Source organism: Tachyglossus aculeatus, chromosome 3 (assembly GCF_015852505.1).
Source record: "Tachyglossus aculeatus isolate mTacAcu1 chromosome 3, mTacAcu1.pri, whole genome shotgun sequence".
Taxonomy (NCBI): Eukaryota; Metazoa; Chordata; class Mammalia; order Monotremata; family Tachyglossidae; genus Tachyglossus; species Tachyglossus aculeatus.
Genome location: NC_052068.1, coordinates 56,522,362 through 56,666,540, shown reverse-complemented (window position 1 = coordinate 56,666,540; position 144,179 = coordinate 56,522,362). Strand labels below are relative to the sequence as shown.

Sequence of the window (144,179 nt, the reverse complement as noted above, 5' to 3'; positions counted from 1 at the left end):
ACTTGTACTTCCCAAGCACTTGATACAGTGCTCTGCACACAGTAAGCACTCAATAAATATGACTGAATGAATATTGTATTGCACTCTCCAAGTGCTTAGTACAGAGCTCTACACCCAGTAAGCATTCAAGTATCATCAATAAGTTGATTTTTCCTGCCTGGAATCCTTCCCCCTTCAAATCTGCCAAACTACATCTCTCACCATTGTTTGTTATGTAGTATTTGTTAAGCCCTTACTATATGTCAAAGCACTGTTCTAACACTGAGGTAGGTACAAGTTAACTAGGTCAGACAGTTCCTGTCTTACTTGGAGGAGAACAGGCATTTAATCCCCATTTTATGGATGAGGAAACTGAGGCACAGAAAAGCTAAATGACTTGTCCAAGGTCACACAGCAAGCAACTGGCAGATCCAGGATTAGAACCCAGGTCCTGTGACTGTGAGGCCCGTGCTCTTTCCATTAGTCAACACTGCCCTTTAAGGGCCTTCTGAAAAAACACTCACCTCTACCAGGAGGCATTCCCTAAAGAAGCTTCATCTTCCCAGGTCATGACCTGCTTAGAGCTTACACGTATATTAGGTTCTCCCACAGTGAGAGGGTTACAGTCCTAACAGATCCAGCAGAACATGACATATCAAGCAAAAGCTCCTCACTATTGGCTTCAAAGCTCTCCAACACCTTGCCCCCTCTCTTACCTCACCTCCCTTCTCTCCTTCTACAGCCCAGCCCACACACTCTGTTCCTCTGCCACTAATCTCCTCACTGTGCCTTGTTCTCACCTGTCCCGCCGTCAACCCTGGCCCATGTCCTACCTCTGGCCTGGAATGCCCTCCCTCCTCACATCCGCCAAACTAGCACACTTCCCCTCTTCAAAGCCCTACTGAAAGCTCACCTCCTCCAGAAGGCCTTCCCAGACTGAGCCCCCCTTTTCCTCTGCTCCTCCTCCCCTCCTCATCACCTCTACTCCCTCCCTCTGCTCTACCCCCCTCCCCACCCTACAGTACTTGTGTAAATATGTACATAGTTATTATTCTATTTATCCTATTAATGATGTATATATATCTATACTTCTATTTATTTACATTGATGCTATTGATGCCTGTCTACTTGTTCTGTTTTGTTTTGTTGTCTGTCTCCCCGCTTCTAGACTGTGAGCCCATTCTTGGGTAGGAATTGTCTCTATCTGTTGCCGAATTGTACTTCTCAAGAGCTTAGTACAGTGCTCTGCACACAGTAAGCACTCAGTAAGTGCTATTGAATGAATGAATATGAAACAATCAGATTGGACTCCATCTCTGTTCACAGGATAGATCAGAAGAAGTGAGGAAACCGAGACACAAAGAGGTTAAATGACTTGTCCAAGGTCACATAGCAAACAAGTGGTGGAGCTGGGATTAGAAGCTAGGTCCTCTGACTCCCAGGACCATGAACATCCCAATACATCATGCTGCTTCCATGTCACATATTTCCTCCTTTTTCTATATTCTTACCTCTACCAAATGATCTGTATTTTTCCTCCCTGCTCCCACCGAGTGCATACATACACAGGTACACATGCACAAATAGGATGAGTGTCTCCTCAAACAAAATGGGGACAGGGTCTTTTATTTCTATTGTATTTTTGCAAGTGTCTATTTCAATGCCCTGCATATGGTGACTGCTTCACGAATTCCACTAAATGAAGCTGCTGTACATCTGTACATCTGAAGCTGCTGTTAGTGATCCTCATTTTTTTAAAAGTTGCTTGGTACTAATCAATCCTTTGTGAAAAATTAAGCGACTTGGAACAATGCTATTTATAGAAGAAGAGGAAAAAGTGTGTGACTAGAACTGAACTTTCTGTATTTTCTGCAGTATAGTGCTAATGTGCTAGCCCAGATTATGGCCATGTGAAGAGGAAAAGGCAGGAAAGAGGGGAGAGAAACAGGCAGACATCAACAGAGATAGAAAGAGATGAAAAGCCAGGGAAGAGAGAGACACAGGCTGGAGGGCAACCAGTGAACATAGAGATGACAAACCAGAGCTCATTTTTATTGGGAGAGGTGCCAGAGTGCTGAAAAACCACATCTCCCAGTGATGGATCTATCTCCTCCTGGGAAGGTTGAGAGCCAGGAGTGGGTGGAGAAGGGTGAGGCTCCCAGCCAATTAGACTCTCCTGGAGCTGTGGGGCTTTCTACTAGCCCTGGGTCTCCCAGTTGAGCATGGGTCAGAACATATCCCTTCCCAGAGCTAGAGAATCATCTGGGCTCTCTCCAAAGACTCCAGGAAGCATGGTGGGACACGGCCTATGAGTCTTCAACTCTGGGCCCAGCCAAAGACGTCCAGTGGCAGACCGAAAGAGAGCCAGATATGAGAGCAGTGAGAAAGGAGAACAGTCAGGACTGTGCCTAATTCTCACCTTTGTAGTTTTTTTCCAGTGCTTTGCACCTAGTAGGTGCTTAATAAATTCTATTATTACCACTATTACTATCATGGTATTCATTAAGCACTTACTAGGTGCCAGGCACCGTACTAAGAGCTGAGGTGGATACAAGCAAATCGGGCTAGACACAGTCCCTATCCCACATGGGGCTCACTGTCGTCTTAATCCCCATTTTATAGATGAGGTAACAGGCACAGAGAAATGAAGTGAGTTGCCCAAAGTCACACAGCAGATAAGTGGCAGGGTCAGGATTAGAACCCAGGGTCTCTGACTCCTGGGCCTGTGTTTTATCCACTAAGCCACTGCTTCTCCAACAGTGGCTTCCTGACTTTCCATCCCACTCTCCCACCACCAAATAGCAGCCCATTTATAGCCCCTCACAGCCACTTCCTCCCTCCCCAGCCTTCCACCTCAGTAGTTCTGGCAGGAGTCCTGCATCACTAGCTCTGGTCCAAATTACCTCCTACCAACACCTGGCCTGGGCTCTCCCCACTTCAGAAGTTGGGCAAGCCACTTAACTTCTCTGTGCCTCAGTTACATCATCTGTAAAATGGGGATTAAGACTGTGAGCCCCATCTGGGACAACCTGATTATCTACCCTAGTGCCTAGACAGTGTTTGGCACACAATAATAATAATAATGACATCTATCAAGTGCTTACTATGTGCAAAGCACTGTTCTAAGTGCTGGGGAGGTTACAAGGTGATCAGCTTGTCCCATGGAGGGCTCACAGTCTTAATCCCCATTTTATAGATGAGGTAACTGAGGCACAGAGAAGTTAAGGGACTTGCCCAAAGTCACACAGCTGACAGGTGGTGGAGCTGGGATTTGACCCCATGATCTCTGACTCCAAAGCCTGTGCTCTTCCCACTGAGCCATGCTGCTTCTCCATAGTAAGCACTTAAAGAATACCATAATTGTTATTATTTATTAACATATCTACCCCAGCACTTAGAAAAGTGCTTGGCACATAGTACCATAATTATTATTCTTTTTATTATTATTATAAAGACCAGGGCTAGGTCTGCCTCTAGGAAGCTATCACGGGGGGAGGGCGGCAGTGGTGTTGCAAAGGACTTAAATTGTCCCTGGGGAGGGGAGAAAGGGGTAATCTACCTCCCCACCCCACTTTGTTTTAGAGAGAGGCAAGCTGTCCGCAACCTGAAATACAGTAATTGTTCAGCCAGTGACAACACTAGCAAAACTCCCATCCCATCTGGCAGGGACAAAGACTAGTAGTGTCATAGTCAAAACCCATCCATCATGAGGACCACCAACTCCGTGCCAGGAGGCCATCAATCCAAACCATATGTTTTATGCACCTACTGCATGCACAGCACACTACTGAATGCTTGAGCAATCCCAATAGAGTTACAGAAATAATTCCTCCGAGAGCTATCTAGTAAGATAGGCACTAAGATGATTTTTCAGCTAGGCAGAAGAGTGGAGATTTATGCAAGTTAGTGTTTAAAAAATAGAATCTCTAAGTAATCCTTCCCCTCTGGAATGTAAGCTTGTTGTGGGTAGGGAATTTATCTGTTATACTGCTGAATTATACTCTCCCAAGTGCTAAGTACAGTTTTCTGTAAACAGTAAGTGCTCAATAGATATGATTTCTTGACCTGATACCTCTTAAGTGCTAAGGTGGTAACTGAGGAGAAGAGAAAAGAACTGGGGAAGATCGCCTGGGAAAGGTGAGATTTCAGAAAGGCTTTGAAGATGGGGAGAACTGTGGTCTAGATTTTAAGGGAGAGAGTCATCCAGCCAGGGGGAAAACATGTGAGCCAAAGATTGGAGGCTGGAGGGATGAGAATGGGGCATTGTGAATAGGTTAGCTTGAGAGGAACAAATAGTAAGAGCCAGGGTTTAGTGAGAGGAGAGAATGGGTAAGCTGGAGGGAGAGGTTGATTTCAAGCCTATTCAGTCAATCAGTCAATCGTATTTTTTGAGAACTTACTATGTGCAAGTATGCGCTTGGGAGAGTACAATATAACAAACAGACACAGTCCCTACCCACAACAAGTTTACAATCTAGAGGGGAAGACAGACATTAATATAAAATTATAGGGATGTATATAAGTGCTGTGGGGCTGGGGAAGGAGATGAATTAAGGGAGCAAGTCAGGGCAACACAGGAGGGGTAGGAAAAGAGGAAAAGAGGGCTTAGTCACAAAAGGCCTCTTGGAATAGATGTGCCTTCGAAAGGGCTTTGAATTGGGAGAGAGTAATTTTCTGTCAGATTTAAGGAGAGAGGGCATTCCAAGCCAGGGGCTGGACGTGGGCAAGAGATCGGCGGTAAAATAGATGCGACTGAGGTACAGTGAGAAGGTTAGCCTTAGAGGAGTGAAGTGTGCAGGCTGGTTTGTAGCAGGAGAGTAGCATGGTGAGATAGGAGAAGGCAAGGTGATTGAAAGCCAGTGGTGAGGAGTTTCTGTTTGATGTGCAGGTGGATGGGCAACCATGGAGGTTCTTGAAGGAAGGGGAAACAAGGGCTACACGTTTTTATAGAAAAATGACACAGGCAGCGGAGTGAAATATGGATTAGAGTAGGGAGAAACAGGAGATTTGGTGGTCAGCAAAGATGCTGATACAGAAAGCAAAGTGGGATAGGACGATTGGATTATCATGTAGCAGTTTTGATGCAGAGGAAAAGGTGGATTTTAGCAATGTTAGGAAGGATTTAGTGATGGATTGAATACGTGGGTTGAATGAGAGAGAGGTGTCAAGGACAATGCCAAGGTTATGGGCTTGTGAGAAGGCAAGGATGGTGGTGCCGTCTACAGTGATGGGAAAGGCAGAGAGAGTACAGGGTTCTGGTGGGAAGATATGAAGTTCTATTTTGGACATTTTAAATTTGAGGTGATGGGAGGACATCCAAGGAGGTGTCTTGAAGGCAGGAGGAAATGCAAGCTCAGATCCAGGAGTCAGAAGACCTGGGCCTGCCACAGATCTACTGTGTTACCTCAGGCCAGTAACTTGGATCTCAGTTACCTCCTCAGTAAACTGGGGACAGTAATGCCTGCTCAGGAGTGCTGTGAAGACAATTCATTCATTCATTCAATCGTATTTATTGAGTGATTACTGTGTGCAGACCACTGTACTAAGCACTTGGGAAGTACAAGTCGGCAACATATAGAGATGGTCCCTACCCAACAATGGACTCACAGTCTAGAAGAGGGAGACAGACAACAAAACAAAACATGTAGACAAGTGTCAAAATCATCAGAACAAGTAGAATTATAGCTATATGCACATCATTAACAAACTAAAAAGAATAGTAAATATGTACAAGTAAAATAAATAGAGTAGTAAATCTGTACAAATATATACAAGTGCTGTGGGGAGGGGAAGGAGGTAGGGCTGGGATGGGGAGGAGGAGAGGAAAAAGGGGGCTCAGTGGGGAAGGCCTCCTGGAGGAGGTAAGCTCTCAGTAGGGCTTTGAAGGGACGAAGAGAGCTAGCTTGGCGGATGTGTGGAAGGAGGGCATTCCAGGCCAGGGGAAGGACGTGGGCCGGAGATCGACAGCAGGACAGGAGAGAACGAGGCACAGTGAGGAGGTTAGTGGCAGAGGAGCAGAGAGTGCAGGCTGGGCTGGAGAAGGAATGAGGTAACTGATGGGAACCTAAGAGCACTGTTCAGATACATGGCATTATTGCCTCCATGCGTTAAAAAAATTTGTTGAGCGCTTACTATGCTCAAGGCACTATACGAAGCACTGGGTAGATACAAGCTTCATCAGGTTGGACACAGTCCCTGTCCCACATGGAGTTCACAGTCTTACTCTCCATCTAACAGATGAGGAAACTGAGGCACTGAGAAATGACTTGTCCAAGGATAAGTGGCGGAGTTGGGAGTAGAACCCACATCCTTTTGAACCATTCATTCAAACATATTTACTGAGTACAGAGTATTTCACTAAGTGCTAGGGAGAGTACAACATAACAATAAGCAGACATATTCCCTGCCCACAACAAGCGTATAGTCTAGAGGGACTAGGCTATATTTATTAGGCCAAGCTGCTTCTCCATACTTGGAGTCACTGAAGACTCTACCGCATTCCTGGCATTTATCCTCCCTTCATTCTACTTTTCCCAGCTAAATCGTCATAGGGGCCAGGGGAAAAAAATATAGATTTCATACTCCTGGAGGAATCTGCTATTTCTCTGTCTGAGAAGCTGGGTGCTTATTCCAGTAATCAGCACGACAAGAACAGCAATAGAGTGTGAATGCTAAAGTATCTGTAAGTAATTCCAGATTCCCAAACTGACAAAATAAGGTTGGTGAAGGGCCAGTCTCACATCAAGAGGCAGGGAAGGGGACTCGGCCTTACCATGTACCAGGCACAGTACTAAGCGCTGGGGTAGATACAAGATAATCGGGTTGGACACAGTCCATGTCCCACATGGAATCCACAGTTTTAATCCCCATTTTGAAGATGAGGTAACTGAAGCACAGAGAAGTGACTTGACCAAGGTCACACAGACAAGTGGCAGAACCTAGGTCCTCTGGCTCCCAGGACTGTGCTCCACTGGTGACATTTAATGGAGCACCTACCAGGCTCAGGGGGAGGATTCCTGATCCCAAGCCATTTCTTGCTTTTCCGTTCTCCTAGGATAAGGGAGAGCAAGTGAAATCGCATCTCTCAGCTACTCACCACCCAAACCAACCCCAGAACGTGGGTAGAGACGGAGTGTGACGTGTGATCGAGGGAAGGGGCGAACCTATTCGTGCTTTAGGTTCGGTGAAGCAGGACGAGTTATTTGTGTCAAACATTTTGCAATTGGCAAGGCCCAAAACCACATTTTTCCGAACATTTTCCCCCCTTCCATTTTAAGCCCCTGTGTATTTCGAAAAATGTAATCCATATGTCTCTGATCCGTTTACACTTAACTCATCAAACTGTTGTTTTGGAAGAGTTGTTTGCTGTCTACGAAGCCTTACAAGACCGTCTGTGTGGCCTTTTAAAGTCCTTTTTAAGCCTCTTTCCTCAGAAACAGGAAGTCATGCTGAACCCAAGGCAAGCAATCTCAAAACTGATAAGGCGGGCATTTGGGGGAAAAGACCCAGCATCCAAAGAGTTTGCCTCAGACCTGAATGAGGCTAAAAAGCCAACTTCCAGCTCCCAACAACATACGGGTGCCATTTGGAGGCCACTCCTAAACCACTCTTCAGGCATCTGCGAGGGACAACCGCAGAATCCAGCCCAGTGTTGTTTCTTTTTTAAAAAAATACATATTGGAAAATCAGTTCCCCCTCCTGCCAAGGCCTGAATTTGGTTTAGGAATTTGGGGTTTCCTCAGCTTGAGAGCCAGGGAGAGAACAGGCAGTTACGTCCGAGGTGTTCTTCCCCGAGTCCGCTAACCCAGAAGGAATCCGCCATCATAGCCGAGCCAGACCGAGAACCTGGAATGCCGTTAATGCACTTTACAACTTCTGCTTTTCTATTCACCTTCGTACCCCACCCCGCTCCTCCCTTATACACAAACCATTACATCTGATATGGTTTTACTCAGCCAGGTTTCTTGGCTGGATGGAAAGGTTACAGTTTTTCGTATTACTTAAAATTCAGCAAACTTTGAATCTCCCGGGAAGACGGGTCTATGTAAATGTGATTTAAACCAAAGGGATCTGGCCCGTTCACATGTGTTTTACATTTTCTAATCATTTCTCGCTCCGTTCAGGGGACCAGCCCCAAAAGTGATGGTGGTCTCATTTCAACATCAATTTTTATCCATCTTCTTTATCAAGGAAGCAAGGGCTGGAGAGGATCTCAATTCCCACTTCCACTCACACCAAAGCTGGTATTTCTATATATCATGGAAGCGTGGGAAGCACATTACTTTGAGAAAAAGACTGCAAAGACTTTCCATCTTCAAGCATTGGTACTGCCTTTAAAATGTCCACAAGACTAAAAATGACATTTTAAATGTGTGACTTCTAAAAATCGTACATACTTAATATTAATAGTTGCTTTCATGGGATGAATCCTTGCAAAGAGAGTAGTAAAATAGAATACCTTAGATTTGCCTGGTGAATTTTCCAAAAGTCTTTGAACAATAATTATGGCCTTTTGTCTTCAATGCTCCACTGAGGAGGGGAAGAGCAGTAGAGGGAAGTATCCCCATTTTACAGATGGGGAAAGAGACCTGGAGAGTTTAAATGGCTTGCCCGCATTTACATCCAATCCAGGAGCTTTGCCTGGATTAGATTCCAGGTCTCTTGACTCAGGGGCCCATGCTCTTTCCATTAGACCACACTCTCTTTCTAGATCCATGTGCAATAGTTGCTTAGCACCTCTGCCTGTAACATTCTTGAGAATATCACAGTGGGAGGACATGTGCATTGAATTAGCGTGAGCCAGGAGCTGTGGGAAATTCCCATGTCCTCCTGTATCATCTTTGCAGCATATTGGAACATTTTGGGAGAAGATTCTTCATAGTGAATTCCCTTATAAACAAGATCTACGCCTACCTAATGTAACAAATTGATTACAAACTGAAACAGCATCTAAAAAAAAACATTTCTTGTTGAAGAGTGCTACTTTCCTTATTGCTTATAATGCCACTATTTATCTTCTGCTGGTTAAACTCCTTCTGTATCAGTCTATTTTCTGAATGGTCAAACTGGACTCTCAAGCCAGTATAGGTGTGTTTCTGTAAAAAAAAAGTGTGTATGTGTGTGTTTGAGAGTGGGGGGGTGTGGGGGGGGAGAGAGAGAAAGAGAGAGAAAGAGAGAGAGAGAGAGAGAGAGAAAGAGAAAGAGAGAGAGAGAGAGAGAGAAAGAGAGAAAGAAAGAAAGAGAGAAAGAAAGAAAGAAAGAAAGAAAGAGAAAGCGAGCTGGGCTGGGCAGGGGTGAGAAAGTATTGCCCAGCAGTAACCCTGCTATTATTACTAAAGTAAGCATTCAAAAGTATATGTCCAGCAATGTGCTAGGGTATATACAAGATAATTTAGAAATGTTTCCTGGCCCAAAGGGAACTTATAGTCTATAAATACACAGTATTTATTTATTGAGCATGTACTGTGTGCAGGACACTGTACTAAGCACTTGGGAGAGTCTTGTCTTGTTTCATGCCATCAAGTAATTTCCAATCCATAGCGACACCATAGACGCATCGACACCATAGACACATCGACACCAGAGACACATCTCTCCCAGAATGTCCCTCTCTCCATCTGCAATCATTCTGGTAGTGGACCCATAATAATTATAATAATAATGGCATTTATTAAGCACTTACTATGTGCAAGTTTTCTTGGTAAAAAATACAGAAGTGGTTTACTATCACCTCCTTCCACGCAGTAAACTCATACCTCCACCCTCGACCCTCTCCCATGCTGCCTCTGCCCAGCAAGGGTGAATTTTGACTTGCAGCAGATTGCCTTACCTCCTTGCCCTCTCCACAGCACCTGTATATATGTATACATGTTTGTACGTATTTATTACTCTATTTATTTACTTTACTTGTACATATTTATTCTATTTATTTTATTTTGTTAATATGTTTTGTCGTCTGTCTCCCCCTTCTAGACTGTGAGCCCACTGTTGGGTAGGGACTGTCTCTATATGTTGCCAACTTGTACTTCCCAAGCACTTAGTACAGTGCTCTGCACACAGTAAGTGCTTAATAAATATGATTGAATGCATGAATGCCTTCCACTCGCTAACCACTAGCCAAGCTAGGAATGGAATGGGTAGGCCTCTGCTTGATTCTCCCTCCAGTAGCCGGCCTTGGTAGAGGACTGGAAACTCTACAGGTGTGACCCTGAGAGGAGCTTGGGAGAGTACAACAATATGACAGACACATTCCCTGCCCACAGCAAGCTCACAGTCTAGTTTACAGTCTAAATTGGGCTGCACAGAACAAGAATTACAAATAAAGGAGAAGTCAGAGATTAAACAGCCCCAGTACACATTAAAGAAGTAACTAGAATAGCCCTTGGAGGGAAAGCCATATGGCACCTCACCACTTAGGTCTTTGGTAATAATAACAATAACAATAATAATGATGGCATTTATTAAGCATTTACTATGTGCAAAGCACTGTTCTAAGCGCTGGGGAGGTTACAATAATAATAATAATAATAATAATAATAATAATGGCATTTGTTAAGCGCTTACTATGTGCAAAGCACATAGGAGGATACAAGGTGATCAGGTTGTCCCACCAGGGGCTCACAGTCTCAGTCCCCATTTTACAGATGAGGTAACAGGCACAGAGAAGTGAAGTGACTTGCCCAGAGTCACACAGCTGAAAATTGGCGGAGCTGGAATTTGAACCCATGACCTCTGACTCCAAAGCCCGGGCTCTTTCCATTGAGCCATGCTGGTAACGTATGCCTTTCCCAGTATGGGAAACAGGGCAGCCTAGTAGAAAGAGCACAGGCCTGGGAGCCAGAGGACCTAACAGTAATTAAGCACTACTTGTACTTCATCATCAATCATATTTATTGAGCACGCACTATGTGACAAGCACTGGGGTAGATACAAGTTAATTAGGATGGACACAGTCCCTGTCCCACATTCAATCATATTTATTGAGCACTTACTGTGTGCAGAGCACTGTACTAAGCACTTGGGAAGTACAAGTTGGCAACATACAGCCCCACACGGGGCTCACAGTCTTAATCTCCATTTTACAGATGAGATAACTGAAACCCAGAGAAGTGAAGCGACTTACCTAAGGTCACACAGCAGACAAGGGGCAGAGCTGGGATTAGAACCCAGGTCCCTCTGAGTCCCAGGCCCGTGCTCTACCCACTAAGCCACACTGCTGGGTTGTAATCCCAGCTCAGCCATGTACCTGCTGTGTGACCCTGGGCAAGTCACTTTACTTCTCGGTGCCTCAGTTCCTTCACCTGCAAAATGGGGGTTCACTACCACTTCTCACTCCTGTTTACAATGTGAGTCCCATGTGGGACCTGATTAACTTGTATCTACCTCACATAAACTCTTAAATACCATTATTATTATTATTATTATTATTATTATTATTATTATTATTATTATTATTCCAAGAGTCAGGAGGCAGTGTTGGCACCTGCAGATTCATTGAAGGAGGAAGATATCCCTGGCTATATATGCCACGACAGGCACACCCTCTTCCACACCCTCTTAGAGAAGCAGTGTGGCTCAGTGGAAAGAGCAGGGACTGTGGAGTCAGAGGTCATGGGTTCAAATCCCGGCTCCGCCAGTTGTCAGCTGTGTGACTTTGGGCAGGTCACTTCACTTCTCTGTGCCTCAGTGACCTGATCTGTAAAATGGGGATTAAGACTGTGAGCCCCCTCGGGGACAACCTGATCACCTTGTAACCTACCCAGAGCTTAGAACAGTGATTTGCACATAGTAAGCACTTAATACAAGCCATTATTATTATTATTACAAGTCATAAGAAAAATCTCTAAACTATGGCCATCCTGGTGACAGCTAAGAGAAACAGTGTGGCCTAATGGATGGAGCACGGGCCTGGATGTCAGAATAATAAAAATAATAATAGTAATGGCAATTATTAAGTGCTTACTATGTGCAATGCACTTAATGAGGGGAGACAAGCAAGTATAAATTGCATATATAGTAGGGAAAAGGAGGGAAAATAAACACAACAAGAATATGGAAAAATTAATTCCATTAACAAATGGAGTAGGTACATGTCTATACATAGAAATGTCAAGAATGACAAGTGGGATGTTACTATCTTGAGTGGTGGAAGGTAGTCAGGGAATTCATCCTGAAGGTGGTAGTGCTTAGACAGTCTCCAAAAGACAGAGAACAACAAAGATTTGACATATTTAAAGGGTGAGAGTTTCCGGCAGGGGAAAGGGTGTGACTAAGACTAGCCACTGGCAAAGCTGATGATCAAAAGGAAGATTTTAATGTTAATGGGATTGCTATCTGATTATCAGGAACAGACTAAATAAAATGGGAAGGGGTATGTCAATATTAAGAACATGGGGTTGGGAGTCAGGGAACCTGGGGTCAAATCCCAGTTCTGCCACTTACCTGCTGTGTGACTTTGAACAAATCACTTCACTTCTCTGTGCCTTAATTTCCTCATCTTTAAAATGAGGATTGAGTACTTGCTTTTCTTGCCCCTTAGACTGTGAGCCCTATGTTGGACAAGGACTGTGTCTGACCTGATTATATTGTATCTACCCCAACACTTAATACAGGATTTGGCACATAGGGAGCATTTAACAAGTATCATTATCATTATTATTATTAGGATTTCCTCATTCAGGCCCAGAACTCCCCCTCTCTTCATAGCCAACAATCCATCGCTCTACCCACCTTCAAAACCTTCCCAAAAAATCACGTCTACTCCAAGACTCCTTCTCTAAGCCTTTATTTCCCCTTCCTGCCCTTCCCACTGCATCAACCATGCCCTTGGCAGCATGGCAAAGTGGACAGAGCACGGACTTGGGAGCCAAAAGACCACTCGTCTGCTTTGTAACCTTGGGCAAATCACTTCACTTCTCTGTGCCTCAGTTCCCTCATCTGTAAAATAGGATTAAGACTGTGAGCCCCATATGGGCCAAGGACTGTGTCCAACCTGATCCAGCGTGGCTTAGTGGAAAGAGCACAGGCTTGGGAGTCGGAGGTCATGGGTCCTAATCCTGGCTCCGCCACCTATCAACTTTGTTACTCTGGGCAAGTCACTTCATTTTTCTGTGCCTTAGTTACTCATTTGTAAAATGGGGATTAAGACAGTGAGACCCACGTAGAACAACCTGATAACCTTGTATCTACCCCAGTGCTTAGAACAGTGCTCAGCACATAGTAAGCAATTAAATACCACAATTATTATTATTATTATCAAGCACTTCGGTACTCTCCTTATGTACATATCCTTACACTCTATTACCCCTAACTGTAATTTGTTTTACTGTCTCCTCCTGCAGACCATAAAGTAATTCATTCAATCGTATTTATTGAGTGCTTACTGTGTGCAGAGCACTGTACTAAGCACTTGGGAAGTACATGTTGGCAACATATAGAGACAGTCCCTACCCAACAACGGGCTCACAGTCACTGTGGACAGGGATCGTGTCTAACAACTCTACTGTAGTTAACTTTCCTAAGTTATCTAAATTTCCTAACTTTCCTAAGTTATCTTAGTTCAGTGCTCTGCACATATGTGCTCAAGAAATATTGAACTACACTGCACTTATCACATAAGGCTATTATAAAATTAGTAGATACAATTCCTGCCCTCAAAGATTTTGCAGTCTAGCGGGGGAAACAAACTAAAATAACTTACAGATAAGAGGATGAAATGGGTCTTTGTAGACAAGTGTTTAAGTAATAAGCTATGGAAGTCAAGATGCACGGAAATAATACAGGGGGTTGTGTATACACCAGTGCAGTTCAATCGCATTTGAGTGCTCATTGTGTGCAGAGCACTGTCCCAAGTGCTAGGGAGAGAATAACAGAATTGGTAGACATTTTCCCTACCCACCCACAAGAAGCTTATAGCCTAGGAAAGGCAGGTATTAAAATGAATTATAGAAATATACTTAAGTGCTGTGGGTGGGCTGAATAAAGGGTATAAATCCAAGTGCAGAGGTGACAAAGAAGAGAGGTCAAGTCAGGAAAGGCCTCTTGGAGGAGATACTTTAAATAAGGCTTTGAAGGTGGGGAGAGTGGTGGTCTGTCAGATATGAAGGGAGAAGATATTTCAGGTGAGAGACAAGATGTGGGCGAGAGGTCCGCAGCAAGATAGATGAGATCAAACTACAGTGAGAAGATTGGTGTTAGGGGAGTGAAGTGAGCATTTTGAGTTTTAGAAGGGAATCATTGAGGTAAGATAGGAGGCAGCAAGAAAATTAAGTGCTTTAAAGCCAATAGTAAGGTTTCTGCATAGTTAATGCAGGGGTGTCGGTGGATGTCCTGGCAGGGGCAGTGGGGAAGAAAGAAATTAACTGGGGAAAGCCTCCTGGAGGACATTTAATTTCAAAGGACTTTGAAGATAGATAGTTGTGATCTGGCAGGTTTGGGAGAAGGGGTGGGCCAGAAGTCAGAGAACTTGAGAACCAGGTAAAGCAAAAAGATGATTTTAGGAGGACTGGAGAGCGCTAACTAGGGTAAAGTAGAAGGAAACAGGATAAGTAGGAGGAATTGAACAAGCGAACTGTAGAAGTATCCCAAAAACAGTAGTCAGTAGTTTCTTTGCTTGGAGAAGAATGGGTAGCCATTGAAGGTTTCTGAGGAGGGGTTTGAAGGAGAGAAAGACCTGTGCAGAACATTTTAGAAAACATGATTCGGGAAGCAAAAAAGTTCTCAAAAGTAAAAATAAAATTCCTCCATGCATCCCCAGGATGCCTAATTAGAGAAAAGGGAAATATGAGAAACTTACTAGCATACTTGTTAATAAAATTGCTCACAAAGATAACTACTGAGAGATCCTGGTGAAATTAAGTGAAGTGTTATTTCATGCATAAGTTATTTGGTGTCAAGATCTGATGGCATTCAGAGCCTCAATATTCACTCTGCCTTCAATCTTCCCAACCAGCTGCTGTATGATCAATCCAATTTACTGAGCACTTACCGTGTGTGCAGAGCACAAAGCAGTAGCTCTCATAGACACAATTTCTGCCCTCAAGGAGCTGACAATAGAGTGGAAGGAGAGGACACTGAAATAAATTAAAGTTAGGGGAATCGCAGGATACAAGGATCTGTATATAAGTGCTGGGGGCGGGGCATTCATTCATTCATTCAATTGTATTTATTGAGTGCTTACTGTGTGCAGAGCACTGTACTAAGCACTTGAAAAGTACAATTCAGCAACAGATAGAGACAGCCCCTACCTAACAACAGGACAATGAGTATCAAAGTGCTCAAGGGTGATCTGAGGCTGGGATGTTATTAGTCTGACATGACTGACTTCATTTTTTAGAAAGGCTGCCATTTCAGGACACCACAAGGGACATATAGGTATGGCCATCCCAGAGGAGATAAATATCCTTCCCGTGCGGTTAAATGTTCCGTTCCTGTGGTTTCTGAGTTCCTCAAAAACTGCAGCCGGGGGAGCCCCCTCCTTGGTAGCCAACAAATCAGAAACTACCATGACTCTTGGCTCTCAGCACTCCTTTCCCTCTCAAGGGTTTATCAGGCTCCCACAGACTCCTGTTGGGGGTGAGTAGAGGACACCCCATAAATGGGGGAATAGTCGGTCCAGGCTCAACTCCGGGGGATGCCCAGGAGACTCCATGATGAAATACAGAACCCGCAGGGACTCCAAGCGATCATCTTCTGCTGGTTTGGGTGAGTTTTCCCCCTTTCCCTCAACTGCAGGTAGGTTTCTGTTTAAGGTTGAGTTGCTTCTAACTGTCAGATGTACCCCTTCAGATATACAGGGTGGTTCAAAAATAATTGAACACTTTAAAAGATGCATTACTCAGTAACTAGCTTGTATATATATGAACATGTAGTCAAACCCAATTTGTAAATGAATAATAATAACAATAATAATGGTATTTGTTAAGTGCTTACTATGTGCCAAGCACTGTTCTAAGCACTGGGGTAGATATAGGGTAATCAGGATGCCCCACTTGGGGCTCATACTTTTAATTCCCATTTTACAGTTGAGGTTACAGGCACAGAGAAGTGAAGTGACTTTCCCAAGGTCACACAGCAAACAAGAGGCAGAGCTGGGATTAGAACCCACATCCTCTGACACCCAAGCCCATACTCTTTCCACTGAGCCATGCTGCTTCAGTGAACTATCACAGTTATTTCTATAATCTTACAAATCAAACAAATAATGGCATTTGTTCATTCATTCATTCATTTGTATTTATTGAGCACTTTCTATGTGCAGAGCACTGTACTAAGCTCTTGGGAATTTGTTAAGTGCTTACTATGTGAAGCACTGTTCTAAGTGCTGGGGGGATACAAGGTGATCAGGTTGTCCCACGTGGGGCTCAGTCTTACTCCCCATTTTACGTATGAGGGAACTGAGGCTCAGAGAGGTTAGGTGACTTGCCCAAAGTCACACAGCTGACAAGTGGCGGAGCCGGGATTATAACCCATGACCTCTGACTCCCAAATTCAGCTCTTTCCACTGAGCTATGCTGCTTCTAATGCTCAATATGCACCCCTCATGTCACAAGGCACATATCAGTCCTCTAGTCTAATTCATCCCAGATCCTTTGTAGCATATCACTGTTTCATCTTCAACTGCTTGTGGAGAATGTTCCAGACCATGGGCTGAAGGATGCCTAGCTCATGGCTAGGTCTTCTGGTAAATTTCCTGGGACTTCGTTGAATGGTGACACAAACACGGTTCACAGCTTCCTCAGACACATGTGTTCAGTTCTTTTTGAATCACCGTGTGTATGAATTGCCCCTGCTCCATGCAAGCAGGAGATCCAGGTGATCCCCATACAGTTTTGATTCACTGGTTAGTCCATTTCTTTGTTGTAGCTTTTACAGTAAATTTGCTACTGTGGCTTCAACCACGTGCCCTGACACTAATAGTAATGGTATTTGTTAAGTGCTTACTATGTGCCAGACACCATACTAAGTGCTTAAGAAGATAGAAGGTATTTAGGTTCAACACGGTCTCTGTCCCTCCTAGGGCTCACAGTCTTAATCCCCACTTTCCAGATGAGGTAACCAAGGCAGAGAGAATTAAAGTGACTTGCCCAAGGTCACACAGCAGAGTTAGGATTAGAACCCAAGTCCTACTGTCTCCCAGGCCCATGCTCTATCCATTAAGTCATGCTGCTTCTGTAGCTGGTCTCCATCATCCTGACTCCTGCAATCTCAACACTCAGACGAGCCCCAGTGCGACAGATGAGAATCAAAGTGCCCAAGGCGTATATACCCAAGTATATTGGAAACGCAGAAGGGAGGGTGAACAGTTGTGGAAATGAGGGGTCAGGGAAGACTCTGTAGCAGTGTGGTTCCAGTAAGGCTTTGAATGTGAGGAGAGGGTTGGTTTGTCAGAAACGAAGGGAGGAATTCCAGACTAGAGGGAGGGCGTGGGCAAAGAAAAGGGTCATTGGCAAAGAACTCAAAGTGGCACACACAAGCCTTGAGGGCACAAGATGATTTGGTGAATCAGTTAAACCTGATTTCAGCCAGAGGAACAGAGCAATGGACTGTTGGAAGACCAATGCATCACACGGACCAGCCTGGAAGGCAACAAGCCGGTCAGTGGCTTCTCCTCTTGAGCAGAGGTTAGGAGAGGATGAGGGTTCCAAGGAACAGCTTAAGGAAATAGACAGGGTCCATTAGCATGGCAAGGAGCTATCGATGTGCACACAAGGCAGCAGGGAGTGCTGGTCATACATCTCTCTTCTCTCCCATGCAGTTACACACTGATAGAAACTCCTGTTCAGCTGTGTCACCTCCACACGTGAAGACCAACTGGACGCTCACACAAAAAATGAGCTCTGATTTTCAGAGAGATCTCTTGAGTGAGGTTATAATCTTGTGAAACTTTGCAATGAGGAATATTCATGCTGCAGTTCTACCCTGTTTTGAACACAAAAATTGAATCCATGTCCTGTATCCCAAATGGGCTTGTTTGAAGAATGTCCCGTACTTCCCTAACTTTTATTCTAGCCAAAACATGTATTACGGCAGAACTGAATGCACACTCCTTATGCAACTAAATAGGAGTTTGAAATGAATTAACTGAATGTCAGACATTACTGGCATCATGGTTACTAAGGAATTACATTGATCATATTACAATCTCATTTGAATTTTCATCTGACTCCTTTCAGTTTTCCCCCACAGCAGAAAGCACATTCCAAAGGCAAAGTATCCTAGTTTTCACCCAAAATATGTTTAACGAATAGCATTTATTGAGCTATTACTGGGCACAGAGCACTGTACTGTGTGCTTGGGAGAGTTAGCTAGAAAAGGTAGACTGACTTCAAGGAGCCTATAGCATTCTCCTTTGGTAAATTTGTTGTGTACTTGACCTCACAGAACTACAAATGAAGCATATTTTGATCCCTTTAATAGAGGTGGTCCTCCTGACTGTTGAACGAACTCCCACTGTTTGAGTGGAAGGCCTCTTGGATAGCCAGTGTGAAATGAGCCTCATTCTAAGCTAGCTGCCCCATGGACTTTTCCATACCCTGTTTCCTGGAAACTGCCAAGCACTTAGTACGGTGCTCTGCACACAGTAAGCACTCAAATACAATTGAAAGAATGCTTGCCTTAGGTCTAGGTGGGTGGCCCAGATTGGAAGAAATTTTCCCAGGCTTAAAGGGAAGGAAAGCCAAAAAAACAAACAAAAAAATTAGACAGCATTCATGTGAAGATTATCACCCCCAGTTATATTGTAAGATGCATGTTAATGTCTATCTCCATCTAGACAGTAAGTTCATGGACAAGGAATGTGTCTACCAAATCTATTGGATTGTACTCTCCCAAATGCTTAGTACAGTGCTCTCTACACATTAAGCATTCTAATACCAGTGATGATGATCCTGTCATAATGAATCAGTAGTATTTGAAGGCATCCTCAGCACAGAGCATGGTACTAAGTACTTAGGCGAGTGCAGTAGAGTTAGTAGATACTGTCCCTGCCCTCAGAGAGCTTAAAATCTAGCAGAGGAAGAAACCCCAAATCACAAATGGGGGAAGCAACACAGTTGAAAGATTCATTCATTCAGTTGCATTTATTCAGTGCTTACTATGTGCAAAGCACTGTACTAAGCACTTGGGATAGTAAAATATAGCAATGCATTCCCTGCTCACAACGAGCTTATGGTTTAGACCTATTGCACTCCCCCAAGCATCTGGTACGGCACTCTGCACAGCAAGCTACCCAACACAGTGCTCTGCTCATTAAATGATACTGATCACCAAAACTGTACTTTGGAATACCCTCAATAGCTTCACTGGGCAGTCTTCAAGGCCTGGTGAAGATTTTTTGGAAAATACATGCAAGTTCACATTTAGGAGCAAAAGTTCATTAATAATGTGAATAGTAAAGTGTAAGCTCCTCACAAAACAGAAAACTATGACGCAAGATGGCCTAGTGGAGTCAGAGGAACTGGGTTCTAATCCCAGTTCTGCTTATTGCTTCTTTATGTGACCTTAGGCAAATCACTTAAATTACCAATGGCTCAGTTCCCACAAATGTAAAATGGTAATTAAATATCTTTTCTCCCTCCTACCTAGACTGTGAGCTCCATGCAAGATAGGGACTGTGTCTGAAAATTAACCTGTCCCTACCCCAGCACATAGAACAGTGTTTAATACATAAGCCCTTAACAAATACCATAAAAAATATATCTTCCTGATCATCTTTCATGCTGCCCAGCATTTGGCACGTAAATACTCAGTATAATGGTAATAGGCACTTGTGAAGAAAAAAAACCTAAACATACAGGACACGCAGTAATCAAATCACGTTTTCTGCATCCGAGATAGGTCTGCCCATGGATGCCAAAAAAACCTGGAATTTGAAGTGAAAAAGAGACAGACGTGACACATGAAGATGCCAGGTACCAACCTAACCCGCATCCTTTCTCTCTGAAAATTAGACAATTTGGGGACAAAGTTTTCCTTTTCCTAACTAGACTTAGAAAAACCCTCGTGGAGTGTATTCCTCTCATTCACCTCATCACTGGGCTCTAGTTGCTATAACAAAGTGCAGTGCTTGAGTGTTCTGTGTGCATGGAGGAAACGTCCACAGTGAAGGTCAAGTTCCCAACTCATATTTAAAAGTTTTCTGTAAACATACAGTGTATAAATAAATGACCTTGACTCATTAAACCCAAAGCAATTTTAAAGTGCTTCCACCCAACAAGCCCACCTACACCAGAGACCAGCTTCCCAGAGAGAGAAGCTGGAAAGGCAAGAAGGCCACTACTTTTGTTGCGAGCCACTTTGACCCAGAAAAATGCTCCCCGTTGCCGGTGTCTAGAGCCATGAGTCCCAGCTAGCTCCCTACCACGGAAACTTTCCACTTGGAGCCATCAATTACCCTGTCCAGTCTCACTAAGCCAAGCTGCTGCAGCCCTGGATCAGATGATGACATTGGAAAAAGATCTGGAAAGCCTTACAGCTGCTATGTAAGATCTCCAGTTAAAACACGCAGGTATTTCTTTGTTCCCATTAGAGGAACTTCCACAAGGCCCCTCCAATCTCTTCCCCTTCTGCCTAGAGAAGATTCCCCATCATGAGCTTTGACCCATCATTGAAAGTTCATCTCTAGTTTCCCTTCCTCCCCAAGTAAGGTAAAACCCCTCACACCTGCTATTCATTCATTCAATCGTAGTTATTGAGCACTTACTGTGTGCAGAGCACTGTACTAAGCTATTAGTAGCTGCACCCGCCCTGCCCATTCCCACTGGCCATTCGCCATGCCCTCCCGATACCATCTCAGGAGCCTGCTTGACTTACCCACCCTGACTTGCAACTTTGCTGCAAATAATAATAAGCATACTATGTGTCGAGCACTGTTCTAAGCACTGGAGTAGATATAAGTTAAACCGCTTGGACACAGTCCCTATCCCACATGGGGGCTCTCAGCCTAAGTGAGGGGAAGAACAGGTATTGAATCCTCGTTTTGCAGATGAGGGAACTGAGGCACAGATAAGTTAAATGATGGTACCCAATAGTTGGGTAAACTATGGGTCTCTTCCAGCACGGCAGACATCTTCCTAACCCAACCACACTTTCCCAAGCTTGTAGGCAGCCAAACCCATGCTCTGAGGAAAATGGTAGGTGAGCCAGAGCCAGCAGTTAGGTGGCTACCTCAGAATTGGCCACAGTGCAGCTCCAGTCATGATTTACCTCAGGCATTCTGACAGTGGCAGCTATTTATTCATTGAGGTGGCATTTCCTCTCCTCCTTACTCTCCCTCTTCCTTTCCCCTTCTCCCCACTCTAGATTGTAAGCTCATTATGGGCAGGGAATGTGTCTGCTAATTGTGTGTCTCCCCATTTTCTGCTAATGTGTCTCCCTCAAGTGCTTAGTACAGAAGTCTGAACATAGTAAGCACTCTAAAAATACCATTGACTGATTGATTGGTAGGCCCCAACACTCACACCAATCATCCAACTCAATCCAGGGCCTCGCTATAGGCACCCATGGGCCGGGTCACATACAGGTGGAGAAGTTTCTAAATTAAAAAGTTGTGAGCCAAATAAATCACCCTTCACTCTACACCTTGCCTTAGCCCCCTAGAGCTGCAAGATGAGGAAGAAAAGAAACTGGGGAAGAGGGAGAGGACTGGAGAAAAAGAATGAACCAGATTTGGTATCTCAGTTCCCTAAATACGAAGACTCCCAGAGGGTAGAGGCCTTGTCTCGGACATCTGCGGTTCTTCATGCCTTGTCAATAATGGCAGCTGTTGAATGTTGAACTTACAATTGCAAACTTTAATAAGGAAAGTGATGATAACATATGTGTCAAATAACTGTGGCTCATCATTATCATTTGCTGGTCATTCTGATAAACTTGTTCAGTCAAGTTAGAGAAGAATCCATCCCTATTGCAGTAGCAGCAACAGCGGACTATCAACCTTTGCTACAAAAAATGTTCTATGAGGAGCTGCCATTCAGAACACAGTTTAGCAGTGTGGTCTAATGGAAAGGTCACAGATTCCTGAGAGACAGAATACCTGGGAATTCAATACCAAATTCCCTAGCAGCCATGTAACTTTAGGAAAGTTACTTAAATTCTCTGTGCCTCACTTTCCTCTCACTTCCCATGAGTCTTAAGTGGGACAGGATCTGTGTCCGATCTAATTGTGTGGCGTCTATCCCAGTGCTTGCAACAGTAAGCACTTAATATCACTAATATTATTATTATAGTCTACAGAATAGTCCTTTCCTTGGAAAAGATTATGCCTAAATGACGAGACAGGCAAATGCACATTGCATACTGGGGGAACAAAAGCTATATAGTTGTGAGCAAAATTAAGGGTTTCCCTCTGACACATGAAGTTGTGCTAAAGTTGCTCCCCATATTGGAGACTAAGGTCCAGTCCCCCATGGTACTCTGAAATGCTGCTGGTTATAAATACACACACACACATTAAGTGTATTACTATTACTATTAAGTATTTAAGGGCTTACTATGTCACACACCCTAAGCACCACTTAAGGATTCAAGTCCCTGGCCCCTCCCTTCCACAAAACATTTAGGTATATATCCTTATTCTCTGCACAGGCTAAGTACTCTTCAAAGTACTTAGGAGAGTGCTCTGCATAAAGCAAGCATTCAGTAAATGCCATTGATGGTTTATGTGGAGAGCACTGTTCTAGTCACTGGAAACAATACACTTGTGGGAATTAATAATAATAATAATAATTCACATTTGTTAAGCACTTACTATGTGCCAAGCATTGTTCTAAGACCTGGGGGAGATACAAGGTTATCAGGATGTCCCACATGGGGCTCACAGTCTTAATCCCCATTTTACAGATGAGGTAACAGGCCCAGAGAAGTTAAGTGACTTGTCCAAAGTCACACCACTGACAAGTGATGGAGCCGGGATTAGAACCCATGACCTCTGACTCCCAAGCCCATGCTCCTGCCACTAAGCCATGCTGCTTCTCGAATTAGACTGTTAGCTCATTGTGGGAAGGGAATGTGTCTGTTTATAGTTGTATTGTACTTTCCCAAATAGTATAGTGCTTTGCACACGGTAAATGTTCAATAAATACAATTGAACTGTATTATATGTGTGTGGATATATACACACTAGTGGGAATTACAGTCCATGAGTCCAGTACACAATCTTTTTATGTATAGAATAGATAATAATATAATATTATATATAATATATAGCCCATAATATATTTACAAAGATTGAGCCTCCTGAGGATCAGGGACTGTTTATTTCCCATTTGTGTGTATTTACTTACAAGCACACACACAACCCTAGTGGATACAGAGTTGGTGAGAGAAGCAGACATGAAAGGAGAAATGAATAGGGATCACAATGGACTCAGTTACAGTCCATTGAGTCCAGTACACTCAATCTTTTTAAATATAAAATAGATAATAATATTATATTATATTATATATAATATATAGCCCACAATATATTTACAAAGATTGAGCCTCCTGAGGATCAGGGATTGTTTATTTTCCACTTGTGTGTATTTACTTACAAACACACCCACAACCTCAGTGGATACAGAGTTGATGAGAGGAGCAGGTATGAAAGGAGAAATGAATGGGGATCACAATGGACTCAATTACAGTCCATTGAGTCCAGTACACTCAATCTTTTTATATATAAAATAGATAATAATATAATATTATATTATATATAATATATAGCCCATAATATATTTATAAAGATGGAGCCTCCTGAGGATCAGGGATTGTTTATTTTCCACTTTTTTTTTAAATGGCATTTATTAAGCGCTTACTATGTGCAAAGCACTGTTCTAAGCGCTGGGGAGGTTACAAGGTGATCAAGTTGTCCCTCGTGGGGCTCACAGATTTAATCCCCATTTTCCAGATGAGGTAACTGAAGCACAGAGAAGTTAAGTGACTTGCCCAAAGTCACACAGCTGACAATTGGCGGAGTCGGGATTTGAACCCATGCCCTCTGACTCCAAAGCCCGGGCTGTTTCCTACTGAGCCACGCTGCTTCTCTACTGAGCCACGCTGTGTATTTACTTACAAACACACCCACAACCCTACTGGATACAGAGTTGGTGAGAGGAGCAGACATGAAAGGAAAAATGAGTGGGGATCACATCTTCCAATTGTACTGTACTCTCCTAAGAGCTTAATACAGTGCTCTACATGCAGATTGCCTGGATTGTTTCAATCAATCATATTTATTGAGCGCTTACTGTGTTTCCTCTTAGGGCATGGGTGTTGCAGGAGGAAGGGGAATGAATGAAGATATAAAGGGAAACTCTTGGAACAAATGGTGACAGGACAGTTTCCAAAATCAAAACTGCTGGAAAAACAGTAAGTGCTGATTGATGTAACCCCCAGGAAGGTGGGAGAAGGATCAGGGTCCAGAGATTTCTGAGAAGGTCTGGAGAAAATCTGTGGACAGTCATCCTTCAGTGGTATTTGAGCACTTACTAACAATCGTATTTACTATGTACTGAGCTTGGGAGACTAGGAGTAGGCAGTTCTTTGCCCACAGTGAGCTTACAGCCTAGCTGGGGAAAAGAGATATTGATATGAATAAATCATATTATGTAATTTAAATATATGTACATGATGAAGGCAGATCAGGGGCCCATTAAGCTCAGAAGTGGAAATCGACCAATTAGCAAAGAACATACACGCTGCTTCACCAGTGCTGAAAGGAAAAATCAACCTACGCATCAGGCAAAAACTCCTCAGCCTCAGCTTCAAGGCTGTCCATCACCTCGCCCTCTCCTACCTCACCTCCCTACTTTCCTTCTCCAGCCCAGCCCGCACCCTCTGCTCCTCTGCTGCTAACCTCCTCACTGTGCCTCGTTCTTGCCTTTCCTCTCCATCCAAACTGCTACCCTGCTTGTTCAAGCTCTCATCCTATCCCGTCTGGACTACTGCACCAGCCTTCTCTCTGATCTCCCATCCTCGTGTCTCTCCCCACTTCAATCCATACTTCATGCTGCTGCCCGGATTATCTTTGTCCAGAAACGCTCTGGGCATGTTACTCCCCTCCTCAAAAATCTCCAGTGGCTACCAATCAATCTGCGCATCAGGCAGAAACTCCTCACCCTGGGCTTCAAGGCTGTCCATCCCCTCGCCCCCTCCTACCTCACCTCCCTTCTCTCCTTCTCCAGCCCAGCCCGCACCCTCCGCTCCCCTACCGCTAATCTCCTCACCGTGCCTCGTTCTCTCCCCACAGCACCTGTATATATGTATATATGTTTGTACATATTTATTACTCTATTTCTTTATTTTACTTGTACATATCTATTCTATTTATTTTATTTTGTTAGTATGTTTGGTTTTGTTCTCTGTCTCCCCCTTTTAGACTGTGTGCCCACTGTTGGGTAGGGACTGTCTCTATATGTTGGCAACTTGTACTTCCCAAGTGCTTAGTACAGTGCTCTGCACACAGTAAATGCTCAATAAATACGATTGATTGATTGATTGATTGATTGCCTGTCCCGCCATCGACCCCCGGCCCATGTCCTCCCCCTGGCCTGGTATGCCCTTCCTCTGCACATCCGCCAAGCTAGCTCTCTTCCTCCCTTCAAAGCCCTAGTGAGAGCTCACCTCCTCCAAGAGGCCTTCCCAGACTCAGTCCCCTCCTTCCTCTCCCCCCCATCCCCCCGCCCTACCTCCTTCCCCTCCCCACAGCACCTGTATATATGTTTGTACAGATTTATTACTCTATTTATTTTACTTGTACGTATTTACTATTCTATTTATTTTATTTTGTTAATATGTTTTATTTTGTTGTCTGTCTCCTCCTCTTAGACTGTGAGCCCGCTGTTGGGTAGGGACCGTCTCTATATGTTGCCAACTTGTACTTCCCAAGCGCTTAGTACAGTGCTCTGCACACAGTAAGTGCTCAATAAATACGATTGAATGAATGAATGAATGAAAAGCAAGTAAAATGAATTAATGGGAATACTCAGTGGCCAGTGAGAATCTGCATGCAATTCTCATCTCGGAGAAAGAGGATGGGATGTGGCACTGCCAGATCATAAATCCCTGGAGAAGGAGCATGATCTAGAGGAAACAAAATCTGGGTGACAGCAGACCTGCCCACTTTCCCGGACCATAAGCTCGTTGTGGGCAGGGAATGTCACTGTTCATTGCTGCATTGTACTTACCCAAGTGCTTAGTGCAGTGCTCTGCACAGAGTAAGTGCTCAATAAATATGATTGAATAGTTCCAGCTGAGTTCTCCCCACCATCTGTAAAGTGAAAGTAATCATATCTGACTCTCCCCAATTCCCAGTGCTGCCATGAGAAGAAAAAAAATATTCAAGATACTCTAAGAAACTCCAGTTTAGGTGTGGCGATAGTAACAAAGAATCTTAGTCAAAATGAGTACCACCTTGGAGTCACTTGGTTTAGAAATTCCAAACTTAAAGAAAAAAAAAACCAAAAAGGAACAAGAGAATTTTACTAGTTAAGATGAGGAAAGAGATCAGGAAATGTTAGATGAGCCTGGGGAACCTGTAAAACAGGGCAGGGAGTGATAGTGGGAGGCCTCAATTATCCTTAGAGAAAGTAGTTGAATAATTCATCAGGAAGTGAAGTGGATAGAAGGCTTCTGAATAGGATAAATCGCAGTGTTCCATCACAGCTAGTCAGAGCCAACAAGGGAAGATAACACACCAAATATAATTTGAATTTAGTAGCACTTGGAATGGAAGAGCCATTGCAAGATCCATTAGTCCTGGGCCCACAGGCTTGGTTAAATACGGTTCTGTCCTCACTTTATCTTTGGCCAGGCTAAGGGTCATCTTTTTCAGTTAACCAGGCAGACTTTGTTTGGTGTCCTGTATCTTTTTATTGTGCTGCTTACACTTTACCTGGGCCATTAATATGTTTCCATTCAGCAAGGCCTAGTGGAAAGATCCTAGGCCTGAAAGTTAGAAAGTCAGAAGGACCTGGGTTCTAATCCCAGCTCTGCCACTCTTCTGCTGTGTGACCTTAGGCAAATCACTTCACTTCTCTGTGCCTCAGTTACCTCAAAGGTAAAATGGGGATTAAGACTGTGAGCCCGACATGGGACAGGGACTGTGTTTAACCTCATTTGCTTGTATCTAGCCCAGCACTTACTACAGTATCTGGCACATAGGAGGCATTTAACAAATACTAATTACTACTAGTAGCAAGTCAATTATTTGTTTTGTTTATCATTTTTACCCACCCTGGCAAAGATTGCAGGGACAGACAATGATGTATTGGGTCTGAATTTGTGGGGAGGAGGGTTAGTTATCTCCTCCAAAGCTGCGGCCAAGTTCTTCTCCCTACCAATGGAGAGGAGAAGAGCAGGTACGGAGGTCAATGTTTCATCCAACTGCTGCAGGTAAATCAATGCTCTCTATGCCCATTCTTCAACTCTCCATTCCCCTACCCCCATCTCCTCATTTGCTGGCTTGCCCTGACCAGGATGAATAGCAAACAGAAGTGGAATGGAGCAAGCTTGGGGGTGGAAAGAGGGGGAGAAGGAGAATTATTTGGCATCCACTTATGAGAAGATAACGAATCCCCTCCCCACAAATTCAGCCCCAATATATCATCTATCCCTGCAATCTTGGCCAAGGCATGGAAAAAATAAAGAACAAAAAGATGAACTTATTACAGCCTGACAACTTAGAGAGCACCATTTTGATGGTCCAGGAAAAATGTACAGAAAACAACAAAAAGATACAGGACACCAAACAGAAACCCCACACAGGTAACGGAAAGGATGACCTTTTGCTCTGCCAAAGATGAAGTGGAGACAGAACTGTGTTATAATAATATTAAATAGTACTTGTTAAGTGCTTACTACATGCCAGGCACTATACTAAGTGCTGGGTGGATGCAAGCAAATTAGGTTGGACACAGTCCCTATCCCATATGGGGTTTACAGTCTTAATCCCCATTTTACAGAGGAGGTAACAGGCACAGAGAAGTGACTTTCCCAAGGCCACACAGCAGACAAGTGGCAGAGCTGGAATTAGAACCCATGACCTTCTGAGTCCCAAGCCTGTGCTTTATATACTACACCATGGTGTTAACCAGGCCTTTGGGCTCAGGGCTAATGGCTCTTACAGTGTCACCCATATGATGTCACTATATCATGCTGCAAATAGCCACCCTGGAACTGTCTCTACAGCTTAACTGATTTGTGCCCAGTGGGGACCATCCCCGAGAGAGAGAGAGAGAGAGAAAGAGAGAGAGAGAGACAGAGTTGCTGCAGATATGCCCTGGTTGGCTCATTGCTTCCATTAGCAATCACTCTCTCTCCATTGACCCCTTAATAATAATAACATCAACGATGGAATTTGTTCACTGCTTACTATGCACCAAGCACTATACTAAGCACTGGGATCATTCATTCAATCGTATTTATTGAGCGCTTACTGTGTGCAGAGCACTGTACTAAGCGCTTGGGAAGTACAAGTTGGGAACACATAGAGACGGTCCCTACCCAACAACGGGCTCACAGTCTAGAAGGGGGAGACAAACAACAAAACAAAACATGTAGACAGGTATCAAAGTCGTCAGAATAAATAGAATTAAAGCCATATGCACATCATTAACAAAATAAATAGAATAGTAAATATGTACATGTAAAATAGAGTAATAAGTCTGTACAAATATATATACAAGTGCTGTGGGGAGGGGACGGAGGTAGGGTGGAGAGGGAGGAGGAGAGAATAAAGGGGGCTCAGTCTGGGAAGGCCTCTTGGAGGAGGTGAGCTCTCAGGAGGGCTTTGAAGGGATGAAGATAGCTAGTTTGGCTGCTGTGTGGAGGGAGGGCATTCCAGGAAGGACATGGGCCGGGGGTTGACAGTGGGACAGGCGAGAACGAGGCCCAGTGAGGAGGTTAGCAGCTGCAGAGGAGCAGAAGGTGTGGGCTGGGCCCTTGGCCAGGACGTATCTGCCCCTGCAGTCCAGGCTGCTGCAGTAGCAGATGGCAAAGCAGAGGAACAAGGTGAGGAACAGCCCGTACACCATGAATCCAAGGGCAATGGCGAGTAGGGCCAAGGCGAAGCTCACGTGTCTCGCTAGGAAGCATCGATACAAGATAACCAGGTCCCACATGGCACTTACAATCTAAGTAGAAGGGAGAACAGGTACTGAATCCCCATTTTACAGATGAGAAAACTGAGGTGCAGAGAAATTGAGTGACTCACCCAAGGTTACACAGCAGGTATATGGCAGAGCTGGAATTAGAACCCAGGTCCAAGGACCCCCAGGCCCGTACTCTTTCCACTAGGCCACTTTGCTCCTCAGCATGGAACTCCTCAACGTGGAACCCAACCCTTGCCTACATCCTCCCTCTGGCCTGGAACTCTCTCCCTAATAATACCCAACAGACTACCACCCTTCCACTTTCAAAGCCTAATTAAAAAATAAATAAATAAAATAAAAAGGCATTCCCCCACTCAGTCTTCATTTCCTCTCAAAAGTCACCTCCTCCACATGCACATCAGACACCATTCTCCAATGGCTTCTTCCCCACTGCTTTCAAACACTCCCATGTGTTCCCTATCCTTAAAAAAAAAAAAGCCTCCCTTGACTCCATGGCTCCCTCCAATTATTGCCCCATCGTCCTCCTATCATTCCTCTCCAAAATCCTTGAGTGAGATGTCTACACCCGCTGTTTCAAATTCCTCTCCTCCAATTCTCTCCTTGATCTCCTCCAATCTGGCTTCCGTCCCCTTCACTCCACAGAAACTGCCCTCTCAAAAGGTCACCAATGATCTCTTTCTAGCCAAATCCAAAGGCCCCTACTCTATCCTTAATTCTCCTCAACCTCTCATCTGCCTTTGACACTCTCAACCAGCCCCTTCTCCTGGAAAGATTATCAAACTTTGGCTTCACTGACACTCTCCTCTCCTGGTTTATCTCCAATCTCTCTGGCCATTCAGTCTCCTTTGCAGGCTCCTCCTCTGCCTCCCACCCCCTAACTGTGGGGGGCCCCTCAAGGTTCAGTTCTGAGTCCCCTTCTGTCCTCCATCTACACCCATTCCCTTGCATAACTCATTCTCTCCCAGGGCTTCAACTGCCACTTTTATGCAGATGACACCCAAATCTACATCTCCAGTCCTGATCTCTCTCCCTCTCTCCAGTCTCATATTTCCTCCTGTCAAGACATTTCTACTTGGATGAACTCCCATCACCTCAAACTTAACATGTCTAAAGCAGAGCTCCTTATCTTCCCACCCATGCAATGTCCTCCCCATCACTGTAGGCAGCACCACCATCCTTCCCGTCTCACAAGCCCATAACCTTAGTGTTATCCTTGACTCCTCTCTCTCATTCAACCCATCACCAAATCCTGTCAGTCCCACCTTCACATCATTGCTAAAATCCACACTTTCCTCTCCATCCATAAGGCTACCACATTAATACAATCACTCATCCTATCCCACCTGGATTACCGCATCAGCCCCCTTGCTGACCTCCCAGCTTCCTGTCTCTCCCCACTCCAGTCCATATTATATACTAAGCACTTAGTACAGTATTAAGTGCTTAGTACAGTGCTCTGCACACATAAGCGCTCAATAAATATGATTGAATGGATGAATATTCTGCTGCCTGGATCATTTTTCTACAAAAAATTCTCTGGACACATCACTTGGCTCCTCAAAAACTCCAGTGGTTACCCATCCACCTCCATATTGAACAAAAACTCCTCTCCATTGGTTTTAAAAGGATTCCATCACCTTGCTCCTTCTTACCTCACCTCGCTTCTCTCCTAAAACCCAGCCCACACACTCGACTCCTCTAGTGCTAAACTTCTTACTGTCCCTCCATCTCACCTGTCTCACCATCAACCCCCAGCCCACATCCTGCCTCTGGCCTGGAACGTTCTCCCTCCTCAAATCCTCTCCCCACCTTTAAAGCCTTTCTGAAGGCATATCTCCTCCAAGAGGTCTTCCCAGACTAAGTCCCACTTTTCCTCATCTCCCACTCCCTTCTGTGTCTCCCTGACTTGCTCTTTTGGCTCTTCCCCCCCCCCCCCCCACCCCCAGCCCCAAAGCGCTTATGAACTTATCTTTAATTTTATATTTATATCAATGCCTGTTTCCCCCACTTTAGATGGTGAGCTCGTTGTGGGCAGGGGATGTCGCGGTTTGTTGTAGTGTGCTTTCCCAAGCGCTTAGTACGGTGCTCATCCTGTTTGTTGCCCCAGCCCTGGCTGTTCCCAGCAGCAGACCAGATCTGCAGAGACGGGAGGGAGTTCCGCTCCAGGAGAGGGGGTGATTGGGGAATAAGTGTGTTCTGCATAGCAGTGCTTAAAGGCGGTTTATGACAGGGAATGAAATGACAGCTTTATGTGTTTTAATGGTATTTGTGCTCCCCACAGCACCTGTATATATGTATATATGTTTATACGTATTTATTACTCTATTTATTTTACTTTTACATATTTATTCTATTTATTTTATTCTGTTAATAATATGGTTTGTTTTGTTCTGTCTCCCCCTTCTAGACTGTGAGCCCACTGTTGGGTAGGGACCGTCTCTGTATGTTGCCAACTTGTACTTCCCAAGCGCTCAGTACAGTGCTCTGCACACAGTAAGTGCTCAGTAAATACAATTGAATGAATGAATGAATGAATGAATGAATTTGTTAAGCACTAGCTGTGTGTCCACCACTGTTTTAAATACTGGGGCAGATACAAGTCAATCAGGTGGAACACAATTCCTATCCCACTTGGGCTCACAATACAAGTAAAAGGGAGAACAGGTATTCAGTCCTCATTTTACAGATGAAGCACCTGAAGCCCTGACAAGTTAAGTGACTTGCCCAAGGTCACACGGCAGGCAAATAGCAGAGCTGGGATTAGAACCCAGAATTTTTGACTCTCAGGCCTGTGCTCTTTCCACTAGTCCACTCTGCTTCTGATCAGGGGACCCTTCTGGGATCCAGCCCCAGGAACTTTAGAGGGAGGACAGCGTCAGGCAGCAGGAAATAGGCTAATTAAGCAGGGTAAAAAAGGAACGTGAAAGTACCTTGCAGAGAAGCATCATAGCATAGTGGATAGAGCACGGGCCTGAGAGTCAGAAGGTCATTGGTTCTAATCCCAGCTCTGCCACTTATCTGCTGTGTGACCTTGGACAAGTAACTTCACTTCTCTGTGCCTCAGTTACCTCTGTAAAATGGGGAATGAGACTGTGAACCCCACGTGGGACAGAGCACTGTGACCAACCCAATTTGCTTGTATCCACCCCAGTGCTTAGTACGGGGCCTGGCACATTCATTCAATCGTATTGAGTGCTTACTGTGTGCAGGGCACTGTACTAACCATTTGTGAAGTACAATTCAGCAACAAATAGAGACAATCCCTACCCAAAAGCGGGGTCACAGTCTAGAAATAGTAAAGGCTTAAATACCATAGTTATTAATACAGATTTAAATAAGGAATCAGAGGGACCACTCGGGGTTAAGAGTGGCATCTGTGTGTAGGGATACAGAACTAAAAGATTCATTCCTGAGGAAGACGTTCAAGAGCTGGTTTGTCGAGCAGGCAGATCCAAGGAAGAGGTTCAGACTACGGGGACCACACAGGATGTCGGAGTACAAGATTGATAAAGAATTGTGAAATTGTCACCGAGATTGGGGGGTGGGGGGGGAAATCCACCCAAGAGTTCCAAAGGAATTTTAGGAGGGAAATGGCAGAATTCCTGGTGTGTGGGTGGAACTTATGGTCACAGAACTGAAGCCCTGGTGGATTGCCAGTGAAGCTTACTACCAGTCAAGAAGGTCCCAGAGGTGAGTTTGTGAGTTGTACTTCATCCAGGGAAAAAGTAATTCAGAATACGGATGCAGAGTGACGGGTTCAGAGTGATCAGCAGTCAGATTCCAGCGTCGTTGTCGACTTCTGTTAAATTCCCATGCTAACATGCAGCAGCCAAAACTGCCAGCTAAATGCTGGTGTCATCAGAAAGGGGATCGAAAATAAACAACAAAAAAAGTCACTATATGAAGGTATTAATCCACACCTAGAATATAGTATGCAGTTTTAATTGCTTCATTTTGGGGAGGACAGAGCTGGAGTCAGTACAGGGAAAGGCAAACAAGAGAGAGTCAGGAAGATTTTGTTGTTTTTTACCCCCCAAACGCAGGTGGACAGAAAAAATGAACACTTAGACCATATGAAGTTTGATGTCCAAAATAGGTCCCTAATGTCTCAGCTTCTCCCTGTTATGAAATTTCCCTTGGTCAATCCATCAGTGGTATTTGAGTGCTTACTGTATGCAAAGCACTGTATTTAAGTACAACTGGTATGTCCCCTCACATGGTTATGACCGAAAGGGCCACACAGCTAACACAGAAGCAGTGTGGCCTAATGGAAAGAGCACAGACCCAGGGAGTCAGAGCATCTGGGTTCTGATCCTGGCTCCTCCTTCTGTCTGTGTGACCTTGAGTGATTCATTTCACTTTAATGCTCCTCAGTTACCTCATCTGTAAAGTGCGAATTAAATCCTCCTCTCTTCAACAGACTGTGAGCCCCATGTAGGGCAGGGACTGGGTACAACCTGGTGATCTTATATCTACCTCAGGACTTTGAACATTGCCTGGCACTTAGTAAGCATGTAAGTACCACTGAGGAAAACAAAAACAAAAAACAACCCAGAGCATCTCTTTGTGCCCCTAAACAAACCTTAAAAGCTGCATATTGTCAGTGAGGCACTTACCCTGCACACAGTAAGTGCTCAATAAATATCATTTATTGATTAAAGCTTCATTCATCCCAGGTCTGACAAAACTTGAGAGTTTCCAATCGAGGCTAAGAGTCCCCAAAATGTTCTCCATCGTTCGCTAAAGTCTCTGACCAACTTCCCACACTCCAGATGAAAAGTACTTAGAACAGTGCTTGGCACATAGTAGGTGCTTAACAAATACCATAATAAAAGTTGGCATCCAGGCCACAAATAACATTTCAGTCCTAAAAGTGCCTTCCAGAACAAGCACAGTATCTTCTAGACCTTTGTCCAGGAGGAAGTGAAAAACCAATGCAGCTGGCCAGATGTCAGCTTCGCCATAAATATCAAGGGAGCTGCAAGCTAGTTTAATAAGCTAATAAATATTTCTCAGTGACCTTTCTTGCTCTCCCAGGAATATCTGGCTAGAAAGTGTAATTGTTCACTTGAGAAGAACATGCAAAGGAGACCACACTCTATTCCCACCCAGTTACAAATGCTAAGTGAGAAAACTGGTGGATCTTGGATGGAAAGTTCCTGTCAGCTTTGACAGGGGGGAAAAAAAGTTTTTAAAAAAAACAACCCCCTTCCTGCCTTGTCACCGTGGGTGGCTAGCTCCTCTGCACTATTTTTTGAATGGCCTTAATGGCCTTAAAAATCTGGCAAATATGTTCTCTGTTGCTTTTATTTATGACCACATAATCCCTTAGATAGTGACAAATTCTGAGATTATAGCAAATACATCAGGATACCAACAGTAGCGTGAAAAGATCTAGGTCTAGCGGATGCCAACACAAACAGTAGCCTGACATGACAGCTGTACACAATTACATCTAATTAACAAGTTTTAAACACTGCATTGCCAGTAGCCTCTTTGAAGTACGGTTCCCCTTGGTTGTTTTAATGAGAAGTATTTCCCAGAGGGAACAAGTCAAAATCCACAGTTTGAACATTTAACTTCACAGTTTGACTTACAGTGCCATTTAGAGTTCATGGTCTTAATTCATTTTCTTCCCCCCGTTGAAAGAAGCATAAATCTTACCATTGAGCACTGGAAAATGACAGATTTTGCTGCTTCGAGAGCATGTGTCATAAGATCTCTGGCTTCTGACTTGGGGTGAACAAGCAAGTCGTAGGTTCCTTGGGGTTCAAAGTTAATATCTTCCTGGGTTCCTTCTTATTAATTCTAAAAACACTGGATATGAACCAGGTCTAACTTTCCCCACAAACCCAGAGATAACGTCTACCAACTCAACTGGGCTCAGTGGAAAGAGCCTGGGCTTTGGAGTCAGAGGTCATGGGTTCAAATTCCGGCTCCGCCACTTGTCAGCTGTGTGACTTTGGGCGAGTCACTTCACTTCTCTTTGCCTCAGTTACCTCAGCTGTAAAATGGGGATTAAGACTGTGAGCCCATGTGAGACAACCTGATTACCTTATATCTACCCCAGTGCTTAGAACAGTGCTTGGCACACACCAAGAACTCAAATAGATCAGTGGTATCTGACCGCTTTCTATGTGCAGAGCACTGTATTAAGAGACTGTGAGCCCGTTGTTGGGTAGGGACCATCTCTATATGTTGCCGACTTGTACTTCCCAACCATTTAGTACAGTGCTCTGCACACAGTAAGCACTCAATAAATACAATTGAATGAATGAAGAGCTTGGGAAAGTACAGTACAATACAGTTAGCAGATATGTTCCCTGCCCATAATGACTTTACAGTCTAGAATGGATCACCACTTCTACCAATACCTCCCAGGAAAGGAAATCTACTTGATCATTTGGCAAGTACAACTGATTTTGAAAGTTAATTCTCATTTTAATTTAAAGCATCCTAAACTGCCCTCTGATGGCACTATACATAATGTTATTAATAATGGTATTGAAGCACCAAGCATTGCATTCACTGTTGGGGTAAGTACAAGATAGTAAAGTTAAATAAAATCCCTGTTCCACATGAGATTCACAGTCCATGTAGGACTGTAAGCTCTAGACTGTAAACTTGTTGTGGGCAGGGAATGTGTCTATTGTTATATTGTATTCTCCCAAGAGCTTAGTACAGTGTTCTACAGTAAGCACTCAATAAATATGATTGAATTTAATGAAGGGAGGGAGAATAGGTACCTAATCCCCATTTTGCAGAAGAGACAACTCAGGCACCTAAAAATTAAGTAATAATAATAATAATAATGGCATTTATTAAGAACTTACTATGTGCAAAGCACTGTTCTTAGCACTGGGGAGGTTTCAAGGTGATCAGGTTGTCCCACGAGGGGCTCACAGTCTTAATCCCCATTTTACAGATGAGGTAACAGGCACAGAAAAGTTAAGTGACTTGCCCGAAGTCACACAGCTTACAAGTGGCGGAGCCGGGATTTGAACCCCTGACCTCTGACTCCAGTAACTTGCCCAAGGGCTCACTGCAGGCAAATGGTAGAGCTGAGATTAGAATTCCCGAGTTCTCACTCTTTCCACTAAGCCCCTGAACCAAAAGGCTTTCGATAATACTTATTGGTATTTGTTAAATGCTTATTACGTGCCAGGCACTGTACTGAGCAATGGGGTAGATACAAGAAAATTGTGCTGGACATAATCCCTGTCCTACATGGGGCTCACAGGCTTCATCCCCATTTTACAGATGAAGTAAGAGGTACAGAGAAGTAAGCGATTTACCCAAGGTTATACAGCGGACAAGTGGCACAGCCAGGATTAGAACCCACATCCTTCTGACTCCCAAGCCCTTGCTCTATCCACTAGGCCAAGATTGGCCCTCTACATAGTTCTGGAACCACTGCTGTTGGCCTATTGAAAAGAGCTGGTACAGATCTGAGCTCTAATGCCAGTTCTGCCTGAGGAACCACCTAGCGCATCCTGAGGGTGTCCAAGCCCAGCAGAAATTGTGAAAAATATTTGCCCACTTTAGGGGGAGAAGACAGCAGCTGTCAAAGCAAACCCCTGCCAAGTCATGATGCTACAATTTAACACTGGCACTACCCTGCAGTCCCTTTAGCTGTGTTTTGTGCACATAAAAACCTCTGCATGCATTTCACATTGTGCTGCACCCCTGGCTACTCGCTCATTGCATTTCAATCAATCAATCAATCGTATTTATTGAGCGCTTACTATGTGCAGAGCACTGTACTAAGTGCTTGGGAAGTACAAATTGGCAACATATAGAGACAGTCCCTACCCAACAGTGGGCTCACAGTCTAAAAGGGGGAGACAGAGAACAAAACCAAACATACCAACAAAATAAAATAGGATAGATATGTACAAGTAAAATAAATAAATAGATTAATAAATATGTACAAATATATATACATATATACAGGTGCTGTGGGGAAGGGAAGGAGGTAAGATGGGGGGATGGAGAGGGAGACGAAGGGGAGAGGAAGGAAGGGGCTCAGTCTGGGAAGGCCTCCTGGAGGAGGTGAGCTCTCAGCAGGGCCTTGAAGGGAGGAAGAGAGCTATCTTGGCCGATGGGCAGAGGGAGGGCATTCCAGGCCCGGGGGATGACGTGGGCCGGGGGTCGATGGCGGGACAGGCGAGAACGAGGTACGGTGAGGAGATTAGCGGCGGAGGAGCGGAGGGTGCGGGCTGGGCTGTAGAAGGAGAGAAGGGAGGTGAGGTAGGAGGGGGCGACGTGATGGACAGCCTAGAAGCCCAGGGTGAGGAGTTTCTGCCTGATGCGCAGATTGATTGGTAGCCACTGGAGATTTTTGAGGAGGGGAGTGATATGCCCAGAGCATTTCTGGACAAAGATAATCCGGGCAGCAGCATGAAGTATGGATTGAAGTGGAGAGAGCCTTAGTGCATCAGGTCCGACCTCCCCAAAGTCTCTTCCCCCCTTTCTCCATCCCCCCGGCTCTCAACACTCTCTGCTACTCTCCCATCCTTCCCAGCAGTATCCTCAGAGGAACTTTCCTCCCTCCTCTCAAGTGCTACTCCGGCCACCTGTGCTTCTGACCCCATTCCCTCTCATCTTATGAAATCTCTTGCTCCATCCCTTCTCCCCTCCTTAACTTCCATCTTCAACCGCTCACTCTCCACTGGTTCCTTCCCCTCTGCCTTCAAACATGCCCATGTCTCTCCCATCCTAAAAAAAACCCTCTCTTGACCCCACCTCACCTTCTAGTTATCGTCCCATATCCCTCCTACCATTCCTTTCCAAACTCCTTGAACGAGTTGTCTACACGCGCTGCCTAGAATTCCTCAACAACAACTCTCTCCTCAACCCCCTCCAGTCTGGCTTCCGTCCCCTTCATTCCACGGAAACTGCCCTCTCAAAGGTCACCAATGACCTCCTGCTTGCCAAATCCAACGGCTCATATTCTGTCCTAATCCTCCTCGACCTCTCAGCTGCCTTTGACACTGTGGACCACCCCCTTCTCCTCAACACGCTATCTGACCTTGGCTTCACAGACTCTGTCCTCTCCTGGTTCTCCTCTTATCTCTCCGGTCGTTCTTTCTCAGTCTCTTTTGCAGGCTCCTCCTCCCCCTCCCATCCCCTTACTGTGGGGGTTCCCCAAGGTTCAGTGCTTGGTCCCCTTCTGTTCTCAATCCACACTCACTCCCTTGGTGACCTCATTCGCTCCCACAGCTTCAACTATCATCTCTACGCTGATGACACCCAGATCTACATCTCTGCCCCTGCTCTCTCCCCCTCCCTCCAGGCTCGCATCTCCTCCTGCCTTCAGGACATCTCCATCTGGATGTCCGCCCGCCACCTAAAGCTCAACATGTCGAAGACTGAGCTCCTTGTCTTCCCTCCCAAACCTTGTCCTCTCCCTGACTTTCCCATCTCTGTTGACGGCACTACCATCCTTCCCGTCTCACAAGCCTGCAACCTTGGTGTCATCCTCGACTCCGCTCTCTCATTCACCCCTCACATCCAAGCCGTCACCAAAACCTGCCGGTCTCAGCTCCGCAACATTGCCAAGATCCGCCCTTTCCTCTCCATCCAAACTGCTACCCTGCTCATTCAAGCTCTCATCCTATCCCGTCTGGACTACTGCACCAGCCTTCTCTCTGATCTCCCATCCTCGTGTCTCTCTCCACTTCAATCCATACTTCATGCTGCTGCCCGGATTATCTTTGTCCAGAAATGCTCTGGGCATTTCCCTCCCCTCCTCAAAAATTTCCAGTGGCTACCAATCAATCTGCGCATCAGGCAGAAACTCCTCACCCTGGGCTTCAAGGCTGTCCATCACCTCGCCCCCTCCTACCTCACCTCCCTTCTCTCCTTCTACTGCCCAGCCCGCAACCTCCGCTCCTCCACCGCTAATCTCCTCACCGTGCCTCGTTCTCGCCTGTCCTGCCGTCGACCCCCGGCCCACGTCATCCCCCGGGCCTGGAATGCCCTCCCTCTGCCCCTCCGCCAAGCTAGCTCTCTTCCTCCCTTCAAGGCCCTGCTGAGAGCTCACCTCCTCCAGGAGGCTTTCCCAGACTGAGCCCCTTCCTTCCTCTCCCCCTCATCCCCCTCTCCATCCCCCCACCTTACCTCCTTCCCTTCCCCACAGCACCTGTATGTATGTATATATGTTTGTACATATTTATTACTCTATTTATTTATTTATCTTACTTGTACATTTCTATCCTATTTATTTTATTTTGTTGGTATGTTTGGTTCTGTTCTCTGTCTCCCCCTTTTAGACTGTGAGCCCACTGTTGGGTAGGGACTGTCTCTATGTGTTGCCAATTTGTACTTCCCAAGCGCTTAGTACAGTGCTCTGCACATAGTAAGTGCTCAATAAATACGATTGATTGATTGATTGATACTGGAAGTAAAGAGCAAACTATTAGCACTACAGTAATAATTGTGATATTTGTTAAGCACTGATTATATGCCAGGCACTATACTAAGTGCTGGGGTGGAAACAAGCCATTCCCCTTGGATACAGTTCCTTCCCACAGGTTCTCTCAAAAACCAAGTCTCATGGACTTGGGAGAGCGAACTTATGGTCACCAAAAAAGAAGATTCTCCCCCAGTGCTAACCAGGTCCAGAACTGCTAAGTGGCAGCATAGGAAGGGATGATGATGTGGGAGAATGAGTGAGACAGCAACCATTCTGATACCCACCTTCCCAGCTGAAAAAAGCCAGGAATAAGTTAGTTTTATTTTTCTAAGTCATAGAAGACAGCAAGATATATATCATATTAGCTTTAAAATCTTACGTCAAAATTACACCTCCACAAGTAGATATACTTATGAGTGTTTTGACTATACGATGGGCTCAAAGGTTCATTTTGTTTGGCTCTTCAGCACAAAAGAGTTGCTGATCTCTGCCCTAGGGGGAAAACACAAAGACCTGAAAATTATAAGCCACTTTACCAAGTCTACCAAGTCCTATGAGCAGATGATGGTAGACCTTAAAAAAGCTGGAGTATTAGCTTGCCCCATGGAATCCCACCAATGAAGATCTTTATTTGGAAGACAAAATTAAATGCTGACAGAATCCTGTTACTTAGCACACTGGCTGATGAGGCAATAGACAAAGGAAAAGGGTGATCATGCTTGAATTAGTGAAGGGAAAAATTAAGCATTTTAAAAAGAGCCTTCCAACGATAGAAATGGATGTGTAGACTGTAAACTTGTTGGGGGCTCATTGTTATATTGTACTCTCCCAAGCGCTTAGACTGTGAGCCCGCTGTTGGGTAGGGACTGTCCCTATATGTTACCAACTTGTACTTCCCAAGCGCTTAGTACAGTGCTCTGCACATAGTAAGCGCTCAATAAATACGATTGAATGAATGAAACAAATACTGAGTCAAAAGAACAGCACATTTTTCAAGGCAACCTGGAACCCACACCCACTTTGCTGAGTAGTCCAGTAATAATAATAATAATAATAATAATAATAATAATGACATTTATTAAGCACTTACTTTGTGCAGAGCACTGTATTAAGCACTGTGGAGGTTACAAGGTGATCAGGTTGTCCCACAGGGGGCTCACAGTCTTAATCCCCATTTTACAGATGAGGTAACTGAGGCACAGATAATTTAAGTGACTTGCCCAAAGTCACACAGCTGACAATTGGCAGAGCTGGGATTTGAACCCATGACCTCTGACTCCAAAGCCCGTAGTCTTTCCTCTGAGCCACGCTGCCTCTCTTAGCATCAGTTACAGGTCACACCCCACATCAAGACGCAAGGCAGGATCATCACCAGTGAAGTCAGCCTCCTAACACTGAAGCTACACTAGTTACAATACATTGAGTGGAGACTGTGAAGAGGAATCTTGTCTTCTGCTGTCGAATCATTTCCAACCCATAGCCAGGCCGTGGACACATCTCTCTCCCAGAATGCCCCACCTCCATCTGCAATCGTTCTGGTAGTTTTGCCAAAGAGTTTTTTTGGTAAGAATATGGAAGTGTTTTACCATTGCCTTCTTCCATGCAGTAAACTCAAGACTCCGCCCTCAACTCGCTTCCATATCAATGCTGCCCAGCACAGGTGAGTTATGACTAGTAGCAGATTGCCTTCCACGTGCTTGCCACTGCTCAAGCTAGGAATCAATTAATCAATAGTACTTATTGAGCGCTTACTGTGTGCAGAGCACTGTAGTAAGTGCTTGGGAAGTACAAGTTGGCAACATATAGAGACAGTTCCTACCCAACAGTGGGCTCACAGTCTAAAATGGAATGGAATGAATAGGCCTCTTCTTGACTCTCCCTCCCATGGCCAAGACTTGAAGAGTACTGAAAACTCTCCAGGTGTGATCCTGAGAGGAGATAGGGGAATAACTGACAATAAGATATCCAACTAGCTACTGTATAGTGACCCCTCTCAGGGTCGTACCTGGAGAGTTTCTAGTCCTCTACCAGTCTTGGCTACGGGAGGGAAAGTCAAGCAGAGGCCTATCCATTCCATTCTTAGCTTGAGCAGTGGATAGCGAGTGGACGACAATCTGCTACAAGTCAAAACCTACCCGCACTGGGCAGCACCAGTATGGAAGAGAGTTGAGGGCGGTGACTCGAGTTTATTGCACAGAAGGTGGCAATGGTAAACCACTTTCATATTTTTACCAAGAAAATTCTCTGGTTACACTACCTGAACAATTGCAGATGGAGGACGGAGCGTTCTGGGAGAGATGTGTCCGTGGTGTCGCTATGGGTCAGAAACAACTTGATAGCATAAGAGAAGACAAGACTGTATGGAGAGCTGAAACTGGGTCCCAAAAAGGATACAATACAAAGCTTCAGTGATACTGCTTCCTTTTTTTAAGTGGCATTTAAGTGCTTACTCAGTGCAAGTCTCTTTACTAAGCACTGAGATAGATACAAGACAGTCAGGTTGAACACAGTCCATGTCCCACGTGGGGCTCATAGCTTTAATGTCCACTTTACAGATAAAATTGCTGTACCTGGGTTATCTTAAGTGACTTGCCCAAGGTCACACAGCACCCACATGGCAGAGTCCAGTTTAGAACTCAGATACCCTGACTTTCAGGCCAATGCTCTTTCCACAAGGTCACTCTGCTTCTCAGCAACTATCCTCCAACTGCAGGTCGGCGTGGTACTCAGCAGACTTGAAGAAAGAGGCTTAGAGGTGATTGTGAGATTTAAGAGGAAACAGCAAAAACAGGAGGAAGTAAGACACAAACACAACAAGACTCTCCATCCCTGATTGGCCAGGCACACGCTTACTCATGAGTGGCTCCTTGATCCTTTGTGGGGTCTGTTTTGACTCTGAAGTACAGCAGTCTATCCATCAATGCTATCTTTTAATAATAATAATAATAATAATAATGGCATTTATTAAGCGCTTACTATGTGCAAAGCACTGTTCTAAGTGCTGGGGAGGTTACAAAGTCATCAGGTTGTCCCACGGGGGGCTTACAGTCTTCATCCCCATTTGACAGATGAGGGAACTGAGGCCCAGAGAAGTGAAGTGACTTGCCCAAAATCACACAGCTGACAAGTGGTGGAGATGGAATTTGAACCCATGACCTCTGACTCCAAAGCCCGGGCTCTTTCCACTGAGCCACACTGCTTCCCTAATCTTTTGAGCATTTACTGTATGCAGAGCACTATACTAGTCATCTGGGGGAGTACAATACTACACTATCGGGTACATTCCCTACCCACAACAAGCTTGTTAGCTCATTGCTGTAATAATATTTGTTAAGTGCTTACTGTGTGCCAGGCACTGTACTAAGCACTGGGGTGGATACAAGCCACTTCACTTCTCTGTTCCTCAGTTACCTCATCTGTAAAATGGGGATGAAGACTATGAGCCCCACGTGGGACAACCTGATTACCTTGTATTTACCCCAGCGCTTAGAACACTGCTTGGCACATAGTAAGCGTGTAACAAATACCATTATTATTGAGAAGCAGCTTGGCTCAGTGGCAAAAGCCTGGGCTTGGGAGTTAGAGGTTGTGGGTTCTAATCCCGGCTCCACCACTTGCCTGCTGTGTGACCTTGGGCAAGTCACTTCTCTGGGCCTCGGTTCTCTCATCTTACCTCCTTCCCTTCCCCACAGCACCTGTATATATGTGTATATGTTTGTACATATTTATTACTCTATTTATTTATTTTATTTGTACATATCTATTCTATTTATTTTATTTTGTTAGTATGTTTGGTTTTGTTCTCTGTCTCCCCCTTTTAGACTGTGAGCCCACTGTTGGGTAGGGACTGTTTCTATATGTTGCCAATTTGTACTTCCCAAGCACTTAGTACAGTGATCTGCACATAGTAAGCGCTCAATAAATACGATTGATGATGATGATGGTCCGTCAAATGGGGATTTAGACTGTAAGCCCCATGTGGGACAACCTCATTACCTTGTATCTCCCCCAGCGCTTAGAACAGTGCTTGGCACATAGTAAGCGCTTAGCAAATACCATCATTATTATTATTATTACTGCTACAAGCAAATCAGGTTGGATCTAGTCCCTGTCCCAAATGGGGCTCCCCATTTTACAGATGAGGGAACTGAGACCCAGAGAAGTGAACTGACTTGCCCAAGGTGACAGAGCAGACAAGTGGCAGGGCCGGAATTAGAACCCACAACCTTCCAACTCCAAGGCCCGTGTTCTGTCCATTATGGCATGCTGCTTCTCCTATCATAACCAGCCTGCAAGTCTCAGAGGAGCGCCAAGAAAAACATGTTTTGGTTAGTGAACTGAGGGCAAGTTCTTAACTATAGTTCAAAACAGAAGTTTGGAAGGGAGGACTAGTTCCTGGTTTAAAAAAAAGACAACCCTTCCAGGCCATGCTCTGAGTTTATTCTTTCACAAAATGCTGCAATACTATTTGAAGGCATCAAACAAGACTATGAATACGCAGACATTCCAAAGAGAATCTGTGAAGATTAAGCAACATCCATTCAAATGCTGCCAACAAGTACAGGGTTTTCAGGATATTAAAGATTCCTTGTGTTTTTTACATGTTGTAATTATCTTCACCAATCACTTGTACTTAAGAACTTACTGCATGTGGAGTACTGCACTAAGCATTTGGGAGAGTACAGCACAAAAGTCACATTCGCTGCCCACAGTGAGCTTGAAAGTCTGGAGAGCACATGAGAATGTACAAGTTTCATTTCTGTAAGGAGCAATGAAGGAAAAACCACGACTATAAAATGATTAAAAAAGCCAAGACAGGTTACATATTGAAGATGCAAAAATTGACAGGTAATTAAGAACTCACTCCTCTGAAACCCTGGGTTTTTCCTTATTTGTAGTTTTGAGTATTTTAATCCCTTCCTCCCCACCGAAATCTTCAGAGATGCAAATATTCACCAAAAGCAAAACAAAATGGTTTTGTTCCACCTTGTTAACACTGATAAGTGCTACAAAATAGAACAGGAGCTAACTTTAAAGAGCCATATAAAGGCATTTAAACCAAACTTGTATTTAACTTACCATTATCCACACATCTGGGAGAAGTTTTCCTGAATCATGGGTCCTTTCTAGAAGTCCATGAATATTACAATTTTTAAACCAACTACTAGCTCCCCATACCCAACGGTTCTGAATTTATCAGCTCCCTCCCCTGCCTCTCAAAGTAGTAATTACCCAACTCCCAGGGCTGTGCTGACATCTCATGTGATATGAGGATACAAGCAACAAAATAAACACAAACAGCTGTGCTAATTCCAGCAGCCTCCAAATCCCCAGTGGAAATCAATGTTTGCTGAATCAAAAAGATTCATATTGGTGGGGAAGAATAAAAAAATACCATTGATTAGAGAATAAATCCTTCAGAAATTACATTCTACAGTGCCCATGGGGCATCATCTAATACTAAAAGAGAAAAGTAAGGATCAAAGTTACAGGATTATAAAATACTGGCTGAAGGTGTAACTCTCCCCACCACCACCAGTTCCCAATAGTGATAGAAACAAGAACAATTTTTGTGATTGTAATAATAATAATAATGGCATTTATTAAGCACTTACTATGTGCAAAGCACTGTTCTAAAGCACTGGGGAGATTGCAAGGTGATCAGGTTGTCCCATGGGGGGCTCACAGTCTTAATCCCCATTTTACAGATGAGGTAACTGAGGCCCAGAGAAGTGAAGTGACTTGCCCAAAGTCACTCAGCTGACAATTGGCAGGGTCAGGATTTGAACCCATGACCTCTGCCTCCAAAGCCCATGCTCTTTCCAATGAGCCACGCAGTCACTTTTCCACACAGGATTTTGAAGGGGCTTTAGGTAGATTCTGGGGTTGTGCTTTCTTTTCAGGTTTCTGTATACTCTATATTCCTATCATGAATGGAAGCACCTTTACCGATACACACCTCCCTAGCCCTCTGTTACATAGATTGCTAATTTACCTTTGGTTGTCTGGAGGTAGAGTGAGGGAGAGAATAATGTTTTCCCTCTCCAGACTGTCTCGAAGAAAATGAATGAGAGACAGTCCAGTTCATCTTGCAACTATAATGTGCTATATATATAATAGTGATACCTTAGAGTCCTATAGCTGCTTTCCTTTTCAGGAACTCAAAGACCTCCATGTGGGGTCAATTCAGGGTGTAAATTACTCCCCAGGAGAAAGTTAATAGGGTTGGGAGATACTTTAACTCTTTCGGCCTCCGGGGATATTTAGGGCACTGAAATGGGGATTTAGTGCTATCTAGAGCACTGAAAGAATATAGCAATTTACCCAAGAGTCATCTTGGTATTGGATACAGTTAATTCAGGGATTTCCCATGATTGATACTAGTTAGTTAATTATGGCTTTTACTAAGCATTTACTCTGTACCAAGTCCACTGCTAAGCACTAAAATAGGTAAAAGAAAAGCAAATCTGAGTGAGCCCTGTCCCTCATGGGGCCCCCGAACTAAGCAGTAAGGAGAGCTCTATTTTACAGAGCAGAAAACTTAGGATCAGAGAGGTTTAGTGACTTGCCCAAAGTCACTCAACTGATGAGTGACAAAACTGGAACTAGAATCCAGGTCTCCTGATTCCTAAACCCATGCTTGTCCCACTGGGCAGAAGTGGGATTTAATTTCTCAAAAGTCTCAAATTATGATTATTTTTGTTGAACCCACACAACATGAATGAGGCTGTTTTAAAAGGACAGTGGTCCTTTCATAAAAAAAAACTGTGTTTCTTTTTAAATTGGGGTGAGTTGGGGTGTTCTTCTCTCAGCATGAACTCATTACTCTATCAGAGACTACTGGCTTGCTGTGAGCCCCTCAACTAAACTAGGGAGAGAGCCCCTTCTAGACTGTGAGCCCGCTGTTGGGTAGGGACTGTCGCTATATGTTGCCAACTTGTACTTCCCAAGTGCTTAGTACAGTGCTCTGCACACTGTAAGCGCTCAATAAATATGAATGAATGAACTAATCAGAGGCAGACGTGGACTCCTGGTACCCGTCAAAGTGCTCTTAGCCAGGACCCTCTAAGACACTTCCTCTTGGGCAGCTATACAAACAGCGCAACTCACTTTTGTAGGGTACTTTTTCAAGAGTGGCAATATAATTCATTCACACTTGCAGCACCAGGCAGAAAGTCACCAGTATCATGACACAGGCCTCGTTTCTCTAATCCTAATAATGGTATGTGTTGAGTACGTACTATGCTCCAAGCACTGTGCGAAGTGCCAGGGTAGAAACAGTATATGCAGATCAGACTCAGTCTTCGTCTCGTAGGATGCTCTGACACCAAGTAGAAAGGTATTTAAACCCCAGTTTGCAGATGAGGAAACCAAAGCTCAGATAAATGAAATGACTTCGGCAAGGTCACACAACAGGCCAGTGGCAGAGGTAGAATTAGAACTCAGGACCTCTGACTCCCGTGCCTGTGCTGTTTCCACTAGGCGATGTTGCTTCCCTAATGACTAATTCTCATTTCTTTTTGTACCAACTTCAACTCCTCAGAATTCTTTACTGCTCACCCAGTATAAATTATTTTTCTGCTTATATAAGTAGTAGTGGAACATTCACTGAGTGCAGTACGCTGCTCTTAGTGCTTGGGAGGTGCAACAGAATGAGGAGCCATTTTCCCTGTCCACAAGTTGCTTGCACTCTAAATGGGGGAGGCCAACAAAAATGTTTATTATTATCAATAATAATAACAATAATTATGTTATTGTTGCATAGTAGCATAGCTTATGGTTGTGTAGTTTTGTGGAAAGAGCACTGGCTTGGGAGTCAGAAGTCGTGGGTTCTAATCTCAGCTCTGCCACTTGTCAGCTGGGTGACTCTGGGCAAGTCACTTAACTTCTCTGTGCCTCAGTCACCTCATCTGTAAAATGGGGATAAAGACTGTGAGTCCCATGTGTGACAACCTGATTACCTGTTCACTCTTTATAACAGTGCTTGGCACATAGTAAGCACTTAACAAATACTATCATCATCATTATTATTACTATGTGCCAGGCACTGGGGGTAACCAGAAATAAAAAATTGGAATGCACTTAGAAGTGCAAGTGCTGAAGATGGAAATAAATTCAGAAGTGCTAATAATAATAATTAAGGTATTTGTTTAGCGCTTACTACGTGCCAGGTACTGTACTAAGCACTGGGGTGGAGACAAGAAAATTGGGCTGGACATGGTCCCTGTCCCATGTGGGGCTCAAGTTCTCAATCCCCATTTTACAGATGAGGGAACTGAGGCACAGAGAAGTGAAGTGACTTGGCCAAGGTCACACAGCAGACAAGTGGAGGAACCGGGATTATTGCAGTGCCATGTGCACAGTAAAGTGCTCAATAAATACGATTGATTGATTAGAACCCATGACCTTCTGGCTCCCAGGCCCCTGCTCTATCCACTATGCCATGTGGTTTCTCTAAGTGCTAGAGATAAGTAATGAGACAAAAGAAATTAATCCGGGAAGGCTCCCTTGAGGAAGTAGGGATTTTAGGAGGGCTTTAAACATGAGGAAAGTTGTAGTCTGCCAGATGTGTAGGGTGAGAGGGAGTTCCAGGATGGGGGAACAGAATGAGCTGTTAGAGAGAAGACAGCAAGGTACTTTTAGAAGGTTATCTTAACAACAACAACAATAATAATAATAATAATGGCATTTATTAAGCACTTACTATGTGCAAAGCCCTGTTCTAAGCGCTTTGGAGGTTACAAGGTGATCAGGTTGCCCCACAGGGGGCTCACAGTCTCAATCCCCATTTTCCAGATGAGGTAACTGAGGCACAGAGAAGTGAAGTGACTTGCCCAAAGTCACACAGCTGACAGCCTCTACTTAGAGTGACTTCTCGATTTGTATTAAAGAGCTAATCTAAACAAGAAGGGTCCAGGTCATCAACTTCACAGAGATTTGAATGAAACGAATGCCAACTTGTACTTCCCAAGCACTTAGTACAGTGCTCTGCACACAGTAAGCGCTCAATAAATACGATTGAATGAATGAATGAATGAATGAATGAATGAATGAATGAATGAAACTTGGTTTTTAGGTAAGCTGGGACGATTGCAGTTTCATTTCCACATAGGAATAGGAATAATGGTATTTGTTCAGCGCTTACTATGTGCCAGGCACTTACTAAGCGCTTGGATGGATACAAATAATTGATCAACTTGGTCACAGTCGTTGTCCCACACGGGGCTCACAGCCTTAATCCCCATTTTACAGATGAGGGAACTGAGGCACAGAAAAGTTAAGTAATTTTAAGTGATTAGAACCCAGATCCTTCTGATTCTCAGATCCATGCTCTATCACACTAGGCCACAAGGCAAGAGGACTGAAGCCGTTGGAGAGAAAGCTCATTAGCACTGCGGCCCAGGTCCTCACTATTACTTAAAAACTAACCCCTCCGGCGTCAAACCTGCAGGAGGTAAGAACCCGGTTTAGCTTCGTCGTCAAATCCAGGAACATCACTGGTGGTGGTATGCAGTTATGAAGGAATGCTTTCACCCGATTGCCACAGCGTCACTGAACAAACCACTTTAGGTTCTTAGTAGTTTTCAGGGCGTCCACTTAGAGTGACTTCTCAATTTGTATTAAAGAGCTAATCTAAACAAGAAGGGTCCAGGTCATCAACTCCACAGAGATTTGAACGAAACGAATGCCAACTTGTACTTCCCAAGCGCTTAGTACAGTGCTCTGCACACAGTAAGGGCTCAATAAATGCGATTGAATGAATGAATGAATGAATAAATGAATGAATGAAACTCGGTTTTTAGGTGAGCTGGGACGATTACAGTTTCATTTCCACATAACTTTAAACCTCAGTAATGTCAGTAAGAATAATCTTCCTCCCACACTAGCTTCAGTGATAGCTCTCCAAAGCAGCTAATCTCTGACTTTTATCAAGACCTCAATAATGCATGCTTTTATGCTTCCTCTAGACGGTAAGCTCTTTGCGGGCAGGGAACGTGTCTATCATATCTGTCGTATTGTACTCTCCCAAGCACTTTGTACAGCGCTCTGTGCACAATAAGCACTCAATAAATATCATTGATTGATTATTTGATCCGCTCCCCCTACCCTCCACATACATTTCCTCCATCAATTGCCTGCACCATCTTCCTGAAGATGCATACTTTAAAAACAATTAAATAAGCCATAAATACCAGAGGTAGATGTAGGGTAAACCGAGACTGTTGACTCTTTGTACGGTGGTCCGCAGCTAGTGAAATTGTTGTCGGTCAGTCGTATTTATTGAGCGCTTACGGTGTGCAGACTCTGTACTGAGCACTTGGGAGCGTACAATATAACAATAAACATTCGTTCATTCATTCAATCATATTTATTGAGCCCTTACTGTGTGCAGAGCACTATACTAAGCCCTTGGAAAGTACAATACAGCAATAAAGATATACCATCCCTGTCCACAGTGGGCTAACAGTCTAGGGGAGGGGGAAACAGACAATGAAACATCAAAACATCATAGAAATCCTCCATCCTGCTCAGCTGAATGCCGAAGAAAAGTGCCGTCAGCCAGTTGAGTTAGGAAATACTTCGTGAAACATACACAAATCACCAAGGTGAGGCTCATTCCATCCGCATTTCGATGCGTGAAATCAAAGCGCTTCAGGAAATACAATGGACGCGGTGTTTGAAACATCGTCAAAAAGGATGCACTTTGCAAAATGCAATATGAATCAGTAGCATGAGATTTTCCTTTCGATCACGCAGGTCATTTCTGCTGCACGGAGTCAAACTGTTTCAGGAGAAGGACACTTCTTGACTTCATCTTGACTTCTGGATCAGAGCAGGGGTCCTTTCCGTAAACTCATTATGGGCAGGGAACGTGTGTCCGCTATTTCTGTTGTATGGTCCTTTCCCAAGCAGCTAGTCCAATGCTTGGCATTAAAAGAAACGCTTAATAAATAATAATTATGGTATTTTCTAAGTGCTTACTATGTGCCATGCACTGTAAGCGCTGATTATGGCATTTGTTAAGCACTTCCTGTGTGCCAGGCACTGTTCTAAGCGCTGACTATGGCATTTGTTAAGCGCTTACTGTGTGCCAGGCACTGTTCTAAGCACTGATTATGGCATTTGTTAAGCGCTTACTATGTGCCGGGCCCTGTACTGAGCTCTGGGGTGGACACGAGCAAATCGGGTTGGACACAGTCCCTGTCCCACGTGGGGCTCACAATCTTCATCCCCGTTTCACAAACGAGGGAACTGAGGCACAGGGAAGTGAAGTGAGTTGTTCAAGGCCACCCAGCAGACAAGTGGCAGAGTCAGGATTAGAACCCAGGCCCTTCTGACTCCTGGGCCAGTGCTCTACCCACTAGGCCATGCTGCTCCTCTACCCCAGCAGCATGGGAAGCAGCCTGAGAAGCAGCTTGGCTCAGTGGCAAGAGCCTGGGCTTGGGAGCCTGAGGTCATGGGTTCTAATCCCACCTCTGCCCCTTGTCTGCTGTGTGACTTTGGGCTAGTCACTTCACTTCTCTGTGCCTCAGTTACCTCATCTGGAAAGTGGGGATTAAGACTGTAAAACCCACGTGGGACAACCTAATCACCTTGTATCCCCTCCAGCGCTTCACACATAGTAAGCACTTAACAAATACCATCATCATTATTATTAAATACCATCATGATTATTATTATTATTACCCCATCGACCGATGATGGATCATTTAGAACAGTGCTTCATACATAGTAAGTGCTTAACAAATATCATCATCATTATTATTAAATACCATCATCATTATTATTATTACCCCATCGATCGATGATGGATCATTCAGAACAGTGCTTTGCACATAGTAAGTGCTTAACAAATACCATCATGATTATTATTAAATATCATCATGATTATTATTATTACCCCATCGACCGATGATGGATCATTCAGAACAGTGCTTCGCACATAGTAAGCACTTAACAAATACCATCAAAATTATTATTATTACCCCATCGACCAATGATGGATCATTTAGAACAGTGCTTTGCACAAAGTAAGCGCTTAACAAATACCATTATCATTAATATTAAATACCATCACGATTAGTATTATTACCCCATCGACGGATGAAGGATCATTTAGAACAGTGCTTCGTACATGGTAAGCGCTTAACAAATACCATCATCATTATTATTAAATACCATCACGATTATTATTATTACCCCATCGACCGATGAAGGATCATTTAGAACAGTGCTTCGTACATGGTAAGCACTTAATAAATACCATCATCATTATTATTAAATGCCATCACGATTATTATTATTACCCCATCGACCGATGAAGGATCATTTAGAACAGTGCTTTGCACATGGTAAGAGCTTAACAAATGCCATCATAATTATTATTAAATACCATCACGATTATTATTATTACCCCATCGACCAATGAAGGATCATTTAGAACACTGCTTCGCACATGGTACAGTGCTTCGTACATGGTAAGCGCTTAACAAATGCCATCATCATTATTATTAAATACCATCACCATTATTATTATTACCCCATCTACCGATGAAGGATCATTTAGAACAGTGCTTCGTACATGGTAAGCGCTTAATAAATACCATCATCACTATTATTAAATACCATCACGATTATTATTATTACCCCATCGACCAATGAAGGATCATTTAGAACAGTGCTCTGCACATGGTAAGCGCTTAACAAATGCCATCATCATTATTATTAAATACCATCACGATTATTATTATTACCCCATCGACCGATGAAGGAACATTTAGAACAGTGCTTCGTACATGGTAAGCGCTTAACAAATGCCATCATCATTATTATTAAACACCATCACGATTATTATTATTACCCCATTGACCGATGAAGGATCATTTAGAACAGTGCTTCGTACATGGTAAGCGCTTAACAAATACGATCAACATTATTATTAAATACTATCACCATTATTATTATTGTTACCCCATCGACCATTGAAGGATCATTTAGAACAGTGCTTCGTACATGGTAAGCGCTTAACAAATACCATCATCATTATTATTAAATACCATCACGATTATTATTACTACCCCATCGACCGACGAAGGATCATTTAGAACAGTGCTTCGTACATGGTAAGCGCTTAACAAGTACCATCATCATTATTATTAAATACCATCATGGTTATTATTATTACCCCATCGACTGATGAAGGATCATTTAGAACAGTGCTTCGCACATGGTAAGCGCTTAACAAATACCATCATCATTATTATTAAATACCATCACGGTTATTATTATTACCCCATCGACCGACGAAGGATCATTTAGAACAGTGCTTCATACATGGTAAGTGCTTAATAAATACCATCATCATTATTATTAAACACCATCACGATTATTATTGTTACCCCATCGACCGACGAAGGATCATTTAGAACAGTGCTTCGTACATGGTAGGCCCTTAACAAATACCATCATCATTATTATTAAATACCATCATGATTATTATTATTACCCCATCGACTGATGATGGATCATTCAGAACAGTGCTTTGCACATAGAAAGCACTGAACAAATACCATCACGGTTATTATTATTACCCCATCGACCGATGAAGGATCATTTAGAACAGTGCTTCGCACATGGTACGTGCTTAACAAATGCCATCATCGTTATTATTAAATACCATCACCATTATTATTACTACCCCATCGACCGATGAAGGATCATTTAGAACAGTGCTTCGCACATGGTACGTGCTTAACAAATGCCATCATCGTTATTATTAAATACCATCACCATTATTATTACTACCCCATCGACCGATGAAGGATCATTTAGAACAGTGCTTCGCACATGGTACGTGCTTAACAAATGCCATCATCGTTATTATTAAATACCATCACGATTATTATTACTACCCCATCGACCGATGAAGGATCATTTAGAACAGTGCTTCGCACATAGAAAGCACTTAACAAATATCATCACGATTATTATTATTACCCCATTGACCGATGAAGGATCATTTAGAACAGTGCTTCGTACATGGTAAGCGCTTAACAAATACCATCATCATTATTATTAAATACCATCACGATTATTATTATTACCCCATCGACTGATGAAGGATCATTTAGAACAGTGTTTCGCACATGGTACAGTGCTTCATACATGGTAAGCGCTTAACAAATGCCATCATCATCATTATTAAATACCATCACGGTTATTATTATTACCCCATCGACCGATAAAGGATCATTCAGAACAGTGCTTCGCACATGGTACGCGCTTAACAAATGCCATCATTGTTATTATTAAATACCATCACCATTATTATTACTACCCCATCGACCGATGAAGGATCATTTAGAACAGTGCTTCGTACATGGTAAGCGCTTAACAAATACCATCATCATTATTATTAAATGCCATCACTGTTATTATTATTACCCCATCGACCGATGAAGGATCATTCAGAACAGTGCTTCGCACATGGTACGCGCTTAACAAATGCCATCACCGTTATTATTAAATACCATCACCATTATTATTGCTACCCCATCGACCGTCGAAGGATCATTCAGAACAGTGCTTCGCACATGGTACGGGCTTAACAAATACCATCACCATTATTATTACTACCCCATCGACCGTCGAAGGATCATTCAGAACAGGGCTCCGCACCTAGGAAGCGCTTAACAAATCCCATCCTCGTTATCCCTCATCCCATCGACCTCGGCATTCCTGGGCGGATTCCCGTCCAGGCCAACCTCCCGTGACGCGCTCCCGGCAGAAACGATGTGAGCCTGTATTTGGGGAGGGACCGTCTCTATCAGTCGCCCAGGCGCTCAGTCCAGCGCTCCTCACCCAGTGGGCGCTCAGTCAGTAGGACCGAACGGATGAATGAAAATGATCTTACGGCCGGGGAACCGGGATTTTGACCCAGGCCGGTCACGTTACACCATCAGAGGGGGAAGGCAGGCCTGGGAAGACTCGAGCAGAGCCGGGGCCGTGTAATAGACGCTAAGAGGGGGCCGTGACTTCAGCCTGCAAGCATCTGGAGCCCGTCTGGTCCTGGCTTTGGGGCTTGGTGTTTAGGTCCGGGAGGCGAATCAGAGGAGCCCCCGAGGGTCACGTCAGAGGGGGGGACCGTCCTATTTAAGCATCTCCCCCGGAGGCCGGGCCTGGCATTCAGGCTTCTCCTGCTCTTAGGGCAGCTCCGGGATCTACCGCTCTGCAGCTGGCAAGCCCCTGCCCCTGCCCCCAGCAGAGAGAGAGAGAGGCAGTGGGAGAGACGCCCCCGGAGAGACAGGAGGGGAAGGGACGGGGGCCACAGAAAAAGGAGGAGGGGGACCTGGGAGTGCGGCTGGAGGGAGCCTCCTCCTGGAAGCCCTCCTCCTCCTCCACCTCCCCAAGGCCTTCGTGGTCCCGGGAGCCCCGATGCCTCCTCTGGGCTGCCCTCCGGGGTTGATGGGGTGGCCGGCGGCCCTTTCTAGGCCGGACGAGGAGCTCCTCCGAGGGGGCGGTGGGGGCGGCCCCGGCCCCCGGCTGCCCTCCTGCTGACCCCCCCCGGGAGAAGGACCCGGCCTTTCCCCTCCACCCGGGCGGCGGTTGCATCGCACGGGACGAGGGAGCAAAGGAAAGCAGCCAGGACCGGTCGCCGCTCCCACCGGCATTCCCGGTTTTCCCGGCGGATCAGCCCAGCCGCCCCCCTCTGGGGGGGGGGGGGGCACCCCCTGCATCCCCCCCTTTCCCGGAGTTCATGTCCAGCCGGGGGTCGACCGAGCCCGGAGCAGAGGTAAGGATCCCACCACCCTGAGTGGGGGGGGGGACTCCCTGGGCATCATCATTTCTATCCTATTTATTTTATTTTGTTGGTCCGTTTGGTTCTGTTCTCTGTCTCCCCCTTTTAGACTGTGAGCCCACTGTTGGGTAGGGACCGTCTCTATGCGTTGCCAGTTTGTACTTCCCAAGCGCTTAGTACAGTGCTCTGCACATAGTAAGCGCTCAATAAATCCGATTGATTGATTGATTGATTGATTCATCCTTTTAATAATAATGTTGGTATTTTTGAAGCGCTTACTACGTACAGTGCTCTGCACATAGTAAGCGCTCAATAAATCCGATTGATTGATTGATTCATCCTTTTAATAATAATGTTGGTATTTTTGAAGCGCTTACTATGTACAGTGCTCCGCACATAGTAAGCGCTCAATAAATCCGATTGATTGATTGACTGATTCATCCTTTTAATAATAATGTTGGTATTTTTGAAGCGCTTACTATGTACAGTGCTCCGCACATAGTAAGCGCTCAATAAATACGATTGATTGATTGGTTGATTCATCCTTTTAATAATAATGTTGGTATTTTTGAAGCGCTTACTATGTACAGTGCTCCGCACATAGTAAGCGCTCAATAAATACGATTGATTGATTGATTGATTCATCCTTTTAATAATAATGTTGGTATTTTTGAAGCGCTTACTGTGTGCCAGGCGCCGGGGCGATTAGGTTGGCCCCCGTGGGGCTCACAGTCTTCATCCCCATTTTGCAGCTGAGGTCACCGAGGCCCAGAGAAGTGAAGTGACTTGCCCAAGGTCACACAGCTGACAAGTTGCGTGACCTCTGACTCTCGGGCCCACGCTCCTTCCACCAAGCCGAGCTGCTTCTCCACAGGCTTTTAGACTGCGAGCCCACTGGTGGGTAGGGACTGTCTCTATATGTTGCCAACTTGGACTTCCCGAGCGCTTAGCACAGTGCTCTGCACACAGTAAGCGCTCAATAAATACGATTGATTGATTCATTCATTTAGTTGTATTTATTGAGCGCTTACTTTTTGCAGAGCACTGCGCTAAGCGCTTGGGAAGTACAACTTGGCAACATACCCTTCCCAACAGCGGGCTCTCAGTCTAGAAGGGAAGGGCAGCCAACAAATAGTAATAATGGCATCTATTAAGCGCTTACTATGTGCAAAGCAATCAATCGTATTTATTGAGCGCTTACTGTGTGCAGAGCACTGTACTAAGCGCTTGGGAAGTACAAGTTGGCAACATATAGAGACGGTCCCTACCCAACAGTGGGCTCACAGTCTAAAAAGCCCTGTTCTAAGCGCTGGGGAGGTGACAAGGTGATCAGGTTGTCCCCCGGGGGGCTCACAGTTTTAATCCCCATTTTACAGATGAGGGAACTGAGGCACGGAGAAGTGAAGTGACTTGCCCAAAGTCACACAGCTGACAGTTGGCGGAGCCGGGATTTGAACCCATGACCTCTGACTCCAAAGCCCGGGCTCTTTCCACTGAGCCACGCTGCTTCTCTAAGCGCTTACTCTGTGCAAAGCGCTGTTCTAAGCGCTGGGGGGGTCACAAGGTGATCAGGTTGTCCCACCGGGGGCTCACGGGCTTCATCCCCATTTGACAGATGAGGGAACTGAGGCCCAGAGAAGTGAAGTGACTTGCCCAAAGTCACCCAGCTGACAATTGGCGCAGGCGGGATTTGAACCCACGACCTCTGACTCCAAAGCCCGGGCTCTTTCCTACAGAGCCACGCTGCTGGGCGCCTACTCTATTAGTCATCCTCACCATCAATAATCATAACAATAATAAGCGGATTAAGGCTATGTGCCAAGCACTGCTCTAAGCGCTGGGAGAGTTCCGAGGTCATCGGGTTGCTCACGGTCTTCAGCCCCATTTTACAGATGAGGGAACTGAGGCACGGCGAACTGAATAATAATAATAAAGTAATAATAGTATTCGTAAAGCGCTTACTATGTCCAAGCACTGTTCTAAGCGCTGGGAGAGTTCCGAGGTCATCGGGTTGGCCCGCGCGGGGCTCACTGCCTTCATCCCCATTTTACAGATGAGGGAACTGAGGCACGGAGAACTGAACAATAATAATAAAATAATAATGGTATTCGTAAAGTGCTTACTATGTGCCAAGCACTGTTCTAAGCGCTGGGAGAGTTCCGAGGTCCTCGGGTTGGCCCGCGCGGGGCTCACGGCCTTCATCCCCATTTTACAGATGAGGGAACTGAGGCACGGAGAACTGAACAATAATAATAAAATAATAATGGTATTCGTAAAGTGCTTACTATGTGCCAAGCACTGTTCTAAGCGCTGGGAGAGTTCCGAGGTCCTCGGGTTGGCCCGCGCGGGGCTCACGGCCTTCATCCCCATTTTACAGATGAGGGAACTGAGGCACGGAGAACTTAATAATAATAATAATAATAATAATAATAATGGTATTTGTGAAGCGCTTACTATGTGCCGAGCACTGCCCTAAGCGCTGGGGTGGGGGGAATACAAGGTGATCAGGTTGCCCCACATGGGGCTCACAGTCTTAATCCCCATTTTCCAGAAGAGGGACCTGAGGCGCGGAGAAGTGAATAATAATGTTGATGGTATTTATGAAGCGCTTACTATGGGCCAAGCACTGTTCTAAGCGCTGGGATAGTTCCGAGGTCATTGGCCTTCACCCCCATTTTCCGGATGAGGGAACTGAAGCATTGAGGACTGAAAATAATAATAATAGTATTTGTGAAGCGCTTACTATGGGCCAAGCACTGTTCTAAGCGCTGGGGGATACAAGGTGATCAGGTTGTCCCGCGTGGGGCTCACGGTCTTCATCCCCATTTTCCAGATGAGGGAACTGAGGCGCGGAGAATAATAATAATAATGATGATGATGGTATTTGTGAAGCGCTTACTCTGTGCCCAACACTGTTCTAAGCGCTGGGGGAGTTCCGAGGTCATCCCCATTTTACAGATGAGGGAACTGAAGCACTGAGAACTGAATAATAATATTACTAATGATAATAAAAATAATAGTATTTGTGAAGCGCTTACTATGTGCCAAGCACTGTTCTAAATGCTGGGGGAGTTCCGAGGTCATCGGATTGTCCCGCGCGGGGCTCACGGTCTTCATCCCCATTTTTCAGATGAGGGAACTGAAGCACTGAGAACTGAATAATAATAATAATTATAATGGTACTTGTTAAGCGCTTACTATGTGCCAAGCACTGTTCTAAGCGCTGGGGGGATACAACGTGATCAAGTTGTCCCACGTGGGGCTCACAGTCTTAATCCCCATTTTACAGATGAGAGAACTGAAGCACTGAGAACTGAATAATAATAATAATTATAATGGTACTTGTTAAGCGCTTACTATGTGCCAAGCACTGTTCTAAGCGCTGGGGAATACAAAGTGATCAGGTTGTCCTGCATAGGGCTCACAGTCTTAATCCCCACTTTACAGATGAGGTAACTGAGGCTCAGAGAACTGAATATATGATGCCAATTTGTACTTCCCAAGCGCTTAGTACAGTGCTCTGCACACAGTAAGCGCTCAATAAATACGATTGATGATGATGATGAATAATAATAATTATTATAATGGTACTTGTTAAGCGCTTACTATGTGCCAAGCACTGTTCTAAGCGCTGGGGGGATACAAGGTGATCAGGTTGTCCCGCGTGGGGCTCACAGTCTTAATCCCCATTTTACAGATGAGAAAACGAAGCACAGAGAACTGACTAATAATAATAATAATAGTAATAATAATGGTATTTGTCAAGTGTTCTTTCTATGTGCCAAGCACTGTTCTAAGCGCTTGGGGAGTTCCGAGGTCATCGGGTTGTCCCGCGCGGGGCTCACGGTCTTCATCCCCATTTTACAGATGAGGGAATTGAAGCACGGAGAAGTGAACAATAATGATGCTGTTGTTATTTTTGAAGCGCTTACTATGTGCCAAGCACTGTTCTAAGCGCCGGGGGAGTTACGGGGACAACGGTTTGCCCCGCGCGGGGCTCCCAGTATTCATCCCCATTTTACAGATGAGGGAACTGAAGCACAGAGAACTGAATAATAATAATAATAATAATAATAATAATAATAATAGTAATAATGATATTTGTCAAGCGCTTACTGTGTGCCAGGCACTGTTCTAAATCTGGGATAATAATAATAATAATAATAATAATAATAATAATGTCATTTATTAAGCGCTTACTATGTGCAAAGCACTGTTCTAAGCGCTGGGGAGGTTACAAGGTTGTCCCACGGGGGGCTTACACTCTTAATCCCCATTTTTACAGAAGAGGTAACTCAGGCACAGAAAAGTGAAGTGACTTGCCCAAAGTCACACAGCTAAGTGGCGGAGGCAGGATTTGAACCCATGACCTCCGACTCCAAAGCCCGGGCTATTTCCACGGAGCCGATAGTTCCGAGGTCATCAGGTTGGCCCGCGCGGGGCTCACAGTCTTCATCCCCATTTTCCAGACGAGGGAACTGAAGCACGGAGAACTGAATAATAATAATAATAATAATAATGATAGTAATAATGATATTTGTCAAGCGCTTACTATGTGTCAGGCACTGTTCTAAATCTGGGATAATAATAATAATAATGTCATTTATTAAGCGCTTACTATGTGCAAAGCACTGTTCTAAACGCTGGGGAGGTTACAAGGTGATCAGGTTGTCCCACGGGGGGCTCACACTCTTAATCCCCATTTTTACAGAAGAGGTAACTCAGGCCCAGAGAAGTGAAGTGACTTGCCCAAAGCCACACAGCTGACAAGTGGCGGAGGCAGGATTTGAACCCATGACCTCTGACTCCTAAGCCCCGGGCTATTTCCACGGAGCCGATAGTTCCGAGGTCATCAGGTTGGCCCGCGCGGGGCTCACAGTCTTCATCCCCATTTTACAGATGAGGGAACTGAGGCACGGAGAAGTGACTAATAATGATGATGGCATTTACGAAGCGCTTACTATGTGCTAAGCACTGTTCTAAGCGCTGGGCTGGATACAAGCGAATCGAGTTGGACACAGTCCCTGTCCCACGTGGGGCTCCCAGTCTTAAACCCCGTTTTCCAGATGAGGAAAGAGAGGCCCAGAGAAGTGACTCGCCCAAGGTCACGCAGCAGACGTGTGGCGGAGTCGGGATTAGAACCCAAGACCTTCTAACTCCCAAGCCCGAGCTCTGACCACTGCGCCTCACAGTCTTAAACCCTGTTTTACAGATGAGGTAACTGAGGCCTAGAGAAGTGAAGTGGCTTGCCCAAGGGCAGCCGGCAGACAAGTGGCGGGGCCGGGATTAGAACCCACGTCCTACTTTCTGCCTCCCTCCCTGTCCTGGGGAGCAAGTAGGGGCGGCAGGCGCGGAGCAGATCCGGGGCGATGCATAAAGCTGACAGAAGCGCAGCCAGGGCGTCTCGTACAGTGCCCTGCGCTCAATAATAATAATAATATGTTGGTATTTGTTAAGCGCTTACTATGTGCCAAGCACTGCCCAGTAAGCGCTCTATAAATTCAACCGTATCTACTGAACGCTTAGTGTGTGCAGAGCACTGTACTAAGCGCTTGGAAAGTACCACACAGCAAATAAAATATAGCACTGATCGATTGAACGAGAAGTAGAGAAATAAAGGGAGACCTCTGGCCCACGGGCTTTAGCAGAGTTTTAACCTCCTCTAAAGCAGAAAGGTTGCTTTTGCATTTCTGCTTAATAATAATGATAATAATAATAATAATAATAACGGTATTTATGTTTCCGAGCTCCCAGTAAGGCTTTTTGCATATAGTGGGAGCTCAAGGCGGAACTCCTCACCGACTAGGCGCCCAATAAATAGCCGAAATCGCCCACGGTGAAGGGGAGAGCTGTTGGGAAGTTGCGAGGGTAGAGGCTGTTCTCCACAAGAGGCAAAGTGCTGGAGTACAGCGCTTAGTACAGTGCTCTGCACATAGTAAGCGGTCAATAAATACGATTGATTGATTGATTGATTGGAGCGCTCTGGGCTTCGCAGGGGTCATTAATGATAATAATAATAATAATAATAATAATAATAATAATAATAATAATGGCATTTGTTAAGCGCTTACAATGTGCCATGCACTGCTCTGAGCGCCGGGGTAGATACAAGGTAATCAGGTTGTTCCACTTGGGACTCACAGTCATAATCCCCATTTTACTGATGAGGTCACTGAGGCCCAGAGAAGTGAAGTGGCTTGCCCAAAGTCACACAGCTGATAAATGGCGGAGCAGGATTAGAACCCGCATCCTCCGGCTCCCAAGCTCGGGCTCTTGCCACTAATAATAATAATAATAGTATTTGTTAAGCGCTTACTATGTGCGAAACACTGTTCTAAGCGCTGGGGGGATACAAGGTGATCAGGTTGTCCCACGGGGGGCTCACAGTCTTCATCCTCATTTTACAGATGAGGTCACTGAGGCACAGAGAAGTGAAGTGCCCAAGATCACACAGCTGACACCGGGTGGAGCGGGATTAGAACCCAAGACCTGTGACTCCCAAGCCCGGGATCTTTCCACTGAGCCACGCTGCTTCTCATTTATCGAGGTTTTGTTCTTTGGGGGACCAACCTATGGACCTTGGGATACCTCCTGCCCCCGATCAGGCCCGGGGAACCCCCTCTCTCTTCCTCCTTCTCCTTCATTCATTCAGTTCATTCATTCGTATTTATTGAGCGCTTCCTGCGTGCAGGGCGCTGAACTAAGCGCTTGGGAAGTACAAGTCAGCAACACAGACAGCGGGCCAGAAGTGGGGAGACAGACATCAAAGTAAACAGGAATCGGTAGCATCAATATCAATAAATACAATTAGAGAGATATACACATCATTAACAAAATCAATAGAATGATAAATATATACATAACGGGCTTGGGAGTCACGGGTCGTGGGTTCTAATCCTGCTCCGCCTCTTATCAGCTATGTGACCTTAGGCAAGCCACTTCACATCGCTGGGCCTCAGGTCCCTCATCTGTAAAATGGGGATGAAGACTGGGAGCCCCACGTGGGACAGCCTGATTACCTCGCATCTACCCCAGCGCTTGGAGCAGTGCTTGGCACATAGCGCTTCACAAATACCATCATTTTCCAGATCTTAGAATAGTGCTTGACACATGGTAAGCGCTTAACAAATCCTATCATTATTAGATACACACAAGTGCTGCGGGGAGGGGACGGGGGGTAGAGCAGAGGGAGGGAGTGGGAGCGATGGGGAGGGGGAGCACAGGAAAAAGGGGGCTTAGTCCGGGAAGGCGTCTCTTCCTGCTCCTCCTTCTCCTCTTCCTCCTCCTCCCCATTCTCCTCCTCCTCTCCCTTCTCCTCCTCCTCCTCCTCTCCCTTCTCTTCCTCCTCCTCTCCCTTCTCCTCCTCCTCTCCCTCCTCTTCCCCTCCTCCTCTCCCTTCTCCTCCTCCTCTCCCTTGTCCTCTTCCCCCTCCTCCTCCTCTTCTTCCTCCTCCTCCTCCTCCTCCTCCTCCTCTCCCTTGTCCTCCTCCTCTCCCTCCTCTTCCCCTCCTCCTCTCCCTTCTCCTCCTCCTCTCCCTTGTCCTCTTCCCCCTCCTCCTCCTCTTCTTCCTCCTCCTCCTCCTCCTCTCCCTTGTCCTCTTCCCCCTCCTCCTCCTCTTCCTCCTCCTCCTCTCCCTTCTCCTCCTCTCCCTTCTCCTCCTCCTCTCCCTCCTCCTCTTCTCTTCCTCTTCCCCCTCCGCCTCTCCCTTCGCCTTTCCCTCCTCCTCCTCTCCCTTCTCCTCCTCCTCTCCCTCCTCCTCTTCTCTTCCTCTTCCCCCTCCGCCTCTCCCTTCGCCTTTCCCTTATCCTCCTCTCCCTTCTCCTCCCCTCCTCCTCCTCCTCTCCCTCCTCCTCCTCTCCCTTCTCTTCCTCCTTTCCCTCCTCCTTCCCCTCTCCCTTCTTCTCCTCCTCCTCTCCCTTCTCCTCCTCTCCCTTCTCCTTTTCCTCTCCCTTCTCCTCCTCCTCTCCCTTCTCCTCCTCCTCCTCCTCTCCCTTCTCCTCCTCTTACCCCTCCTCCTCTTCCCCCTCCTCCTCCCCCTCCTCCTCTCCCTTCTCCTTTCCCTTATCCTCCTCTCCCTTCTCCTCCTCTCCCTTCTCCTCCCCTCCTCCTCCTCTCCCTCCTCCTCCTCCTCTCCCTTCTCCTCCTCCTCCTCTCCCTTCTCCTCCTCCTCTCCCTTCTCCTCCTCCTTTCCCTCCTCCTCCCCCTCTCCCTCTCCCTTCTCCTCTCCCTTCTTCTCCTCCTCCTCTCCCTTCTCCTCTCCTTCCTCCTCCTCTCCCTTCTCCTCCTCCTCCTCTCCCTTCTCCTCCTCCGCTCCCTCCTCCTCTCCTCCCTCCTCCTCTCCCTTCTCCTTTCCCTTCTCCTCCTCTCCCTTCTCCTCTTCGCCTTCCCCCAGTCAGAACCGCTCTCCGGCCTTCTGGATCAGCGTCACCACCGTTTCTTTTAACGCGGCCTGGGCCAGGAGCCTCCACCAGGGGGATCCCCAGGCTTGGGACGGGGAAAGGGGATTGGAGAGACTCCCCCTTTGGATTCGGTCACCTTGGGAAACCTCCGGGATGGGTAATTATATATATATGATGGTACTTGTTAAGCGTTTACTATGTGCAAAGCACTGTTCTAAGCGCTGGGTGGATACAGGGTGATCAGGTTGTCCCACGTGGGGCTCACAGTCAATCCCCATTTTACAGATGAGGGAACTGAGGCCCAGAGAAGTGAAGTGACTTGCCCAAAGTCACACAGCTGACAATTGGCAGAGCCGGAATTTGAACCCACGACCTCTGACTCCAAAGCCCGTTCATCGCGCCCCCTCCTCCCACCCCCAGTAGAGCAGAAAATTCCCTGCGGAGCCAAACTGGAGTCATCCCCAGGGCCGGGGAGATGGGGGAGACGCTCTAACTTTCTGCTCTCGAAGCTCTCGCTTCCTATAGCAGCGTGGTGTAGTGGATAGAGCACGGGCCCGGGAGGTAAAAGGGCGTGGGTTCGAATCCCGCTCTGCCACTTGTCTGCTGCATGACCTCAGGTAAGTCACTTCACTTCTCTGGGCCTCAGTGACCTCAACTGTAAAATGGGGATGGAGACTGTGAGACTTATGCAGGACATGCGCTGTATCCAAACTGATTTGTCCTTATCTACTCCAGCGCTCAGTACAGTGCCTGGCACATAGTACGCGCTTAACAAATACCATTATTATTACTGTTGTTATAGCCGGCTCCCGGAAGACTACGCAGTCCTAAACTGCGAAACAGCGTGGCTTAGTGGCAACACCCCGGGTTTGGAAGTCAGAGGATGTGGGTTCTAATCCCGCCTCCTCTACTTGTCTGCTGGGTGACCTTGGGCAAGCCATTTCACTTCTCTGTGCCTCGGTTAGCTCATCTGTCAAATGGGGATTAAGACTGTGAGCCCCATGTGGGACAACCTGATGACCTTGTATATAACTCAGCGCTTAGGACAGCGCTTGGCACATAGTAAGCGCTTAACGAATACCATCATTAGTATTAGAAACATTTATTCTCCACCACTGAATTCTCCATTTTCCGCGCCAGTGAATTTGTGATTTTTTTTTTAACCCGTGCAACGTTAGTGGATTTTCATTTTATTCCAAGCAGGGGATTGGGAGAAACTGCACCCCTCCCATCCCCACCCCCAACTCCACACCCACATATTGCCTCCCAGCCCCCTTTTTCCATTCATTAATTCATTAATTCATTAATTAATTATTGAGCACAGACTGTGTGCAGAGCACTGTACTAAGCACTTGGGAAGTACAGTTGAGAAACAGATAGAGACAATCCCTACCCAACAGTGGGCTCGCTGTCTAGAAGGGGGAGACAGACAACAAAACAAAACAAGTAGACAGGCATCAATAGCATCAAAATAATTGACTAGAATTATATATATATGCATCATTAATAAAATAAATAGAATAATAAATAGGTACATATATACATACATTTCCCCCCCACAAAGGATGCTGTTCCTTTAGGGTCCAGGGTCCCCAGGGGTCAGGGAAAGAGGTGCTAAAAGCGGAGAGAGAACTCCTCCTGACCAGCTGGCCCTCTCTGCAGGATAGGGGAGAATGGAATAACTGGGCAGAGGGAGGAGGAGGATTGTAATAATAATAATAATAACTTCATTATTATTATTATTGTGGTATTTGTTAAGCGCTTACAATGTGCCAAGCACTGTTCTAAACGCTGGGGTAGATACAGGGTAATCACGTTGTCCCATGTGGGGCTCACACTTTTAATCCCCATTTTACAGATGAGGTAACTGAGGCACAGAGAAGTTAAGTGACTTGCCCCAAATCACACAGCATGGTGGGGAGAAACTTAATTTCCCAGGGCAAGGCCCACAGCTGGGGTTGTGACTGGGTGGGTCTGGAGACACTCAGCTCAGGCCCTTCCCTGTGTCTGGATAATTTTCTCCTCTTCCTCCTCCTCCTCCAGAGGAAGGGCATCTTCGTTAATCCAGCGCTTAGAACAGTGCTTGGCACATAGTAAGCGCTTAACAAATAAAATCATTATTATTAAACACGGGGACAAGGGATTTTCCAGCGGTGGGGAAAAGCGTGTGGAGGCGTTAAAAGGAAGGCCTGGTTCATACAATCCTATTTATCGGGTGCTTACTGGGTGCAGAGCACTGTACTAAGCGCTTGGGAAAGTACAGCCCAGCAATAAAGAGAGAAAGTCCCTGCCCACCACAAGCTCACAGTTTGGAGGTGGGCCGGGGGAAGACAGACATCAATACAAGTCAAGAGGCATCAATATAAATAAATAAAATTACAGAGCTCTACTTAAGTCCTGTGAGGCGCGTTATTCCACTTTAGCCTGCACTACTCAGAGGGGCTGGTCTGATGATGATGACAATGGTTTTCATTATTATAATATATTATTATGTATAAATAGTATATATCATCATATAAAATTACATAATAATAATAATAATGGCATTTGTTAAGCACTTACTATGTGCCAAGCACTGTTCAAAGCATTGGGGGAGATGCAATGTAATCGGGTTGGACAAATCCCTGTCCCACATGGGGCTCAGTCTCAATCCCCATTTTATAGATGAGGTGACTGAGGCCCGGAGAAGTTAAGTGACTTGCCCAAGGTCACACAGCAGACGTCCTCCACAACTCCCTACCCCCCGGAGCAGAACAGCAGTGTGGCCTAGTGGATAGAGCCCGGGCCTGGGAATCAGCAGGGCATGGGTTCAATTCCAGCTCCACCACTTGTCAGCTGTGTGACCTTGGGCAGGTCATTTTCGCTTCTCTGGGCCTCAGTTCCCTCATTCGTAAAATGGGGGTGGAGACTGTGAGCCCCACGTGAGACAACCTGCTGACCTCGTATCTACCCCAGCGCTTAGAACAGTGGTTGGCACATAGTAAACGCTTAACAAATACCATTATTATGAACAGTGCTCAGCGCTTAGAACAGTGCTTGACACATAGTAAGGGCTTAAATACCATTGTTATAAACAGTGCTTAGCGCCTAGAACAGTGCTCAGCACTTAGAACAGGGCTTGGCACATAGTAAGGGCTTAACAAATATCATTATTATAAACAGTGCTTATTGCTTCGAACAGTGCTTGGCACATAGTAAGCGCTTAACAAATATCATTATTATAAACAGTGCTCATTGCTTCAAACAGTGCTTGGCACATAGTAAGCGCTTAAATATCATTATTATAAACAGTGCTCAGCACTTGGAACAGTGCTTGGCACATAGTAAGCACTTAACAAATACCATTATTATAAACAGTGCTCAGCGCCTAGAACAGTGCTCAGTGCTTAGAACAGTGCTTGGCACATAGGAAGCGCTTAACAAATACCATTATTATAAACCGTCTCTATATGGGACCATCTCTATATGTTGCCAACTTGTACTTCCCAAGCGCTTAGTACAGTGCTCTGCACACAGTAAGTGCTCAATAAATACGATTGAATGAATGAACAGTGCTCAGCTCCTAGAACAATGCTCAACGCTTAGAACAATACTTGGCACATAGTAAGCATTTAACAAATACCATTATTGTTATTATTATTATTATTATTATTTTCTGGTCTTCAGTTCTCTCACCTGTCAAATGGGGATGAAGACTGTGAGTTCCACGTGGGACAACCTGCTTACCTTGTATCTTCCCCAGCGCTTAGAACAGTGCTTGGCACATAGTGAACGCTTAACAAGTACCATTATTATTACTATTATTATTATTCTTCTCTGGGTCTCAGTTCCCTCACCTGTCAAACGGGTATGGAGACCGGGGTCCCCACGAGGGACAGGGGCGGTGTCCACCCCGATTGGCTTGTCTCCACCTCTGTGCTTAGTACAGTGCCTGGCATATGTAGTATGTGCTTAACAAATACCCGACCGACCGACAGACAGACATAGAGAGAGGGGCAGAAGGAGAGACAGAAAGAGGAAAGAGATTTAGGGGTAGAGAGACAGCGCTCAACCCGCAATCTGCGATAATAATAATAGTAATAGTATTTGTGAAGCGCTTACTAAGGGTCCAAGCCGTGTTGTAAGCGCCACTCCCCTCCTCCCAACCCCTCTTAGTTGTGTGAAGTTGTGTGAAGGTGCAAGAAACCCCAAGGTCACCAAATGACCCCCACCCGGCTCCCCCGGGGCTCCCTGTGCTCCCCACCGCTCAGGGGGTTGGGGCAGGGACAGGAAAGGATGGAGACGTTTGGGAACGGGTGCACACACACACCCCCAGACACACACACAGACCCACACCAAGGCACAGACACATACAGAGACACATACATGCAGAGACACATACCCAGACACACACAGACACAGATACACACAGACACAGACACACACACCGAGGCACAGACACATACAGCGTGGCCCAGTGGAAAGAGCCCGGGCTTGGGAGTCAGAGGTCATGGGTTCGAATCCCCGCTCCGCCACTTGCCAGCTGAGTGACCTTGGGCAAGCCATTTCACTTCTCTGGGCCTCAGTGGCCTCATCTGTAAAAGGGGGATTAAGACTGTGACCCCCCAGGTGGGACAACCTGATCACCTTGTATCCCCCCCAGCGCTTAGAACAGTGCTCTGCACATAGTAAGCGCTTAGCAAATACCACCGTTATTATACGGAGACACACACACACACACACACACACACACACACACACACACTCACAGACACACCCAGGCACACACACACACAGACACACACAGAGACACACACAGAGACACAGACACACACTGAAGCACACACAGAGACACACACAGAGACACACAAACAAACACCCTGCCCTACCTCCAACCGGTCCCGTGGGTAGGGGCAGGTCCTGTTCCCCTCCCCAGCCCCCCAGCCGGGTTTCAGGGGTTTCGCTCCTCAGTTGGGCTCTGCTGGGCATTGATTTCCCCCGCCATTGATTGACCGGGAGCTCATCATCATCATCATCATCTAATAATAATAATAATAATTTATAATATATATAATAATCATAATTTGTGGAGCGCTTACTATGTGCCAAACCCTGTTCCAAGCACTGGGGGATACAAGGTCATCAGGTTGTCCCACATAGGGCTCACAGTCTTCATCCCCATTTTACAGATGAGGGAATTGAGGCCCAGACTAGTTAAGTGACTTGCCCAATGTCAGGATCAGCATCATCATCATCATCATCATCGTATTTGTTCAGCACTTACTCTGGGCCAGGCACTGTACTAAGCGCTGGGGTGGAGATGAGACAATGGGGTTGGACACAGTCCCTGTCCCCCGTAGGGCTCACCGTCTACACCACCCATTTTACAGATGCTGATGATGATGATGATGATGGCACTTATTAAGCGCTTACTTACTATGTGCAAAGCACTGTTCTAAGCGCTGGGGAGGTTACAAGGTGATCAGGTTGTCCCACAGGGGGCTCACAGTCTTAATCCCCATTTTACAGATGAGGTCACTGAGGCCCAGAGAAGTGAAATGACTTGCCCAAGGTCACACAACAGACAAGTGGCAGAGGCAGGATTAGAATCTGACTCCCAAGCCTAGTGCAAAGAGCCTGGGGTCGGGGACCACCTGGCCTGCTGTGTGTCCTCGGGCAAGCTGCGCAACCTCTCTGAGCCCTAGTTTCCTCCCGGGCAAAAGGGGGAGGGAGCTCGCCAGGCTCTATCTCAGAGGGCCCTTGGGAAGGAGAAAGTGATGCGAAGGGTTTGGAGGTCATAGAATAATAATGATGGCATTTGTTAAGCGCTTACTATGTGCCAAGCACTGTTCTAAGCACTGGGTACTTTGAAGATGTAACTATCAGGGGGATTCCCCCCCAAGGCAGACGGAGCGCAGGAGCCGGACCCGGGCTCTGAGGGATGGGATGGCCAAGCTGGATGGGGAGGACGGTGGCAATGGAAGGGGGATAATAATAATAATAATAATAATAATAATAATAATAATAATAATAATAATGACATTTATTAAGCGCTTACTATGTGCAAAGCACTGTTCTAAGCCCTGGGGAGGTTACAAGGTAACCAGGTTGTCCCACATGGGGCTCACAGTTTTCATCCCCATTTTACAGATGAGGTAACTGAGGCACAGAGAAGTTAAGTGACTTGCCCAAAGTCACACAGCTGATAGTTGGTAGAGCTGGGATTTGAACCCATGACCTCTGACTCCAAAGCCCGTGTTCTTGCCACTGAGCCACGCTGCTTCTCCAATGATGATGATGATAATAATAATAATGTTATTTGTTAAATACTTACTTTGTGCCAGGCACTGCACTAAGCATTGGGCAGAGGGGATGGCGGGGATGGACGGAGGGGATAATAATAATAATAATAATGATAATAATAGTATTCGTTTAGCGCTTACTATGTGCCATGCACTTTACTGAGTGCTGGGCGGAGGGGATGGTGGGGATAGACAGGGGATGGCAGGGATGGACAGAATGGACGGCGGGGATAGACAAAGGGGCTGAATGGTGGGGATGGACGGGGGGATAATAACAATAATGGTATGTATTAAGCACTTAGTATGCGCTAGGCACTGTACTAAACACTTGACGGAGGGGACAGCAAGGGTGGATGGGGGGATGGGTAGGGATAGACAAAGGGGACGGCGGGGATGGAAAGAGGGGCGCCCAAAATGGCCCCACTTGACATGATTCCTGCCTCGGCCGGTGGGGCGGGATTTGTCCGGAGGACCTGTGCCCGTTTTTCAAGTTAAATTTTAGCTTTCATTCTTTGAAGGGGGTGCCAATGCCGATGAAAAATTAGGAGTTGAGTGCAATCACTGCTTCCCAAACCCCACACAAGGGAAAGATAAAAAATCTCTCCAAATATCTTGCTTTCCCCTTGTAAAATGCAAGTTGAAGACCAGGGGAGCTGACCTGCTTAAAATACACCAATCACTCCTTCCCTGTGTTGCTGTGCAGAGTAATAATAATAATAATGAACATATTTGTTAAGTGTTTTCTATGTGCCACGCACTCTTCTAAGCACTGGGGTAGATACAAGGCAATCAGGTTGTCCTATGTGGGGCCGACAGTCTTAATCCCCATTTTACAGATGAGCCAACTGAGGCACAGAGAGGTGAAGTGGCCTGCCCCCGGTCACCCAGCAGACAAGTGGTGGAGCCGGGATTAGAACCCACAACCTCCGACTCCCAAGCTGCGCTCTTTCCACTAGGCCACACTACTTCCAGTAGAGCCTGGAAAGGTGGATGCTTTCAGTCTTCATCCCCACTTTACAGATGAGATAGTGGAGGCAAAGAGAAGTGAAGTGGCTTGCCCAAGGTCATCCAGCAGACAAGTGGCAGTGCCGGGTTTAGAACCCATGTCCTCTGACTCCCAAGCCTGGGCTCTTTCCACTAAGCGAGATGGGAAGGACGCTGGAAGGGAGGGGAACGAGGGAGCGGCACCAAGGAAAGATTAATTGGGAGAAAGAGAGGGAGAGAAAGGAAGAGAGAGGGAGGGACAGAGAGAGACAGAAAGAGAGATGTGGAGAAAGAGAGTGTGGCAAGGAGCACATGTATGTGCAGGTATGTGGAGAGGGAGAAGGAGAGAGAGTGTTGGGGGGGGGGCAAGGGGAGCATGTATGTGTAGGTATGTAGAGGCGGGTGGGGAAAATCTTTGGCTAAGCATTTGTCGTGGAGCTACGATGGGCCTTGCCCTCTCCAGCTATGCTGGAGAATTAAAAAAATCAAATCCAAATGGAGAGGATGAAGGCCCGGGTGTGGGAGGTGTCAGTCAACTCTCTTATGGCTGTATGGTACTCTCCCAAGCGCTTAGTACAGTGCTCTGCACACTGTAAGTGCTCCCATAAGTAAAAACGAGTGGTCGATTGATTGAGAGAAAAGAGGTTGCTTGGAAAGGGAAGGTGAAAACAGGGGAAGGTGGTGGATTCATTCAATCGTATTTATTGAGCGCTTACTGTGTGCAGAGCACTGTACTAAGCGCTTGGGAAGTACAAGTTGGCAATATATAGAGACGGTCCCTACCCAACAGTGGGCTCACAGTCTTGGTGGATGGTGGATGAGGGAAGAGGGTAAAGGAGGGGCAGGAAGAGGTATAAAAAGCAGTGTGGCTTAGTGGAAAGAGCATGGGCTTGGGAGTCAGAGGTCGTGGGTTCGAATCCCAGCTCTGCCACTTGTCAGTTGTGTGACTTTGGGCAAGTCACTTAACTCCTCTGAGCCCCAGCTACCTCATCTATAAAATGGGCACTAAGACTGTGAGCCCCACATGGGACAACCAGATAACCTTGTATCTCCCCCAGAGCTTAGAACAGTGCTTGGCACATAGTAAGCACTTACCAAATACCATCATTATCTAGACTGTGAGCTTGTTATTGGGTAGGGACCATCTCTATATGTTGCCAATTTGTACTTCCCAAGCGCCTAGTACAATGCTGAGCACACAGTAAGTGCTCAATAAATACAACTGGCCTGAGGGAGTGAGGTTTCAGAGGGACAACTAGCTGGGCTGGAGGGAGGAGCCATCCAGGCTGAGACCCAAACCTGAGGGTGGGTGTGTGTGTGTGTGTGGCCTGTGTGTGTTTGTGTTGTGGGGAGAAGCACCAGAATGGGAAGAGTGGCAGGACTCTGGCCTGGAACAGGAAAGGAAAGCTGGTTCTATCATCAATCAATCAGGGGTACTTATTAAGCGCTTACTCTGTTCAGAGCACTATACTAAGATTAAGACATAACTCTCAGGGGAGGGGGAGGACTGCTGGGCTGGGGAGGGACCTGTTGGGTAGGGACCGTCTTTGTATGTTGCCAACTTGTACTTCCCAAGTGCTTAGTACAGTGCTCTGCAATCAATCAATCGTATTTATTGAGCGCTTACTATGTGCAGAGCACTGTAAGTGCTCAATAAATACAATTGAATGAATGAGGGGGAGGCGAGGAGGAAGTCCCTTCTAGACTGTGAGCCCACTGTTGGATAGGAACCGTCTCTATATGTTGCCAACTTGTACTTCCCAAGCACTTAGTGCAGTGCTCTGCACACAGTGAGCACTCAATAAATGCAATTGAATGAATGAATGCAACTCCAAGACCAGAGATCCAGCCATTGCTAACCTTCTCTCCCCGCTTTCTCTCTCCCCCGCTACCCTGACCTCTCCCCACCCCTCGTCCACACAGGTGCCACCGCTGGACGGGGATCTAAGATGAAGTTATGGGATATTATGGCTGTCTGCCTCGTGCTGCTCCACACAGCGTCCGCCTTCCCGCTGCCCGCCGGTAAGAAGCGCCCCGAGGGGCCCGAAGACGATCTGTCCCCCAGCCGCCTGGCTCCCTATGCTGTGAGAAGTGACTGTAAGAACCGTTCCCCAACCCCCCCGCCCCTCCACAGAGTCTCCACTTCCTGCCTTACTAATAGCCCACCATGGGCCTGCTGCTAAACCCCGATTCCAGGACTGGCTCCCACAGGTCCAGGGGAGCAGAGGGGGTTGGAACGGGGGAACCGGAATCCGAAAAGGAGCTTGGGAAGTAGCTGCCGGATAAGGCCTCGGCTTCTGATTTTTAAGGCCAAATTCCTCTTTTTGTAGAGCTAGCTGACTTGGGGCTCAAAAGGCACCATTGGTGGTATATTTCCTCTATGGGCGTGTGAGTCTCTGGACATATAGGCCCATGGGGGACCCACAGTCCCCTCCACACTGGGCACATACTCACACTGCACATATAGGCCCATGGGGGACCCACGGTCCCCTCCACACTGGGCACCTACTCAGACTGTCCTTTTAGGGGCTCACCAGTACTGGAAAAAGACCCAGACTGTCTTACTAGTTGGCTGCAGCCCTGGCGTGTTTTCATTTATTACTTCTGCTGTAGGCTTAGAACCTGCCCATTGGTTTCAAAAATCACCTGAGCTCTGGACTGTAAAGTTGTATACACCTATTTGTCATAGGACTAGGGAGGAACGTGAATGTTGTTCAAGTGGTTGGTAAAATCCACCAAGATGTTCATCCCCCAACCTCAGGCTCGTTTCCCTCTCCCCTGCTCCAGCCGGCTTTACATTCTCCAGTCAGTTGGTCAGTCAGTCATATTTATTGAGCACTTACTGTGTGCAGCACATTGTATCAAGCACTTGGGGGAGCGTAATACAGATACACATGCTCCCTTCCCACAGTGAGTTTACAACTAATAATAATAACTGTGGTATTCGTTAAGCGCTAACTATGGGCCAAGCACTGGGGTGGATACAAGCAAAGCGGGTTGGACACAGTCCCTGCCCCACATGGGACTCACAGTCTCAATCCCCGTTTTACAGATGAGGTAACTGAGGCACAGAGAAGTAAAGTAACTTGTCCAAGGTCACACAGCAGACAAGGGGTGGGCCTGGAATTAGAACTCATGACCTTCTGACTCCCAGGATCGTGCTCTAATCACTACCCCATGCTGCTTCTCTCCAGCTTCAACGCCTCCCTTTCCAGTCCCTGTGCTGTGCTACCCACCCCATCAACTCAACTTCCACTGAAGTTTGGGCTAGGGATAGATAAGTAGCGTAAGAAGCAGGTGAGAAGCAGCGTGGCTTAGTGGAAAGAGCACGGGCTCGGGAGTCAGAGGTGATGAGTTCAAATCCCTGCTCCACCACTTGTCAGCTGGGTGACTTTGGGCAAGTCACAACTTCTCTGTGCCTCAGCTCCCTCCTCTGGAAAATGGGGATTAAGAGTGTGAGCCCCACGTGGGACAACCTGATTACCTAGTAGCTATCCCAGCACTTAGAACAGTGCTTGGCACATAGTAAGCACTTAACAAATACTATTATTATTATTATTATTATTATTATTATTATTATTATTATTATTATTATTATTGTTATTATTATTATAAAGAACCCATCTCATCACCTCCTAGCCAGCCCCTTCAACAGCGTGGCCTAATGAAAAGAGAATGGGCTTGGGAGTCAGAAAAACCCAGGTTCTAATGGTGGCTCTGCCACTTGTCTGCTGAATGACCTTGGGCAAGTCACTCAACTTCTCTGTGCCTCAATTATCTCATGCATAAAATAAGGATTAAGAATGTGAGCCCCATATGGGACATGAAGCATGTCCAAACTGATTAGCTTGTATCTACCCCAGTGCTTAGTGCCTGCACATACTAAGCACTTAACAAGTACCATTTAAAAAAAAGACATAGTAGGGAGGAGAGTTCATGTTGTGTGAGGTGAAACAAGGTGATGGAGAGGGATCAGGATTTGGTTAAAAGACATAAAGTGGTTATAGAAAACCTGATAAAGGGACACAAATTGGTTGAGATCTGATGCCCTTCTTTCGCTCTGTTTCAGGGCATTGCAGTGGATAAGGGGCAATGGATAGAGATTAGTCTCCGATTAGAAAGATGAAACCCAAAGAATTCTTTTCATAGATTCAGTGGTATTTGGACACCTACTGTGTGCAGAGCACTGTACTAAGCATTTGGGACGGTACAGTACTAGTCAAAAAATTGGAGCCTCCCTCAGACTTTATCATCCTCTCCCATAATTACTCTGCTTCCTATGTAATAGCCATCATTCACAGGCTATTCCTCTAAAAGTCAATTATGATCATAACCCTAAATGAGGCAGGCTGAGAACTCTTCACAAGTGTGAAAATGGAAAATTATAGCCATCAAAAAACATGTGACCCAAGCTGGAATCTGCTTATGAAAAAGGACGCATAGGGAATATGTCTAACCAAAACCCCTGTGCCGTCTTCCCAAAAGGCTCCAGGATTCAATCAGTGGTATTTATTGAGCCCTTACTGTGTGCAGTGCACTGTACTAAGCACTTGGGAAAATACAAGAGTTGGGAGCACCTTCCCTGCCCGCAAAGAGGTTGCAGTCTAGAGAGTGGGAATGCTGTGTATATAAAGTACAATAAATCAACAGAAGTAGGTTCATTGAAAGTGAAAAGTGACCTAGCAGAGGGGGAGAATAGCATTGTTAACATCTTGGAATTGAAATGTCTGTTACAAACTTTCCTTCCTGGAGGCAGTACAAACTCGTTTTTGAAAAGGAGGGAGGGTCAGGGGACCGGGTTGTTGACTCAGTTCGATTGAACGAATGATCATTTGCCTCTCTGCATCCATTCGCTTGCTGTATTTTCAACTGTGTGAATCAATCAACCATTAATAATTGTGCACCTTCTGTGGGCACATGACCGTAACAAGTGCTGGGGAGTCCCTCTAGACTGTAAATTTGTTATGGTCAGGGAATGTGTCTGTTAATTCTGTTGTATTGTACTCTCCCAAGTCCTTAGTAGAGTGCTCTTCACATAGTAAATGCTCAATAAATAAGATTGATTGACAGTACAGTCATTCGATTAATGATATCTATTGAATGCTGTACTGAACACTTGGGAAAGTATGATATAATTGAGTTGGTAGACATGATCCCTGCCCACGAAGAGCTTACAGTCCACAGGGGCAGATGGACTCAAGTGCTTAGTACAGTGCTCTGCACGTCGTAAGCACTCAATAAATACGATTGAATGAATGAATGGTGACTGCTGTAGACTGTAAGCTCATTGTGGACAGGGAATGTGTCTGTTTATCGTTCTACTGTACTCTCCCAAGCACTTAGTACAGTGCTCTGCACACAATAAGTGCTCAATAAATACAACTGAATGAGACCTGCAAGAAGCCCGGCATGGCCGGATCTAGAGGGAGCAGACTGGAGTCTAGCAGAATTGTAGGGGGAAATCTCCTTGAGGGCAGGGCTCAGCGCTTAGAACGGTGCTTGGCACATAGTAAGTGCTTAACAAATGCCATTATTATTATTATTATTATGGACATTAAAATAAATTACAAATAGGGGCCTCTCAGGATCACTCCTGGAGAGTTTCCAGAACTCTACCAGTATGGGCTAAGGGAAGGAGAGTCAAGCAAAGGCATACCGATTCCATTCCTAGCTTGGGCAGTGGCTAGTGAGTGGAAGGCAATCTGCTGCAAGTCAAGACTCCCCTGTGCTGGGCAGCAGCAGCATAGGAGAGCGTTCAGGGCAGAGATTCAGGTTTACTGCACTGAAAGAGGCATTGGTAAATAATTCCATATTTTTACCAAGAAAAGTCTCTGAATCCACTACCAGAATTACTGCAGATGGAGGTGGGGCCTTCTGGGAGTGGTGTGTCCATGGAGTCGCTATGGGTAGGAGATGACTCGACAGCATAAGACAAGATAGATCGGGGAAATAGTAGAATATAGGAATGTGTATACAAGTGCTGCAGAGCTGAGGTGAATATCGAAGTTCTCAAAGGGTACTCAGCCAAGTGGCTAGTCAATGCAGAGTGGAGGGAAGATAGGGGCTTAGACAGGGAAGGCCTCATGGACGAGATGTGACTTTAGGAGGGTTTTGAAAGTGGGGAGAGTGGTGGACTGTCGGATATCAAAGAGGAGGGAATTCCAGGCCCGAGGAGAACATGGGCAAGAAGTTGGCTGCTGGATAGACGAGCTTGAGATACAGGCTGGTATTAGAGGAGCAGAGTGTGGGGATTGGGTTGTTATAGTAGAGCAGTGAGGTAAGGTAGGAGCAGACAGGGTGACTGACTGCTTTAAAGCCGACAGAAAGCAGTTTCTGTCTGATGTAGAGGTGGATGGGCAACTACTGGAGGTTTTTGAGGAGTCGGGAGTTATGGATTGAATGTTTTTTCAGAAAAATGATCCAGATAGCAGAGTGGACTGGAGTGGGGAGAGACAGTTCAACAGAAGTAAGGAGAAGCAATGTGGCTCGATGGATAGAGCACGGGCTTGGGAGTCAGAAGGCTCTGAGTTCGAGTTCCAGCTCTGCCACCTGCCCGCTGTGTGACCTTGGGCAAATCACTTAACTTCTCTATGCCTTAGTTCCCTCATCTGTAAAATGTGATTAAGACTGTGAGCCTTTTGTGGGACAGACTGTGTCCAACCTGATTAACTTATATCTACCCCAGCGCTTAGTACAGTGCCTGACACATAGTAAGTACTTTACAAATACCGTCAAAAAAATAAAGAACAAAGACCATGCTCTTGCCCTCAAGGAATTTACAGTCTAATGATGAAGACAGGCAGGTACAAACTTTACAAACAGTGGAAACAGGAAGGAGAACAAGGATATCACTGGTATAACCAGAATTTGGGGGATAAAATAGATGAATAGATAAGCAGGGTATAACAACAGGACATGAAACTCACTATGTTCTAATGATCCAAAGCTCTAAGAACCAAGAATTGTTGTGAATACACAACTGCTGGCTTGGCTGTTGGGTTAATGCAACTTGTGGTAGTGGAATTCAATTAGGAAAGTCTTCCTGGAGGAGGTTGGCTCTTAGGAGATCTTTGAAAACCAACATTAAATACAGAAGAGACTTACTTCTCAACCAATCAGGTCACTCAAAACAATTCCAGAGACGAGCAGACCGTAACACAGGAGAGAACTTGAAGTGGGTAGGGGTGATTGACCACTCATGTTTCCAGGTATCAGGGAAGAGAGGTTATTTTCTCACCCGCATCCATTCAGGCTAGTCTCCCAAACTTGCTCAATCAATCAATCAGTGATATTTATTGAGAGCTTACAATGTGCATAGCATTATTAAGTGTTCAGGAGAGTAGAACACAACAGAATTAGCAGGCAAGTTCCCCGCCTATAATGAGCTCACTACAGGTCTGAAAGCTTTCAAACAGGACATTGTGATTAACTCCGTGAAACCCACCTGCCCTTCCCAAATCCCACCCGGTTTGCTCCTCTGCAAAAAAAGAAACCCAGCCCCCTAGTCCCTTCTCAATCAATCAATCAATCATATTTATTGAGCGCTTACTATGTGCACTGTACTAAGCGCTTGAGCTTCTCCTCCCACTACTCCAGTTCTGATGATGAACAGTTGGTACCCATGCCAAAGGAAGGTCGCAAAACGGTTTCAGGGAGTTTTAACTGACACAAAATTTAGTGTCTCATATTTTTCCTCAGGAAAAATGAATGAAATGAATTTTTTCCTTAAAGTGACCCAGAGAAAGACACTTCCCCAAACAATCTGTGGTATTTACTGAACACCTTCAGTGGGTTTCGTGCTGTACTAAATGCTTGGAAGAGTTTACCAGAAGCAAGAGACAATAAAGTCTCTCTCCACAGGAGACTTACAATGCCCAGAGAGGAAATTGAAAGGCATTTTAACATGCTAAGCTAAAATGACTTTATTCCAGACACGCTGAATAAAGAAATCTGGCCGTGTAGAAAGCATAGTAAAACATCAATGTGCTCACTGAGAGATCTTTTCAACTAGTGCAAGCAATTATCAACTCACATACTATTATGACACTGTCATTATGACTTAGAGCTCAGAGAAGCTGATGAATGTTCACATCATAAACTGTTAGTCATTTTTGGAAGCACATGTTCCAGTGGAAAGTGAATGCTAATGACAGGATTTTTTCCAGTTACTTTCAAATGCTGATAATTGGGCCTTTCTAAAATGCATTCCCATTTTGGCTAAAGGATCCACGGCACTTAAAATGCCACCATAAACCAACACATACAGGTAATAATAATAATAATGGTATTTGTTAAGCACTTATTATGTACCAGGCACTGTACTAAGCGCTGGAGGGATACAAGCAAATCGGGTTAGACACAGGTCCTGTCCCATGAGGGGTTCACAGTCTCAATACCCATTTTACAGCCGAGATAACAGACCCTGAGAAGTGAAGTGACTTGCCAAAGGTCATACAGCAGACAAATGGCGGAGCCCAGATTAGAACCCATGACCTTCTGACTCCTAAACCCGTGCTCTATCCACCGCACCATGCTGCTTCTCAAAGAAACTGGCACTGACCCCAATGTCGTGATGTCATCTCACCCTCACACTTATAGTGGAGTTGGGATGTGTTCCGCTGAGATAAACTCAGAGGAACTGTAGTCCTATTCCCAGGTTTGCCTCTGATCCTTTGCCTTTTTCAAGTGAATTCTTCTCCCCATCCCCTCATTTGTCCACCTCTTCATGCAGTCACGCAGCCATCTTTCCACAGTCATGCGTGGGTACAATCTCCCCATCAACATCATCTCCAAATTCTGAAAGAGCACATATAAATTGGGTTTATAGTTCAGTACTAACTTGCTTGCCTGATGATGCCTTGCACTTTAATAAAAGGTGTTGCAGTTTATTGCCAAGATATGGCAATTAAAGAATTTATTGTCCAGCTGGTGGATTACCTAGGCTCTTTGCTTCTCTTAGTGCCTAGTACCTGGCACATAGTAAGTTCTTAACAAATACCATAATTATAATTATTTTTTAATGGTATTTGTTAGGCACTTACTATGTGTCAGGCACTGTATTAAGCACTGGGGTAGATACAAGCTAATCAGGTTGGACACAGTCCATGCCCCACAGAGGGCTCACAGTCTTAATCTCCATTTTACAGTTAAGGTAACTCAGATAAAGATAAGTGATTTGCCCAAGGTCACATAGCAGACAAATGGCTGGGCTGAGCTTAGAACTCAGGTCCTTTGACTTCCAGGCCTGTGATCTTTTCACTAGATCATGCTGCTTCTCTCTGTCCTTCCTGCTTCCTGCTTTTCTGTTTGTTAATAATAATAATAATAATGGCATTTTTAAGTGCTTACTATGTGCAAAGCACTGTGTTAAGCTCCTTGTCCTAAGTGTGAGCAGGGAGAAAGGGTGAAATTCAATTCTGCCCCTTTACTAGTTTTTAGATTCTGGGTGTAAGGGGAATTAAAAAGACAATTACTTAAATCAGATTTGGGGGCATCTGGATTTTATGTGTCCATCGATCATCCCAGATTATTTATTTCATGTGTTGAGAAAGTTATCTGGGATGACGTTCAAATCTTCTAAATTACGTGATGACGCTAAGCGCCCTGGATCCTTTTGCAAAAACATATTGCCTTAGGTAGTCATGGTGTTAACTAAGTGCTTATTATATGCCAAGCTCTGTAATAATAATGATGATAATATAATAATAATAATAATAATATAATTTGGCTATTTGTCAAGCACTTTTCCAAATGCTGGAGTGGATACAGAATAATCAGGTCAGACATAGTCCCCGTCCCACATGGGGAATCACAGTCTAAGTAAAAGGTAGAACACATATTGAATCTTCATTTTGCAGGTGAGGAAACTGAGGCAAGCGGTGGAGCCGGGATTAGAATCCAGGTCTGCTGATTCCTGGGCCCGTGCTGGTTCCAATAGGCCATACTGCTCTGTGCTAAATTCTGGGGTAGATGCGCATATAACACATCAGAGAGTCCCTGTCTTACATGGGGCTCAGTTGCTTGAGACAGGACTTCATTGGTCTTTAAGAGGTAAATCCATCCTTCAGTTCAAAGATGGCACTGCTGATTGTGAGACTGTAGCCATGATGTGGTGATCTCTAAGAAACTCACACTGTGACCGTGAAAATATAGTAGAACGTCTTTGCCGTCTCCTTGCTAATCTGGGTTAACGTTGCCCAGAAACCAAGGATGTTGTCTAGTAGTATTGCTGCCTCTCTCCACAAGAGACTATAAGCTCGTTGTGGGAAGAGAATGTGTCTGTTTATTGTTGAATTGTACGCTCTCAAGCACTTAGTACAGTGCTCTGCACACAGTAAGCAGTCAATAAATACGATTGAATGAATGAACAAAGTCAGACGGGCTGTTTAATTTTCTTAAGACTCTCTGTTGGAAAGCAAGCAGGGGAAATAGGTGTAAAATACCTTGCTTACTGTAGGACTTTTGTCTACCTCATCTTTGGATGGAGGGCGATTTCCTAAAAAATGGTATAATTAGCTAAATGTAAATAAGAGAAATAACAGGTGGTGATGGGCAGGGATTGAAGCTGGTTAATATTTTCATTTCAAATCAAAATTTCATTTGGATAGTGAAATAGAGATCTTCCCTCTTCATCCTGTCTATACCAGTAAAGGACATTTCTTCCCAACTACTTGTTTTATTCTACAGAGGGAAAACCTTACACGGGAGAGTTGCAATAATTGCTTGGGCTCATCTCCAAGAACTCCTCCAGAGACCTTGAAATCAGTACATTCCTGTGACTAGCAAAGAGGTTCTTAGACTTTTCCACATCCTCCTTCCCCACTGCTGTTCTCCCATCCCTAGTGGCCTCAAGGTTGAGCCTTATCTAAGCAGGTCAGGTGGTGGGGCCGTGAGGAGGTCAGAGGTACCTGTTTCTCAGGATGATCAGGGGCACCATAAAGGAAGCAGGCTCAGATCCCTGCAGTCTTGTCTGGCTCTTTAGGCTCTGCTGGAGTTAGGTGAACCATGCTGAATTGTGACTTTTTTATGGTATTTGTTAAGCGCTTACTATGTGCCAGGCACTGTACTAAGTGCTGGGGTCGATACAAGGTAATCAAGGTGGACACAGTCCATGTCCCACAGGGGGCTTACAGTCTTAATCTTCATGTAATAGATGAGGTAACTGAGGCACAGAGAAGTTAAGGAACTTGACCAAGATCACACAGTAGACAAGTGGCAGAGCTGAGATTAGAACCCACGTCCTTTTTTATGGTATTTGTTAAGTGCTTAGTACGTGTCAACCACTGTTCTAAGCACTGGGGTAGACACAAGTTTATCAGGTTGGTCACAGTTCCTGCCCACATGGGCTCACAGTCTAAGTAGGACTAATCCTCCTCCACCTCTCAGCTGCCTTCGACACTGTGGACCACCCCCTTCTCTTCAACACACTATCCAAGCGTGGCTTCACAGACTCTGTCCTCTCCTGGTTCTCCTCTTATCTCTCTGGCCGTTCATTCTCAGTCTCTTTTGCGGGCTCCTCCTCCCCCTCCCATCCCCTTACTGTAGGGGTTCCTCAAGGGTCAGTTCTTGGTCCCCTTCTGTTCTCTATCTACACTCACTCCCTTGGTGAACTCAATCGCTCCCGCAGCTTCAACTGTCATCTCTATGCTGATGACACCCAAATCTACATCTCTGCCCCTGCTCTCTCTCTCTCCCTTCAGGCTCGTGTCTCCTCGTGCCTTCAAGACATCTCCATCTGGATGTCTGCCCACCATCTAAAACTCAATATGTCCAAAACTGAACTCCTTATCTTCCCTCCCAAACCCTGCCCTCTCCCTGACTTTCCCATCACTGTTGACAGCATTACCACCCTTCCCATCTCACAAGCCCGCAACCTTGGTGTCATCCTCGACTCTGCTCTCTCATTCACCCCTCACATCCAATCCGTCACCAAAACCTGCCGGTCTCACCTCCGCAATATCGCCAAGATCCGCCCTTTCCTTTCCATCCAAACTGCTACCCTGCTGGTTCAATCTCTCATCCTGTCCCGACTGGATTACTGCATCGGCCTCCTCTCTGATCTCCCATCCTCCTGTCTCTCCCCACTTCACGCCGCTGCCCGGATCATCTTTGTGCAGAAACGCTCTGGGCATGTTACTCCCCTCCTCAAAAATCTCCAGTGGCTACCAATCAACCTACGCATCAGGCAAAAACTCCTCACTCTCGGCTTCAAGGCTGTCCACCCCTCGCCCCCTACTACCTCACCTCCCTTCTCTCCTTCTCCAGCCCAGCCCGCACCCTCCGCTCCTCTGCCGCTAACCTCCTCACTGTACCTCGTTCTCGCCTGTCCTGCCGTAGACCCCCGACCCACGTCCTCCCCCTGGCCTGGAATGCCCTCCCTCCACACATCCACCAAGCTAGCTCTCTTCCTTCCTTCAAGGCCCTACTGAGAGCTCACCTCCTCCAGGCCTTCCCACACTGAGCCCCCTCCTTCCTCTCCCCCTCCTCCCCCTCCCCGTCCCCCCCGCCTTACCTCCTTCCCCTCCCCACAGCACCTGTATATATGTATATATGTTTGTACATATTTATTACTGTATTTATTTTACTTGTACATATTTATTCTGTTTATTTTATTTTGTTAATATGTTTTGTTTTGCTGTCTGTCTCCCCCTGCTAGACTGTGAGCCCGCTGTTGGGTAGGGACCATCTCTATATGTTGCCAACTTGGACTTCCCAAGTGCTTAGTACATTGCTTTGCACACAGTAAGTGCTCAATAAATACGATTGAATGAATGAATGAATGAAACGAATGAAAGTATTTTTCCTCCCACTCCCATCATATCCGAACCTTTTCTATCTGCCCGTTGCCCCCATTCGATCGTAAATTCCTCTAGAGTAGAGGCCATGGGCTTTCTTTTGTATTCAACCAAGCACCTAATACAGTGTTCTGCCCACAGCAGTTGTTCAATCAATACTACTGACCAACTGAATCCAAAAGCATCAATGAAAAATTCAACAAATAATTTTAAAAATACACTGATGAAGTTCAGTAGGAACAGAATAGCTAAGCCACCTTCTACATAATCGAGATGGAGAATAACTGTCCAAGCTTAATATTGGGCTCCACGGCGGCGGGATTGTTGGAAGATTGGGGGAGGGTTCAGAGGAGAGACCCAAAGATAATGAAGTCAGAAAGAATTGTGAAGTAAGGGAATGGGAATGTGGATTGTCCAGCATGGAGAGAAGGGAGGGCCAATTTCATAATTACCTGACAGTATTGCACGGAGTGGGTAACCAACCCTTCAGGATGGGAACCAGTTATTCTCTATTGCCAGTATAGGCATAACAAAAAGAAGATAAGGCTAAGTTTCAGTGAAAGGGATTTAAGGTAAATCAAAGGAAGAAATTCATTGCTGTGAGTACCCACACAAGTTGTGGACTCTCTGGGGACCTACTGGGTACAGAATGCTGTAATAATAATAAAAATAATAATTATGGTACTTGTTAAATGCTTACTGTGTGCCAAGCACTGTTCTAAGCACTGGGGTAGATACAGGTTAAACAGGTTGAACACAGTCCCTGGCCCATACTGGTGCTCACACTCTTAATCCCCTTTTTACAGATGAGGTAACTGAGGCACAGAGAAGTTAAGTGACTTGCCCAAGGTCACATAGCAGACATGTGGCAGAGTCAGGATTAGAACCCATGACCTTCTGTCTCTCAGGCCTGTGCTGTATCCATTAAGCCACGTGGCTTCTGAGCCTAATGTGTGCAGTGTGCTGTAATGAGTCCCTACTGCGAAGCAGCGTGGCTCAGTGGAAAGAGCACGGGCTTTGGAGTCAGAGGTCATAGGTTCAAATCCCAGCTTCTCAAATTGTCAGCTGTGTGACTTTGGTCAAGTCACTTAACTTCTCTGTGCCTCAGTTACCTCATCTGTAAAATAGAGATTAAGACTGTGAGCCCCCCGTGGGACAACCTGATCACCTTATAACCTCCCCAGCATTTAGAACAGTGCTTTGCACATAGTAAGTGCTTAATAAATACCATTAGTAGTAGTAGTAGTAATAGTATTACTGTGTACAGAGCAGTAGGAGTCAAAGACCTGGCCCCTGCCCTCAAGGAACTTACATGCTAATGAGAAGTTTGCAATTGTGTCAAGATCTTAAGATGAGGGATATTTGGGATGGTTTAGCTGTGGTCTGTCTCTAGACAGGAGGATGGGCTTACTGAACACTCAAGTTTCCTCCCTGATTATCCATAAATTAACCAACAATTAAAACCCTGGTGAAACAGGAAAGCACTTTGAAAGAAATATGTTTTCTTCTCTTCTCTCTCTTGGTCCATTTGTTCCCTTTTTCATACTTCTCCTAGCTCCTTCAACTACCCTGAACTCCCTCAACGAGCCCTCAAGGGACAGCGTCTGTGTCTAATTTCCACATCTATTCCCTTTCCCAGCTCTTATTGCACCCATTAAGCACTTAAAAAATATTATTATTACTACTAGAGAAACAGCATGGCTCAGTGGAAAGAGCAGGGGCTTTGGAGTCAGAGGCCAGGGGTTCAAATCCCACCTCCACCAAGTGTCAGCTGTGTGACTTTGGGCAAGTCACTTCACTTCTCTGTGCCTCAGTTACCTCATCTGCAAAATGGGTATTAAGACTGTGAACTCCCAGTGGGACAACCTGATCACCTTGTAACTTCTCCAGCGCTTAGAACAGTGCTTTGCACATAGTAAGTGCTTAATAAATGCCATCATTATTATTATCATTATTATTATTATTACTACTACTGCTTCTACCTTCTGACACCCTTCCCTCTCTCAGTCACCCTAAGCCCCCCTCTTGGGTCTGTTCACTTCATACTGAGTTAGGGTTAGATGGCTATTAACAGTCTTCCCTTCAGCTGTTCATGCATGCTCATGAGGAGAGGTGAGGGTGTAATAATGGTATTTATTAAGTGCTTACTATGTGCAAAGCACTGTCCTAAGCACTGGGGAAGTTACAATGTGATCAGGTTGTTCCACAGGGGGCTCACAGTCTTAATCCCTATTTTACAGATGAGGTAACTGAGGCACAGAGAAGTTAAGTGGCTTGCCCAAAGTCACATAGCTGACAGTTGGCAGAACCAGGATTTGAACCCATTACCTCTGACTCCAAAGCCCGAGCTCTTTCCACTGAGCCACGCTGCTTCTGGCTTGCATCTACTGAATTTTATAGAAGCTTTAGAAGCTTTTGCTATAGAAGTTTTACTTGTATAGAAGCAGCGTGGCCTTGTGGATAGAGCACGGCCCTAGGAGTCAGAAGGACCTGGGTTCTAATCCCGGCTCTGCCACGTGTCTGCGGTGTGACTTGGGACCAGTCACTTCACTTCTCTAAGTCTCAGTTACCTCATCTGTAAAATGGGGATTAAGACTGGGAGCTCCATAATAGTAATAGTAATAATGATGGTATTTGTTAAGAACTTATTATGTGCCTTATTATTTATTATTATCTATTATTATTTATGCCTTATTATCTAGAACTTATTTCTAGACTGTGAGCCCACTGTTGGGTAGGGACTGTCTCTATATGTTGCCAACTTGTACTTCCCAAGCGCTTAGTACAGTGCTCTGCACACAGTAAGTGCTCAATAAATACGATTGATTGATTGATGTGCCAGGCACTGTACTAAGCACCGAGGTGGATACAAGCAAACTGAGTTGGACACAGTTCCTGTCCCACGTGGAGCTCACAGTCTTAATCCCCATTTTACAGATGAGATAACTGAGGCACAGAGAAGTTAATCAATCAATTGTATTTATTAAGCGCTTACTGTGTGCAGAGCACTGTACTAAGCGCTTGCCCAAAGATCACATGGCAGACCAGTGGTGGAGCCGGGGTTAGAACCATGATCTTCTCACTCCCAGGCCTGTGCTCTATCCACTATGTCTGTACCTGTCCAATGTGGAATGGGAACTTTGTCCAACCTGATGAGCTTATAATAATGATATTTGTTAAGCGCTTACTATGTGCAGAGCACTGTTCTAAGCGCTTATATCTACTCCAGCGCTTAAAACAGTGTGTAACACATAGTAAGCACTTAGCATATACCATTATTATTAGGGGTGACAGCTTTAATGATATTAGAGATCTGGAATCAATCAATCAATCAATCAATCGTATTTATTGAGCGCTTACTATGTGCACAGCACTGTACTAAGCGCTTGGGAAGTACAAATTGGCAACATATAGAGACAGTCCCTACCCAACAGTGGGCTCACAGTCTAAAAGTGATGAGTGCAGTGTCACAGTGACTTAGTGCGCGTGGAGGGCAGGCTTCATTGCATGCTCTCACACTACTTGTCATTTTCCGTCACCAAACCTCTTCATTTCATTTGCACAGTCCCGTAGTTTTGACAGCAATAGGACATTAGAGAAGCAGCATGGCTCAGTGGAAAGAGCAAGGGCTGCGGAGTCAGAGGTCATGGGTTCAAATCCCGGCTCTGCCAATTGTCAGCTGTGTGACTTTGGGCAAGTCACTTCACTTCTCTGGGCCTCAGTTACCTCATCTCTAAAATGGGGATTAAGACTGTGAGCCCCTCCGGGACAACCTGATCACCTTGTCACCTCCTCAGTGCTTAGAACAGTGCTTTGCACATAGTGCTTAATAAATGCAATTAAGGAAAATACATTGTTTATAGCCAGTGCATTTTCTTAAAAAGGAAAAAGAGCATAGAGAACCCCCAGGGCTTTTATGATATTTGTGTTATTGTGAATGAGCTCGAAGGGTCACTGTTCTGGTTCAGCAAACTTTGTAGAGTCACAGATCCCTGTGGACAATAGGATCTTGATATACTTTTAATATGAAAACCCAGTGCCTGACCTTAAAACCATTATTCCTATGGGGTCTGCAACAGGTGAACTTCACGGTTGCTGCAGTGATTCCAGCCTCATTCTCAATATAAGGAAAAGATGTATGTCATGACAATTGACCCCAGTTCATTGGGAAAGCCTTAGTTTGGCTTAGTACAGTGTGAGCACACAGTACATGCTTAATAAATACTATTATAATATACTATACTATTAGAGAAGCAACATGGCCGGAAAAGCAGCATGACCTAGTGACAACAGCACGGGCTTGGGAGTCAGAGGATGTGGTTTTAATCCCGGCTTTGTCACTTGTCTGCCGTGGAACCTTAGGCAAGTCATTTCACTTCTCTGTGTCTCAGTTACCTCATCTGTAAAATGGGGATTAAGACTGGGAGTCCCGCGTGGGACAACCTGACAATCTAGTATCTACCCCGGTGCTTAGAACAGTGCTTAGCACGTAGTAAGTGCTTAACAAATACCATTATCATTATTATTATTATTATTATTATTACTAGGCCTCTAGTATTATTACTACTAGTCCACAAGCCTCTATTGTCAGCCTTCCATCTGGTCTGATAGTTCACACATTTGATTTCTGATGTCTGGGGCTTTTGGATGGCCGTATCTTTCTTCTCCCCACTGTGTCCTCAGCCTGTTCACTGTTGCTGAATTGAGCTCATCTGGGCTAGTATTGGGGCTAGGGAGCAAGAGGGTGCCAAGTGTGAGTTGCTCCATTTCAATTATTAGTTATTAGAATTAATTAGGCACTATTTTTTGCTGTGTTATCATAGTTTCACTTTTACCTCTCTGTGCTAGCTCTGTTTGGCTTTGGGCTTCTTGTCTGGGAGTCAGAGGACCTTTTTATTTTGATTATGTTTGTTAAGTGCTTACTATGTGCCAGGCACTGTATTAAGAGCCAGGGGTCGATTCAAGATAATCATTCATTCTCATTCATTCATTCATTCAATCATATTTATTGCACGCTTACTGTGTGCAGAGCACTGTACTAAGCACTTGGTTGGACACAGTCCATGTTCCACATGAAGTTCACAGTCTTAATCCCCATTTTTCAGATGAGGTAACCGAGCAGAGAAGTTAAGTGGCTTGACCAAGATCGCACAGTGGACAAGCGGAGGAGCCGGGATTAGAACCCAGGTCCTCTGACTCCTAGTCCCGTGCTTTTCCACTAGGTCATGCTGCTTCCCATTGACCTAGTTTCTAATCCCAGCTCCACCATTCCCCTGCTGTGTGACCTTGAGGAAATCACGGAAATCCATGCCTCAGTTTCCTCATCTATAAAATGAGGAGTCAATATTTGTTCTCCCTCCTATTTTGATTGTGAGCTTCAGGGACTATGTCCAATATCTTGTATCCACTCCAGATCTTAGTACAGTGCTTGGCACATAGTAAGTGCTTAACAAGTACCATAATTATTAACCCCTGACCACTTAGCTCTGAAACTCCTGGGGTAGGAGAAGCCTCAACTTCACATTTTCCATGGTAACAGGCCATTCTGCTCCCTTGGAGTGACTTCAGCTCCCTCCTTTTGCCTCCTCAAAGGCATTATTGGCATTGTTTCACCCTCATTTCCTCTTCCCTTCTCCCCTGCTCCCTGTAACAATCCCCACAGCATTCTGCTCCCTGCCTCACTGGGGAAAGAGGGACTAATACTTCCCTTTCCAACCAGGCTTCCAAGCAAGTGGAACCAATAATAGGAAAGTAAGATTTTTCCCCCTCTCAAGGTCGCACCTGGAAAGTTTCCAGTACCCTACCAGTCTCGATTACAGGAGGGAGAGTCAAGCAGAGGCATATCCATTCCATAGCTTGGCCAGCGGCTAGCGAGTGGAAGGCAATCTGCTACAAGTCAAAATTCACCTGTGTTGGGCAACAGAGGCATGGGAGAGAATCGAGGGCATAGACAAGTTTACAGCATGGAACGAGGCAATGGTAAACCACTTCCATAATTTTTACCAAAAAAAGCCTATGCATACACTACCAGAACAATTGCAGATGGAGGTGGGGCATTCTGGGAGAGATATGTGTCCATGACACCGCTATGGGTTGGAGACGACTCAACAGCATAAGACAAGTTTCTTTCAAGATTATTATTATTACCATCATCATTACATTTCTAACATTCACTGAGTACTTACAATGAGCCAGACACTGAACTACACACTGGAGTCATTAAAAGATAATCACTTTAGTCACAGCCTCTGTTCTACAGGGATCTCGGTGGGAGAAGACAGAAACACAGAACAATAATATACTTCAAATGGCAATGACATTTCAAGCCCTAGTCTGCATCTAGGCAAATCTATGTAATTGACTCAACGTCTTGAGCACCCTCTATTCCTTCAACTTGCCTGATCTCCTGGGCCTCTCCCTTCACTTTGCTTTTTCCTCTGCGTCTATTTTCTACAGCATCCTTCTATTGTCTTTGAGGCTCTCAATCGGTTCTCTTCCTCCTCATTCCTCTCTCACTTCACCCCAGCTTCTCTCAGACCAACCTGTTCAGTATGTTTTGTTCTCATCTTTCTTACCACCAAACTTTTGCTCACTCCCCACCTTCTTCCTGGAACTCCCTCCCGCTTCGCATCCTACAGACCACTGCTCTCCCCATCTTCAAGGCCTTTCTGAAATTAAGTATCCTCCCGGGGGCTTTCCCTGACTATTCTCTCATTCCCCCACCCTATTTCCCCCCTACTTCCACATCTTCCAAACATTTGGGTATTCACTCTCCCTGATATGGAGCTCTTTTGCACATATCTTTATACTCTACTGCTTCCCACACCTCTACTTTATTGTAACGCCTGTCTCTCCTACAGTATTGTAAACTCCTTTGAGGGCAGGGTTAGTGTCTCAACTCTATTGTATTCTCCCAGAAACCCCACACAGAGCCCAGAGCATGTTCTTTTCCAATTAACCAGGGCCAGACCTCATTGCCTACAAACTTCTGGCCATGGGAAGAGTGTGTTGGACACTCTTTAAGGGGTGTCAGAGTGAACTAATACATTACAGGGCTCAAACTTCCAGTATCTCAAAGTAGAAAAGGTGCTTTACCTGTGACCTCTGTTTTGACTCTCAGGGACTGAGGCCTAAAAAAGAGCAGAGCCTTTGCTGAGATCTAGGCAAGAGCTCCAGTGCTGGAGAACAAATTCCTCCTCTGGTGGGAAATCAGAACTGCTAATTCTCAATATCAATTAATGTGGAGTTCAAAAAATGATGGGCTTCACTAATGCAGCAGAAGAATGTGGGTGGGTATCAGAGATTGCTGCTTAGGAATTTCTGGTCAATCCACATCTAACATCAGAGGCAATATTTAGTTATAGTATTTATTGAGCATTTACTGTGTGCAGAGCACTGTTCTAAACAGTTGGTAATAGAGTTGGTAAACACGTTTCCTGCCCAAAGTGAGTTTATGGTCTAGAGGGCGGTAGGAGAGATCAGGCCAAGGAGAGTGTCAGAGAAAGGGATTGGGGAAAGGTGTGCATTGCTCCCAACTGTCCGCCAGCTTGAAATGGTGTCTCTCCACTACCACCCTGTGTAGACTGTAAGCTCCTTTTGGGCATGGATCATGTCTACCAACTCTGTTGTATTATACTTTCCCAAGAACTTAATATACTTCTCTGCACAAAGTCATCAATAAATGCCATTGATTGATTGATTGGAACACCTCCTCTGCCAGCTTCCTCTAGCACCTCTCCAGCTATCAGTCTGCCCATGATCTACTACTGAAGGATAAAATGACTATTACCATAAAAACAGCCCTGCCTATCAGGTGCAATGGGCAATCAATCAGTCAATTAATGGTATTTATTGAGTGCTTGTGTATTAAATGCTTGGTAAAGTGCAATATGGCAATATAGCAGATGCATTCCCTGCCCACAGTGAGCAGCGTGGCTTAATGGATAGAGCATAGGTTTAGGAGTCAAAAGGATTGTAATCCCAGCTTTGCCACTTGTCTGCTGTGTGACCTTGGGCAGGTCACTTCACTTCTCTGGGCCTCTGTTACCTCATCTGTAAAATGGAGATAAAGACTGTGAGCCCCATGAGGGACAGGATCTGTTTCCAACCCAATTAGCTTATATCTGCCCCAGCACGTAGAACAGTAATTGGCACATAGTAAGTGCTTAACACCACAGCTATTATTATTAGAAGGGGAGCAAAACATTAAAATAAATGTCAGATATGTACGGAAGTGCTATGGGGCTAAGGGTGAGATGAATCCTCAAAGGATACAGGTCCAGTTATATAAGAGATGCAGAAGGGAGAGGGAGGAGGGGAAAATGAGGGCAGGGAAGACTTCTTGGAAGAGATGTGATTTTAATAAGGCTTTGAAGGTGGGGAGAGTGGTTGTCTGTCGTATATGAAGGGAGGAGTGTCAGGCCAGAGGGAGGACAGGAACAAGGAGTTGGTGGTGAGATAGATGAGATCACAACATAATGAGTAGATTGGCATTAGAGGAGCAAAACATGCAGGTTGGGTTGTTGTTGGAAATCACTGAAGTAAAGTAGAAGTGGGAGTGCTGACTAAATGTATTAAAGCCAATGGTAAGGAGTGTCTGTTGGATGTGAGGGTAGATGGGCAATCACTGGAGGTTCTTGAGGAGAGGGGAGATGTAGACCGAAAATATTCTTAGAGAAATGACCCAGGCATCATAGTGAAGTATGGACTGGAGTGGGGAGAGAAAGGATGCAGGAAGGTAGGCAAGGAGGTGGGATGTGATAAGTGCTTGGATCAGTGTAGTAGCAGTTTAGATGGAGAGGAAAGGGCAATTTTAGTGATGTGAAGGTCAAACTGACAAGATCTTTTAACAGACTATGTTGGATGAATGAGAGAGACGAGTCAAGGGTCATGCCAAGGTTGTGGGCTTGTGAAACTGGGAGGATGGTGGTTCTCTCAATTATGATGGGGAAGACAGAGTGAGGACAGGGTTTGGGAAGATGAGGAATTCTGCTGGACATACTAAGCTTGAGGTGACATTGGGATGTCCGAGAAGAGATTTTATGAAGGCAGGGGAAAATGAGAGACTGCAGAGAAGGAGTGAGGTCAGGGCTGGAGATATAGATTTGGGAACCATCTGCACAGATGGTAGGTGAAGCTGTGGAAACAAATGATTTTCACCAAGGGAGTGGGTTTTGATGGAGAATATAAGTGTTGTGTGGGGAAGTGGCCCAGGTATCCGTTGGGTAACTGAGAAAGGGGAGTTTCATGTCACTGAAGCCCAAGAGAGACACTGGACTGATTACAATGAGGATTACAGTCCTCTAGACTGTAAGCTCGTTGTGGATAGGAAACATGTCTGTTTATTGTTGTATTGTACTCTACCAAGCATTTAGTACAGTGCTCTGCACACAGTAAACGCCCAATAAATATGATTGAATGAATGCATATCTTAGCATGAGAAAGCATTAAGGTGAGAATGTGGGGAAGATAGAACAATGACTGTGAAGAACTTAAAACCAAGTGCTGATAGTTCATGTGCAGAAAATTTAATGCTGAGTGGACAAAGTATGAAAAAAAATTAGTTTTCTCGGTCCCTATCTGAATAGTAATAATAATAATGGCATTTATTAAGTGCTTACTATGTACAAAGCACTGTTCTAAGCGCTGGGGAAGTTACAATGTGATCAGGTTGTCCCACGGGGGGCTCACAGTCTTCATCCCCATTTTACAGATGAGAGAACTGAGGCCCAGAGAAGTTAAGTGACTTGCCCAAAGTCACACAGCTGACAAGTGGCGGAGGCAGGATTTGAACCCATGACCTCTGACTCCAAAGCCTGGGCTCTTTCCACTGAGCCACGCTGCTTCTCTACAGCATGGAATACATGTCCACGGCATTTATTGAGTGTCTGCTGGGCCCTTGGGTAGGTGCAAAATAGGTCAAAAGTGCCCTCCCTGTCTTCATGGAGCTTACCATCTAATCGGGGAAGGAGGATGCATAAAATTACGAACATTCTGTAGCTAAAAGTGAGAAAACAGACATGAATAATGAAAATGCATTGAATAAATGAAGAGTATGAGAGCCAAGGTGAGTTGATGGGAAGACAAAGGCTCCTGGTGGTGGAAAGGTTGAAAGGGGAGAAGGATGTGGTTTGGCGAAGGTGAGGATGGAGGGAGTTCTAGGTAAATGGAAAGATGTGAGCAAGGTATTGGGGAAGGGAGAGATGAGAGTGAATTTGTTCAATGTTCACTATGTGCCAAAGCACTGTACTAGGCGCAGGACTAATAATAATAATAATGATGATGGCATTTATTAAGCACTTACTATGTGCAAAGCACTGTTCTAAGTGCTAGGGAGGTTACAAGGTGATCAGTTTGTCCCACGGGGGCGTCACAGTCTTAATCCACATTTTATAGATGAGGTAACTGAGGCCCAGAGAAGTTAAATGACTTGCCCAAAGTCACACAGCTGACAATTGGCAGAGCTGGGATTTGAACCCATGACCTCTGACTCCAAATCCCGTGCTCTTTCCACTGAGCCATGCTGCTTCTCTTGATACTATCAGATCATGCACAGTGTCTGTCCTACACAGGGCTCACGGTCTAGGGTGGAGGGAGAAGTATTTTACCCCCACTGTGCAGTTGAGGAAAGTGAGGCCCAGAGAAGTTAAGTGAGTTAACTGAAGTCATACAGGTGGTAAGTTGCGGGGCTGGGATTAGAACCCTGGACTCCAGGCTCCCAGTTCTGTGGAGTTAGCGGGAGGCCTAGTGGTATAAGCAAGGTCACTTAGCTTCTCCGTGCCTCAGTTTCCTCTTCTGTAAAATGGAGATGAAATGCTTGTTCTTCCTCTCCAAAAAACTGTGAGCCCCATGTAGGGCAGGGATTGTGTCCAATCTGATTATCTTGTATCTACCTCAGTGGTTAACATGGTAGGCTCTCAACAAACATTACAGTTTTGGGGGTTTTTTGAGGCCATGCCAGAGCTAAGAAAGATTCAGGAGCCAGAAACCCAAACCATCGCAGAGTGGAGTGGATTCTGTTCAGTGTTAGAAAACTTTAGTGACTCTTTCCATCACACCATACTGCCTCCTGTTAGGAGTGTGGATGATTCTGTAGGTGAGCTCTTCTCTCTGGGCCCGTCCCGCCACCGACCCCCGGCCCACGTCCTCCCCCTGGCCTGGAATGCCCTCCCTTCACACATCCGCCCTTCCTCCCTTCAAAGCCCTACTGAGAGCTCACCTCCTCCAAGAGGCCTTCCCAGACCGAGCCCCCTATTTCCTCTCCTCTTCCTCATCCCCCCCCACCTCCTTCCCATCCCCACAACAACTGTACATATGTTTGTACAGATTTATTACCCTATTTATTTTACTTGTACATATTTACTATTCTATTTATTTTGTTAATGATGTGCATTTAGCGTCAAGTCTATTCTGACGACTTGACACTTGTCCACATGTTTTGTTTAGTTGCCCGTCTCCCCCTTCTAGACTGTGAGCCCGTTGTCGGTTAGGGACCATCTCTATATGTCGCCAACTTGTACTTCCCAAGCGCTTAGTACAGTGCTCTGCACACCGTAAGCGATCAGTAAATACGATTGAATGAATGAATGAAATGAATGAATCTGAGGAAATCCCAAATGTCCCACAATATATTTGCCGTCAATTTTCAGCTGTGATTTTATTGTGCTCACTTGGGCCTGCTGAATTACTCTAAGCAGTTTCCAAGAACAGGACCCTGTCAAAGAGCTGCCTGATTGTCAAGACCAAATTCAGGTTTTAAGGGTTTTATTTCAACCAGAGCTAACACTGGTAATCGGATCTAAAGTAACTTGAATATCTACTTTGTTTATTTGAGCATTTAGCATGCTCTTACATGACTTAAATCACGTACCATAGAGTTCGCTAAGCCTATAAGCTATTCCTTTAAACCGGAGATTGCCTTTTCAAAACAAATACTTCTCTGGTTCATTCATTTATTCTTTCATTCAGTAGTGTGTGTATGTATATGTATACACATGCATAAATGTATACATATACACACTACTGAATATACACATATATATGTATGTATTATATATATTTTATATATGTATTTTAAATGGTATCTGTTAAGCACTTTCATTTAGTTCAGTGAATTGAGTTCAATCGTATTTATTGAGTGCTTACTGTGTGCAGAGTGCTGCTCTTAGAAGAGTTTTTGACAAGTGCTTAACAAATACCATACAAAAAAATATAGTGAGTAATGTGCACATGCTAGGATGGCTTCAGGGTAAAAGCATTTTCACACAGAAAAATGCAAAAGTCTTTCAATGGATTCTGAATTGTGACTAAAATGTATTTGATCATTTTTAATTGCATGAGCCTCCACTTCAGGTAGACTTGTTTTTGTATCCTACTGCATCTCAGTGTGTCTGAGAAATGATCGGGTATTGGGCACTTAATGCTGAAACTGTCTTTACGGGTGAAGGGAACATTTTACCAAAGGCCTCAATTAGATTGGTGAGTAAAGAAGAGCTACGTTCTCCAGAATCTTATTTTAGGGAACAAATCCAAGTCAAGTCCCATCTTGTAACATTTGACTAAAGAACCTGCCAGGGGATCCCAGGAAGAAATATAAACGTGGGAGCGGATTGGAAGGCCCCACAAAAGACAGGGTTTTTCAGCCTGCCTAGGTTGCATTCATCTGGACAGAATGTGTGGGTCTTCCCAATTCATCCATGCAGTAGCATTTACTCACCGTCATTTGTGTGCACAGTTTCTGTGGGTAGAGCACTGCTCAGGGGGGATCTTCTGTGGGTAGAACACTGCACCAAGTGCTTACTCAACCGATCAATCAATTGTATTTATTGAGAACTTCTGTGTGCGAAGCTCTGTTCTAAACGCTTGGGAGACTACAACATAGATTTGGTAGAAATGTTCCCTGCCCTCAAGGAGCTTACAGTCTAGAGGGGGAGACAAAAAATAAATTAAGGAAATGTACATAAGTACTGGGGCCTGAGGGTGCGGTGAACAAAGGGAGCAAATCCAAGGGTAAAGGTGACACAGAAGTGAGGGGGAGTAGGGGAAATGAGAGCTTAGTTGGGAAAGGTCTCTTGGAGGAGGTATGATTTCAAAAAGGTTTTGAAGGTGGAAAGGGCTTTCGGATATGAAGGGGAGGGCATTCCAGGCCAGAGACAGGATGTGGGTGAGGGGTCAGTGATGAGATAGATGAGATCGAAGTACAGGGAGTAGGTTGGAGTTAGAGGAGTAAAGTGAGTGTGCTGGGTTGTAGAAGGAAATCAGCAAGGTGAAGACAGAAGGAGCAAGGTGATTGAGTGCTTTAAGGTCTATGGTAAGAAGCAGCGTGGCTCAGTGGAAAGAGCATAGTCTTGGGAGTTAGAGGTCGTGGGTTCTAATCCCACCTCTGCCACTTGTCAGCTGCGTGACTTTGGGCAAGTCACTTAACTTCTCTCTGCCTCAGTTACCTCATCTGTAAAATGAGGATTAAGACTGTGAGCCCCACGTGGGGCAACCTGATGATCTTATATCTACCCCAGCACTTAGAACAGTGCTTAGTACATAGTAAGCACTTATCAAATACGATTATTATGGTAAGAAGTTCCTGTTTGATACAGAGGTGGATGTACAACCCCTGGGGGTTCTTTAGGAGTGGGGAGACATGGACCAAACCTTTTTTAGAAAAATGATCTGGGCAGAAGAGTGAAGGATGAACTGGAGTGGGGAGAGAGGGGAGACCATGAGGTCAGCAAGGAGGCAGATGCAATAGTCAAGGCAGGATAGGTTAAGTGCTTCGATCAGCATAGTACTGTTTTGGATGGAGAGGAAAGGGTGGGCTTTAGTGATATTGTGAAGGTTGGATCAACAGGACTTGGTGACAGATTGAATGTGTGGGTTGAATAGAGAAACGAGCTGAGGATAATGCCAAGTATAAGGGCTTGTGAGACAGGGAGGATGGTGGTACTGTCTACTGAGACAGAAAAGTCATGGGGAGGACGGGGTTACAGTGGGAAGATGAGGAGTTCTGTTTTGGAAATGTTAGGTTTGAGGTGTCAGCGGGATATCCAAGTAGATGTAGGTAGAGCACTGCACTGAGTGCCTACTGTGGTAAAGTGCTATACCAGGTTCAGGGGAAGAAAAATACAAGTAAAAGGGAAGAGATAGGCACAGATAACATATACGTTTATAGTGGGAACAGGGGGAAAAAGCAAGAATATGGAAAAAATAAATGTCAATGAAGTACATACATTGACACATATGCTTAGTGTGGCTGTTGTGGTCATAGAAGCTGGGGAAAAGTTCCCTGGAGGAGGTGGAATTTCATGAGGACTTGGAATTAGGATTCTCTCCCCCTTAGAACAAGAGTCCCCTGTAGGACACGGACTGTGTCTGACTTTTTTTTTATGGTATTTGTTAAGTGTTTATTATGTGACAGGCACTGTTCTAAGTGCTGGGGCAGATACAAGGTAGATACAGGTTGGACAGAGTCCTTGTTCCACAGAGGGCTCACAGATGAAAACTCCATTTTACAGATTAGGTAACTGAGGCATAAAGAAGTGAAGTGATTTGCCCAAGGTCACACAGCAGGCAGGTAGCAGAGTCAGGAATAGAACCCAGGTCCCTGTGACTCCCAGTCTCCTGCTCTCTCCACTAGGACATGCTGTTCCTGATTAACTTGTACTTATCGCAGTGCTTAAAACAGTGCTTGATATATAGTAAGCGCTTAACTCCCATTATTATTAATAATTATTATTATGGGAAGAGATGGGGTCCAGATAGGAAGAAGGACATGACTAGTGGATGGGAGGCAGGAAAGTCAAGAGAACAGTAGAGTTAGGAAAGGAATTTGAGATGAATAAAGAGGATGGCCCCTCTCAGGGTCGCATCTGGAGAGTTTCCAGTACTTTACCAGTCACGACTACGGGAGGGAGAGTCAAGCAGAGGCATATCCATTTCATTGCTAGCTTGGACAATGGCTAGCGAGTTGAAGGCAATCTGCTACAAGTCAAAACTCACCTGTGCTGGGCAGCAGTGGTGTGGGAGAGAGTTGAGGGCAGAGACTCGTTTACGGCACGGAAGGAGGCAATGGTAAACCGCTTCCATATTTTTACCAAGAAAACTCTATGGATCCACTACCAGAATGATTGCAGGTGGACGTGGGGCTTCCTTGGAGAGAAGCGTCTGTGGCGTCGCTATGGGTCGGACACGACTTGACAGCATAAGACAACAAAAACAAAGAGGGTGGCCTGTAAAGAGCAGCTGAAGAGATAATGATAATAATTCATTCATTCATTCAATCGTATTGATTGAGCGCTTACTGTGTGCAGAGCACTGTACTAAGCACTTGGGAAGTACAAGTTGGCAACATATAGAGACAGTCCCTACCCAACAGTGGGCTCACAGTCTAGAAGGGGGAGACAGACAACAAAACAGAACGTATTAACCAAATAAAATAAATAGAATATGTACAAATAAAATAGAGTAATAAATACGTACAAACATATATACATATATATAGGTGTTGTGGGGAGGGGAAGGAGGTAAGGCCGGGGGATGGGGAGGAGAAGGAGTGGGAGAGGAAGGAGGGGGCTCAGGCTGGGAAGGCCTCCTGGAGGAGGTGAGCTCTCAGTAGGGCTTTGAAGGGAGGAAGAGAGCTAGCTTGGCGGATGTGTGGAGGGACGGCATTTCAGGCCAGGGGGAGGATGTGGGCCGGGGGTCGACAGCAGGACAGGTGAGAACAAGGTACGGTGAGGAGGTTAGCGGCAGAGGAGTGGAGGGTGCAGGCTGGGCTGTAGAAGAAGAGAAGGGAGGTGAGGTAGGAGGGGGTGAGGTAATGGAAAGCCTTGAAGCCAAGGGTGAGGAGTTTTTGCCTGATGCGTAGGTTGATTGGTAGCCACTGGAGACTTTTGAGGAGGGGAGTAACATGCCCAGAGCGTTTCTGGACAAAGACAATCCAGGCAGCGGCATGAAGTATGGAGTGAAGTGGGGAGAGAGAGGAGGATGGGAGATCAGAGAGGAGGCTGATGGAGTAATCCAGTCGGGATAGGATGAGAGATTGAACCAGCAGGGTAGCGGTCTGGATGGAGAGGAAAGGGCGGATCTTGGCGATGTTGCGGAGCTGAGACCAGCAGGTTTTGGTGATGGCTTGGATGTGAGGGGTGAACGAGAGAGCGGAGTCGAAGATGACACCAAGGTTGCGAGCTTGTGAGACGGGAAGGATGGTTATGCCGTCAACAGTGGTGGGAAAGTCAAGGAGAGGGCAGGGTTTGGGAGGGAAGATAAGGAGTTCAGTCTTAGACATGTTGAGTTTTAGATTGTGGGCAGACATCCAGATGGAGATGTCCTGAAGGCAGGAGGAGATGCGAGCCTGGAGGGAGGGAGAGAGAGCAGGGGCAGAGATGTAGATTTGGGTGTCATCAACGTAGAGATGATAGTTGAAGCCGTGGGAGCGAATGAGTTCACCAAGGGAGTGAGTGTAGATAGAGAACAGAAATGGACTGAGAACTGACCCTTGAGAAACCCCTACAGTAAGGGGATGGGAGGGGGAGGAGAAGCCCACAAAAGAGACTGAGAATGAACGGCCAGAGAGATAAGAGGAGAACCAGGAGAGGACAGAGTCTGTGAAGCCAAGGTTGGATAGCATGTTGAGGAGAAGGGGGTGGTCCACAGTGTCGAAGGCAGCTGAGAGGTCGAGGAGCATTAGGATAGAGTATGAGCCATTGGATTTGGCAAGCAGGAGGTCATTGGTGACCTTTGAGAGGGCAGTTTCCGTGGAATGTTGGGGATAGAAACCAGATTGGAGGGGGTCGAGGAGAGAGTTGGCATTGAGGAATTTGAGGCAGCGCATGTAGATGACTCGTTCAAGGAGTTTGGAAAGGAATGGTAGGAGGGAGGTAGGGCGATAACTAGAAGGTGAGGTGGGGTCAAGAGAGGGTAATAATAATAATAATATTATATTAATAATAACAATAATAATGATGGTGTTGGTTAAGTGCTTACTATGTGTCAAGCACTGTTCTTAGCACTGGGGTAGAGACAAGCTAATCAGGTTAGAAACAGTCCCAGTCCCATGTAGGTCTCACAGTCTTCATCCTCATTTTACAGATGAGGGAACTGAGGCACAGAGAAGTGAAGTGACTTGCCCAAGGTGACACAGCAGACAAGTGTCAGAGCTGGAATTAGAACCCAGGTCCTTGAGATCAGATGGGTAAGAGCACAGGCTTTGGAGTCAGAGGTCATGGGTTCAAATCCCGGTTCTGCCAATTGTCAACTGTGTGACCTTGGGCAAGTCACTTCACTTCTCTGTGCCTCAGTTACCTCATCTGCAAAATGGGGATTAAGACTGTGAGCCCCCCATGGGACAATCTGATCACTTTGTAACCTCCCCAGCTCTTAGAACAGTGCTTTGCACATAGTAAGCACTTAATAAATGCCATCATCATCATCATTATTATTATTAAGAAGGAGGATGCTGGTGGAGGGACTTGAGATCAATGATCAGAAGCTTCTTTTTGATGTGGGGAAAATGATTGGTTTTCATTTTCCCAATGAGGAGTGGGGAAATGTCTGTGAGTCATAGTAGAAGACTGCAAGCTACAATTGCTGCTGCTCAGTTCACACAAGTCACCGACTGACCCCTACAATTCATCTGGTTAGAAATCATTGGTCTTTTGGGACAGAATATTGACGTGGCTTGTGTAATTGTTGTTTCCATCAGCATCATAACTGGGTTTATTAAGCACTTACAATATGCCAAGTACTATGCTAAGGGCTGGGCTAGATACCAGATAATGCGATCAGATACAGTCCCTGGTCCACACGGTCTCACAGTATGAGAGGGAGAGAGTACAGGTATTTTATCCCCAATTTCAGATAAATTAAATAACCCAAGGACCCACAGAAAAAAAAATCAGTCATATTTATTAAGCGCTTACTAAATGCAGAGACGGTTCTAAGCGCTTGGGAGAGTATAACATAGTTGGTAGGCATGTTCCCTGTCGACAAGGCCAAACTGAGAATAGAATCTGAGTCTCCTAACTGCCAGTGCTGTGTGCTTGCCACTAAGCCAGGGCACAGGAATGCTGAAGGCCCTATTTGGGGGTCCATTGGCCATATCTCTGTGGAAATGGGAGGTCTGATGAATGTCCCACTCATCAACCAGAATCCACCAAGACGAGTTTCTTCTGGGAGTTGAGACCCTGGAATTGCAATCTGTGGAGATTCCCAAATGTCTGGGCTCGGGAATCCATCTGGAAGACAGAACTTCAGCTTCCTTTGTGATTTCATCATATAAGTGCCTTCATCTTTGTCTGTTTTCCAACATTAATGTCCATGCGATGTGTTCAGTGTGAGCACTTAAGTTTATTCCGTTTTCAGTGAAGGGAAAAGTAAACATTTACTTCAGAATCCTAAGCTCTCACTTTTCTGCTTTCCAAATGCAGTAACATTAATATAGCCATTAGCAAGTTGGTGAGGATATTTTTACCCGAAGAGAAAATCTTTAAATGGCCTTGTTAAACCCACCCTTTGAATCTTCTAGACTGTGAGCCCATTGTTGGGTATGGATTGTCTCTGTTACTGAATTACACTTTCCAAGCACGTAGTACAGTGCTCTGCACACATTAAGTGCTCAATAAATACGATTGAATAAATGAATTTAGTGTTTCTGACCATATGCAGAGAAGGACCTTACATCTTCAGATTACTGAATCCTCACCTAAATGAGGAGACAGGCAGGATTACTGGGTGACAAGGTCATTTCCCAGAAAGGTTTTAAGTCTGAAAAGAGAACAGCATTTGTTTGCTACAGTAATTGTTTGACAATCATTGTTCAGCCCACAGGCTGAAGCTTGCTTTTGTAAAACCCCCTCACTATTTTCCACTTCCAACTTCCAACTTGTATAGTACATTTTTGGAGGAAAAGTTAATCGTTTTGCATATTCTAGGGGGACTTCAAACCTTGAGGGTCACATAACCAACTTAGAAACAGATTCACTACATTGGATATGACAGGTCGGAGGGTTTGCCCTACTTTATGGAACATGCCTGAAAAGGAAAACACGATATTAGTCTTCTAATTAAGAACATCTTTTAAAACTACAACTATATACGTCTTTTCACAGTTCAGATGTTCAAAACAGTGAAGGTGATGTGAGAAGCAGCATAGTCCAGTGGACAGGTCTCTAATCCCCACTCCCTCACTTGTCTAATGTGTGACCTTGGGCAAGTCGCTTCATTTCTCCGTGCCTCAGTAACCTCATCTGTAAAATGGGGATTAAGACTGTGAGCCCGATGTGGGGCAGGGACTTTGTCCAACCTGATTAGCTTTTATCTACCCCAGCACTTAGTACAGTGCTTGGCACCTAGTAAAGTGTTTAATGAATACCATTTAAAAAAGCATATCAAGTGAACATAGCTTAAATAACCTCCTGCCTTATTTGTGGTAGGTGAGCTCATTTTTCAGGCATTTGACTTGAATGTCCACATCACGGGACAATTATCCAAATATTTCAAAACAAGGGTCATCTCTTTGACAATGTCCGCCCAGATCTGCCTTCTAATGGTACATCCTTCCATGTCCTGGTTTTAAGGCAAAGGCTCTACAAGTTTTTCTGGTGGCCAGTCTACTATTGTCCCTAACCCCATCTCTCTCTCTAATTGTAATTGTTAAGCACTTACTATGCACTACACACTATATACTTACTAAATGCTAAGGGCTGGAGTAGATATAAGATAATCAGGTTGGACACAGCCTACATTCCACAAGGAACTCACAGTCTTAACCCCCATTTTACAGATGAAGTAACCAAGGCACAGAGAAGTTAAGTGACTTGCCCAAAGTCACACAGCAGACAAGTGGAGGAGCCAGGATTAGAACCCAGGTTCTCTAACTCTCAGGCCAGGCTCTTTTCAGGAGACCATACTGCTTTTCATAAGTAGGTTACCTAGGGGGCAAAGGCCCTCCTACAGTCTTTAAGGTGGCAAGCTTAGAGAGTGAAGAAATGAGGTGACCATTTAAAAAGTCCTCTCCATTTTGAAGACTGGTGAGAACCAGACCCAGAAAAATTCCTCGGCCCAAATCATTAGATGGTTCCTTCCTGACCTTCTTCCTCTCCTCCCCCTCCCCGCCCCACCGCACTACCTTGTCTTGTAAGCATGTGAATTTTTATTATTATGATGATGATGTTTGTTAAGCCTTACTCTGTGTCAAACACTTCTAAGTGCTGAGGTAGATATAAAATTAATCAGGTTGGACACAGGCTCTGTCCCACATGGCGCTCTCAAAGTACGAATTTCTGTTCATAATGCCAGAAGATGAGACAAGTTTCTAAAGCCTAAAGAAAAAGCATCTGTTAAAGGGAGGAAGTGGGAGGCGGACATCAGAGGAAGTTATGCTGGGCAGGAGGTGAGAAAAGAGTTTTACATTTCTTGGACTTTGCCTTTCACGATACTCCAGTCTGTTCTGAATAATAATAATGGTATTTGTTAAGCACTTACTATGAGCCAGGCATTGTACTAAATGCTGGGGTAGAGACAAGATAACTGGGTCAGAAACAGATCCTGTCCCTCATGGGGCTCACAGTCTTTATCCTCATTTTACAGATGAGGTAACTGAGGCCCAGAGAAATGAAGCGACTTGCCCGAGGCCACATAGTGGACAAGTGGCAGAGTCAGGATTAGAACCCATGACCTTCTGACTCACTAGGCCTGTGTTCTAGCCACTACACCATGCTGCTTCTCATAGGAAAGAAAGTGAAGGGATCGCTGGGTTTGTCATCCACTTCAGTGATGCACAAGTCACTGAGCATGCACTTCAGGAGCCGGGTGAAAGGATACAGTAGTTATCAATCAGTCAGTGATATTTACTGAAGGCTTACTGTGTATGAAACACTGTACTAAGTGGTTGGGAAAGAATAATACAATAGAATGGTAGGCATGTTCCTTGCCCGCAGGAAGTTTACTGGTGTTCTTCTACGAAACCACCCCGCAAACTTCATTTATGCAGGTGTTCTGGAGTCTGCTTGGATCATTTCAGTGCAAGTTGCAGGCTAGAGAACTGTAGCAGGATTGTGTATTGCATTATGGGAGCTAAATAATAACAATTGCAACAGTGTTAATCCCCATTTTACAGATGAGGTAACTGAGGCACAGAGAAGTTAAGTTACTTGCCCAAGATCACACAACAGAAAAGGGGTGGAGCCAGGAAAGGCCTGCTAATAGGTAGATCAGGAACATGTCTGTAGTGAGGCTAGGGTGTAGGCAAACTGGTCTGGGAATGACCTGATTATCTTGTACCCCAGCGTTTAGTACAGTGCTTGGCACATAGTAAGTGCTTAACAATGCTATTATTATTATTAGTAGTAGTAGTAGCTAAAAAAGTCCCTTTTATGCTTTTATCCAGCTGAACAGTTCCTAGAAGTTTCAGTTTATCAATTCCTAATAATTCTCTTTAATGGGTGGGATACAGTGTGGCCTAATGGAAAGAACATGAGCTCGGGAGTCAGAAGATCTGGATTCTAGTGCCAGCTCCGTTTCTGGCCTGCTGTGATATTTGAGGCAAAGTTCTCAGGCTTTCTGTGCCTCAGTTCCCTTATCTGCAAAATGGGGCTACGATGCCTACTTTCTATCCCTCTTCAACTATAAGCCCCCTGTGGGGCAGGACAGGGACTGTGATCTGGTATCTGCCCCAGTGTTTAGCCAGTGTTTGGCATGTAGTAATAAACATGATAACTAACTGAAAAACAAAACCACTACAAAGCATAATAAACTGACCAAAAATGACTATGGGGCTCATTCTATGCAGTGTCTCACACACATACACACACACAAACACACACAAGAATGCTTAATAAATGTTATTTTACTTATTCAACAATTCTGACCGTCTAATTATACAACTTATTGAAATATTTACTTTATATTGTTGATTCTGATAAATAAAAGGCAAACTGTCATGTACTAGAAACAATGTGAAGTTTAATACAATGTAATTCCATTCTAACGGAATGGCTCAGGATCAAGTATTTTCTAAACTTGGCTTTCCCAGAGAAGTGGAAATCCAGAACCCAGTCCCCTGGGCCACTCTCTCCTCTCTCCACCAACCCCTGCTCGGCTCCTTAATGAGAAAAACGCAAAGGTAAAACTTAGTTGCTGCGGAAAAGTTGATAGTTAAGTGGGAAAGCCTGCCACTCTCTGCATGCTGGCTTTGCCAATAATAATAATGGCATTTATTAAGCACTTATTATGTGCAAAGCACTGTTCTAAGAGCTGGTGCCACTGATCCTTCTAGATGGCATGCTTCTTGTGGGCAGGGAACACATCTACTAACTCTGTTGTACTCTCCCAAGTGTTTAGTGCAGTGCTCTGCACACAGTAAGTGCTCAATAAATACAACATAAGGAGGGGATGCTATATTCAGCAAGCTCCCCTCCAGCACAGCTGCAGCAGTGGGAGGTGAAGCAGCATATCTTAATGAATCAAGCATGTATCTGGGAGTCAGAAGGTCATAGGTTCTAATCCCGGCTCTCCCACCTGTCTGCTGTGTGACCTTAGGCAAGTCACTGCACTTCTCTGGGCCTCAGTTACCTCACCTGTAAAATGGGGATTGAGCTCCACTTGGGACAGGGACTGTGTCCAACCCAATTTGCTTGTAACCACCCCAGCGCCCGGCACATAGTAAGCGCTTAACAAATACCACAATTATTATCATTATTATTATCATTATTAATAATAACATATGGAGTGGGAACATCCCTCCACTTCTCCCTCCCCCATTAGCCCTTGGGGAGAACTAGAGGGTGGTTCATTCATTCATTCAATCGCATTTATTGAGCACTTACTGTGGGCAGAGCACTGTACTAAGTGCTGGAAAGGTACAATTCAGCAACGGAGACAATCCCTAACCAACAAGAGGCTCGCAGTCTAGAAGAGTGGTGGGGTGAGAGGCCAGAGAGAAGGGGCTGCCACAGCTAACGTGTGCCCAGGAGCTTCTGTTGTGCCATTACTGGGCAGGTGATAGTTCCAGAACTTCAGGACCTGCTCTAATGTCTACTCCATAGCAGTAGCGGGGTACTGTCTCATCACTCCCCAAAGCAGCCTTGTGACAGCAGTAGCTGTTGCCCTGAAATGTCCAGCTGGAAAAAATGGGGGTTAAGTACCTTCTTTTCACTTCCCACAGGAGTTGGAAGCAGGACTCAGAACTTTGGAAGTGGAGCCTAGACTAATTTGTCATTCATTGAATGTGTGCAGAGCACTATACTAAGTGCTTGGGAGAGTACAGTACAACAATAAACAGGCACATTCCTTGCCCGCAATGAGCTTACAGTCTCGGTGGGGGGGGAGAAACAGGCATTAATATAAAAACATTACAGATATGTACGTAAGTGCCGTGTGGGACTAGGAGGGGGGAGGAAAAAAGAGAGCAAGTCAAGGCGATATAGAAGGGAGTGGGAGACGAGGAAATGGATGGGGGGGGGGGGGGGCTTAGGAAAGGTTTCCTAGAGGAGATGTGCCTTCAATAAGATTTTGAAGTGGGGGAGAGTAACTGTCTGTTGGATTTGAGGAGGGAGGGCGTTCCAGGCCAGAGGCAGGACATGGGCTAGAAGTCGGCAGGGAGATAGAGCACAGTGAAAAGGTTAGCATTAGAGGAGTGAAGTGTGCGGTCTGGATCATAGTAGGAGAGTAGTGAGGTGAGGTAAGAGTGCTTTAAAGCCAATGGTAAGGAGTTTTTGTTTGATATGTTTCTAGACTGTGAGCCCGCTGTTGGGTAGGGACTATCTCTATATGTTGCCAACTTGTACTTCCCAAGCGCTTAGTACAGTGCTCTGCATACAGTATGCACTCAATAAATACGATTGAATGAATGAATGAATATGGCGGTGGATGGGCAAACTTTGGAGTTTTTTGAGGAGTGGGGTGACATGTCCTGAACGTTTTTGTAGAAAAATGACCCGGGCAGCAGAGTATGTAATATGAACCGGAGTAAAGAGAGGCAGGAGACTGGGAAGTCAGCAAGGAGGCTGATGCAGTTTGGATGGAGAGGAAAGGGCAGATTTTAGAAATGTTATGAAGGTATAACTGACAGGATTTAGTGACGGATTGAGTATGCGGGTTGAATGAGAGAGAGGAGTCAAGGATAATAGCAAGGTTACAGGCTTGTGAGACAGGAAGGATGATGGTGCTGTCTACAGTGATGGGAGAGTCATGGGGAGGACAGCTTTTGCAAGGGAAGATAAGGAGTTCTGTATTAGACATGCTAAGCTTGAGGTGACGGAAGGACATCCAAGTAGAGATGTCTTGAAGGCAAGAGGAAATGTGAGACTGCAGAGAGGGAGAACGATCAGAGCTGGAGATGTAGATTTGGGTATCATCCACATGGAGATGGTAGTTGAAGCCATGGGAGTGAATGAGTTCTCCAACAGAGAATAGAAGGAGACCCAGAACGGAACCTTAAGGGACCCCCACAGTTAGGGGGTGGGAGGCAGAGGAGACTGAGAATGAACAGCCAGAGCGATGAGGAGAAGCAGGAGTGATCAGAATCAGTGAAGCCAAGGGTAGATAACATTTCCAAAGGGGGTGGTCCACAGTGTCAAAGGCAGCTGAGAGGTCCAGGAGGACTATATGACCTGTGTGACTGGGTTGGCTGTATGACCTTGGAGAAGTCACTTAACTTCTCCGTGCCTCAATTATTTCAGCTGTAAAATGGGGATTATGAGCCCCACGTGGGGCAGGGATTGTGTCCAATGCAGTTTGGTTGTATCCACCCCAGAGCTTAGTACAGTGACTGGCACATAGTAAGGGATTAAAAAATACTGCAGTTATTATTTTTATTAATTATTATTAATATTATTGTTATTATTATTACCAAGCCTGTGGTCTAACCCACTGGGTCACTCTAAGGCCAATGCACAAGCTATCCTACACATTCTTTAAGTTTGTTTTTCATCACATTCATAGTACTCATTCTTGCTACAACATGACAGTCACATTCTTGAAAATTCCCACGTTAACCAAAAAATCACATTGTGTCAACAACTGTTGCATTGATAAACAAGGGGAGAGAGGAAAATTTTGAAAATAACTGAAATGGCCAAGGAAAGGACCACTGTTTCTAGTAAACATAAGGTAGCAGTGGATTTTAAACACTTATAATTTGCTCCCTACACAATACTAATGAACCAAATCAACTTTTCTGATACAAAAAAAAACCCCAAATTTATTTTAGAATGAAGGCATCAATCAATCAATACATGGTATTTACTGAGCACTTACTATGTGCAGAGCACTTTACTAGCCGCTTGGGAGAGTTGTAGAAGTTTTACTAGCTACAAATGCAACTAGAAAGAATAATGTATTGTATTTCACCCCAGAAATTTCCACATAATTGAAAGATCCATTTTACGTCGATTCTAAAATTTGAAAAGTACTGTCGAAAGTTAATGAGAGTGTCAGTTTTTTCCTGCACGTGTCTATTGTTTGGAAGTATAGGGGTGATCCCCGGTTTCTGAACACCACAAAACATTCAATCCAGACATATCAGGCCCTAATTAATGGCATAGCCCAGGGTCTGCAAGATCCAGGCCATGTTACAGAGAAGCGGCGTGGCTCAGTGGAAAGAGCACAGGCTGGGGAGCCAGAGGTTGTGGGTTCTAATCCCGGCTCCGCCACTTGTCAGCTGTGTGACCTTGGGCAAGTCACTTAACTTCTCTGGGCCTCAGTTCCCTCATCTGTAAAATGGGGATGAAGACTGTGAGCCCCATGTGGGACAACCTGATTACCCTGTATCTACCTCAGCGCTTAGAACAGTGCCTTGCACGTAGTAAGCGCTTAACAAATACCAACATTATTATTGTTACAATACAACAGAGTTGACATATCAGCACAGAGCCAGCATCCCATTATGATTAATGCATAACCACATTTTGACAGATTCTCCTATTATGTGGTATCTAAATTTGGCTCTGAAATGTCACATTCTGGAAGGAAAGACTTTATCAACTCTCTCTGCAACAAGTAAAGACACTTTACCATTAGGTTTAAGGTTCTTCATCATCTCTCTCAAACTTACTTAGTGATTGCTCCCCCTACTCCCCACCCCTGCTCCCTATTTCCCTGCTCTACCTACCTCCTGGCCATATCCCTCTCCCATCCTGCCCTCTCCGACCCCTAGCTCATATTGTCTCTTGAGGCTGGTTTTCCCTTCCCTCCACATATCTGCTAGAACCTAGCCCTTCCCACCTTCAAACTCCCCCTGAACTCCTACCTTTATCAATAAGCCTTCCTCTACTGATTTATCAAGACTGAGATTCTTACTGATCTTTCAGTCTCCTCTTGAACTTATGTATTTACATAGGTCCACTCCCAGCCCTCAGGCATATGAGCATAGCTGATATTTCTACGTCTGCCTCCCCAGTTTGAAAGTGAGCTCTTTGTGAGCAAGGACTCTCTTGTATCTCCCAAGGACTTAGTACAGTATGCTCCACTTGGCACTCAATGGATACCATGACTACCACTATTACTACTGCTACTAAATTCTCATCCCCAAAAATCTATGAAATGATGTTAACAATTAAGAGGTGGCTCTTTTTCTAAAAACAAAAAGCCATGAGCAGGCTGCCACATACTTGGTAACGCTCATCAGTTAAGGTACACATAAGGCACCAGCCTAAACATACAACCTGATTACCTTGTATCTACCTCTGTGCTTATAACATAGTAAGTGTTTAACAAATACTGCACTTATCACTATTATTATTATTCTGACAGAACTGACCAATACACGCCAACTCCCACACTGACCATTAAGAGGCATGTAGCCGAGTGGGTTCACAAGGACAATGGATCTTCCAAAGATGAACTTCTTGCTGACTGAGGCCAGAGAGAGAATGGGGAGAAGCCTGGTAGAGAAGCAGCCTGGCCTAGGGAGTCAGGGAACCTGGGTTCTAATCCCAGCGCTGCCACTTGCCTGCAGGGCGACCTTGGGCAGGTCACTTAACATTTCTGTGCCTCAACTTCCTCATTTGTAAAATGGGGATTAAATACCTGTTCTCCCTCCTCCTTAGGCTGTTAGTTTCATGAGGGATAGGGACTGTATCCAATCTAAATCTAGTGTATCTACCCGAGGACTTAGTTCAGTACTAAGTAAACATTTTAATAATAATAATAGTAACAGTAATAATAACAATAATTGTAGTGTCATTGTTGTCATAATTGTTATTATTATTATGAAGGTGGAGAGGAGCAAATGCCTAAGTTGGCTGCAGTGGGAAAGCATACTGAGTGCTAGCCTTTCATTCCAGTCTGGGAAATCCTTGTGGCCGAAAAGGATAGTATCAGACAAGCAGGTGCACCTTTTCTTTTTTGACATGCCTCCTTGGAAATGTTTTTGTCTGCCAAAGCCTTAAATGAGCCTTGCAGCCATCCCAGTGGGCTCTGCTGGTAAAATAGCTAATAGACTTAAAGTTTCATCAAGGCAGAATTTCTGCAAACTTCCAGAGTTCTTTGATCAGCAAGACCAGGTGAAGTGCAAATGGAAATTGTTGCCATCTCCGAATAACATCTTCTCTCTTCTTTTTTAAACAGCAAATATGCCAGAGGATTATCCCGATCAGTTTGATGATGTAGTGGATTTTATTCAAGCCACTATAAGAAGACTGAGAAGGTCCCCAGATAAACAGACCGCGGTGTCTCTTAAACGGGAGAGAAATCGGGGCGCGGCTGCCAACTCCGACAATTCCAGTAGAAAGGGACGGAAAAATCAAAGGGGCAGAAACCGGGGTTGTGTCTTAACAGCGGTCCACTTAAACGTGAGTGACTTGGGTTTGGGCTACGAAACCAAAGAGGAACTTATTTTTCGGTACTGCAGTGGGTCCTGTGATGCAGCTGAGACCATCTATGACAAAATCCTAAAAAACTTAACCAAAAATAACAAACTGGCCAACAACAAAGTCGGGCAGGCTTGCTGCCGGCCCATTGCTTTTGACGACGACCTGTCGTTTTTGGACGACAACCTGGTTTACCACATACTGAGAAAACATTCCGCTAAGAGGTGTGGATGCATCTGACCCTGAGTCGAGGGAGAATTGCCGCGTATTGCATTCCTACGACAGCGCAAAGGAGGGGACCACGGTTCCCCAGGAGACGTTTGCTGAGGATGGAGAATGAGGACCAAGGACAGAGATGGAAGAGGAGCAGGAGGAAGACAGCCACCATGGGAGCCTGGGAGAGAGGACGCTCCAGCCCCGAGGAATGGGACGGGGTAGGGAGACGGGGCCTCTGGTCTCTGGTTTTTCCAGGAAAGCAACTCGCAAACAGCCAAAGTTCAGGGCCGGGGTCCCAGGGGGGGATGTGGCCACCTCCGTTTCCATGGATGCCCCCGCCGTCACCCATCAGAATGCAACCCGCCGTCCCCTCGTGCTTCGTTATCGCTTGTTTGGCTCCACTGGGGAGGTGTGCACCTGGGGAGAGCCCCTTTGCCAAGAAGCTTCATTTCAGAAGTAAGAAGGGCTTGGTGTTTTGGGTTTTCTTTTCTCTGCCGCTCGTTTGACACCGACCCCAACCTACAGGCACCAGAGATGAGCTTTTCACTACACGCCGGCCACCTGGCATCGACTGGGATGGGAGTGTGTATCAGTGGGAGATGGATTTCCACACGGCGGGTGGGAGAGAAGGGCCAGCCAGCATCGGGCCGTGCCCGCCTCTGAAAGAACACGGGAAATCGGAGAAACCCGTCTTGTTTCCGAGCAGCGTTTGTTTCTAGCAAGGCTGGGTTGGGGTACCGTGCCCAAAGAGACGAGATCCGGTCTCTCTCTCGGTTTACAAAAGGATTAAGGCCACTTACAGAGCTCCACCTTCACCGGGCTGCTTGTGAGTGGCCCAACAGACTACTCGATGCGACGCATCCCTTCAGATACAGAAATCTATAGAAGATATTTATTGAGATTTTAAGTTATTGTTATTTATTACAGTTCAGTAATGAGTTTCCTCTTTTCCTTATTTATTGAAGTTTCTCTTCAAAGGTGCCAAAGTGGAATGTGCTCGCAAGATACAAAAAAAAAAAAAAGAAAGAAAGGAAAAATGAATAAAGACAGTTAAATCAGAAATAAGGGTCCAGGCTTTGAACCGTATTAACAGTGATCTGCTAGCCAAAAATCACTTACTTTACCTTTTTAACAAAACCCAATTGAATTATCCAGAGCCCTTACCTTCTTCCACCTAGGGATTTCAAAAATTTAGGAGTACCTAAATTCAGGCGGACCTCAGCAGCGGCCATGGATGGTGGGCTGAGCCCAGAGGCACTTGGCTGGTCTCAACACTGAACCCATTTGCCAAAATTTGAATTTTATGTTGTATTTAAGCTTTTTCCTTCCACGTATCTATATCTATTATATGCATAAACGTATATGTAAAAGGTTTAAATTCCTATGAGTAGTTAGTCCTGGATTTTAACGTTGACGGAAAGAGAAACCGTTCGATTCTGTAAAGTAGCCAAAGTCTGGCCATCATTTCTGAGGACCTTTTTGGGAAGGGGGGTGCAGGACAGAGGCCTTTCTCATAGAAAAAATGACCGTTGCCTACCGTGGGAGGAGAATGCGCCGAGCTGCATGCAGAACTGGGGATACCTTTGCCGATCAGAGCAGTCCAGGCCCTAAACAGCCCACCCTTTTCCCAGTGGTCCCTTGGGGAATAGGGGAGAAGAAAGACCAGGGCTGGACCCAAATAGTCTCATCCCTCTGAATCCACTGTAGCACCTATGGCATATGGCATCTATGACCTAAGGCCACACAAACCCCTGCTGTTAGGTTCTGGGTCCACCAGATTGGTGTACAGTCAATTCTCCTAGAACCCGTGCTTTCATTATGCAATTTCGATAAGCTGTTATCAGAGAACTGGGGCACGTTCTTCCCACAGTGCTCATCTGCCGGGATATAATGCCCTCTACAATCACCCCAAGCAGACTTGGTGTAGAAAAACAAAAAGTTGTGCCTAATGTCAATTAAGGGGTGAGTGCTATAATGCATTTTTTCTGTAGCATGAGGTTCTTCAAGAACACATCTACCACATTATAGGAGAATTGACTGTCCTGCTCCAAGAGGTGGTATTCTGGTTGGTTTCCCGACACACACATTTCAACTGCAAAATCTAGCACTGGACCCTAGGATGATATCTTTTCTTTGGTGAAAAAGGTTTGATCAAGGAAAGATGAACCTGGCTTCTAATCACAACGGAAATGCGACAGAGTCGAAAATTTGAGGGCTATATCCGCCTCTGTGAAATAGCCAAATTATTTGCAGGAATATGCAAAAAAGCAACAGGTAACAATGAGAGCTAAATGATCCTTTCCTTCCTTCTGCTCCTCCTGTCCTTGTGAAATTGCAATGGCTTTAGCCCTGCAGAGAAGGAACAGAGTGGCCTTGGGGAGATGGAGTACAGGCTGGGGAGGAGACTGACCTGAATGTATGTGCATCAATCAATCCACAGGTTTTTTTTATTGAGCGTCTGTGTAAAGAGCACTGTACTGAGTGCCTGATGGGTGCAGAGCTCGGCGCTGTACTATAAGCAATTGGAAGCATGCGATAGAAGTAAAAGACTTGGTCCCTGCCCTTGAGGAGCCTCCACTCTAATGGGCCTAACAACCACCTGAACTTGTATAGCACTTTTGTTTTTCCAAAGCGCTTTCACATCAGTTATCTCATCATATCTTCACCTCATCCCTGTGAGCAGGGGGGAGGTGACTGTTACCTTGCCCCCATTTTACAGATGGGGAAACTGAGGCCCAGAGAGGTTAAGCGACTTACCTGAGGTCACCCAGCAGGCCGGTGGCAGAGTTGGGACTAGAGCCCTGACTCCCCAGCCCCCAGGCTCTTTCCTCAAGACCACACTGCCTTTCCTTGTTGGTGCTGATTCATTCATTACCTTCACTAGCACCACCCGAAAGAAACTATGACATCACTCAATTAATAATCAAATGCTGGCCAGGCATAGGGAAATCCTAATTGCGTCTTTCAATCAATCAATTACTGAGTGCTTCTTCACCTTTAAATAAGCTCTCAGCCTACAAACCAGAGATCCTTAATCAATACGCTGAAGCTATTGCCTGGACCTTGACAGTTTGTCCCCAGGACTGTACACACAATCAATGATACTTACCGAGCGCTTACTGCGGGCAGAGCACTGTACTAAGCGCTAACCACGAACAGATTTCTGCTACTGCCAATCAACTACGTCTGAACAACAAAAGGGTAAAGTTTGTGATTTTTTTTTCTTTTCTATCATCAAAAAATAGGAGTGCACTTCTCTGGAAGCTCTGACTTCCCCTCTGATTTATGTCTCAATCATTTGTGTTCTACAACCAAAGTTCTCTACAGACTTTATTTTTGTACAATATCATTTTGTAAATTTTTACAAATAAAAATTCATTTCTATCATGTTCTGGGCTTGTTGCTTCCTTGCTGGTGCCCGGCAATGCCAACTCCAACTAGCAGTTCTGACGTTCTTCCAAAATGGTACGTTCTGGAGCGAGTTGAGATGAGAGTCAGCGTTCAGCCGAAGGTGATTTCACCCAATCAATGATATTTACTGAGCACCAACTGTGAGTAGACCACTGAATTGGGTGCTTACTGGGTCCAAAGCCTGTAATGAGCACCTCTTACAGGCAGAGCGCTGTGCTGGGAACCTACTGGGTGAATTCAATCTACAGTATTTATTGAGCACTTACTATATGTGGTGCACTGTGCTTGGAAGAGTACGATGCAATAGATGGTAATAGGCTTGGTAGACATGATCCCTGTCCTCAAGGAGCTTAAAAATCTAGCTTTTTTTTTTAATGGTATGTCAAGCACGATTCTAAGTGCTGAGAAAGGTACAAGTTAATTAGTTTGGATACAGTCCCTGTCCCACATAGGGTTCACAGTCTAAACAGACCTATATACTGCAGACCAAATGTGGTCATTGTAGAAACAGTCTCTGCCCTCAAAGAACTTACAAACTTAGACTTCACCCATTAGACACTAGTCACCTGGTCTTGCCCAAAGACAGAGGTTGTTTCATCCCGACCTGTCCAAACACACAGCCGTAGTGTTGCTGCCAAGAAAATCCTACTTTTAGGAACCAATCAAAAAGGGCCCCAGCCTGGACTTTCCTACTCTTAGGAATCGATCAAAAAAAGCCCCAGTCTGGACTTTTTAACCCAGAAAATGTCTGGAGAAGTTGTCTATTTTGCTGAAAAATACCCTGCTCTTTCGTTAATGACCACTATCCGTACAATGGATGACCTGGAAACAGAAATATGACTGGCGGCTCGGCACCCCCGGCTCTTTTTCTAGGAAATCTTTCTACATTGTTTTAATGTATTTGTTAAGTGCTCTTTTCCCCCACTGAAAGTGTTCAAAGTGTTCCTGCCCTGTCTTCCCCTTTTAGATTGATGGTTGAAGGCCTGCTTCTACTTCTATTATACTTTCCCCAGCTCCTCATACAATGGTCTGCGCAAAGGTACTCAGTACAGTCTTCTGTACACAAGAGACCTCCAGTATAGAGCTCTACACTTAGTGGGTGTAGCCAAGAGCCAAGTATTGAACTTGATACAAGCTAATCAGGTTGGACACTGTCTATAACCCACCTGTGACTCATAATCTTATCCCCATTTTACAGCTGAGGTAACTGAAGCCCAGAGAAGTGAAGAGACTTGCCCAAGGCCACACAGCAGACAAGTGATGGAGCTGGGTTGAGAACTCTGGTGTTTCTGACTCCCATGCTTGTGCTCTAACCACCAGGCCATAGTCCGTCTTATTGAAGCAGAATCACATGGAAGTAGTAGTCACACGTTTAAACAAGTCTAAATCAGCCCAACTGTTTGTTCATCATCATCATCATCATCATAATAATGATGGTATTTGTTAAGCGCTTACTGTGTGCAAAGCACTGTTCTAAGTGCTGGGGAGGTTACAAGGTGATCAGGTTGTCCCACGGGGGGCTCACAGTTTTCGTCCCCATTTTACAGATGAGGTAACTGAGGCACCGAGAAGTTAAGTGACTTGCCCAAAGCAACACAGCTGACAACTGGCGGAGCCGGGATTTAAGCCCATGACCTCTGACTCCAAAGCCCGGGCTCTTTCAACTGAGCCACACTGCTTCTCATAATGCTTCTCACATTCATTTGTGAGGGTCCTGGATTTTTCTGTGACTGTCCACTGAGCACTGGAAAACCCAGTAAACCCCGTTATCATGGGCCCTGCAGCATAAATAGTCCCATAGGAAGAAAATTAAGTACAATAAAATGGGGCAGGAACTAATAGTTTCTGGGCCTACTCAGGCCTGCCTTGTGCCCCTTCTGTTAATAATAATAATTTCAGTATTTGTTAAGCACTTACTATGTGCCAGACACTGTTCTAAGCACTGGGGCAGATACAAATAAATTGGGTTGGACACAGTCCCTGTCCCACATGGGGTTCACAGTCGCAATCCCCATTTTACAGATGATGGTAACTGAGGCCCATAAAAGTGAAGTGATTTGCCCAGGGCTACAGTCAGTCAATTGTATTTATTGAGCGCTTCCTGTGTGCAAAGCACTACACTAAGTGGTTGGGAGAGCACAATACAACAATATTCATTCATTCATTCAATTGTATTTATTGAGCGCTTACTGTGTGCAGAGCACTGTACTAAGCACTTGGGAAGTACAAGTTGGCAACATATAGAGACGGTCCCTACCCAACAACGGGCTCACAGTCTAGAAGACATAACAGACACATTCCCTGTCCACAGTGAGCTTTCAGTCTAGAGGTGGGAGTCTAGGTTCCTTTGTTCATCAGTCTTTCTAGGGTGAGATAAAGGCAGGGGAAATGTGGACGAATTGCCTGAAAAAATAGAAACAGCTATTTAGTGTGAGAGTCACCAAGTTCCTTCTCATGTCAAGGGATCAGCTACCTGAGGACAGCTGGATGACGAAGGTGAAGCATGTAGGTAAAAGGAGAAAGGTGGTGTACCTGGAAATAGCCTGTGACTGAAGGAGGGAAAGTGGTCAGGAGGGGAAGGGAAGGTCATTATTGCTATCATCAACATAATTAGTATTTACTCAACACCTCTCTCCGGGCCCCCCCCCCCCTCAGGATCTCACCTGGAGAGGTTCCAGTACTCTTCCAGTCTCGGTTACTGGAGGGAGAGTCAAGCGGAAGCCTACCCATTCCATTCCTAGTTTGGCCAGTGGCTAGCAAGTGGAAGGCCATCTGCTACAAGTCAAAACTCACCCATGCTGGGCAGCAGCGGCATTGGAGACAGTAGAGGAGACTCAAGTTTATTCTGTGGAAGAAGGCAATGGTAAACCACTTCTGTATTTTTACCAAGAAAACTCTCTGGATACACTACCAGAACGATTGCAGATGGAAGTGGGGTGCTCTGGGAGAGGTGTGTCCATGGAGTCACTATGGGTCGGAAATGACTTGACAGCATAAGATAAAATAAAAGCCTCTTGGGTGCTTACTATGTGCAGAACACTGGACCGGGCACCTCCTGTGTGCAAAGCCCTGAAATGGGCATGATTTACTGGGAGAATGTAAGCTCGTCATGGGCATCACTGTTTACTGTTGTACTCTCCCAAGAGCTGAGTGCAGTGCTTTGCAAACAGTAAGCGCTCAATAAATATAACTGAATGAATGAATCAGCCCCACAGCACTTATGAACATATTCATAAATTATTTATTTATATTAATGTCTGGCTTTCCCACTGGACCATGAGCTCCTTGAGGACAGGGATCATGTCTAGCAGCTCTGTTGCGTTGCAGTTTCCCAAGCACCTAGTATAGTGTTCTTCACACAGTAACCATAAATACCATTGATTGATTGACTGATAGACTGTGAACACTGTTCTGGGCACCCACTAAGTGTAGAGCTCTATACTGGAGGTCTCTTGTGTACAGAAGACTGTACTGAGTACCTTTGCGCAGACCATTGTATGAGGAGCTTGGGAAAGTACAATAAAAGTAGAAGCAGGCCTTCTCAGGTCTTCAACCATCAATCTAAAAGGGGAAGACAGGGCAGGAACACTTTGAACACTTTCAGTGGGGGAAAAGATCATGACAGCTTAGACTCTCGCACTGGTTAACACCCCAAGTAAGCTATAAATTAATAGAATGAACTCCTAATTTATGAATTGATCTACACACTCCTTGGAACTCTGGTATATAAAACCACTTAATCTATGCAGTTTTGACTACTCTAGTGGTAGACATTTTCAAGTTTGTCTTCCTTGTTAGAGTGTAAGACCCTTATAGTCAGGGAACACGTCACGTCGTTATTCTATACTTCCCAAGAACCCTGCTCATTGCATATTGGGAGGTGGGGGAGAGGCTGAATAAATGCTATTATTACTGCTACTACTACTACTACACTACTCTTACTACTACTTCTGCTGAGGTGGTTGATAGGATGATCTAGTCAGAGAAGAGGGATCAATCTGGAAATGCCTCCTGGAGAAAGTGGCACAAGGCAAGGAGAAAATAATGGTGAAAAAGCTCCACTAGATGCAGGTTTTGGCCTTCAGGCCCTTCCGTCCAAAATACTGGTGAGGTGGCATAGAAATCCACATGCTTCCGGCCCATGACAACCCTGTTTAAGTATGATTTTATCCTAGTGCAGTACATAACTAGAAAACTTGTTTATGCAGAAGTGCTAAAAAATGTTTGTGGTCGCTAATAATCCTGCTCTCCCATCTGCATCCTTCCACAATTGTATCATGACCTAGGAGAAACACCATGGGCCTGGCAGTTTGAGGATCTGGGTTCTAATCTCTGCTCCACCACTTGTCTGCTCTGTGACCTCAGGCAAGTCACTTCACTTCTCTGGGACTCAGTTCTCTCATTTGCAATATGGGGACTCAATACCTGTTTTCCCTCCTACTTAAACTGTGAGCCCCAGCTGGGGCCTGATCATTTTATACCTATCCCAGAGCTTAATACAGTGCTTGACACCTAATAAGTGCTTACAAATACCACTATTATTATTATAATTATTATTATCTTAGAATAGTGGTGGCTAGTCACACATAGCCTTGTAACAATAACAATAATAGTAATAATATTTGTTAAACACAGTCTGTGCCAGGCACTATTCTAAGCGCTGGGGTAGATACCAGCTAATCAGGTTGGACACAGTCCATGTCCCACATAAGGCTCACAGTCTTAATCCCCATTTTACAGATGGGCAAACTGAGGCACAGAGAAGTGAAAAGACTTGCCCAAGGTCACACAGCAGACAGGTGGCAAAGCTGGGATTAGAATCCAAGTCCTTCTGACTCCTGGGCCCGTGCTGTATCCACTTAGCCACACTGCTTGGTTTTGAGCTGATCTGTCCTCTGGCTGGTACAGATAAGACACAGGATGATCCTTGTGGTGTTTTTCTTTGCTGCACTCAGCCTCCTTCTATTGCAGCTCCTGCAACCAAGTTAATAAGTGTGATATTTATTAAATACTTACTGGTTCTCAAGCCCTGTATTAAACGCTGTGGTAGATTCAAGAGAACCAGGTAATGAATCTCCATGTTCCAGGTGAGGAAAAGGAGACACAGGAAAATAAAGTGACCTGTCCAAGGTCACATAGCAGGGAAGGGGCAGATCCAGGATTAGAACTCGTGTCCTTTGACCCCCCAGGTCTGTGTTCTTTCCACTAGGCCATACTGCTTCTCAGGTTCTGTGGCCCATAAGTGGTGTCAGTGTTCCCTGGAACCTGGGAAAGCAAAACTTCTGGAGCCAGTAATCGGGGAAGTAAGAAGAGCTCCCAGACAGACGCTTTAGGTTTGGGCCACAAAATGGCACATGTGACATCATCCCATTGAACTCGGGGTCATAGGACATCATCCGCCACTCGATGTCCGGGCTATTCTCGAATGCCTTCAGTGGTCACACTATCCCTTAAGCAGACCTCTCTTTTTTCCCCTCAACCCACAAATACAATCTGCCTCCAGTCCGTGAGGAAGGAGAAGAGAGTTAGACAACATGTTGGGGGGGGAGGGGAAGACCAAAGGGAGGAACCTCCAATTACTTCTTCCTAAAGAAAGCACCGTCTTGGTCAGGTTTCTCAAAGGGCCAGCTAAAGTCCCATGGCCTAGTCTGGAAGGACAGCCCACATGGATCTGATGCCCTGGGGAGAACTGCCACCTGTTTCTCAAATGGCAAAATAATGTCCTGACCAGACAGATGGGGAGAAATAACTGACTGAGGGGATGGAAATGCAAGAGAAGGGAAAGCCTCTTGAAACCTAAATGTCTGAGTCCAGTGAAGTGGACAGGGTCAGGGCTTTAATAATCGGAGTGGGTTATTTTAATTCGGGCAACTTGGTTCTGGAGAAAGGCTACAGGGTGAGTGGATGAGTCATTTGAGAACCATTTCTAATGACTATGTTACTGCCTCCTTGCCCCTCCCTGCAGTTCAGCACGGATACAAGCGCTCCGGCATTGAGAAAGCCCCCCCGGGGCCGGGAATGGCAGGTGTTTTGGCTGCTGCTGAGGTAGTTTTTCTCTGAATAATAATAATACTGGTATTTGTTAACACTTACTATGTGTCAAGCACTTTTCTAAGCGCTGGGGTAGGTACAAGCTAATTAGGTTGGACACAGTCCCTGTCCTATGTGGGGCTCCCAGTCTTAATCCCCATTTTAACTGAGGCACAGAGAAATGAAGTGACTTACCCAAGGTCACACAGCAGACAAGTAGCAGAGTTGGGACTAGAACCCATGTCCTTCTGACCCCCTGACCCTTGCTCGATCCACTAGGCCAAGATGCTTCTGAAGGATCTTGTGTTGGAGACACTGACTGATGATCTTTTCTGTGTCCTGCTCACAGCATTCCCTAGCTACAATCTCGTAATAATAATAATAATAATAACGGCATTTGTTAAGCGCTTACTATGTGCAAAGCACTGTTCTAAGAGCTGGGGGGATACAAGGTGATCAGGTTGTCCCACGTGGGGCTCACAGTCTTAATCCCCATTTTACAGATGAGGGAACTGAGGCTCAGAGAAGTTAAGTGACTTGCCCAAGGTCACACAGCAGACATATGGTGGAGACGGGATTCGAACCCATGACCTCTGGCTCCAAAGCCCGTGCTCTTTCCACTGAGCCACGCTGCTTCTCAATCTCATGGTGCCAAGGCTGGGAAATACAGACACCCATTGGCCCATGATCCTGTTCTGGCCATGAGCCAGGTCACAATCCCCACTCCCCGACCTCCCAACATCCTTGGATGGAAGCTTGGAGGCTCAACCTTGGAGGCCCAAAAGCCTCATCCATCCCAAGATAGCCCTGTCCTGGGCCTAGACAATAGTAGCATGGAAACAGGATGGTGTAGTGGATAGAGCATGGGCCCGGGTGGCTGAAGATCATGGGTTCTAATCTCTGCTCCACCACTTGTCTGCTGTGTGGCCTGGGGTAAGTCACCTCCCTTCTCTGTGCCTCAGTTACCTCATCAGTCAAATGGGATTTAAGACTGTGAGCCCTATGCGGGACGGGGACTCTGTCCAACCTGTATCCACCACAGAGCTCAGTACAGTGCCTGGCACTTAGTAAGTACTTAACAAATACCTAATTATTATTATTAGAGGAACTTGTCTTGGCTGCTACCCTCCATCTGTCTGTCTACCTGTCCAGCTCACTTTATGCCAGGTTTGGTCCTAGTATGTTGCCAGAGATTCTGCTAGGGCCTCACCATTGTCTGCCACTTCCTCCTGGACTTAGGAGTTCCTGGGCTGGAAGAGACCTCAAGGGATCCTACCTGTCAGCTCTCCCTGCTTACCCTCGCAGTCTGCAGATGCTGCGAGAAAGGATGCACAGGGGATCTATCAATCAATCAATTTATATCATTTCCTGGGGCCTACTGTGTGCCAAGCACTGTACTGGAGGGCTTGTCAATATAGTCTAAAAGTAGAAGATGCAGATTTCCATCGATGCTATTTTGCAAAAGGGCCTGGAGCATGGATTTGGCTTTGGTTTCCGGGGACTGGAACGCTTGTCAGGCCAGAGAAGCCCAGTGAAAGCTGTTACCTTGTTTCTGGACACTCATGGAATCGGAGGAGGAGAGGGCAGGAAGCACATCTGGGCCCCTTAACCTTGAATGCTCTAATCCACAGAGGAACTTGGGTTTTGGCCAACCACAGAAACTCCCAAGACTGAGAGAGAAGGCGGGAGGGAGGGAGAGGGAGAAAAAGGTCTGAGAATTTCTCCAGTCCCACCAATGTCCTAAGTCTGCATACTTTCCCCAGTAGCAAACACAAGGGACAGAAGTCTCTCCAGAATGCTGTGTAATAGCCAGCTTATTCCAGCCATGCATAGCGCATCCTGCCATGATCATTGTTCATGGCTGGAGCTCTTCTTGACAACTGGCTTCATTTTGCTCTAAATCCTAGGACTCGAAGGCCACCACGCTAAACACTGGATTGCTCTCCTGCAGGCAGTGCTGCACACGACTGGTTGAGTTCCTTGGCTCATAGTCCCAATTTAACAAATATAGAATCCTTCCAAGCCCATAAGTCTCCTTGAAAGTTTCCCCCACCCCCATGGGACTCCTCACTGAACTTGAGTCCAAGCTCCACCCTGCCACGTCGGCCCCTGCCATTAAGGAAGACCCGTTTTCTATCTGGCCATAGATCAACCCATCTCCCTCTGCTTGGAGCAAGCTCGCCCTGGGGGAAATAATAATTGTGGTAATTGTTAAGCACTTACTATGTGCCAGACACTGTACAAAGCACTGGGGTGGATAGAAGCAAATTGGGTTGGACACAGTCCCTGTCCCACACGGGGCTCATGGTCTTAATCCCCACTTTACAGATGAGGGAACTGAGGCACAGAAAAGTGAAATGACTTGCCCAAGGTCACCCAGAAGGAAGTGACGGAGCTGGGATGAGAACTTAGGTCCTTGTGACGCCCAGACTTGTGCTCTATCCATAGGCCATGTTAGCGAGCAAGATTCCATCTTGGCCATATCACACCTCTCACCTTCCTTGAGAGCATTCTGTTTGCCTCAGAATTTTCCCCGACATTCCTAGTGGTGGCAAGGGGTAAGAAAAAGTGAAAAAACACACGATCACACTATTTATTAACTAACTTTATTAACTAATAAATTAACTCAACTACTTAACTAGGTAGAGAAGCAGCATGGCTCAGTGGAAAGAGCACGGGCTTTGGAGTCAGAGGTCATGGGTTCAAATCCCGGCTCTGCCAATTGTCAGCTGTGTGACTTTGGGCAAGTCACTTAACTTCTCTGGGCCTCAGTTACCTCATCTGTAAAATGGGGATTAAGACTGTGAGCCCCCCATGGTACAACCTGATCACCTTGTAACCTCCCCAATGCTTAGAACAGTGTTTTGCATATAGTAAGCAACTAATAAATGCCATTGTTATTATTATTATTATTAATGCAATCAAATAGTCATATAAATATTACCGATAAGGAATGATTGTGAATTTAAACATTTAAATGTTAACACACATACTCATTTTAAAAATTGTTCTTGCTGTTGTCCCTCCTTCCTCACCCCATCCCCCCGCCTTACCTCCTTCCCCTCCCCACAGCACCTGTATATATGTATATATGTTTGTACGTATTTATTACTCTATTCATTTTATTTGTACATATTTATTCTATTTATTTTATTTTGTTAATATGTTTTGTTTTGTTCTCTGTCTCCACCTTCTAGACTGTGAGCCCACTGTTAGGTAGGGACCGTCTCTATATGTTGCCAACTTGTACTTCCCAAGCGCTTAGTGCAGTGCTCTGCACACAGTAAGCTCTCAATACGATTGAATGAATGAATGAAACCATAATTCAAGATTTGTCAACCTGATGCTCACCTGACTTCATACATTTCAACGCATCTGATTTGCTGCCAGACATAAGCTCTCAGCATGGTTTTCTCTGCACTGGCAATGGCAGCTTTGGTAACTTCAGTAGCTTCGAGGCCCTGATGTATGTCTAGAGCATGGGCTCTAATTTGTACTTCCCAAGCGCTTAGTACAGTGCTCTGCACATAGTAAGCGCTCAATAAATACGATTGATGATGATGATGATGGGCTTGGGAGTCAGAAGGACTTAAGTTCTAATAATGATAATTATTATCATGGTATTTGCTAAGTGCTTACCATGTGCCGGGTACTGTACTAAGCACTGGGGTCGATACAAGCAAATTGGGTTGGACACAGTCTGTCTCACATGGGACTCACAGTCTCAATCCCCATTTTATAGATGAGGTAACTGAGGCAGAGAGAAGTAAAGTGGCTTGCCCAAGCTCACACAGTAGATAAGTGGTGGAGCCAGGATCAGAACCCATGACCTTCTGACGCCTAGGCCAATGCTCCATCCACTACACCATCCTGGCGCTGCCTCTTTTCTGCTGCTTGACTTTGGGTCACTTAATTTCTCTGGGCCCCGATTACCTCATCTTTACAGGGGATCGAGACTGTGAGCCCCATGTGGGACAGGGATTGTGACCAACCTGATTTCCTGGTATCTACCCCAGAGCTTAAAAGAGTGCTTGACATATAGTAAGTGCTAAACAGATACCATCATTATTATTATTATACTCTGAGTAATAACTTTAGAGGAAAACACAGCCACAGTAAATGTGGGTGCCTAGGAACTGTGCAGTGGACTCTTATATGCCCAACCCTAGTAATAGCAGTTAAGTGCTTGGGAAGTACAAGTTGGCAACATATATCCTTCAAAGCCTTACTGAAGGCTCACCTCCTCCAAGAGGCCTTCCCAGATTAAGCCCCCTTTTCCTCAGCTCCCCCTCCCTTCCGCGTCACTTCGACTCGCTCCCTTGGCTCTTCTCCGCCCCCTCTCCACCCCGCAGGACTTATGTATATATCTATAATTCTATTTATTTACATTGATGCCTGTTTTGCTTGTTTTGATGTGTATTGATCTGTAATTCTACTCATTTATGTTGATGCCAGTTTTACTTGTTTTATTACTCTATTTATTTTACTTGTACGTATCAATTCTATTTATTTTATTTTGTTAATATGTTTGGTTTTGTTCTCTGTCTCCCCCTTCTAGACTGTGAGCCCACTGTTGGGTAGGGACTGTCTCTATATGTTGCCAACTTGTACTTCCCAAGCGCTTAGTACAGTGCTCTGCACACAGTAAGCACTCAATAAATATGATTGATTGATTGAGCGCTTACTGTGTGCAGAACACTGTATTAAGTGCACAGAGCACACAGATGTACACATGCTGCTTAAAGCACCAGTGCAGCGAAAACAGAGCACTAATCCCAAATGCGAGAGGGCTGTCAGAAATACCGAAATTGAAATCTAATAGCACTAATAATAATAATAATTATGGTATTTGTTAAGCACTTGCTATGTACCAGGCACTGTACTATGTTCTGGGGTGGATACAAGCAAATCGGGTTGGACATAGTCCTTTGTCCCACATGAGGCTCAAAGTTTCAATTCCCATTTTACAGATGAGGAAACAGGCACAAAGAAGTGAAGTGACTTGCCCAAGGTCACACAGCAGACGAGTGACTGAGCCGGGACTAGAATCCATGACCATGACCTTCTGAGTCCCAGGCCTGTGCTCTATCCACTAAGCCATGCTGCTTCTATCATGGAAAAGCCCTAGTGACTGCATTTTCACGGGGACAGCCTACTCTAATTTTCCATCTTGGAAAGTCTCTTGTACAGGTAACGTCGCCTGTGAAAAACTACACCAGTATACACTTAATAATTTATTTACAATTTACAATTTATAATTTGCAGAGTTGAGAAATGGTCATTATATTTAGCCTGTCCAGTCAGTAAAGATAAGTGGCCTTTCATTCAATCGTATTTATTGAGTGCTTACTTTGTGCAAAGCACTGTACTAAGTACTTGGGAGAATACAATATAACACTAAACAGACGCATTCCCTGCCCACGAGGTGCTTACAGTCTAGAGACCTTCAGGCTGAGGACTAATATCATTAATACTAACTACAAAATCTGAAGTTATCTGCTTATTTCACAGAGAATTAAAGGCTGGATTTCAGTTTACTGAATTCAAACAGCTTCTCAGTTAAGCCCGTACACTAATTAGTGGGGTAAATAGGGGTACGTCCTTCGACTTTCCTGCTGTGTGACCTTGGGCAAGTCACTTAACAGAGACAAGTGACATCATCGGCCTCATAAAGTGGCTATTCAAACCTGTGCTGTTCACCCCTTACCTAAGCACCTAATAATAGGCACTGAGAGAGCACCACACAATCGAACCCCATATAGCAGACCCAGACTGAGTGGTCAAGTGTCAAGATCCCCTTTCTTTGCTACTCGGAAGATAAAAGTGTGACAAGCTCAGTGGGGTTTGGGGAAAGGGAGAGTGTGTTGATCGAATGGGGTCATTGATCATTTTCGGTTGGTAAGAAAGAATCTGTCCTGCCCCAAAGTGAGCAGCTCCACATCACAGAAAACATCTCAAAGCTCTGGAATGAGCACCATTCAAAGGACGCCCGACCTGACGGCTTCCTGTGGGCTCAAAAGGAATGGAATGAAAAGGTCATAAAGTTCATATAAATATATATGCATCCAACAGTCAGGGGGAGCCATGGACCCTCTCTTCAAGGGCATGGTATCCGGAAATCTAACCCGGATTCATTTTATCAAGATATTCTGAGATCAGTAACTGCCCATTTGCAAAAGACAGCACCTACATTACAGAAACTTACATGCCACTCTAGCAAATATTCTCATTTCTGAAAATTACCTTGGTGTAGATACGCGCACACACACACCCCTGAATCAATCAATGGTATTTATTGAGCGCTCACTGTGTGCAGAGTATTGGACAAAGTGCTTGGGAGAGTACAATACAACAGAAGTAGCAGGCGCCATCCCTGCCCATAAGGAGATTACAGAAGTCTAGAAGCTGGTAATTCCCTAGGAACAGGTGGAGGGAATATCAAAGGGAAGGGAATGTCAGGGAGGGATTTACCCGTGTCATTTTTACTGACCTATAAGGCCCCGGTCATCATTTGTGGAGCTGGCTCTGAAATACAGCCAAATTGCACGAAAGCCTAGAGGGAAACAAACGTACCTCACAAACAGAGCCGTTCATGATACTTCCATGCGTATTCATTCCCCTCCCACTCATTCCCAAGTTCCCTGCAAGTTCCCACCCCGCCATGCAGACCTTTTTCCCTCCATCCCTCCCCAGTTCCAATGCAGGGAGGCACCCACAGGCGGAGGCTAACATGGAGAGGGGACAAGAACACTAAAATCGGCTAACACACTGACGCATAAAAACAAAGGCCTTAAACTGAAAGGATACTGAAGGGGCCACACACAGAGAGAAACACAGACAGACAGAAAAACACACACACACGAGATTGGTGGAAAGTGGAATACAGGACTCAAGGCCACAGGGTGACAGCTACAGAGAGAAAACATTAGGAGGAATTCAGAGGGAAGAGAGAAAACAGAAAAGAAGGAAAAAGAAGAAAGGCGAAGTTATTTCTAGTTCTTTATAAATATTTGTCTTCCTTTCTACTAAATAAATTCCTCAAGACTAGGACAGTGTTCGTCATATGTTTTGGATGCCTTTCATGAGGGAGATGTTTAGTCAGTGTCATATCACTAGCTAATGGTGTAAATCATTCATTCATTTATTTATTCAATTATATTTCTGGAGCCTTTATTGGGTGCAAAGCATTGTACTAAATCACTTAATACACTTTCTTGACTAGTCTCCTCCATTAGATAGCAAGCTCCTGGTTGGCAGGGACAATGTCTTGGGTTTTTAGTGTCCTCTTCTTAGTGTCCTGAGACAGAGAGAGAGGGAGGAGAGAGAGAGTGAGAGAGAGAGAGTTGTCCTTCAGTGAGAATAGGACACTGCTGCTGGAGGAATTTCAGCCATGGTTATACCACACTCACTGAGTCTCTCTTGCCCACTGGATCCATCTGAACTTTTTATGGTTCCTTGCCATTCAGAGTGAGACACCAATGCTTAAGAGGTGAAAAACAGTGCTCCAGCGCTTAGAACAGTGCTTTGCACATAGTAAGCGCTTAATAAATGCCATTATTATTATTATGCTCCACCACTGGTAAAAAAAAAAAGTGGCCCTCACCCACTTCACAAAGAGAAGCACCATGGCTCAGTGGAAAGAACACAGGCTTGGGAGTCAGAGGTCATGGGTTCTAATTCTGCCTTCACCACATGTCTGCTATGTGACTTTGGGTAAGTCACTTAACTTCTCTGTGCCTCAGTTACCTTACCTGTAAAATGGGGATTAATACTGTGAGCCCCATGTGGGACAATCTGATTACCTTTTATCTACCCCAGCACTTAGAACAATGCTTGGCACATACTAAACACCTAACAAATACCACATTATTATTATTATATCAGGGTGGCTTAGTAAGGGTCAGGGGAATCTTTTCCACTATATTTCATTCTTCTAAGAGCTTAGTATAGAGCTCTGCCCACACTGGGCCTTAGTACAGTGCTCTGTTCCTTGAAGGGGCCCAGTACAGTGAACCTCGTAGGTGCCCAGTACATCATCATCATCAATGGTGTCCATTAGAGCTTACTATATGCAGAGAGCAGTCAATCATCATACTGAGCACTTACTGTGTGCAGAGCACTGTACTACGGCCTTTCTAGACTGTGAGCCCGCTGTTGGGTAGGGACTGTCTCTATGTGTTGCCGACTTGTACTTCCCAAGCGCTTAGTACAGTGCTCTGCACACAGTAAGCGCTCAATACGATTGATTGATTGATTGCAAGAGTACCATACAAACACTAAACAGACACACTCCCTTCCCAAAATGAGCTTACGATCTAGAGACAGACATTAATAGAAATAAATAAATTACAGATATCTACTCTGCGGGGGATAAATAAGGGGAGCAAGTCAGGGTGACACAGAAGGGAATGGGAGAAGAGGAAGTAATAATAATAATGATGGTTTTTGTTAAGCGCTTACTATGTGTCAAGCACTGTTCTAAGTGCTAGGGGAGATACAAGGTAATCGGGTTGTCCCACATGGGGCTCACAGCCTTAATCCCCATTTTCCACATTAGGTAACTGAGGCACAGAGAAGTTAAGTGACTTGCCCAAAGTCACACAGCCAATAAGTGGTGGAACCTGGATTAGAACCTATGACCTCTGACTCCCAAACCCGGGCTGTTTCCACTGAGCCACGCTGCTTCTCGTGGAAAGGAGGGCTTAGGGAAGGCCTCCTGGAGGAGAGGCTCTGAAGGTGGCAGGAGGGAGGGGAGCACTGTACTAAGTGCTCGGAAGAGTACGATACAACAGAGTGAGCCGACGTTCCCTGCCCATAATATGCTCTGAACACCGTAGGCTCCTGCGCATCCCTCTGCATATTATGATGGTATTTGGTAAGCGCTTACTCTGTGCCAAGCACTGTTCTAAGCGCTGGGAGGGGACACAAGGTAATCAGGTTGTCCTTTGGGGGGCTCACAGTATTAATCCCCATTTTACAGATGAGGTAACCGAGGCTCAGAGAAGTGAAGCGACTTGCCCAAGGCCACACAGCAGACAGGTGGCAGAGCCGGGATTAAAACCCACCTTCTCTGACACCCAAGCCTGGGCCCTTGCCACTAGGCCATGCTGTATGTGCTCGATACAGCGCCCTGTATTCAGTAGGAACCCAATACAACACTCTTCCTCCAGTAGGTGCCCAGTTCCAGGTTCTGTACACGATAGCTGCTCAATAAAATTCACTGATTGGTTGATAGCTGCATTAAGCCAGCATTTAAAGAAGAGGTTCTATCAAGGGCTAGATAGGCTGTGATAGGCTTGTGTAACTCAAGAGAAGGAAGAATTAGAGACAAATTCCGGCAGAGAGGCCAAAGGCCTGAGTCACAATCCGGATAAACACAAAAGCCAGAGGAATTTCTGCCCCGCCAGAACATCCCAGCGCCCTCCTTCCTTCGTCGCCTCAGTGGGGGGGGACCGATTCCCCTCCCCCGACCCCTCGTTACCACCGACCAAAGCTTTCTGTCCAGATGGCAGCACTGGCAACCAATTCCACTCCCTTGCGAAGCCACATATGTCACCCCTAAGATACGCTCGGCCCTCACTGGCCCAAACCCAGGCTTTCCCGTTCAGAGCCCTGCAGACGGCAGCTAGACTCCTGGCCCAGCTCTTACCAGTTTCCAATTAAACAGAACAAGTGTTTCTAGGAGACGCAGAGGGATTTTGTAGAGAAAAAAGCCCCAGTTCCCCAAACAAATCCTGTCTTTGGCTATCAGAGGAGTTCTTTTGCAAAGTAACCGTTATTTAGATTTCTACTAGCCTCTACTGACAAGGATTTGCAGCCATTATTTGATTCATTTCATTCATTCAATTGTATTTATTGAGCGCTTACTGTGTGCAGAGCACTGTACTAAGCGCTTGGGAAGTATAAGTTGGCAACATGTAGAGACGGTCCCTACCCAACAGCGGGCTCACTGTCTAGAAGGGGGAGACAACAACAAAATAAAACATTATTAACAAGATGGCACTGTAGCTGCTGTCCTTTTAATTTGCATGGGCCAAACATCCCTCTCCCAACCATCAATACAATTCACTTTCTTTTCTTCAGGGGTATGATGCAGGGCATCCCTCTATCAGGGGGAATTGTTTGCAATTCAGCCTTGGGTTTATCTGGAATGGAAAACCACACAGACAGAGGTCTGGGGTGACTCAGAGTGAGATAAGTGCTCAGAAGGTCATGGGTTCAAATCCTGGCTCTGCCAATTGTCAGCTGTGTGCCTTGGGGCAAGTCACAACTTCTCTGGGCCTCAGTTCCCTCATCTGGAAAATGGGGATTAAGACTGTGAGCCCCCGTGGGACAACCTGATCACCTTGTAACCTCCCTAGCACCTAGAACACTGCTTTGCACATAGTAAGTGCTTAATAAATGCCATTATTATCATTATTAGAAAAGACTGATAGTCAATCATATTTATTACACACACTGTGTGCAGAGCACTGTACTAAATGCTTGGGAGAGTACACTATAACACATACCTTGCCCAAAACGAACTTACAGCCTAGAGGGGGAGAAAGACATTAATATAAATAAATAAATTACAGATATGTACATAAGTGCCATGGAGTAGGGAAAGGGGGATAACTAAAGGGAGCAAGTCAGGGTGACGCAGAAGGGAGTGGGAGAAGAGGAAAGTAGGGGTTAGTCAGAGAAGGCCTTTTGGAGGAGATGTGCCTTCAGTAAAGCTTTGAATGGGGGGGAGAGTGATTGTCTGTCAGATATAAGGAGGGAGGGTGTATAAAGTCGAGTAAATGCAATCAGCCAAACATGTCAATATGCAACTGGTATAGGATCCAGGCCACTGGGTTCTTGGAGAGGCCCCATGGCTAAGAACAAAAATCTATGGGCTCGAGTTTCAGCTCCACCGTTCCCCTGCTGTGGGACTTTGGGCAAGTCACTTAAACTCTCTGGACCCTCAGTTTTCTCTTCTGTAAAATGTGGATAGCAATACCGTCCTCTCACTACTGCCCAGGGTTTTTTTGAGGACGGAATGAAATAAGTCATGGGAGAGTGCTTTGTAAAATTAAAAAGCTGCACACATCCAAGGTGGTATTTTTCTCTTTCTTCCCTGCCTGGCTTCTGAATCATTCACCACATTCATTCATTCATTCGATCCTATGTATTGAGTATTGATTGTTCAAAGCTCTGTACCAAGCGCTTGGGAGAGTACAATATAACAACAGACACATTGCCTGCCCACAACGAGCTCATAGTCTAGAGGGGAGACAGTCTCTCTCCTTCCCTTCAGGCTCGCGTCTCCTCCTGCCTTCAGGACATCTCCATCTGGACGTCTGCCCACCATCTAAAACGCAATATGTCTAGACTCTAGACTGTGAGCCCACTGTTGGGTAGGGACCATCTCTATATGTTGCCAAATTGTAGTTCCCAAGTGCCTAGTACAGTGCTCTGCACACAGTAAGCACTCAATAAATATGATTGAATGAATAAATTACAGATATATATATATATATATATATACACACACACACACACACACACACACACATATATATGTGCTGTGGGGATGGGAGGGAGGATGAATGAGGAAGAAGTAAGAGGAGCATAGAAAAGAGTGGGAGAAGAGGAGAGGAGGGCTTGTTAGCAGCTCCCTTAGAGAAGGAAGAGGGACAGGGAGAGGAGGTGAAATTCACATTAGGAAATCCTGTACTTGTTCATCATCATCATCATCATCAATGGTATTTATTGAGCACTTTCTGTGTACAGAGCACTGAACTAAGCACTTGGGAGAGTACAGTACAGTTGGTAGACACATTCCCCACTCTCAACAAGCTTGCAGTCTAGAAAGGGAGGCAGACATTTACATAAATACTTTCTGCTCTGGGGGCTGGTGGGGAATAGGGTTGAACCTTTCATCTAAAATAAGGTTTGGGGCCGATACCTGCCCCAAAAGGAAGAGGAGTTTAGCAACAGAGAACAGTAAATACTGTTGATTCACAGCTAGTGCCCTAAATGCCCAAATAAAATCCCCAAACCCAAACTAACAACAGAGGGTCATGCTGGGATCCGTGGACTTGCTGGTAGAAGCAGTAGCATTTATTAAACACTTATTGTGTGCAGAGCCCTGAACTAAGCGCTGGGAAAGAGTGTAAAGTGGGAATTAGGCACGGACCCTATCCTTCGAGGTGCTCACCATCTACATAGGACAGATGCCAAAGTGAGCTAAGTATAAGTGCGTGGAACAGTGCTCTGCACCCAATAAGCACTCAATCAATACCACTGATTGATTAGTTGACAGACTACCATCTGCAGATGGCAGAGTTTGGAGTATTTGCATGCATCTCCAAGCATTCTGTAGGTGATTCGAAGTGGTACAAGGAGGTTGGCAGAGATGGGAAAGACGTTCAGTCATGTAGGGTTCTCCAAAAAGAATCAGGTCACGGCAACAGGGCACTGGAGTTAATTATTGCAATAGTAATAACAATCTGTAGGGGTGAGGGCAGGTGGCATCTGTTGCTCTAAAAAAGAGCTCGGCCTCACCGTCTTAAAGATGGAAAAAGGAGCCTATTATAATTCAGAGTAGGCGAGGTACTTTTCCCACTACTTGGTGATAGTGACAGGAGAGCAAATCAGTGACAAGTTCTCCTCTCTGATATTGTTCCAATAGTTCCGCTTCCCCGCGTCTGATGAGGATGAAGGAATGAGTCTCCGCTCTTGGTATTCTGCTTATCTAGTCGATAGTGATGATTTGTGTCTTCCTGCTTTATCTCATCTTCAGGAATGGGAGGTTTGGGCGGAGGGGGCTTTTCTGAGGTTAAGCTACAGCAATAAAACAAGGTTAAGTTATAGCACCTAAAACAAGGTTAAGTCACAGCACGCAGAAAGGATTCCAAAAGTGAAGATGGAGTCGCCTGGTCTTGGGTCAGTTTCCACAGAGATTGGCAAGCCCCTGCCACAGCCCATGGGAACGTTTTTACACGGTGGCTGATGTTCTCTCAGCCCACAGCCATCCCAGCTGGACGGGGGAATTTCAAGTTGTGCCCCCTGCAAGACAAAGGGAGGTGGAACTCAACAGCACTTATTCCCCCTGGAAAGCAGAGAAGCAATTTCAAGACACAGGCCCTCCCATCTATCTGGTCTTTCTGAACATCTTTCCTGGTCCCTCTGAGTCATGGCTTAGTGGATGGACCATGCGCCTGAGAGTCAGAAGTCTAATCTCAGCTCTGCCACATGTCTGTTATGTGACCTTAGGCAAGTCACTTAACTTCTCTGCGCCTCAGTTACCTCATCTGTAAAATGGGGAGAAGCAGCATGGCTCAGTGGAAACAGCATGGGCTTTGGAGTCAGAGGTCATGGGTTCAAATCCCGACCCCACCAATTGTCAGCTGTGACTTTGGGAAAGTCACTTAACTTCTCTGTGCCTGAGTTCCCTCATCTGTAAAATGGGGATTAAGACTGAGCTCCATGTGGGACAACCTGATCACCTTGTATCTCCCCAGGGCTTAGAACAGTGCTTTGCACATAGTAAGCACTTAACAAATACCATTAAAAAAAATTCACTTTACTTATTTTGGACTCCGTTACCTCATCTCTAAATTGGGGATTTAGAGTGTGAGCCTCATGTGGGACAGGGACTGTGTCCAACCTGATTAGCTTGTATCTATCCCAGTGCTTAGTACAGTGCTTGGCATATCATAAGTGCTTAGCAAGTACCATTATTATTAGTATTAGAGAACTGGTGGTAACTTGGACAGACAACAAATCTATTCATTGCCATCATTCTTGGGTTTCTCTTAGCACCTTTCTCATTAAAGGTACTTCCACTCAGTTGTAAGTTCCTCCACTAGACTGTAAACTCTCTGAGGGAAAGGATCATGTCAAGAAGCACTTCGTACAGTGCTCTGCACACAGTAAGCGCTCAAATATGACTGTTTGTACTCTCCCAAGTGCTCAATACAGAGCCCTGCATGCAATAAATACCCAATAAAATGCTGTTGATCGATTGTGAGATGGACAAAGAGGATCGGAGAGGTAAGAGACTTGGCCACAGTCACCCAGTCAAAACCGGAGGCAGGAACACCACTCAGAACTCCTGAATAATAATAATACTAATGGCAGCATTTATTAAGCACTTACTACTTGCAGAGCACTGTTCTAAGCACTGGGGAAATTACAAGGTGATCAGGTTGTCCCATGGGAGGTTCGCAGTCAATCTTCATTACACAGATGACAAGCACAGAGAAGTTAAGTGACTTGCCCAAAGTCACACAGCTGACAATTGGCAGAGCTGGGATTTAAACCCATGACCTCTGACTCCATAGCCTGGGCTCTTTCCACTGAGCCACAGTAAATAATAATAATAATGATGGCATATATTAAGCACTTACTATGTGCAAAGCACTGTTCTAAGCACTGGGGAGGTTACAAGGTGATCAGGTTGTCCCGGGGGTGGGGGGGGGGGGGCTGGCTCACAGTCTTCATCCCCATTTTACAGATGAGGTAACTGAGGCCCAGAGAAGTTAAGTGACTTGCCCAAAGTCACACAGCTGACAGTTGGTGGAGCCGGGATTCGAACCCATGACCTCTGACTCCAAAGCCCGTGCTCTTTCCACTGATCCACACTGCTTCTCATATCTGAGCTCAGCACTAACCACGGCTCGTGGGGAGGTTGGGCTTTGGAGGAGGTTATTGGAAAAACCTCAAACTCAATCCCGACTCCCTTGGCTCAACTAGTAGAATTTGTGAGTGCTTCGTGCACTAAGTTATGTGGATTGGGTTTCAGAGGGGGCAAACCTTCCTTGGCAAACACATGCCCCCTCCCCGCCCGGAGGCTGCCTATCTGGGGCCACATTCTGCTTGAGGTTAATAACAAGCCACAAGCCATGGTCACCAAAGAGCCTGAAGTGGTCTGAAGCGGCTCCAATCGCATCTCCAGCTTGGTCTGAGGCAGCGGGGCTGAACCCTGGGACCGTTGGATTGCTGCTGGAACAATGACATACGTGAAGCGTGGTGGGACAGAGGGGCAGCCACAAATATGTGCCCACGACTCACAGCTTAGGGCAGTACGGGCCCTTTGAACTTTCATGATTTAGCATCATTCTCTCCGTTCTGGGGTTTGAGGAGGGAAGGGAAAATAACTGAGGGGCACTGGGGAATGGATGTTGAAATACCGTTGCCCTGTGTGCTCAAAGAAGCAGCTGCCGATGCTCAAATTCACTGGAAAGGGCGATGAGGGACCCCACTGGCCCCTCAGGCCCACCCATGGGCTGCCTTTGGTTACGCAGTTGTGTAGGTCATCACAGGGCCTGATGCATTTATAATTTCAGCCTCTCTGATCTAAGGTCCAAAAGTGATGGTCCTCTCTGAAACGCACTGAGCCACTCTGGTCTGTCCGTGGCAACTATCTCCCCAGTTTTCAGTGAGATCCTTCACTGTCTGAGGATCTGTCTCTGTTTTCTCAATATTAATAATAACAACTGGGGTCTGTGTTAAGTACTTAAAATGGGCCAAGCACTGAATTAAGCACTTTAGTAGATGCAAGATAATCAGGTCAGATACAGTCCCTGTCCCACTTGGGGCTCACATAGCCTTAAAACTATTTCCTCTGTCCTCCTTCATTCATTCAATCGTATTTATTGAGTGCTTACTGTGTGCAGAGCACTGTACTAATACTACTACTAATAATAATAATGGTATTTATTAAGCACTTACTATGTGCATAGCACTGTTCTTAGCGCTGGGGAGGTTACAAGGTGATCAGGTTGTCCCACGGGGGGCTCACAGTCTTAATCCCCATTTTACAGATGAGGTAACTGAGGCCCAGAGAAGTGAAGTGACTTGCCCAAAGTCACCCAGCTGACAAGTGGCGGAACCGTGATTTGAACCCATGACCTCTGACTCCAAAGCCTGGGCTCTTTCCACTGAGCCACGCTGCTTCTCACTTGGGAAGTACAAAACAGCAACATATAGAGACGGCCCCTACCCAACAATGGGCTCACAGTCTAGAAGGGAGGAGACAGACAAAAAAAACCCCAAAACAATGTTACTAACCTCAAGAAGAACGTGGCCCCAGATACGCAGCCTCCGGATGGGGAGGGGGGTGTGTGTTTGCCAAGGAAGGTTTGCTCCCTCCGAAACTCAACCCACATAACTTAGTTCTTGCTTTCCGTTTCCAAATTTGAACTGACCAGACTGCCACTTTTGGGGTATTCTGCTTTCATCCTTTCTCCTCGCATGACCCACGTTGAAATGAGCAGAATGTCAATTTTAGAAGACTCAGTTTGTTGTAGGACTTCATTGGTTGTGACTTGATGTTGCTTATGGCCTGTAAGTGATACTGCTGCACCTACTCATGGAGTCAGATGTGATATCTGTTGGAAGTTATCATCATCAAGAGCACTTGAGGACCTATTGGGCCCCGATCAATGCACTGAGCCACTGGGAAAGTCAAGTCACTGTAGGGAAGCAGAAGAAAGAACACAGGCTTTGGAGTCAGGGGTCCTGGCATCTAATCCTGGCTCCGCCGCTTGTCAGCTGGGTGACTTTGGGCAAGTCACTTCACTTCTCTGGGCCTCAGTTACCTCATTAGTAAAATGGAGATTGAGACTGTGAGCCCCATGTGGGAAACGGACTGCGCCCAACCTGATTATCTTCTATGTATTCCAGCTCTTAGTACAGTACCTGGCACATAGTAAGCGCTAAACAAACAACGTTTAAAAAAAAAAAAGTAGTGCCTGCTTGAGGTGGAGGGGAATCCTTAGGCTTTGAAGATTTCTGAGGAGGTCTCTTCGAGATAGCTCCTCACTGTTGAGGAAAAGCTGACGTAAGTGTCAGTGGCGTGATTATTCCACATCCATAAATCTCAGAGGGTGTGCACCTTCAGGACCAGGTCTTTGTCATTTCTCGTTCCCATGACAGCCATGGTGGTATCAATAGTTGACTCAAGCTCACATCCTTATTCTGTATTTTGCAGGATCTCATCTTCTTAAGTAGAAATTATGTTGAAAACATTGAAGTGCTGTTGCCATCTCCTCAGGATTCCCTCCTCATCTGTGGTGAGGCTGGAGCAGTCTTCTTGAGTGATGGGACAAATCAATCAGTGGATGGTATTTATTTACTATGTGTAGAGCACAGTACTAAGTGCTTGGGAGAGAGTACAGTGTAATGGAATTGGTGATATGTTCCCTACCCACAACGAGCTTACAGTCTAGAGGGAAGAAGTTCATGCTTTGATGTCTTTAAAGAGGGACTATTTAACATAGATGGCAGGGAGATCCTGGAAAGAGAGTCATAAGCTAGGAGTTGGTTTTATCTAAAGACGCAGCTCTCCCGGCTTTCACTGCTGGGATCAGTCAGTGAGGATGGCCCGGTTTCAGGCCAGGCTCGCTGCTCAGGCGATGAGGTCAGCAGGAAGCTTCCCAGCGTGGAGGGAAATGATCCTTTTGTATTTCTCATGGTCTTTTCTGGAGCACCTCTTTTTTCTGGCTGGTTTGTTTTTTTTCATTGAACATTACAGGGTGTTGTGTTCAGTCCCTACACATATCACTGTGGGAGTTTTGTGTTCAGTCTCCAGATATCACTGCCACGGTATCATGTGGCCTAAGCTTTGATGTTGCCTGACTCTCATTTTCCAGAAACTAGACAAGGCACAGAGACAGGGCGAAGATTCAGCTGCTCTTACTGGCTCCGCCAAAACAGGAATATTCGGCGCTCATTCTGGTGTTCCCTTGCTTGTGAGTCTTTTGTGAGGCAATTTTCCTCCTTTTAAAAGCCTCGGGCACTTGTCTGAATAACCCTCTCACCACCTCAGCACTGGCAGATTCAGGGCATCCGGCTCTGAGAGACGGTGGAATTCACCCTCCTAGTGCAGTTTCTTCAGCTCAGCTGTGGGAAGCCGTCTGGTGAGATGTCACTGCTCGCAGTCAAGGGAGGTACAAGCATGTCAGTCAGTCATATTTATTGAGCACTTACTGTGTGCAGAGCACTGTATTAAGAGCTTGGGATTACAATTTAACCTATAACAGACATCCCCTGCCCACAATGAGCTTATGGTCTAGAGGGTGCAAGCATGAGGCGGTAAGAATTTATCTTGGGTCTACAAAGCAGATCCCTTAATGTCTCTTCCAAAGGCCGTGATGGGAATCGCCAGGAGAGATTACACTGGCCAGCAAAAGGAAGGCAGTGTGGCCTAATGGACGAGCTTAGGACTGGGGTGTCAGGACACCTGAATTCTACCCCTGCCAGGACTCTGACTTCTTCTGATGCTTTGGGCAAATTACTTAGCCACCCTGTGCTTCAGGTTCTTCATGTATTAAGAGGGGATAAGATACTTAGCTCTACCAACTTCTTAGATTGGCAATTTCATGGGGACTATATTTGATCAGATTACTTTCTATCTATACTAGCACTTAATACGCCCCTCTTAGGGTCACACCTGGAGAGTTTCCAGGACTCTACTTGTCTTGACTACAGGAAGGAGAGTCAAGCAGAGATCTACTCATTCTATTCCTAGCTTTGTCAGTGGTTAGCGACTGGCAGGTAATCTGCTACAAGTCAAAACTCCCCTGTGCTGGGCAGCAGTGGCATGGGAGACAATTTTGGGTGGAGACTCAAGTTTACTGCGTGGAAGGAGGCAACGGTAAACCACTTACATTTTTTTACTAAGAAAACTCTCTGGTACATTACCAGAATAATTGCAGAGGGAGGCAGGGCGTTCTGGGAGAGATGTGTCCATGGTGTCGCTGTGAGTTGGAGACAACTCAGCAGCATAAGATATTAATACAGTGATTGGCACATAGTAAGTGCTTAAAAAATACCAAAACTAAGTCCACTAAACCAAGCATGACCCATACTAAAGAAACACATGGAAAATGTTTTCCCAAAATTTAGCTGGGAGCCTTGCTTCTCATGAGAAGCAGCGTGGCTTAGTGGAAAAAGCATGGGCTTTGGAGTCAGAGGTCATGGGTTCAAACCCCAGCTCTGCTAACTGTCAGCTGTGTGACTTTGGGCAAGTCACTTCACTTCTCTGTGCCTCAGTTACCTCATCTGTAAAATGGGGATCAAAACTGTGAGCCCCCCGTGGGACAACCTGATCACCTTGTAACCTCCCCAGCACTTAGAACAGTCCTTTGCATATAATAAGCGCTTAACATCATCACTATTATTATTATTATTATTATCATCATCATCATCAGATTGGCTACTCCAAAGACTACCCACTCTCTGGAGTAAAATCGGCCCCTTACATTGAGGAAGGTGCAGCAACTTTTAGACTAAGTATGCTGAAATTCAGACAGTTAGAGAAGTCACGCTGAGGTTGGCGGGGGTCATCCACCTCAACAGGGTCAAACTATTTACATCCAGAAGCCGAATCTTCTAGGATTCTAGGTTGGAACTTACAGTGCAAGATTTTTGGGGATTGACACTGTCCCGTGTGACGTCACTAGGGAGAGGGGCTAGACCTGCTGCTGGAAAAATCCAACGAGGGCAACTGCTCCATACGCCAAAAGGAAAAATGTCCAAGTACCCTCTGGGTCATCTGACCCTGCACCTGACCGATAGCTCTGGAAGTCATACAAGAGCAATTACTACGTGAAAAGTCTTCAAGCAGGGGAGAATGCAGCTTATACTGAAGAGTCCATAAAGTAATCAGGATAAGAATGTGCCCAAAACATCTCTCTCAGCTATTGCCTAATTTATATGGATAGTCCACTCTGCCAAAAGTCTTCAAATCCTTGATTAACAGCTTCCAGCTTCAAAGAAAGTACACTGCCAATCACTGGGAGCTGTTTCCAATCCAAAAGGATTGGATGGTCTCTGATTTAAGTCCTGACAGACCTCATGTGATGCCGCAAGGCCAGTTTTTTCTGGTCGAAAACAACTTTCATGAGGACTTACCTAGGAATGAAAGTGTAAACAGTCTCACAATTTGAACCTTAAACCAAGTTGGAAAGAAATAACTATCCAGAGACAGGGCAAGAGCTTTTGACCAAAGATAGCTTATACATTTGCTAAATGAAAAACCCAAATTCTGGGAGCATAACTGCAGAAAGACACCGAAGGAAGTTCACACAGGATACTAACACCAATGTCAACAAATCACATTAAGGACCCAACATTTTCAAATAGACAAACATCCAAAACTTTCAGGCGGAAACATCAAAGACTGACACAAGAGACACTGAGTTATGTTAATCCTGACTCAGGGAACCTAAATAATTCAGGCACATATAACATTAACACAATCTCTTGGCAAAAATCTCACCACCATGTCAAACGTGCAGTAATCTCTCCTGTTCTCCCACCTTTCCGAGAGAGAATGTCTCTTCATCTTGGTTTTTACCTTTTTACCACAGTTGAGCAGTCTCTGATCTCAAGCAGCAGCAGGGCATAGTGAATAGGGCACGGGCCTGGGATTCAGAAGTCATGGGTTCTAATCCCACCACCGCCACTTGTCTGCTATGTGACCTTGGGCAAGTCATTTCACTTCTTTGTGCCTCAGTTCCTTCATCTATAAAATGGGGACTAAGATTGTGAGCCCCATATGGGAGAGGGACTGTGTCCAACCCAATTCCCACTCTGGACTGGTAAGCCCGTTATAGGCAGGGAATGTCACTGTTTATTGCTGCATTGTACTTTCCCAAGTGCTTAGTACAGTGCTCTGCACCCAGTAAGTGCTCAATAAATACAATTGAATAAACAATGAATGAATCTTCTTCCATCACTATTTCTATCTGAGGACCCGTTACTGAGGTGGTCTCCTCACCTGTCACTTAGATCACTGGTGGGGTGATTACTGTTTACCAGAAATTGGGTTTATGGAGCTGCTACCTTAATGAAATGAAGTATGATTTTATAAACTTGGTAATGTGAATACAACTTTTTCCTGCAAGGTTACGCCTAGGACTAATCAGGAAGTTTTTTGGCGTAAAGGTAACAGGTGTTTGGTCATTAGCTCTCCGCACTTCTAGGGACAGCGCAAATCACACATTTGGGTCCTTTCATGACCTTTCCATCTGCTTCTTGTTCTGGGATCCACAGGCACTCAGACAGTATGTGCATGGCTATTTCAATTCCACGGCTCTTGAGCCTTTTCATTCATTCATTCAATCGTATTTATTGAGCACTTACTGTGTGCAGAGCACTGTACTAACTGCTTGGGAAGTACAAGTTGGCAACATATAGAGACGGTCCCTACCTAACAGTGGGCTCACAGTCTAGAAGGGGAAGACAGAGAACAAAACATATTAACAGAAGAAAATAGAATAAATATGTACAAGTAAAATAGAGTAATATACTGGTCTTCCTTATGCCTCCCAGTTCTCGGTCTGATTTTTGAAATTGTGATTTCACAGCAGGAATTGGTCTGCGGAGAATGGAGGCACAGCTGTGTGGTGTGATGCTCTCAGGATGGTCTGTACCTTCATGCAATCATATTTATTAAGTGCTTACTGTGTGCAGAGTAGTGTACTATGTGCTTGGGAAAGTACAAATTTCCCAAGCTATAATTCTATTTATTCTGATGGTATTGACACCTGTCTACTTGTTTTGTTTTGTTGTCTGTCTCCCCCTTCTAGACTATGAGCCTGTTGTTGGATAGGGACCGTCTCTATCTGTTGCAGATTTGTACTTCCCAAGCGCTTAGTACAGTGCTCTGCACACAGTAAGCGCTCAATGAATACAACTGAATGAAGACAAAACAAAAAACAGTGACATTCCCTGCCCACAATGAGCTTGCAGTCTAGCGTCTACCTGTTTCCAATCCCACTCTCTCTGATCCTAATGTGCAGCACAGAAATGTACACTGGGCTGGTGGAAGGAATGGGAAGTCAACCCCGTCCTGTGGTGTTTCTTAATCCCTCGAATTACCCGGGATCGAAATTGAAATAGGTCCCTCATCCAGAAATTCAAAAATGTTCAGTAGACTAACAAGTTGGCAAATGAATGCCTATCTTGACCTCGTTCACTCCTGCTGCTATTACTCACAGTCCTAGCTTCAGCAATCATACACATCTGCTCTCCATCCAGCCTGGAAATCCTTGCCCCACTAAATCCACCAAACCACAACCGTACATCATCATCATCACCTCCTAAAATCCCAGCAGCAAGGCTTCCTTGATAAATTCCCAACACCCTGAGTCCCACCTACCCAACGTCTAGTGTTAACACATATATTTAAGTGCTCAATAAATACTATCGAATAAATGAATACCCATCCTGGGCACTTGTGTACATGTAACGTTAATTTTACTTCTAAGTATATATTCTGATTCTATTATTTGCTATATTTCTATACCTATTTCCCCTGAAAATTTCTTGTGGGCAAGAATTTTGCCTTGTGCTTCCTGTACTTTCCCTCTACACCGTAACCTCGCTATGGGCAGGAAACATTTCTGCTAATTCTGTAATACTCACCCAAAAGCTTAGTACAGTGCTCTGCACATAGGAAGTGCTCAATGAATATGATTGATTGATTTCCCAAGATCTTAATGCAATGCATTACACCCAGTGGGCACTCAATAAATACCATAATAATAACAATGATAATAATAACAGTATTTGTTAAGAACTTACTATGCAGAAGCAGCATGGCTCAGTGGAAAGAGCATGGGCTTTGGAGTCAGAGGTCATGGGTTCAAATCCCAGCTCCACCAATTGTCAGCTGTGTGACTTTGGGCAAGTCACTTCACTGTGCCTCAGTGACCTCATCTGTAAAATGGGGATTAAGACTGTGAGCCCCCCGTGGGACAACCTGATCACCTTGTAACCTCCCCAGTGCTTAGAACAGTGCTTTCCACATAGTAAGTGCTTAATAAATGTCATTATTATTATATTATTATTATTACCAAGCACTGTACTAAGCACTGGGGTAGATTCAAGATCATCAGGGCCCACCATCTAAGTAGGAGGGAGAACATGTGTTGAATCCCCATTTGCAGGTGAGAGACCTGTGGCCCAGAGAAGTGAAGCGACTTGCCCAAGGTCACACTGCA

General features: G+C 45.3%; 1 protein-coding gene and 4 non-coding genes across 6 annotated transcripts; all 5 read left to right on the top strand.

Moving 5' to 3' along the window:
* The first annotated feature begins 41,473 nt into the window (after nucleotides 1-41,473).
* LOC119926248 lies at nucleotides 41,474-41,611 on the top strand. Its single transcript, XR_005450137.1, has one exon. It is a non-coding gene; the product is annotated as a small nucleolar RNA SNORA7 (small nucleolar RNA).
* A 13,475-nt stretch (nucleotides 41,612-55,086) lies between these two features.
* GDNF (glial cell derived neurotrophic factor) lies at nucleotides 55,087-115,091 on the top strand. Of its 2 annotated transcripts, none has more exons than XM_038743881.1 (3): nucleotides 55,087-55,279; nucleotides 72,873-72,971; nucleotides 111,299-115,091. In XM_038743881.1, the coding sequence occupies exons 2-3, from the start codon at nucleotides 72,899-72,901 to the stop codon at nucleotides 111,778-111,780; spliced, it is 555 nt and encodes a 184-aa protein (XP_038599809.1). In that variant the 5' UTR covers nucleotides 55,087-55,279; nucleotides 72,873-72,898; the 3' UTR covers nucleotides 111,781-115,091. The 2 variants fall into 2 exon arrangements, with proteins under 2 accessions (XP_038599809.1, XP_038599808.1); XM_038743880.1 differs by having other exon boundaries at nucleotides 72,873-73,046.
* On the top strand, nucleotides 76,525-76,662 carry LOC119926169. Its single transcript, XR_005450069.1, has one exon. It is a non-coding gene; the product is annotated as a small nucleolar RNA SNORA7 (small nucleolar RNA).
* Nucleotides 98,587-98,724, top strand: LOC119926218. The gene has a single exon (XR_005450111.1). It is a non-coding gene; the product is annotated as a small nucleolar RNA SNORA7 (small nucleolar RNA).
* Nucleotides 115,092-117,812: 2,721 nt separating the features above from the next.
* LOC119926336 lies at nucleotides 117,813-117,950 on the top strand. The gene has a single exon (XR_005450222.1). It is a non-coding gene; the product is annotated as a small nucleolar RNA SNORA7 (small nucleolar RNA).
* The last annotated feature ends 26,229 nt before the right edge of the window (nucleotides 117,951-144,179 follow it).

What these genes read in the sequence shown, in the direction of transcription:
- GDNF (XM_038743880.1), top strand. Translation starts at nt 72,899, where the DNA reads ATGAAGTTATGGGATATTATGGCTGTCTGCCTCGTGCTGCTCCACACA. An exon ending in CTATGCTGTGAGAAGTGACT is followed by an intron (nt 73,047 to 111,298) that starts GTAAGAACCGTT and finishes TTTTTTAAACAG; the next exon opens with CAAATATGCCAGAGGATTAT.